The 140,022-nt window shown below is 45.6% G+C and overlaps 7 protein-coding genes and 1 pseudogene across 9 annotated transcripts; 2 read left to right on the forward strand and 6 right to left on the reverse strand.

The window, feature by feature from the left end:
- The first annotated feature begins 12,971 nt into the window (after positions 1-12,971).
- Positions 12,972-22,685, forward strand: LOC126022543 (keratin, type II cuticular Hb5-like). The gene is made up of 7 exons (XM_049783496.1): positions 12,972-13,394; positions 15,952-16,160; positions 17,439-17,499; positions 18,847-18,942; positions 19,884-20,048; positions 20,304-20,429; positions 22,461-22,685. The coding sequence occupies exons 1-7, from the start codon at positions 12,972-12,974 to the stop codon at positions 22,683-22,685; spliced, it is 1,305 nt and encodes a 434-aa protein (XP_049639453.1).
- An 11,495-nt stretch (positions 22,686-34,180) lies between these two features.
- LOC126022528 (keratin, type II cuticular Hb5) lies at positions 34,181-41,136 on the reverse strand. 2 transcript variants are annotated; one of them, XM_049783476.1, is made up of 9 exons: positions 40,717-41,136; positions 38,712-38,920; positions 38,149-38,209; positions 37,441-37,536; positions 36,793-36,957; positions 36,458-36,583; positions 35,860-36,080; positions 34,735-34,766; positions 34,181-34,374 (listed from the first exon to the last, which is right to left on the reverse strand). In XM_049783476.1, exons 1-9 carry the CDS (start codon positions 41,134-41,136, stop codon positions 34,181-34,183), a joined length of 1,524 nt encoding a protein of 507 aa, XP_049639433.1. The 2 variants fall into 2 exon arrangements, with proteins under 2 accessions (XP_049639433.1, XP_049639434.1); XM_049783477.1 differs by having other exon boundaries at positions 34,181-34,367; positions 34,731-34,766.
- Positions 41,137-55,165: 14,029 nt separating this feature from the next.
- Positions 55,166-62,421, reverse strand: KRT84 (keratin 84). Its single transcript, XM_049783409.1, has 9 exons — positions 61,870-62,421; positions 60,371-60,579; positions 59,616-59,676; positions 59,070-59,165; positions 57,885-58,049; positions 57,632-57,757; positions 56,987-57,207; positions 56,584-56,615; positions 55,166-55,455 (listed from the first exon to the last, which is right to left on the reverse strand). The coding sequence occupies exons 1-9, from the start codon at positions 62,419-62,421 to the stop codon at positions 55,166-55,168; spliced, it is 1,752 nt and encodes a 583-aa protein (XP_049639366.1).
- A 9,259-nt stretch (positions 62,422-71,680) lies between these two features.
- On the reverse strand, positions 71,681-81,715 carry KRT82 (keratin 82). Its single transcript, XM_049783501.1, has 7 exons — positions 81,311-81,715; positions 78,567-78,775; positions 76,424-76,484; positions 75,797-75,892; positions 75,358-75,522; positions 72,448-72,573; positions 71,681-71,905 (listed from the first exon to the last, which is right to left on the reverse strand). The coding sequence occupies exons 1-7, from the start codon at positions 81,713-81,715 to the stop codon at positions 71,681-71,683; spliced, it is 1,287 nt and encodes a 428-aa protein (XP_049639458.1).
- A 2,894-nt stretch (positions 81,716-84,609) lies between these two features.
- On the reverse strand, positions 84,610-96,124 carry LOC126022523 (keratin, type II cytoskeletal 5-like). Its single transcript, XM_049783470.1, has 9 exons — positions 95,666-96,124; positions 93,960-94,168; positions 91,552-91,612; positions 90,808-90,903; positions 88,400-88,564; positions 87,463-87,588; positions 86,763-86,983; positions 85,769-85,803; positions 84,610-84,803 (listed from the first exon to the last, which is right to left on the reverse strand). Exons 1-9 carry the CDS (start codon positions 96,122-96,124, stop codon positions 84,610-84,612), a joined length of 1,566 nt encoding a protein of 521 aa, XP_049639427.1.
- Positions 96,125-98,996: 2,872 nt separating this feature from the next.
- LOC126022508 (keratin, type II cytoskeletal 75-like) lies at positions 98,997-109,069 on the reverse strand. Its single transcript, XM_049783427.1, has 9 exons — positions 108,587-109,069; positions 107,890-108,104; positions 106,955-107,015; positions 106,298-106,393; positions 105,287-105,451; positions 103,525-103,650; positions 103,178-103,398; positions 101,145-101,179; positions 98,997-99,241 (listed from the first exon to the last, which is right to left on the reverse strand). Exons 1-9 carry the CDS (start codon positions 109,067-109,069, stop codon positions 98,997-98,999), a joined length of 1,647 nt encoding a protein of 548 aa, XP_049639384.1.
- A 19,314-nt stretch (positions 109,070-128,383) lies between these two features.
- Positions 128,384-133,723, reverse strand: LOC126022504 (keratin, type II cytoskeletal 6A). Of its 2 annotated transcripts, none has more exons than XM_049783421.1 (9): positions 133,199-133,723; positions 131,566-131,780; positions 131,172-131,232; positions 130,918-131,013; positions 130,622-130,786; positions 130,107-130,232; positions 128,972-129,192; positions 128,721-128,755; positions 128,384-128,613 (listed from the first exon to the last, which is right to left on the reverse strand). In XM_049783421.1, the coding sequence occupies exons 1-9, from the start codon at positions 133,721-133,723 to the stop codon at positions 128,384-128,386; spliced, it is 1,674 nt and encodes a 557-aa protein (XP_049639378.1). The 2 variants fall into 2 exon arrangements, with proteins under 2 accessions (XP_049639378.1, XP_049639379.1); XM_049783422.1 differs by having other exon boundaries at positions 128,972-129,188; positions 130,103-130,232.
- A 5,959-nt stretch (positions 133,724-139,682) lies between these two features.
- LOC126023316 (uncharacterized) lies at positions 139,683-139,802 on the forward strand (annotated as a pseudogene).
- Positions 139,803-140,022: the final 220 nt, after the last annotated feature.

Genomic DNA, 140,022 nt, shown 5'->3' on the forward strand with positions numbered 1-140,022 from the left:
GTGGTGCTCCTGACTTACTGCTCTGTTCAGGGATAACTCCTGGTGAGGCTCAGGGAACTAAATGTGGTGTTGGGGGACAAGGACACTGTCTTAATCCTGGCAAAATTTCTTTCCTGTCCTCCAGTTTCTTTAAGGTCAAAACCTGGAGGAGGAATCCTGGGTCTCTGGCATTATCCTTCTTATCACCTGGCTGGTAGTGGCAGTGACGTTCTGTGTGGTAGTAGTAGTGGTGGGGGGTGGTGGTGATGGTGGGATTTCTGTGCAGATCCAGAGCATTTAGAAGCCTTTAGTTACCCTGAAGTGTGGGTGTCAGTTTCATTGCTGACTCTAACAGGGAGACCACAAGTTCAAGTCTGTGTACCCTATTGGCTCCTTTACTAAGAGGGTTGGAGGCCTGGACTTGTCTTATCTTTGTTCAGCCTAGATGTTTTTAGTCTTGCCTTCTGGCTTTGAACTCTAGCATACAGAGGCCTGTGCTGAAATGGACTTTTTCAGAATGGCCCCAGGGTTGAGGTGTAGGACAGGCATGGAAGGTGTGTGTGTGTGTGTGTGTGTGTGTGTGTGTGTGTGTGTGTGTGTGTGTGTGTGCAGGCTCAACAGGTCAGATCTTTGCGAAGGCAGCTCAGTCAGGGTTGATGGACCATTGTCTGGCCCTCATGGCATTTGGGGGAAGGAACCACAGTGAATGGAACCATCTGAGTGGCCAGTCTTAGCTTAGATGGTGGAATATGGGAGTTTGGGGAACTGTGGAAGGTGGAGCCCGTGCTAGTGTAAAATAGCAGGAGAGCTCCAAGTTCAGAAGGGTGAGCTGCCACCAGTGGGGCTGAGAATGGCAGGTCCGAAAGAACTTTGTTCTGGTAAAGACTATGAACAAGACAACTGTTACCCTGACTTCCTGTAGTAACAGTTGAGTAGAACAAACAACTGTGTAAGTCCTGGGAGAAGAGGGGCAACAACTATGGTTTTCAGGCAATGGAATCAAGTACACAGAAGATCAACAAAGTCGGCCATCAGTCCTGCAGTCATAGGACAAAGGAGTAGAGCTGACAGACAAGCCAACCCACAGTTAGAAACATATTTTTTTTTATCAGCAGTGACTAATTGGAAGAAAGCATAAAAAATAAGATACTGATTCTTTTTTTTTTTTTTTTTGTGGTTTTTGGGTCACACCCGGCAGTGCTCAGGGGTTATTCTGGCTCCAGGCTCAGAAATTGCTCTTGGCAGGAACAGGGGACCATATGGGGCACCGAGATTCGAACCGATGACCTCCTGCATGAAAGGCAAATGCCTTACCTCCATGCTATCTCTCCGGCCCCCAGATACTGATTCTTAAGAGATAGAAAAGCAACGAAGTCTTTGTATATAATGTAACCTAGTGCTCACAAGAAATAATAGAAGGTCCTAGAAGGCAAAAACATGTAAGTGTGATTAAGTGGAGTTACAGCCTATTTTGGAACAATTTGAAGTATCTGAGGATTAGAGAGTAAATCAGAGAAATAAAAAAGTGTAGTATTTATGCAGAACCATGTATATGAGCACTTGAACCAGAGCAGAGTTTCAAGCAGGCAGTTTACTTAGAATATTTGGTGTTTGAAGAGGCTGACTAGCAGCAAAAGACCATTGATTTGGCTGGCCAGATTAGTAAAAATGGACTCACACAGAAAGAAATATGTTGCTGAAGTACAGTTTGCTCTATAGACGATAAGTAAAATAAACCCTAAAGCAATCCAAATGTGGTAACAGGATATGTATGTCCTTGTCACTGTCTTTGTCACTGAAAGGTGGGGGTTAAAACTTAAGAATTTTGGCCTGGAGAGACTGGAATGAACTAGAGCACGTGTTTTGCATGCAGGAGGCCCTGGCACAACAAAGTCGCACAGCACCACCAGGTGTGACTGCTGAATCAAAAGTGGCCCCTCAGATCCAGTTGATGTGGCCCTCCCCCAAATCATAAATCTGATGCTCATGTGGAGATCCCCGGATGACTTATGTGAGGGAAAGGGTCGGATGATAGCTTCAAAAAGGAAATTTGTTGCTTTTTCTTTATCACATATGATATCCTAGGAAACTTCTGGGAAATCTCAGGACTGATGCAAATCCTCCGCAAGCCTTCTCTCTGCATAAAAGTCAGTCCTAGACTTTCCCCAGGTATCTCAGGTCTGCTATCTTTCCCTTACAGAAAGAGAAATTTTAGTAGGAGACAAGCAGTGAAGTAAAAATAGTGTTTATTTGAAAATTTTGAGGAAGGGGAGGGAGAGAGACATTAACACGCTCAAAGAAAACATGGGCTTCTCCAAAGGTGCAGAGCCCCCAGCACACACCCCAATGTTAGAATGGGAAAGCATGAAAGTTCATATCTCAAGAGGAGAGGTGCAGGGGACATGTGTTTGCCAGACTCGTGTACAAGGGAACCAGGGGCTGGAAATTCCTCTGTATGTTTGATTTATTTAAACTTTCTCCAAACTGCCCCCACATAGAGCTTTCCACCTAAGTTACTAGGGTGGTTGCCTGGTGGAGAGCTGGGAGCAGTTGATGGTCTTCTTAGATATTATTTTCCAAGTCAGTGTTTCTGCTGGAGCTTCTCTTGGAGGAGGGTCCAGATTTCTCTGAGTCCATTTTGGAGCCAGTTAAAGGTCTTATTAGGCCTTAGTTCCTATGTCCACAAAGTGTGTCCTGACAGTAATGCTATGAGTGGCGTAGGGCTAGTAACAGAGTAACTAACTGTTTGCTTATGTGCTTGCTTCGTATTCAAAACCCAAACCAAGCCATGCAAAAATCCTTAAAGATTTTAGCAAAACATGAAGGTCAAAATGACCATATGAAGAAATTGACTGTTGACATCAAAATGAAGAATTCCAATTCAATAGAAGACTACAGAGGAAGTTAAACAAGAGCTAATAGTCTGAGGCTGGAGAGAGAGAGAGTGCTGGATGGAGTGGTTGCCTGGTATGCACTTGACCAAGTGCTGAATGCCCAGCAACATACATGATATGAAAGCAACTGGGACTAATCCTTGAGCTCAAAGCCAGGATGGAGAGGGGGGCTTCACCCCCCATAAAAAAACAAGAAAAGAAAAGGAGTTGGCAGCCTAGGAAAGGTTTACTAAGTAAAAACCTTTCAGGATTTCATTGGCACAGCCAATGATGGGCAGGACACAGGGAAAAAGGCAGCTCTATCTATACTGAAGTACTCAGAAAACAGTGCTCCCAAGACAGAGTCTTGCTCAGATAGTGCTCCAAGGGGAAGAACTAGGGTTCCCTAGCATGTCCAGTAAGTCTCACTCACTCTTTGCCATCCTGATGACAGAGAAGTTGGATGCCACTCATGATGGGTTCAGGTTGGGAGCCTGTGTGCACTGGGTGGGGGCATGTGGGTACATTTGGCAGTGTACCAGGCAGTGGCCCTTAAAACCAGACAGCCAAGAGAAGCCCAGTTCTGTCTGGGAGTGTGTGACTTGGGGAGAGCCCAAATGGAGGGGGAGAAAATGAAGGGAACAGATCCCAGAGGGTGTCTGTGGCCTCAGAGGACTCTGTCAAAGACAGCAGATGAGAAGGATCACAGCCCATGAAGTCCAGAGTAGAAATGCCAAATAAAGTGGGAAGAAACCAGGAGAATAACAAGAGAGCTCTAATGGGGCCAGCCAATAACCTCAGACTGTGCTGTGGTTGTCTTTTGGTCTTTGCCTGGGAAAGTGTGTGCTAGAAACAGATTTAAAATAGAAAAATTAATTAAAGAACAAAGTTATGTCAATTTCCCTCACCAGGTTCTCCAAGTTTTCTCTCAGCTACCCCAGCCTACTGCCTTGAGTTTTTTATTTTTTTTATTTTTTTGCTTTTTTGAGCCACACCCTATGACATTCAGGGATTACTCTTGGCTATGAGCTCAGAAATTGCTTCTGGCTCGGGGGTGCCATATGGGATGCCAGGGATTGAACCAAGGTCTGTCCTGGATCAGCCATGTGCAAGACAAATGCCTACTGCTGTGCTATCGCTCCTGCCCCTGCCTTGACATTTTTGTAGTCTGGTTATTGTAGTTTGGATCTTATGTATTCAATGTTGTTCACTCTGTGGTTTGGTTTTAGAACTATACCACTGCCCCACATGACTGATGTCCCAAGGCCTTTAGCCCCTACTTTCCTTCCTCATCCCCTCCCCCAATTTTTTTCTTCTAAGTCTTTTTCCTCCCTATTGTCTGGGGTCAAGGCTATCGGACACTCCTTCTCTTACTACATTGCATTCTTAGTTATTCTATATGTCTTGACATCTTGTGTTACACTTTTTTCCTTCTGTGTTACTTAACCTGATACTGAAGCAGAGTTTTAAGGTGCTAAAACTGTTCAGATATAGGATGGAGCAGGGCAAGAAGCCTGTACACAGGGAGTTAAACTATGTGTATGGGGGGCAGTAGGGAGGGAGATGAGCACTTGCAGGGGAGTGACTAAGAGACTAAATAATCTAGTCAGGGAAGCTGACTGAGAGTTGATCTGAGAGTTGGTCAACCTCAGAAGGCTTCCAGGAGGACAAGGACTTCAGCCATGACTTTGGATGCCTTTGACAGCCAGGCTAGGGTGCCCTCTAGTGGGACCAGCGTAGCAGTACTGGTGGTCCCCTAGCAGCTTTTTTTTTTTTTTTTTTCTCTTTCAGGCACCTCTGAGAATGACTCAGCCAGCCTGAGGCTTCTCTGATGCACAGTGCAGGATCTGGGTTTGTGCAATGAGCTGCACGTCACAGGTTGTGATGTGCTAAAAGAGCTCCAGGAAGAGACAAGACAGGGGTAATTATTAGTGTTTCTGGGTTAAGTTTCTGTTTGCCTCCTTCGCTGGCAGCTCTTCTGAGCTGCTTCAGTTGGAGATTCTACAGGCCAGGGCATGGTGCCCCGCTGCACTCAGTTTGCTGCCTCCTGGTTTTCTGTGCTAGGTTAGCAGCCTGGTAGTTACCAGAGCTGAGTCCCCATCACTCAGCCCAGAGATTGACTTCCACCCCTTTGGTTACCCCAACCCCACAGCCTTACTCAGCATAGGTACCACTGCTTTATTCTCCCCTACTTTCCAGAAAGACCAGGGACTCACACTCACAGAATTCCTAGGGCTGGTGTTTAGGTTATGGTGCCCCAGACACACCCTTAGGAACATCTTTCTTTGGATAGTACCATTGAAATCTGTGAATTCCTCAGCCCTGGTAACTGCAGTGGACATCTTACCAGGCGGTGGAGTGGTGGTGGTGATTCCATTATGGCAGCCATGTTGAACTACGGGAATCATCTTGAACCAGAAGTGTAAGCAGCTGTTCACATTTATTTAGTATTTTCTGGTCCCTCTTTAGGTGCATATCTATTTAGGAGTGTGACTTCTTCCTGATCTACATGTCCCTTGAGAATTAAGAAATGACCTTCGCTGTTTCATAACATTTCCAGTCTGAAGTTGATGCCATCTTATACTAGTATGGCCACCCCAGCTTTTTTGAGGGGGTGGTTTGTTTGAAGAATTGTCTTCCAACATTTGTCTGTGTTTGTTATGACGATTCAAATGTGTTTGAATATGGATTCAATTTCCTAATCCACCCCACCATTCTGTGTCTTTTAATTGGTAAATTTAATTCATTGACGTTGAAAGAGAATATTGGCATAAAGTTTTGTGACATCTTTATGTAGAAATATGTTGTGTTCATAGGAGTTGTTTTGTTATTCTTTTTTTTTTACATTTCTTTTTATTGAGACCATTGTGAATTACAAGTCTTCCACAGTTGTGTTTCAGGCATTTAGTGACAGTGAATTAGAGTCATTCCTGCTACCAGTGTCGACCTCCCTTCACCGTAGTTCCCAGCATGCACCCCATATTTCCACCCATAGCCCCCCGGATTACTAATGTGACAGGTCCATTTTGTGTTTAGCTTGTTATAGTTTGGGTCTTTTCATTCTATTGTTGCTGACTTTGGCTTGGGTATTTAGATCTGATCTTTTTTTTTCCCACTCAATGCTCTTGCCCCTGGGCTCCATCACTTTTTTTATTTTGAGAAAATATATCACATAGTTGAAACAATTGATCATAATACATTTGTTTCAGGAAGAACAAGGCAAAGTTATTAAAAAATAGAAAAACTAATGAGATGGAAGAGAAACAAAAGGTTCAGTAGCAAGTATATTTTTGAAAATCATTGAATCACCAGTTAACTCATTAAAGACCTGGCAGAAGGTTTAATAAGCTTTTCTTCTCTCTCTCTCTCTTTTTAAGGATAAGACTTAAAGAAGTACAGTAAAAACAGTGTTAGAGTGGCAATTGTTGTTTGCATAGGCACAGCAAAATATGGGGGACATGGAAAGGAAAAGCCTTGGCCTAAATACAAGGAGACCTTACCCCTGAAGTTTTCTGGCATAAGACCAATTCTAGGTTCCAGGCATACTAGGTTGTCCAACCCAAGTCATTGCCTGTAGTGCCAATAAACACCCCTCCCCAACAATCATTGTTGTTGGTGTCAGTTTTCTATAGTTAAAGATCCTGGATTCTGTGTATATCCTACATCAAAATCAGGATGATGTGGAGCATCCTCTAGTTTCACTTCATAATTAGAGGGCAATTCGGAGAGCCCTGCCCTGAAAGCAGGTAGTTGTTGTTGTTGTTGTTGTTGTTGTTAAGTCTTCTGGGTGTTAAGGGAACTCTCTTTAGAGTAGGTCGATGCTGGGGCAGTAGTAGGGTCTTTCCTGGTAAAGGATTGCTCCCAGGTAATGTTATAGACAACTGTGGTTTTTCATAGATGGCATCCCTGGTTCAAACATGAATGGAAAATGCTCGTTCTTCTGAGGCCTGAGCCAGGTCATTATGACAGTGTTCAGGGTGTAAGGTCCCACTGCATTACAAGATTTGTGTGTTCCTATTTCTATTAGATAAGAACTTGTTTGTATGTATAGTAGTTCCCTATTTAATGTGCCTACACACAAAAAAAAAAAAAAAAAAAAACAATGCCTCATGGCGTTATTGGTACAAATGGGGACCACTGGAACAAGCTCAACAATCTTCCTAACTTGATTCTAACATAAGCTCTAAACCTAGGGACTCTTCTACCAGAATTCCCTGGCCTCCCAGCACCCCCCAAGCTAGGGAGAATGCCTTAGGCCTGGGGTCTCCCCACACCCCATGCCAGCGAAAGCTAGCTTCCAGAACAGAAAAGGATTCGGTAGAGAACTGGAAGCCAGAAATCCTCCCGCCTCCTCCCTAAACTCCTCCCCACTTGTGCTGGGTGGGGATGGGGTAGGCCTGGGTTCCCCTTTAGAGTCCTCCCTAGCATCCACCTCTTTGGCTGCCTGGGCCAGCACCCAGGCATGTCCCCAGAGTCTGGGAGGAAGAAGAGGGGAGATGGCTGGGAGCCTCCCTGGCCTCCCAGCACCCCCCAAGCTAAGGAGAAGGCCTTCGGCCTGGGGTCTCTCCACACCCCATGCCAGTGAAAGTCTTTTTTTTCTTTTCTCAATTTGTAGGAAGACATAGAAATATGAGGCAGAACAAAATGATTCAAGTTCTTAGATTCTATGAAAAGGCAGGAGCCCCTATCTAGAATATAAATAAAATTAAAAGAAGAAAAGAAAAAGAAGGGGGAGGCAGATGTGACAATTTTTTTATTTTGCATAGGCACAGCAAACATTGGGGGAAATTAGAAAGGAAATTCTACTGGCCTAAGAGATATAGGGTGTTTCCACCCATGAAGCATACTGTCAAAAGACTGACTACAGGTTCTGGGCATGTTGATTGTCCACCCCCAAGGTCTCTCTCTATGGTTCCAGGAAAAGTTCTGCTCAGTCATGGCTGTAGTCAGTCTTCTGTAATTAGAGATCTTAGTTCTTGGGGCCGGGCGGTGGCGCTGGAGGTAAGGTGCCTGCCTTGTCTGCGCTAGCCTAGGACGGACCGCGGTTCGATCCCCCGGTGTCCCATATGGTCCCCCAAGAAGCCAGGAGCAACTTCTGAGCGCATAGCCAGAAGTAACCCCTGAGCATCACAGGGTGTGGCCCAAAAACAAAAAACAAAACAAAAACAAAAAAAAACAAACAAAAAACAAACAAACAAACAAAAAAAAAGAGATCTTAGTTCTTGCATAGATTGTAGGTGTTTTGTCATTCTTTGTATATACTATCCCCTTGACTTAGAAAACAAGATAGGGCTCAGGGATAATTTCCTTTGAACAGAGAAAAGCATCTCAGCACATGTGAATGAAACTGTTCTAAAACTGACCAGACACTGCTGCAGATGTTTGATCTTACTTCATGGCCAACAGACAGTGGGTCACTTGAGTGCAGGAACTGGCTTTGGCATATCCCTGTGTCCCCAGCATCTAGAATTGTGCATGAGGTCACAAATCATGAAAAATTATGATGAAATATATAGATGAAAGGGTAAGACCAAAGCAAAGACTCATTTATATGACAGCAGAAGGGAATTTAGTGGTCATGATGGCACTGCTAAGTCACCTTATCAGTTTGTGTGATTAGATGTTTCAGCCAGAGTTAGATGTAAATAGCTTACTGCAATCATGAGATCCAGGCAGCCATACCCTCTGTTGACAAGTGCCTTCCTAGACTGACCCCAGTGCTTTGCCACTGAAAGAGCCTGTCCAGGAATGGGTGACTTTTCTTCAGGAGCTGAGTTCCATATGAGAGCCTCTCTTCTATTTTGTTTTCCTCTTGGACTTACTTATGATGGGGTGATGTCAGCAAGAAATCTAAATATCTTTGGTGCTGGAGCAGTGGCACAAGTGGTAAGGCATCTGCCTTATATGTGCTAGCCTAGTATGGACTGCAGTTTGATCCCCTAGCATTCCATATGGGCTCCCAAGCCAGGAGCAATTTCTGAGCACATGGCCAGGAGTAGCCCCTGAGTGTCACCGGGTGTGACCCAAAAACCAACCAAACAAACAAAAATCTAAATAAGGATTTAAATGCAGATCAAAGAGAAAGGCCATGTCATGTATCCCCTGCTCTCATAGGCCCTAGACGAGAAGGCCCCCATCTTTCTTCTGATGATTAACCCAGTAACTTCCCCTGGAGCTTGCTCCAGTTGTTCTGGGGAGGTGGGGGAACTGATTGGCACTGGGTCCCTGAATAATTACTAGTAGAGTCATCACATGGCCAGTACACAGCTTTCACCCTGGGTCAAGGAATAAACTTCCAAGGTTTGGCAATCACTCCATGGTGTGTGGGGTGGGGAGGGCTGCAGAGATACTATTACACCTGGGTGCAGGCCACAGAAGGGTTTTTTTTCTATGGGGAGTTTGGGTCACACCCGGTGGCGCACAGGGGTGACTCCTGGCTCTGCGCTCAGAAATCGCTCCTGGCAGCCACGGGGGACCATATAGGATGCCTGGATTCAAACCACAGTCAGTCCTGGATCGGCCACTTGCAAGGCAAATACCCTACTGCTGTGCTATTGCTTCAGACCCAGGAAGGGGCATTTTTGGGGGGGGGGGGGGAGTCACACCTGGCAGCGCTCAGGGGACCATATGGGATGCTGGGATTTGAACCACCGACATTCTGCATGAAAGGCAAACGCCTTACCTCTATGCTGTCTCTCCAGTCCCAGAAGGGGCATTTTTAAGGGCCATTTAGAAAGAGCTATGCATCTAACTAGAAATGCAGTGTGCTTTTACTACCAGGGAGCAGAGCAATGATAAAGAATGCCATAAAGAATGATAAAGAAGTAATAAATTACTTCTCCACTAGGAAGTTGACTCTGGTGGGACTGGTGCTAGAACATTATACGTCTAAAACTCAACTATCAGTATCTTTGCAAATCATGATTTTCTAAGAAAATAAAAATATTAGAGGACAGAGTGATAGCACTTGTGTGCCTTGCTCATGGTTGACCCAGGTTCAATCCCTGGCATTTCATATGGTCCTTTGAGCCTGCCAGGTGTGATTAAAATGTTAGAAGAAAATAGTGCATATCCCCTCTAAGCATCTATATTTCTATGTATCTATTTTTCTATCACCCACTCTCTCTCATCTATAGTTCTTGGCCCGGATCCAGCAGAAGGATGTCTCCAGAATTTCCAGCAAGAAAGAGAGGCTCCTTTTCCCTGAGCAATCTTAGAGGCCACTGCATGTCTTGTTTCAAATATGGGCTGTCTCTGGGGACAGGTGAGAAATAGCCCAGGCTTACTTCTCAGGCTTTTCAGCAGAGCCTGCACCAGTGACAGGACAGAGGTAAGTTTTGTTGGGATCTTGTGAGACATGCTTTGATTCCCTCACTCCACCACGCCAAATCAATCAGGGAAGAAATTTGGTTTCCACTCTTCCTTCAGACTTGGTTTCAAGCTGCCCATTCCTACACTCTTCAGTTCCTCCCTGGATCCAGCTCTACCTTCTCCCTGGGATCCTAGCAAGACCCCTTCACCTCCTTCCACCATTGTGTCCTCTATAGCTGCTTCCCTGAGTGGCTAGTGATCTTTTAGCACCTGAGCTTTGCATTGTCACTGCAGCAAATGCTCACTGATCTGGATGGGACAAAGCATCCTCCATGCAGAATGATCCCACCTGTCTCCCCCACCCCCCTGCATGGGAACTCTTGCCCTGCATTGCTAGCTAAAACCAGCCTCCTTGCTTCTGTGGGACACACAAGGTCTAACCCCGGATGGGACTTTGCACTACACTGTCCTTTACCTCCATGGCCAGTCCTCTGTACCTCATACTCCCTGAAAACCACAGTGCTAACTTCTCTACGTGACCTACTCTGCCAGTGTCCTCCAATCTGAGTCCTCAATCCCCTCAGCACTACCAATAGTCCTGTCAAAAATTGGGGCCGGAGCAGTGGGGCAAGTTTGCCTTGCACGCACTAACCTAGGACAAACCGTGGTTCAATCCCATGGCAGCCCATATGGTCCCCCAAACCAGAAGCGATTTCTGAGTGCTTAGCCAGGAGTAACCCCTGAGCATCACCGGGTGTGGCACAAAAACAAAAACAAAACAAAACAAAATTTGACAAAAGTTAAGGCACTGCTCACTAATTTAGTCTTCCCTATCATATCAGCAAAGCCCAGAAAAGCTTTTCTCCCAGTTCTGGTCATGGATTTATCCCAAATTCATGGGCAGGCTTAAATACTTGCTAATGAAAGACACATGGGGACCAGTCCAGGTGGCTCCAGAGCCTCATTCTGTCATTTGCAAGCATTTAAACCCCTCCCAGGAGTTTGGGGTGTATCAGTAACCAAAACCTAAAGCAACTGCTTAGCCCTGGTGATTTCTTCCTTTTCTTCAGGACTTCAGCCCAGGAGGGTGTTCTCACCCTAGGGCCCATCCAGGGTTCCTGTGTCTTGTAGGGAGGGTTGGGTAGATGGGCGCTTCTGTGGGCGGGAAAGGATGAGGTAGCAGCTCCAAGAACAAAGACTAGAGTCTACTGTCTCCACAGGAATTTATTCTGTGGTGTCTTCCATAATCTGGCTACTCTTAGGGCTCTGCCCCCTCCACCGAGATAGTAACAAACCCTCAGCTCAATTGTGCTGCAGGGCCTGGTGGGTCCATCTCTGCTTCCCCCATACTGAGGACTCTGTGTGTGTGTGTGTGTGTGTGTGTGTGTGTGTGTGTGTGTGTGTGTGTGAGAGAGAGAGAGAGAGAGAGAGAGAGAGAAAGAGAGAGAGGCAGACAGACACATACATAGACACACAGACAGACAGACACACAGAAGCAAAGAGAGGCAGAAAAGGAGAGAGAAAGGGAGGACAGCAGGGCAGAAAGGCCCATCCCTCATTCTGTTGCCTCTTTTCTCATATGCCTTCCTTGCTTACTTTCCTGAAAGAAGTTCTAGATCTAGAAGATGCCTGACTTCAGGCTCAGATTCATCACTGAGCTTTATGCAGACTGCATGAGCTGGGGGCTTAGGCATTAACACAGGAGGCTGCCCACTGTAAATGAGTACTTTCTCTGCAGCTAGGATCCACTTCTATTCTGTTCTTCTGGGATGTAACCCAGAAGTAGTGTGAAGAGGTGGAAACTCTGATCCTGGTTTGGTGAGGTTTCAGGGCTGGCTCTGCTGAACCATAACTGCTCTGGATCTGACCCTCCATCCTGTCTTCCTGTGCCTCTCCTGGCAAGGAGCCCACTTCTGTAAGTCCAGAGCCCTCCACCTTTGGAAATGGAGAGTTCTCTTCTGTTCTTGCCACCCACCTTATCTATCTGTCTGGTGTCCAGGCTCCGCCAGGGTAAGCTGTATCCTAATAACCTCTGTCCTCACACCCAGGCCAGCTTGTTCTAAGGCTCCTCCATTCCAGCATGCTTCCTGAGAATTTAACTTGTGCTCATAGCCATGGAGGATGGATCTTTTCTTATTCTTTCATATATATAGAACACCCCTCCTTCACCAGTGCAACAGTCCCACCACCAATGCACCCCATCTCCCTCCACTTACACCCTAATTCTTATTCTTTCTAATGTATCTCAGAAAGTTTCTGGGTCAAGGGGTTATGCCACTTCCAGTCACAGCCACAGAATGAGATGCACCTTGGAGTTGTGCGGGGGAAAGATTTGCAGGTCTGACTCATGTGCTCTGATAGAAGGATGAGCCAAGTATTCCAGAAGCCTCAGCAGCAGGAGGACATGCCATCTGTCTAGGGACGGGCTGTTAGGACCCTGGGAGTCTCAAGAAGGGCTTGGCTCAGCCCTCACTTGCCTTTGTGGGATACTGATTCTGGGTGCACTCACAGACTTCAGGAGAATTAGGGGCTATGCCCAGGCCTGTGGGTCCAAAAGACAGGGCTCCATTTATTGCAATGCGGGGTCTCCTTGATAAGCCTATTAAATGAGGCAAGTCTCAGCTCTCCTCTTACTCTGCCTAGCGGGAGATTCCCACGCTTATAAAAAGCAGTTAATAACTTTCTCCTAACTTTTATGTTGTTGGGAGACCTGTGCTGGCTCCATAAAAGGTGGGAGCACCAACAGGTCTCCAGATGGAGACCCAGTTTTTAGCATCTTCTTAGCTGGCGCTGCTGGCAGAGTAGGATATGGCGAATCGTCCTTATCGTATCAGTTCTGGTTATGGCTCCAAAAATTTCAGCTCCTGTTCTGCCGTGATGCCCAAGCCTGGAGCTCATAGCTGTGCCAGTGCCACGGTCTATCATGGGGGCAGTCCTGGGGGGCTGAGCTACCGGCGCCTTGGGGGCTTTGGCAGTCGAAGCCTGTGTACCTTGGGGTCCCCGAGGATCTCCGTGAGTGGTGAGCGGCCCCTTCGAAGTGGAGGCAGCTTTGGATACCGGGTAGGAGGTCTTTGTGGGCCTGGTTTCCCCTGCATCACCACTGTAACGGTCAATGAGAGCCTGCTGGCACCACTCAACCTGGAGATTGACCCCAAAGCACAGTGCGTGAAACAGGAGGAGAAAGAGCAGATCAAGAGCCTCAACAACAAGTTTGCTGCCTTCATCGACAAGGTGGGTGTGAGATGCAATTTCTGGGGTGGGGGCTTTGGTAGGACCACTTGGGGATGGGTCAGTCCTGCTAAGGATTAGCACATGGATTAGAGATTCATCTGGCCAACCAGGGTCTCAGCTTTCAAAATCTGCATAGGACTCAGCCACATTAGTGGATATGAAATTCACCACATGCTGTAGGAGTTGCCATGATTGCTCTGGGGACCTTATGCCAGGGACTACACCTGGGTCAGCTGTATGGGAAGTTTAGCGAACTTCAATATGCCTTGCTGATTCTGTGGTCTCTAGTTACCCACCCAATTCTGGCCTTTCAGAAGATCTGAAATCTGACTGCTCAAAGGAAGTAAGGCTCATTTTTCCTTTCATTCTTTTCTGGGGGAGGGAAGGGGTACACCTAACTGTGATCAGGGATTACTCCTGACTCTGTGCTCAGGGATAGCTTCTGGCAGTGATCCTGGGACCATCGGGGATATTGGAGATAGAACCCAGGTGGTCCACGTGCAAGATAAATGTTCTATTCTCAGCACTATTACTCCAGACCCAAAATAATGGCCCATTTTTCAGGGCTGTGCTAAATGTTGTGTTAAGTCCCCACCTGAGAAAGACTTCAGGAAGCTGGGGGAGAATGGGGAGGAGCTTTATTTTCAGACAAGTTTTGCCACCAGAAGTGGATGTATTTTCAGTGAAGAATTGATACTTACGTTCTTAGTACACAGTTGGCCATACAAACCACCAATTCTTCCCAGCAAAAAAGGAGTCTATAGTATTGGGCAGGCTATGTGGAGCAGTAAGGTATGTGTGTGTATGTATGTAAGTATGTGTGTTGGGAGGACTATGTGTTTGTATGGAGTGTGTTTGAAATCCAACACAGGCTCTGCTCCAACACTCGTGTTCTGCGGCAGAGAGTGACATCTGTCAGGAAGAGTTCTTTTCCTAATGACCGCAGAAGTCTGTGAGAATCCTGAGCATGCAGACTGCAAGGGAGTTTTGCATATGACCTTTTGGGATCCCCCAGGGACATTGCTCTGCCTTTTGTATTTGGTCAGTCCTGATTTAATGATGCTGGGCTCCAGCTTCTCAAGCTGTTTGCATGAGGTTCATGAGCCTGCAAAGTAGGAAAATCCCAGAACTGGCCCAGAGCTGAACTGTGGGAGGAAACTGAAGCAGGTACCCTTTGGATAATTAGGGTTTGAGTTCTATGTCTCACAAACACTGGTAAATTGAGAACTACTCTCTCTCAGACTTGTTTTCCTGGGAGTGGATCTCACTCTAGAGTGGGCTGGCAGGTCAGGTGGTCAGGCCAAGCAGAGGATCCTAAACAAGCAGGCCCAGATTTCTGAGCTTCTGGTTTGTCAGTGTCAGGGTAGTCTAGGATCTTTCATAAAATCATTTAATCATTACATGATAGCAGTGAATCAGAGGTTTATGATACAATGCTCAGGCAGAAGAGACATGCCTGAGGGTCAGCTAGAGCCTGAGATGCCAGTGGAAAATAACTAGTGTAATCGTATTGCCTCTGTTTACAGGAGGCTCAGAGAGAAGCAGTGTCAGCTTGGGGCAAAAGCAGTCATTGAGTTTTAACTGCAGGTCCAGGGGTTCTTTCCTGGCCTCCTGTACCCCAGCATTGGAGAAGAAGCTATTGTGGGTGTGTTTTTAAATTATTCATAGAAATACCCACAAACAAAGTAGCTTAAAACAACACACATCTGGGCTGGAGAGATGGTCAAGAGCTAGAACATCCTGGTGGCCTGGGTTTGATCTCTGTCCCCTGGTACTGCACGTTCCCATCAGTACTGCCAAGAGTGACCCTGGAGCAAGAACTGGGAATAGCCCCTGAGCACTTTGAGGTGTGATCAAAAAGCCCAAATCAAAGCAAGCAAATAAATAATAACACAAACACAGATTATTATCACATGAGGTTGAAACTATGGTGTCTGCAGGGCTATATTACTTTTGGGAGGTTCCAGAGAGACCTATTTCCTGGGATAAACTAAACCTGGGAAGAACTGAATTTCCCATGATTGCAGGGTCAGTCTGGCTAATGCTTGGAATTGGGCTTTCTGAGTTTCTGGAGGTTCTGGCATTCTTTGATTCTCCTTATAACCAGAATTCTCATTTTCAAAGCCTATGAGAGTGACAAAGTGGTTCCTGGGCTTCTGTTCCTCTTCTGAGTTTTTCTCTCACTCTTATGCCTTCTGCTTCTATTTAAAGTCCTACTTGAATACTAGGGCCTACCTAAATTATCAGTTTCCTGATTTTTAGGTCCCTAACACGATTCCATCTGCAAGGGCTCTTTCCCCATATTATGTAACAATCACAGTTTCCAGGAGTTAGTATGTGGATGTCTTTGAAGGGGTGTTTTTTGTTTTATGAAGATGGCCTGTTGGATCAGATGCTATTTGATTCAATGCAGAATGAAAAATTGTGTGTTCTTTCTGGGAAATGGGGCTGGATTGAGAGGTAAGTGCTCAGGGAACATTGTTAAGGATGAAGAGAGCTCTAGGGCCCATGCGCCTGAGAGCTCCCCCAAGTCTTTTTTCTCTCGCTCTGGGTTCAGGTGCGATTCCTGGAGCAGCAGAACAAGCTGCTGGAGACCAAGTGGCAGTTCTACCAGAACAAACGTTGCTGCGAGAGCAACCTGGAGCCCACGTTCACTGGCTACATTGAGGCCCTCAGGCGGGAAGCTGAATGCTTGGAGGCTGACAGTGGGAGGCTGGCCTCAGAGCTCAACCATGTTCAGGAGGTGCTGGAAGGCTACAAGAAGAGGTGAGCAGGACAGACTGGGGTGGTTATGGGAGTGGAATCCCAGGCTGGTGGGGTGCGTGCCACTCTCCTGGAGAGGTAGGCAGCTGAAGATGAGGGTATCTGAAGCCTCCCTGGATGGTTCTACTTTGCCTTCAGCTCCCAGTTTCCACTCCCAAATCTTGCAGTGTTGGTACTAGGGAAAGATCTGAAGAGAAGAGCGTCGAGTGTGCAGGAGAAGGGAGCCACATTTGGGACTTGGATGGACTCAGAGATAGAAAGAAAGAGATGACATGAGAGGCCAGAGATGAAGGCTGGAGAGGGGCACTTGGGAGCCCTCAGCAGTAGGATGGGGGCTAGTTATCTTTCTGATGATCTAGCTGATGCCATTCCAGAAATCTGATAAGCCCAGATAGTTTGGTGATAAAGTTGCAGAGAATTCCCCAGGTTCTTGTTCGACAGTTCAGGGACCCATGGAGACCTGTTGTTTTAGATGTGCTTGGTTTAGCCTTTGCCACGTTCACTCTTGGCAAAGTTGTTCAAGTTCACTCTTGCCAAGTTCACTATTACCATGCAGTTAAGACGAGGGGAAGGAAATTTTTGATGCCACTCTCCTCCTCAAGTCTGATTGGAAGACTTAGTTTTGAAATATTGGGTTGTTCAGGTGGCCCCAGTGATGGACTTTTCCCCTGTGGGGGACTTTCTCAGTGTGTTGTTGAGGTCTTGCCCCTGCTTTGGGAGTGGGAGGAAGTAATTAGAGTGCTGAGTTTATAGCAGTCTCATTACCCTCATTATGAAGTGTGAAAACCCTGAGAACTCTGGCTTCCTGGTTGGCTGGGCATGACTGCTCTAGGGACCAGACTCATGTAAAAGGCACCAGGCCAAGAGGAGGTGATAGAGGGCTCCCACCCATCACCATTTGGAGCTCAGAAGTCTGGACACTTAAGGGCTGTTTTCTGGAATTTATGCCCATGGATATTGGGGCATAAGTCAGAGTGCTGGAGGGAGGGTAGCCTCATGGAGCTTTAGGCTAAGGCAGTTTTAGGATCAAAATGCCACTGTCTTTCACTCTTTCACTCACCCCAGAAATATGTGCACAGTGCCTTGCAAAGAGCTAGGAAGGGACTGGCCTTCAGTGTAGACTGACTGCGGTCCATATGCAGATCCCAAAGCAGAGACTAAGTCTTGATGGTTTCTTTGTTGCTGCAAAATAGGGGAGTGGGAGAGCTGGGCTTCTGTGAAGGCCACACAATGCCCTTGTCCTGTCCATCCTGGCTGATTGCACTTTTATTCTTCCCTCAGGTATGAGGATGAGGTGGGCCTCAGAGCCACGGCTGAGAATGAGTTTGTAGTGCTAAAAAAGGTGAGTCTCCAACTCCTCCCCAATGGGGGCTGAAGGATGAGTATAGGATTAGGGCTTGAACCTGCACTTTGCATTTAGTTGAGTTTATGTGCAGCTGTTGCAATCAGGTGCTCTAGTCCCAGGCACTACAAGCTGGTGGGCCACCCTGAATTCCTGCAGGATCCCAAATGGTGAGACTGTGTTGTAGGAAGCCACATGGAAGAAATCTTCAGTATATAGTTGTTTGTCATTGGAAGCAACAGCAAAATTCTGAGAGTCACCACATTTTTGGTTTTTCCTTTGTTTTGGGGGCTATACTCAGTAGTCGTTAGAAGTCATTCATGGTTTTATGCTCAGGGATCCTCAGGCAGTGCTAGAGGGATTCCATGTGGTGCTGAGGATGGATGTCAGGTTTGGAAGCAGGGTTCCCCCTCAAAACCTGGGCTCTGACCCATGAAGAACCTCTTAAGCCCTGAAATGGTCACTTTTATGGGGTGGGGCATGCCAGGTGGTTATTAGAGCTTACTCTTGATTCTGTGCCCAGGGATCATTTTGGGAGGGCTCAGGAGATCAACTGGGGTACTGGGGATGTCACCTGGATTAGTTACCCTTTGTATGGTCTCATTGAATCCTGAAACAGTCACTTCTAAGTTTCCTTCACTCTTAGGCATCACTGCCTCTGCTTGCCATCCCAGGTTGGGGGTGCTCATGCTCAGCTTGCCAGAGATTCAGGGAGTTGTGCTTCTATTCAGCATAATGCCAAAAGTTGAAAAAAATATTCAGCACAATGCCAAAATGTGGAAAAAAAAAATGAGACACTCCTGCAAACTTTGATTTAGAATGGGTCATGGAGAGTGTCCAGATGCTCTTTTATTTGTTCTTTTTTATTTCACACATCAGGCGGTTCTTAGAGATTGCTTCTGGCTCTGTACATAGAAATTAATCCTGGAGGGCTCGGGTAACCATATGGGATTCAGGGATCAACTTCAGGTTGGCTGTGTGTAAGGCAAATGCCCTGCCTAACTGTACTATTGCTCTGGCCCTGTGTCCAAATGCTCTCAATCAAAAGTGAGTTGCCTGGCTGCCTGCTGTGAGTCACAAATGAAGGAGAAAGGCCATTGCACTTGGCCAGGGTCTCAGCCTGATCTTGGGTGCAGGGTGTTGCCTGACCTAGATACCAAGGATGATGTGAAGGGGATAAGGTCTCACATGGTTCCACCCCAAGGCAGGTTAGATTGATGGCACAGCTTGATGGGGAGACACAGACATACAGGAGATCAGGAGAGGTTTGGGTTCCTGGAGAATGTGGGAGTTGGTGGGAGACACTTAGGGCCCAGGTACCCCCATTGTCTCTGTCTGATTCTCCAGGACATAGACTGCGCCTACCTTCGTAAGGCTGACCTAGAGGCCAATGTGGAGGCCCTGAAGGAGGAGAAGGGCTTCCTGCAGTCCCTCTATGAGGAGGTGAGTCTTCACTCTCAGGTACAGGAGGGAGCAAGGCAGGGGCCTGTGGCTCATGGTCCTGCTTCTAGGATGGGTTGTTTTCTCCCCACTTCTTTGAGTTCCTGGACAGTCTTTTGTGGTTTATACTTTTTCCAAAGCAAGAGCTGGAGAACCCCTGCATTGAAAAATGCAGGCTCAGAGCCTCTCTCATGCACAACATATCCCGAACAGCTTGAGTACACTGGTACAGCTCTAGACAGAGAGACTCTGTCTCTGTTTAGCCTGTCATTCTGCAGGGTTGATCCCATGCAGAGTTTAAGTTCCAGGCCAAGGGAGTAGTTGCTGCCCATCAGATACTGTTGGTGAAGGCACAATGGATCCTTTTTTTTCTCCTGCTTTGTGCTCACATTCTAGTCTTTTTCTCTTAATAACTACACTTTATTTGGGGGGCCACACACAAAAAGTGCTCAGGGCTTACTCCTGGCTCTACACTTAGGGATTACTCCTGTGGGAATTGGGGGACCATATACAGTGCTGGGGATTGAACTCAGGTTGGTTGTACACAAGACAGACGTCCTGTCTGCTGTACCATCTCTCTGAATCATTTAAAAAATCTTCACTTTAAACATCTTCCTAATTTGTCAGTACTTTCTGATTTAGTTGCAAAAATTTTCAACTTTGGGGGCTGGAGCCATAGCAAAATACAGTGGATAGGATGTTTGACTCACACACAGACTGCCTGAGTTTGCTTCCTGGCATTCTGTATGGAACTCCTAGCCCACCAGCAGTAATCTCAAGTGCAGAAACAGGAGTCAGCCCCAAACACAATTGGTTATGTGCAAAACCAAATCAAAACAAAAATTTAGAGTTGGGCTTAAGTTGCTGGTAACCCTGTATAGATGGGAAGGGAGGAGATTTGGACCCAGGACACTACCACTGTTTTTTTCTTTTCTTTTTTCCAGGAAATCCAGCTCCTTCAGTCCCAGATCTCAGACACCTCAGTGGTGGTCAGAATGGACAACAGCCGGGACCTCAACATGGACTCCATTGTGGCTGAGATCAAGGCACAGTACGATGAAATCGCCAGTCGCAGCCGGGCTGAAGCTGAGTCCTGGTACCAAACCAAGGTGACTTGGGGGGCTGCCCTACTGGGCAAGGAGCATGGAAATGGGTGTGGTGCTTCCCTGGGAAACACACCCATACACTCAGGGGGACATCTGTGCACTTACTGAGATATTCAGGTACTCAGGGTGAGTGCCTAGGCAGGGCTAGAAGGAGGAAAGACTGCAGGGCAGAGGTCTGTGGACATGCAAAGCCACAGCACACATACCAGACACTTCTCACTAATGGGCATTTCCCCATGTCTATTGCTTACTCCACAGTGTGAGGAGATGAAGACCACCGTGACTCAGCAGGGCGAGAATCTCCGCAGGACAAAGGAGGATATCAACGAGCTGAACCGTTTGATCCAGAGGCTAACAGCCGAGGTGGAGAATGCCAAGCAGCAGGTTGGAAGTGAACCTTGAGACCCCATAGAAGCCTCTGCTTCTTCTGGTCCACTTTGCTTTCCCTCTACCTGGTGTGTGTGTGTGTGTGTGTGTGTGTGTGTGTGTGTGTGTGTGTGTGTGTGTTGTGACTATCTTTGGTTTCTATTTTCGCTGTCTGCATCTGAGGACTCAAAAGCCATGGGACACTAAAGCAGAGGACTCTGAGTTCTGCTCATTGCTCTCCATATTCCTTCAGCATCCATTCCAAGCACCCCTTATGCCTATCTGCTGTGTCGCAGACTTTGTTCCTACTCTCTCCCTCTCCCTGTACCTCTTGTGATGGTCTCCACACACCAGAACTGACTCCAAAGCACTCCATTTTAAGGACACTCTACCACAACCCCTGTCTATTCTAATTTACTACTTGTCACTCCTTTCTTCTTCATTTCACTTCTATACCCATGCTGAGCATACCTTCATAGGCAGCTCATTTATGTCTTTATGGCTCATCACTCACAATTATCATATTAAGTAAACTTTAAAGTATATACCTGAAAATATGTATTTGTTTGCTCTAAATTTATGCAAGGATGCCATTCTATTACCCTCCTTGTGATCTTTTCCATTACCATTGAAATTGTCTTTGAAAATCATGCATATTGCTATTTATTTCTTTTATTATTTCTGTGTATGAGTCCTATAATATTCCTGTCAGTTTTCTATTAACTCTCTTGCAGGTGAATGCTTAGTTTTTAAGTGTTTGCTATTACTACCAGTTGTATAATGAACATTTTCATACATTCTTGTATATCTCCATGTGGTCCTACATGCTATATTTTGGTATATTTTCCCTTCTTTTGTCAGGCACTTATTTTGGATAATTACCAAGAAGCAGAAGTGCTGGATTATATGGCAATAGTATTTTTGGGGGCCACACTTGGCCATTCTCAGGGCTTACTCTTGACTCTGAACTCAGGAATCACTCCTGGTGGTGCACAATGAACCATATAGGGTGCCTGGGATTGAACCTAGGTTGGCTATGAGCAAGGCAAATGCCCTACCCACTGTACTATAACTCTGGCCCCTGGTCATGATCTTTTTTAATATTTTGAGGATCTACTAGACTTCCCTGCTACTTTGTCAGATATTTGCATTTCTACCAGCAGTATTCAAGGGTTCCAGATCCTTCAGATCCTCATCACCATCATTTTTGTGTCTTTATTTTTGGATCACATCTGGTGGTGCTCAGGGATTTCTCCTACTTTGAGCTCAGGGATAACTCCAGGCAGTGATCTGGGGACCATATTTAGTGCTGAATTGAATTCAGGTTGGTTGCAAGTAAGGCAAGTGTCCTTCCTGCTGTATTATCTGTCCCCAGATTTGTGTTTCCTTGATGATTAGTGGTTCTGAGACTATTTTCTTAAACCTATTTATTTGTCTTTTTTGCAGAATGTGTATTCCAGTGTTAAAGTTGGGTTCTTAATATTGGTGCAGTTGAATTGTAGGAATTCCTTTTGCTTTCTTAGATGGGATTTAGGGAAGCGCTATAGTGAGTTGCCAGATGCTATAGGGCACTTCTAGCAATGTTCTGAACTCAATGTGCCAGAGAATGAGACCTTATACAATGACCCCCTGGAAATCTGTGCCATCACTCATTAAATGGGCAACTTTGAGCAAGTTACAGCTACACTGGCCTTCACTTTCTGAATCTGCATAGTGGACATAACCAAGCCTGCTCTGACCAGTCTAGAGTAATTCAACTATCAGTTAAAATAACATCTGTGCAAGTGTCTTGTCAATGGACAAGGATGTGTTTGTGTCAGGTAGTCCCATATATATCATCAGTTCTAGTCCATGACTAACTTGTCTTCTCTTTACTAGCTTGTCATAGACTTGAGTTTATCATTCTATATCAGGACACAGAAATGATGGAAGAAGTAAGGGAAAAAATTTCTCCTACAAAATTTCCAAGTTGACTGTTAAAGTCGGGGTGGAATACAAAAGTTTGCAGGATACCTCGCTAAAATGCCATCTTTGCTTTCCTTCCTACAGCGCCGCAAGCTTGAAGCAGCTGTGGCGGAGGCAGAGCAGCAGGGTGAATTGGCCCTCAGTGATGCCCGCTGCAAGCTGGCTGGCTTGGAGGAGGCTCTGCAGAAGGCCAAGCAGGACATGGCATGCCTGCTCAAGGAGTACCAGGAGGTGATGAACTCCAAACTGGGCCTGGACGTAGAAATTGCCACCTACCGCAAATTGCTGGAAGGCGAGGAGAGCCGGTGAGGACTTGGACAGGATCACAGCCTGACAAGTGGGAAGACTCTAGGGAGAGTGGGTCTAGCCTTCCCTCTATTTCTACATAGAAAACAGACCAGGTGCACAGCTAGTTGGCGACTCGGCTAAAGCAACAACAGTCTCTTGGCTAGCACTGCACTACTTAAAGACAAACCAACCTTTTGTTGTGGTAAGCAGGGATAACACACTCCATCATAGCCCTGTAGATACCAAATGACAAGTCAACTGGAATTATACTCAGTGCACCTAGATAGTGTCAGGGACTCAACTCACAGCCTTATGTTTGCAAGGCAGTTGCTCTACCACTGAGATATCTTTAGGGCCCCCCACTCATTTTTTTATTCACCCATACTGTCCCCTCTCCCCCCGAGCTGATCCTCTACCTCCTTCCATGGCACTCCTCTCCTCTGTTGGCTGCAAAGAGGTTTCTGTGGTTTCTGCTTTAGGGAGTCTAAAGCTGGGATCATTTAGGATATTTATTAAAGGCATAAAGTAGGAGGAACCCCGTCTCCCCAGGGAGTCTGCTTTCAGGATGGGAGAAGAGAAAGGAGTAGCCCAGCAGAACAGAACAGGGGAGGCAAAAGTCCATCCTCCAAGGGGACCAGTTTAGTGTCCCACTTGGAGGGCGTAAGGAGGTGCCTGTGGGAGGAGAAAGAAGAGCCGAGGAAGAGACAGGAGGCATCAGGTTGTGCTGACAATTTTTTAATTATTAATTTTTTTAAATGGAATCACCATGCTATACACTGTTACAAAGTTGCTCATTCAAGCAATGTTCCAACTTCATCAGTGCACATTTCCTGTCACCAATTTGCTAACAGTTTGAGCCCTCAAGAATCAGGACAGATGGTATCAGCACTGGAGGAGATAGTCACCTTGTTGTTACTTACCGACTGGGTTCTACTGGGGAAGCAGGCTACACTGGAGAGCCGATCATAGCTGTAAGCCAGATCATCTGGGTTCAAAAGCTCGCTTCACTTCACCCTATCTCGTGCCTCAGGGGCCCCGTTTATACACAGAGAAAATCAAACCCACCCTTGAAAGCTGTTTGCAAGGATGAAATGAGTTAGGGAAATCATGTGAACACCAAAGGAGCATGTTCTTACATGACAGAGATGAACACTTTGGGGGTGAGAAGATCCCTATAACTGGGGCAGCCTGGGAAATCTGACCAAGTAGCCGCACATAGGTGTCCTTATTGCTATATTTGCACTATACTTGACCATTTCTTTAGGTAGCAGACTCCTGACCTCCAGAGGCTCCTTTGGGCCATTAAGTCCCCAGCTCACTTGCCAGCATCAAAGAGGCACTAGGCTTTGGTCAAACTTAACCATCCATATGATAACAATCTTTGAGGCATTACCAGCAACAGTTCTGTCATGAATGAGACATGGGCCTAACATTTTTGCTTTGCAAAAGCAGTTTACAGTGTATTTTGCTATGCAATTTGTGACTGTTCACCTCTTATTGCCTTCTTGTCATTGAGCAAGTTTGGTTAGATTGCCCAAGAAATGACCATTTCAGAAAATAAGAAATCAAAGCAGCTCACCCTCCCATCTCTGTTGCTAGCATTTTGGCTGAGCTGGTGCTATGATGGGCACAGACAAAAATCTTCTAGGACACAGTTCCTAGGGCATGCCAGATTCACATAGCAGCACAGTGAGCCCCCTCTAAGGAAAAAGCAGTGGTGCTTATGAAAGGGACAAGAAGTTTTGCTTTTTATAGATGAATATAGTTTAAGTTTGAAGTTTCCCTAAGCTTACAAGGCGTCCTGTTTCATGACCTTCGGAGCCACAGGCTAGCATTGGCCGAAAGAGATAAGAATCTGGCTTTACTCAGTGTACGCCCAATTTGCTCCTGCTTTCTGTGATCTTTGCTTGCAAAACTTTTAGTAAGGTGGAGTAAGGCGACCACCCCCACCTCCAGCCTTTAAGGTAAAGAAATGTAACCTTAAGTTTAATATTTTTCTGTAGGATCAAAATGTAACTTTTAGTGGTGGTCTGTTAAGCTTTAGAAATTGTCTTCATGGGGCCGGCGAGGTGGCGCTAGAGGTAAGGTGTCTGCCTTGCAAGCACTAGCCAAGAAAGGACCGCGGTTCGATCCCCCTGCATCCCATATGATCCCCCCAAGCCAGGGACAATTTCTGAGCGCTTAGCCAGGAGTAACCCCTGAGCATCAAACGGGTGTGGCCGAAAAACCAAAAAAAAAGAAAGAAAGAAATTGTCTCTGTGTAATATGTAACACTGGTAGCGGTCTGCTAGGTTTTAATAATTGTTTGCTAAATATCTCTTTCTTCTAACTGAGTTATATTGTTTTCTTAGTAATAGGTAACACTGGTAGTGGTCTATTAAAATTTACTGATGTTTCTCTGGTTACTGAATATCTCTAAAAATTGATGATGACGCTGTTTCTTTGAAAAACACTCTATAAAAACTATGCTTAAGTAATGGGTCGGGGTCACTGCTTAGGCTCTGACCCTGATGCGCCAGAAAATAAACCATGGCTCCTCACCCCTCCTTGAAACGCTCAAGGTGCCGCTCGGGAGAAGGGGGACTGATCCCCGACCCCAACACTTAGGGGCTGAGGCAGGGTGCTCAGGAAGGCAGGTTGTTTGAGAGAGCTTTCCTAGCCAGTGGTCGGCAACCGTTTTTTAAGTGAGCCAAATCTCGCCAAAACCACGATTGAAATTTACTTTGAGAGCCACACAGGGCGCGCACTGACAGAGGCTAGGAGCAGAGTCCTGACTCCTGGAGCGGCCTCCCCGCCCGGCACACAGAAGAGCCAAATTAAAAATGGAAAGAGCCACATGTGGCTCGCAACCCGCAGGTTGCCGACCACTGTCCTAGACCAAAAAGGTTGAAGCTCTTCACCCCACAGGGAAGATGCAGAAAGGCAAGTGGAGGTAGGCGTGAGCATTCTGGGAGAGTTCAGCGTAGCACTGCGAATGTTTCCTCAAGCACTTCTGTTAACCTTTCTACATGCAGGCTCTATTTTAGGGGCTCCATGTGTGGCTCTCTATTAACCTGTCATGACCATCCTGGGAGGCAGGTATTCTCATTCCACTTTCTGACTAGGACACAAGTTAGGTGACTGACCCATGATTACCCAGCCAGTGAGCAGCACAGGTAGCTTCACAAGTTGAACTGTCACAGCCTTCAGCCACCTTCTGGTTTTATATGGCTTTAAGGGGCAATGCTGAGAGAGAGAGAGAGAGAGAGAGAGAGAGAGAGAGAGAGAGAGAGAGAGAGAGAGAGAGAGAGAGAGAGAGAGAGAGAGAGAGAGAGAGAGAGAGAATATGGCTCAGTTAGGCCTAATAGCTCAGGGAAGAGCATATATTTCACTTGTGTGCACTTGAATCCCATCCATACCTTCTCCCCCAAGAAAAAAGGTCTACTAGGGTAGTAAACAAACTTTTTCCCTCTCAGAAAGTATTCATGTAGACTGCAGCTAAAAAACAAATATATAGAGTAGCCTTTAGGATGCTGCTATTGGGTTTCTCCTTGTCCTTTTGGGGTCCGTGGGGGCCTATAATGCTGTGGGTAGTGGTGACAGCATAGTCTCCCAGTCCCTCATCTCTCCCCTGGCTCTAGCTGGGAGAATTGACTTGAAATATGAACAGAGAATCTTGGTTTTTTATGCTTTTCCTTTTCTCTTTGCAGGTTGTGTGAAGGTGTGGGCTCAGTCAACATCTGTAAGTTATATGTATGTGTGTGTTGGGGGTGGGTGAGTGTGATTCCCTGACTTGAATCACCCAGGGGGCACTGAGTTTTGTCGATAGAAGTAGAGGTGTCTGGCATGGACATATGGCTGTCCCTGAATGAAACCATCTGGAACATACATAAAGTCTCAACTAGTAGATGTAGATATTCCAATTCCTTTAGTTATACAAAAAGAGCTTAAGAATTTTGTTTACATAGAGAATAGTCCTCCAGTCACAAAACACTTTATCATTACTCTATCGATACTAGAGGAAAAGTCTCTTGTGGTCACCAGAGTGATAGCACAGTAGTAAGGCTTTTGCTTTGCATGTGGCTGACCTAGGTTCAATTCTTGGCATCTCATATGGTCCCTCTCACCAGTCCCACCAGGGACTACTTCCTGAATGCAGAGCCAGGAGTAGCATCAGCATTGTTGAGTATGGCCCAAAACCGGAAGGAAGGAAGGAAGGAAGGAAGGAAGGAAGGAAGGAAGGAAGGAAGGAAGGAAGGAAGGAAGGAAGGAAGGAAGGAAGGAAGGAAGGAAAGGAGGAAGACAGACAAAGAAAGAAAGAAAGAAGAGAAAGAAGAAGAAGAAAGGAAGGAAGAAGGAAGGAAGGAAGGAAGGAAGGAAAGGAGGAAGGAGGAAGAAGGAAGGAAAGGAGAAGAAAGAAAGAAAGAAAGATGGAAGGAAGAAAGAGAAGGAAGAGAAGGAAGAGGAGAAAGAAAGAAAGAAAGGAAGAAAGAAAGAAGAAGAAAGAAGAAGAAAGGAAAGGAAAAAAAAAAGAAAGAAAGAAGAAAAAAAAAAAAAGAAAAAAAAAAAAAAAAAAAGAAAGAAAGAAAAGAAAAGAAAGAAAGATGGAAGGAAGACAGAGAGAGAAAGAAAGAAAGAAAGAAAGAAGAGAGAGAAGAAAGGAAGGAAGGAAGGAAGGGAAGGAAGGAAAGGAGGAAAGAAAGAAAGAAGAAAAGAAAGATGAAAGGAAGACAGAGAAAGAAAGAAAGAAAGAAAGAAGAAAAGAAAGAAAGATGGAAGGAAGACAGAGAAAGAGAAAGAAAGAAAGAATGAAAGAAAGAAAGAAAGAAAGAAAAGAAAGAAAGATGGAAGGAAGACAAAGAAAGAAAGAAAGAAAAGAAAAAGAAAGAAAGAAAGAAGAAAGAAAGAAGAAAGAAAGAAGAAAGAAAGAAAAAGAAAGAAAGAAAGGAAAGAAAGAAGAAAGAAGGAAGGAAGGAAGGAAGGAAGGAAGGAAAGAAGGAAGGAAGGAAGGAAGGAAGGTAGGGAGGGATGGAAGGAAGGAAGGAAGGAAGGAAGGAAGGAAGGAAGGAAGGAAGGAAGGAAGGAAGGAAGAAAAGCCTCTAGATGCATATTTTTGTACGGACCTGCAGACAATTCTAATAATCCAGTGTGTGCACAGCCCTGAGACGTCTCTGGTTCCCCTTCCCTTTTTGGAAATCACATTTCTGGAAGATTCCTCCTCTGAGAGCTGAGACTATAGAAACACTGCTCATTGTTAGTCTAGTTCAGGTTGAGTTAGGCGTCCACTTTGCTAACCATATTATTTCAAGAAAAAAATGGCAGTGGGTTTAGGTTTGCCTGAGGTTTCAAAAGATCCACATTTTTAAGAGTTAGAGTAGAATTAATCATTCAAAAGAAAACTCTGGGCTTTGCCTTGTCTGGGATGAAAGAATTTTGATGCAGTGTCTCCTGTCTCCTTATAGGTGTGAGCCATTCCCAGGGAGGAATGGTCTGTGGAGATCTTAGTCCCAATATCCATCATGGCCTGGGGAGCATCAATACCTTCTGTCCCTCCTCTGTAGGACTCGGCTCCAGTGCCAGATCTGTACGGTTTGCATAGAGGGGGAGGAGGGATGACACTAAATTGATGGCAGAGGAGGGGGACATATTTCAGCTCAAATGTCAGCTTGGCGCTTACCTCTACCATGGAATTGCTTCTTTTCATGGGAGTTATGTTCACTCTCAGAATTTTGGGTTTGGCATTATTGTTCCCTCCACGAATGTTCCTGGCTGATAATGGAAAGGAACCAAAAAAAATTTTTTTGAATATAAACTCCTCCACTGTAATTTTCTCCCCCAATTAGCTTCTGGCTAGCAGAATCAGCTTCTATGCATATTTGTAAGGATGGCTGTGTGCAAGGACTTTGTAGCTGTGTGTGCTCTTCACCATGGAGAGGCCTCTGCTGGGTTGTGTGCTCCCAAACTCCTCCACCGCTTTTCAGATTCATCAGGGGTCTCAAACTCAATTTACCTGGGGGCCGCAGGAGGCAAAGTCGGGGTGATCCTTGAGTGCAAAGTCAGTAGTAAGCCTTGAACATTGGGGGGTGTGACCCAAACAACTAAAACAAAACAAAACAGAACAAAACAAAAAAAGATTCCCCTAGGGCAGGGCCACAAAATGTTGTACAGAGGGCCTTTTGCGGCCCGAAGGCCATGAGTTTGAGATGCCTGGTTTAGATAGAAAGACCAAGGCTAACTGGCTGGGGTTCTTAGTGGAGGTGGTTTGGGATGAAACCCAAATTGCTGTGTTTGTTAAATGTCAATGGTAAAAGATTATCCATATCCTACATAAATGCTTGTCTCTTTAGCTATTTCTGCAGCTTACTCCAAGACCCAGTTATTTCAATTCTTCTCCAAGAGGGTTATGTACTCCTGCCACCCCCCTACAAAGAATTTCCGGGCACAGTTGTTAAATATGTTGATCCTGGGATCTGTACAAATTGATTAATGGAAAGATCAGGGATAAGCCTGGGAAGCTAAATTTAAACAAACTTCTCTAAGAACTAGTTTGAGAACTGTTGTTTTCCAGGAAAAGGAGGGTCATGTAACCCTGAGTGCAGATGTGACTTTCCTTTTGATTTTCATAGGACCAGCTAAATCTCTTTGAGTTTCTCTATTAACTTTGCTGAGAGGTGATATTTAGTCTGGAGCACATACACAGAGTGGGGAGGAAACAGAGGTAAGAAAGGAAGGAAGAGGAGGAGTAGGGAGCCTTTATGCATAGTTCATTATTCACTGCTCCCAGCAATAGTATTATTAACCTCCCTTTACAGATAAGAAAACCAGAACTCAGAGCAGTTATATAATAAGTTCTCCAAGGTCACACAGCTGGTCTGGAATCCAGTTAGGTTCACATTCATCTCCTTCCTCTGCCTGGTTCCCATTGTTCTTTAGATAGAATCTGCATGTGGTTTCTCTCTGACCTCCCTGACTAGCTGGTGCTTCAGAGATAAGAGATGGAAGATGATGTACAAGAGCCTTCTAGAATTTCACTTCTTAAACTGAGGACCACCTGAGAAGAGAAAAGGAGGTCACATAATCCTGAATGCAGATATGATTTTCCTTCTCATTTTCACAGGAGATAAATCCTCCCACACTTTGGACAGGTCTTACCAGGATCAGTTAACCTGGGCCTTTATGTGAGACTCCAAATTAATACTCAGGCTTCTGACTGGAAAGAAATTCTCCCCATTGGCTTGATCTGGGCAACTGGCTAGGCCCAGCTTCTGGTTTATTCCTGAATGGACAGATCCCCCAACAAGTCCTACCCAGGAAAGCTTCATCAGTGCCCCTTGGATGTAAAGACTGGGAGGGAGGGACCCTGGAGAAAGAGGAAGCTTTCCTGATTTTTGTTAAGAAGAATCTATTTCTCCAATCTTATTTTATTTAGGATTTAAAAAAATTTTTTAAAAAAGGTATTTTGTCATTTTCCTTCCAAGACATCAATATCAGAGCTGCTCTCCCTGGCAATGCAGCTCATGATCCCTTCAGGAAGTGTACTCAGAGCCACAATTCCCCAGGTCCCAAGAGAGCTGAGGCAGTTGTGAAGCTTCTCTAGTGTCTAGTCCAGACTGAATGGTTCCTGGGAGACAAAGACATTGGTGGAGCCCATTTATGTGTGTGTGTGTGTGTGTGTGTGTGTGTGTGTGTGTGTGTGTGTGTGTGTGTGTGTGTGTGTGTGTGTATGATGCTGGGAACAGAAAACAGGGTCACTAACATAGTTATATGCTCCAACACTGAATCTTTATTCTCCACCTTCCATCTCCAAAGTGAAAATGAGTAGGAACATTGGGCACATAAATGTCTGTGAGGGTCAGGGCAGGATTATGTAGGAGACTTTTGTGAATTCATGTCCCCGCCATCCCTTCCCAGGCTTGCACGCCAGGCAGAGGGAGAGTTAGGGCAGGCAGCTCATCACTCTCATTTTCTTTTTCTTTTGGACAGTATTCAGTGAATTAAACAGTGAAAAACAAAGCTGACTGCCTTTTTCTCCCCTTTGCCCCACTTTCTTTTTTGCTGAGATAATTGGCTTCATGGCTAATGTTCATTACTTCTGTTTTATTTTTGTTTGTCCTGAAAACTCAGAGGTGTAGGGGCCGGGCGGTGGCGCTAAAGGTAAGGTGCGCCTGCCTTGCCTGCGGTAGCCTTGGACGGACCGCGGTTCGATCCCCCGGTGTCCCATATGGTCCCCCAAGCCAGGAGCAACTTCTGAGCGCATAGCCAGGAGTAACCCCTGAGCGTTACCGGGTGTGGCCCAAAAACCAAAAAAAAAAAAAAAAAAAAAAAGAAAACTCAGAGGTGTCAAGCTAGATGCTGGTTTGACATCCTATCCTTGTTTACCTGGGTAGGTCATCCAGCACTTATCTTTTTCCTTCTGATTTATTTGGCTTAGTACAATCCACTCTTGCATTTCTTCCACTTTGCTACAGATAATCAACATTTTATCTTTTCTATTATAGTTGAGCAAGCAGCATTCTTTGGTTTTACATGGTCACCTCTTATTAGCTATGATCCCACAGGGTGGTGTTGTTCTGGGATTGTCCCCACCTCAGTTCTGGCCTATTTCAAGGATGGCAGTCTGGGGTTTCCATGACAGGGTGATTCATTTCTTTTTCTCCCTGAACTTAGCTGAAGGTAGATTTTTTTTGACTACATGGGAGTTGGAATCCAGGGTCTCACACAGGCATGGCAATTACACTGTCTCTGTCTCTGGGTTGTTCTCTGGATGAACCTCTACATTCTGAAGTCCCAAAGAGGTCAGCAGGTATTTGTGAAACTGGTCCAACACAGAGGGGGCTAAAAGTTTAACAGAGATGGGATTGTGAACCCTGTAAAGAAGGAAGAAAACCATCAAGCCCACATGCACACGGGGTTCAATAGGACTGTTCTTTTGTCCTAACCCTTGGGCAATCTTGTGAATGGTGCTGGGGAGTAGTGAAGACTGAGGTAAGAGTAAAATATGGGCTGAAGCCTGATTTTCTTTAGGAAGGTCTGAGTTTGATTTGTGACATTTCAAATAATAGAAAACCCAAGAAATTTCTGGAAGGGGCCTTTTGCTTTGGCCCTTTACTCTCCTGACTTTCTCCATGATCTCATGACATCTCCTTAAAAACTTTTTTTTTAAATACAATATAACCCTTCTTTACCTAAGAAACATTCTCTCTGTTGGGCTGGAGAAATAAAACTGTAGGTAGGGCTCTTGCCTTGCATAAATCCAACCTGGATTTGATACCTGACACCATATATGGTTTCTCAAGTCCTGTCAGAAGTGATTCCTGAGTGCGGAGCCAGGAGCAAGCTCTGAGCACCGCTGAGTGTGACCTCCAAACAAAGCAACAAACAAACAATTATACCCTTTCCTTTCTGCAAGGGAATAGCTCTTTTAGGGAAAGACTGGAGGAGTTCAGAGCTCCTAGGAGATACTCCCTGTCCTCAAGGGACTTTCGTCGAGATCCAGGTGCCCAACATGCACTAGTCACCAAGAACAGTGGTTCACTGTGTCCATTTAAGGCATAGGGTGCAGTGAATGGTGTGTGCTTGGGGGAAGGAAGTGAGGTGGGTAAATCAGAGAAGAGCACTGAACTGGCTTTTGGGGGCACAGGTAAGGGACAGTCTGTGTGTCCCTCTGGGATGGTTTTGGTGCATCTGTGCAGAGGGTGAGCTTATTCTAGTGGTTTTGGGACTCTTATGCTGAGTGTAGAATGGGAGAGGGCTGAAAAACAGGTGGGGCAGAAGAGCTCCTGGGATCTGTCTTGACTAAAGTCTGCTGAGAAGGGTTAGAACCAGGTGAGAGTGCTGAAAGCAGAGAGTTTGGGGCTCTAGCTGTTGGGACATAGAGATGGACCAGGGAAAAGATCATGATAGAACTTAGGCTTGTGGCTCAGGTTTGGGACTATGGTGGGGGGTTGACAAGGGGACCTGACAATGAAACTGGAGGAAGAATTGATGAGAATTCAATTTCATATTTCAACTCATATTTCAAACCAGCTTACACCAGGGGCATCTGAGCCTGGGCAAGAGGACATAACCGTGGAGTGTATTGGGGATGCCCTTGAGATGGTCCTAGACTCACTCTGTAACTATGGGAATTTGGGAATGTATTCCAAATGAGCTCCTGTCCCTGAGATGGTCTCGCCCTTGCCTTGTAGATAATATGATTGAAAACTTTTTGTTTCTGTACTCTCTTGCCAGCTACCTGAAAATGCCTGCACCCCCCAATAATCTAAAATGAAGCTCTTGCCTTTGTTGGGGGTCCAGTCATTGGGACATGAGCTCATGTGTGTCTGACAGCATAATAAAATCGAATTCTATCACTTTTCTTTTCTTTTTTTGTTTGTTGTTTGTTTTTTGGGCCACACTCGGTGACGTTCAGGGTTTACTCCTGGCTATGTGCTCAGAAGTCGCTCCTGGCTTGGGGGACCATATAGGGACGCCAGGGGATCAAACAGCGGTCTGTCCTAGGTTAGCGTGTACAAGGCAAACACCCTACCACTTGTGCCAACACTCTGCCCCCTGAATTCTATCATTTTCACTTGGCTTTTTCACCTTCAGTGACAATCTCCTCAACAGGATTATGGAGAATTGTTGGAAGAACAAGAAAGATGGGGCTGGAGCAGGAGGGAACCGAGCGCTGGGCATGTCACTCACAGCAGCAGAGTTTTGCATTGCAGCAGCATTTATTGAAACTCAGATTGAGACAGCCCAGAAGGCAAGGCAGCCACAGACAGCCAAGATGAGGCTGGGGGGTGGTGTACAGGAAGTGGTGTGTGTGTGTGTGTGTGTGTGTGTGTGTGTGTGTGTGTGTGTGTGTGTGTGCAGTGGCTGATCCTTCTCCATCCCATCAGCTCTGAGTCCCCAGACCCTCTCACACCAGCAAAGGGAGATGAAGAGCCACCTGGGAGTTTATTTTTGAAATGTATAAAGGTGCATTGAATAGCAAGACCTGTCCCAGATCAAAGGAATACAATTTCCTACCTCCCATCCCCACATAAATCATGGGCCTCTCAACTGAAAAGTCCCTAGAGGAGTTTGGTTGGAACAAGTTAACCATAGAAAGGAAGTCAGTCAGAGAGACAAGCAAAAAAAAAAAAAAATCACACAAGAGCACCTCCATTAGTGTTTTCTACAGGAACCTTCAGAGCCAGGAGTGAGGAGTTGGGGATAAAGAGGGGCAGGTGGGGGGAGTTCTTTGATTCTTGGAAATGAGAGAAAGGTTGAATGGCCCCAGAGGAAGGCCAGGCTTCCTGCCTCTTCCGTCACCCAGAAAATGTGGGTGTACAACACCAATTGGTGATCGGTTGGTGTTTTGGAATCAAATTGGAGTTAAGTGAAGGACTGGGAATAATGTGCTAACTCAAGGCCTGAGAAGAATGAGGAAACAGCTCCCTGAAACAAACCCTAGAAGGTGGCAGAGAGTGGCCTAAGGGTCTTTCCCCAGTAGAAACACGTGGAAGATTCTGGCAACAAGCACAGTTTTCCATTCACACAACTACCTATTTCTATGCGAAGCGTACAGACCGACTACTCCCGCAGCTGAAGCTGGAGCAGCGGGGCTGACAGGGGTTACAGGAGTCGGGGGCCATGACCGTGATGCTGCCCCCTGTGGCCATAGGACCAGAGGTGATCTGGCGTCCAGGGGTGCTGCTGCAAGTGAGGCCCCCACAGGAGACTCCACCACGGGAGCTGCTGACACCTGTGGAAGAGAGGGGACACAAGGGATGAGTGCATGACACGTCTTCAGGGCAGAGTATTCTCCTACAGGGGTAGGGGTGAAGGGCTCATAACTAATGACTCAGATTCCCCCCCCCTCCCCTGTGTATCTCCCCTGTGGATCTTCCAGCACCTGGGTGAGGAGAAAGTTGATGGGGGGGCTATGTCCCTGTCAGCAGGGCTGCTGTGAGGGGAGCTCAACCCCCCTTTTGCTAACTCCTATAATTCTTCTCAGCAAGAACCCAGAGGATGGAACCAGTAGGGAACATTTGCAGTTCAATTAATTAAGATGTCAGGTTCAGCCTGTCCCATCAACTGGAGGGGTGTCCAAGCAGATACTTACAGACATTCACTGAGCCCACACCTTCGCATAGCCTGTGGGGGGAAGAACACTCATTACTTCACTCGTAGTTGGATTCTTTTTCTTTTTTAAAAAAAGAAATTTTGTTGTATTTTATTATATTTAAAAGTTTTCTTTTCTTTTCTTTTCTTTTTTTGGGGGGGGGTCACACCTGACCATGCTCAGGGGTTACTCCTGGCTCTGTACTCAGAAATCGCTCCTGGCAGTCACAGGGGACCATATGGGATGCCGGGATTCCAACCACAGTTCTTTCTGGGTTGGCTGCATGCAAGGCAAACACCTGACCCCTGTGCTATCTCTCTGGCCCCAAGTTTTCTTTTCTTTTCTTTCCTTCCTTCTTTCTTTCCTTCCTTCCTTCTTTCTTTCCTTCCTTCCTTCCTCCTTCCTTCCTTCCTTCATCTTCCTTCCTTCCTTCCTTCCCTTCCTTCCTTCCTTCCTTCCTTCCTTCCTTCCTTCCTTCCTTCCTTCTTTCTTTCTTTCTTTCTTTCTTTCTTTCTTTCTTTCTTTCTTTCTTTCTTTCTTTCTTTCTTTCTTTCTTTCTTTCTTTCTTTCTTTCTTTCTTTTTTAATTTTGTTTTGCAGGTCTGTTGATGTATTTAAGGGAATTAGTACCTTTAAGACTGATGACCTCCTCAATGTCAGTTGGATTGGTACATGACCCCTGTAACTGAGAACTACCTCCACAATATAAAAAGAAGAGTCTGGCAGTTATTGGGGGATGGAGTAAAAAGTCTGGAGTGGAGCCTGTTTACTGAGGGGGGCTGGAGATAAAGCATCTGCAAGATGCTGCCTGCTTTGCTTCTCTCTCTCTCTCTCTCTCTCTCTCTCTCTCTCTCTCTCTCTCTCTCTCACCTGGACCTACAAGCCCTCCCCCAGTAAATTACCTATCTCTCTTTGAGTCCTCCCCCCCCACCCAGTTTTTGAGCTTCAATAGAGAAGAGAAGGCCGTGATGAGTTCAGTGCTGACCCCAGAAGCATATGTCAAGTGTTAAGTGCATGATGCTTATTTTTAGAGCTTTATATGTCCTAGCTGTCACACTCAGATCTGTGGCCTCAGAGCCACAGACAGACAGGGAAAGACAGGACCTTGGTCTATCCTTAGCCTCACCTGTGCTCTTCTCCCTCCAGCAGACGTCGGTAGGTCGCGATCTCGATGTCCAGGCCCAGCTTGGAGTTCATCACCTCCTGGTACTCCTTGAGCAGGCACGCCATGTCCTGCTTGGCCTTCTGCAGGGCCTCCTCCAGGCCGGCCAGCTTGCAGCGGGCATCTGTGAGGGCTGCCTCACCTTGCTGTTCTGCCTCAGCCACAGCGGCCTCTAGCTTGCTCCGCTAGGGGGAAGGGGATATGAGGACAGTGTGAGTGTGAGAAGCAGTGGTTCTGTTTGCCCAAGCTGACAGAGCAGAAGCACAAAGGGGTCCTGGAGGCAGGATGTTAGCTCTCTCCACCTGGGACCCTGAAGCAGAGGGAGATGGCTGACTTTTCACCAGCTCTCCTGGTGGAGACTCAGGGTAGCCAAGGAGGGGGACCAGTCATGTGACTCAGTTCACAGCACCCCTTTATATGATGGGTAGGATTGTACCACCCCTTAGGCCCTCGTTTCCTCATGGGTACACAAGGACAGATGGGGCACAGTTTACCCACTGGGTCAGGGGGAACAGTGCTGCTGTCTGCCTGCACTGGTGTAACTGAATCATCTGTGCCCTACCTGGCACTTGGCATTCTCAATCTCAGCCGTGAGCCTCTGGATCATGCGATTCAGCTCATTGATCTCCTCCTTGGTGCGGCGCAGGGTTTCCCCATGTCTGATGACCGTGGCCTTCATCTCTTCACACTAGGGCAGAGAGGACAGAGAGGCCTGTGAGACCCAGGAGGGAAGTACTGCCTATCAGGACTCAGGTGAGAGTGCAGTGCCTGGCCTGAGAGTGGCCTGTCATTCTTTTGCATGCCAGGGGTCAGCTTTGTCACCAAGAGAAGTCTTTTCTAATATGTTCTTCATTTCTCTTGCCCTGACCCATGTGGGAGCAGGGCCTGTGCCCTCACCTTGGTGCGGTACCAGCTCTCGGCCTCAGCCCTGCTGCGGCTGGCAACGTCATCGTACTGAGCCTTAATCTCAGCCACAACACAGTCCATGTTGAGGTCCCGGCTGTTGTCCATCTTGACAATGACTGAGGTGTCTGAGATGTGGGCGTGGAGCACTCGGATCTCCTGTGGGAATCAGTACATAGTGCTGTGGCTGTTTCTGCTGTACCTGAGCCCTGTCTGCCCACTCAGCCCCACCTCACACAGAGGCGCATCTCAGGGCAGCACAGCCAGAAGAGACTGAGAGGACCCTGGAGAAAACAGGCCCAGAGTGTGGAGAGGCTCCTCACAGCCACCTGCCAGATGTGGAGGTCAAAGGCAGGGCAGTACCTTGGGAGTGAATTTTTACTCTTCTCTAGCTGGGGCCCACTGCGTGCCACCTGCTTATGCCCTATGCAGACCGGCACAATGGAAGGCCAGCATAGCACAGGGCCCTGTCTGCACACATGTGTCGGTCTCTCTCAGGCTCAGTCATATGTCCCACACATACAACCACTCTCGTCACACCCCATTTTTCTAGGGGCAAATATCTGCATTCAAGCCTTCTCTTCTTTCCCCCAGCTCTCCCTGGTCTCCAGTACCCCAACCTCAGTGGACTGCTCCCCTTACCTCATCATAGAGGCGCTTGAGGAAGCTTGACTCCTCCACCAGCGCTTCCACATTAGCTTCTAGGTCAGATTTCCGCAAGTAGGCACAGTCCACGTCCTGGTGATGGAGGGAATGGATGATGAAAATGTGCTGTGTTTGTGGGATTGTGGAGTTTGTGCTGTGTGTTATATTGTGTTGTATTTGTGGGTGATATGCGTGTTTTATGTTCTATATGTTGTATGCTATGTTATGTTATGTAGTAAACATATTGTGTGTACTATGTTTTGTGTGTTGTGTGTCATGTGCTATCTGTGATGGGTGCTGTGTATATTTTGTTTGTAAATGTTACACAGGGTGTATGATGTGTTTGCATGTGGTATGTTTTCATATGTATTTTATGTTGCATATTTTATGCTATACTTGTGTTCTGTAGAGTTGAATCATGTTACATGTGTTGCATGTTATTATGTATGTTATTGTGTTAGATTGTGAGTGTAGGTTCATTGCATTGTGTGTATATTATATGTAATGTGCTGCAATATTTTGTTGCATATGTGTGGCTGTGACATTGTATGTTGCTTTCTGTCATATGTGTTGCATATTATGTCACATGTGTTGTATATGCAGGCACTGTATTGTGAATTGCATGTGGCTATGTGTGGGAGCAGCCATGTGCTAGCATATCCCACAAGAAAAGCCTCCCTTCCTTCCTCCCTCCCTGCTGCTCACCTTCTTTAGAACCACAAACTCATTCTCTGCTGTGGCCCTCAGAGCCACCTCCTCTTCATACCTGTGGGAAGAGGAGCCATGATTGAGGAGTGCCCCAGCTCCTGGGTAAAGTCTTCTGGGGATCAAAGGTGATCTTGGCCTCCTCCCAAGATCTGTTCTGTCACTATTCCTAATAAGCCTGCACACTCCCACCCAGTTATCCTGCTTGTGGGATGAGATCAGGGAGCCACCCCCAGTCTAAAGCTTCAGTGCACCCTCATTCTAAAGAGAATCTGGTCTGAGGTACAGAGCCACACAGCTTGGGAGAGCAGTGGGGCAGTCTGGATAGCCACAGGACTCTAGTCTTTAGTCTCCTCCACTCAACTCTAAGACTCAGCTGGATCCCAGAAATGGGCAGAGCCATGGTTCTGAAAAAAAAAAAAAAAAAAAAAAGCCAGTCCCCTTGCAGAGATTGGTCCCCAGTATCCTGGGACACCCACAGCATATGGGAATCTCAAGGAAGCTGCTTTATGATGCCTATGGAGGAGCCTTCCCTGTTTTGTGAGTCTCTGTCCCACACTCACTTCTTCTTGTAGCCCTCCAGCACCTCCTGAACATGGTTGAGTTCTGCGGCCAGCCTCCCACTGTCAGCCTCCACACACTCGGCCTCCCGCCTGAGGGCCTCAATGTAGCCAGTGAACGTGGGCTCCAGGTTGCTCTCGCAGCAGCGCTGGTTCTGGTAGAACTGCCACTTGGTCTCCAGCAGCTTGTTCTGCTGCTCCAGGAAGCGCACCTGGGCATAGAGTGGGGAAAGAAACTTAGGGGGAGCCCTCGGGTGCCATCCCCCGAGCTCTCTGCCCCAAGATGCAGAAAGCAGCGGGGAACAGTCAAGTGGTGGGCTATGGGGTGACTGCCTGGGATCTGGGTGCTTTTCTCCCAGGCCCCTGGGGAGAAAGTTGTGGGCATGTGTGGGTTGCCTCTGATTTGAAGTCAAAGGGTCTGTCCAGTTGAAGTGCCAGTTCTGGCCTTCACATGGGCAGGCAATAGCCTCAGGCCTGTCTTTCTCATTTTTACATGGGAGATAATAGTGCCTGCCTTAGGGATATGAAGATAGAACAAGTCAACACAAGGAAAGGCTTAGAGTACTCTGATATTTTTCTAGTAAGAGCTCAACTTCACAAGGATGCTAATGACCTGTTGTTGTTCATTTATTCACTTATGCAACACATGAAACATTTACTGTGGTGTTGCCTGGAGTGTGAGAAGTCAAAAGCTGAGTGCATGTTCAAAGACACATGCATATACACACACTAACACACATACAATGTGTCACTTTATTTTTTTTTTTTATTTTTTTTTTGTGGTTTTTGGGTCACACCCGGCAGCGCTCAGGGGCCATTTCTGGCTCCAGGCTCAGAAATTGCTCCTGGCAGGCACAGGGGACCATATGGGGTGCCGGGATTTGAACCGATGACCTCCTGCATGAAAGGCAAACGCCTTACCTCCATGCTATCTCTCCGGCCCCACAATGTGTCACTTTAATTCAATCATCACTACTCTTAGGGGAGGTAGATTTCACTCCAGTACAGTAGGGAAAACAGGCCTCAAGATGTGAAATAACTAGCTCGTCTCAGTGAGAAATGGGGTGAGGGCCCTCACTCTCCTGACTCCCCTTCAGCAGCTCACAGACCCTCTCAGCTTCAATCTCAGCTTTGATCTATTTCTTCAGAACATAGAGAAAAGAATTCTTGCCTTAGCAGGACATTTTGAGAATTAATGGAGAGAGAGAGAGTCAGAGAGAGACAGAGAGAGTCAGAGAGAGAGAGAGAGAGAGAGAGAGAGAGAGAGAGAGAGAGAGAGAGAGAGAGAGAGAGAGAGAGAGAGAAACAGACAGACTAAGCCTAGCCCTAAGTCCCCTGTGTCTGGACTCCAGATCCCAGGTCTGTGGGTTGTATGGACTGAGGTGGCCAGGCCAGCAGGGCACCACACTGCCTGCCTCCCTGTCTTTTTTCCAGCTGCCAAGCCAGGACTGTGAGCTGCCAAAGTCCCTCATGTACCAGGGCTATAAAAATTTTAAAAACTGATATCTAAAGAGGAGTTACCATGCGCCACACTGGCTATGCCTGAACCCATTCACCCTGACAAGCCCTGGAGGCAAGTTCTGTTACCCAGATAATAACACACCTAGCGCCTTGTGCTTGCTGAGCAACAGAGCAAAGAACAGGGCTGGAGGGCGCCAGGTTATGCCCCAGCCTCTTCCTGAGCCACCTGGAACCATAAGCAGATGCTACCTCGTTCCCTTCCCACTATCTCACTCTTCCAACACCCAGGGGCAGTCCAGTTTTTTTCTAGGGCCTGCTCTGACATCCCTGTGCCATTTTGTGTCCAGAATTGCACAGGCTTCAGTTCTGGACCACATTGAATACTTTATACTCTTGGCTGAATTTACAGATGAACACAAAATTTTCTACCTGGAACAGTTCTTGGATGTCTCTCCCTCTTCTATCTTAAACCTGACTGCCGTTTTGACTTCCCTCCAGCCTGAGTCCTGAGCATATCTGGGGATCAGGCGGATTTGAGGTCACTCACCTTGTCAATGAAAGCAGCAAACTTGCTATTGAGACACTTGATCTGCTCCTTCTCCTCATGCTTCACGCACTGGGCATTGGGGTCGATCTCCAGGTTGAGGGGCGTCAGGAGGCTCTCATTGACAGATACGGTGGTGATGCAAGGGGGGCTGGGTCCGCACACCCCCCCGGAGCGGTATCCAAAGCTACGGCCGCAGGAGCCTGCTCGGAAGCCCCCCATAGCCATGCGGGGCCCACAGGAGCCCAGGTTGGAAAGGCTGCGGCTGCCAAAGCCAGTGATTCCTCGGTAGCAGGACACCCCTCGGTAGGGGGCTGTAGTGATGCAGCAGCGGTTGCCAGTTTTGGGGGCCACCGCTGAGCAGGAGCTGAAGGTCCTGGTCACCCCACATCCTGGACTGATTCTGTAAGAGCGGCACGACATGGTCTGAGCAGAGGCTGAGGACACGGAATTTGCAGGACTGTCGGGCGCGCTGTTAAGAGTATCTGGTCTCTCTGATCTCCCTGATCCTTTTATTCATGGGGTTGGCTGCATAAAAGAAGTGAAAAGCCATTTTATGTTGTTTATTGGCTTGGGGAATTTGCCAGCAACACCCCAAGGACTCGTCTTAAAGGTGAGCTCAGCGGCGACTCTAGGCCTTCGTAAAAGTATTGAAGATGTTATTAAGGACACTGTGCGTTTGCACTTTTCATCTTCAAAGCTTGTTTACATACATTAAGCAATTAATTTTCTTGCAGTCTCGCTGTGAAAAGGCCTCAACCCACACCTAGAGACGGATCTGAACCCCACAACAGTCTGGGTGGCTGGTTTTGGACTTGAGACTGGACCCACCATTTTCAGGGAGCAGAGCGAGGGTTCTGGGAGGGGTGTCCAGAAGGGTGTTGCTCAAACCCTGCTTTCTCTGCTTTTCCTGAGCTGAAGCAGTCTCAGGTCTCATCCCACACAGCAGCGGTGCCTGAAGAGAGCTCGGTCTCTATGGCCACAGTGACCAGGACCTGGATTTCAGCCCGGAAGGCTCTGGTCCAGCCTTCATTTCTCCTCAGCGAAACTGCAAACTGCCTGACTCCCTGTGGTCACAATAATGGGCATTTGTGGGTAATGGGAAACTTGCCTTTAGCCACTTTCCCTGTTTGGCACAGAAGCAGGAGGGCAACTGGGCTGGCATGTGACTGGAATATGCTGCTGGACTATGGAGTTCAGAAAACCCTTGGGGACCCTCAACTCCTACCCTGCATAGGGAAGCCCTGACTTTCCTGTCAGAGAGACCTGGGACCCTGAACTCTTAAGCATCCTGGTCTGCTGTTAGGGTAACAACAGATTATTTCTAGTCTATTGAGTCCAGCCGGGAGGGGGGTTGTCTTCCCCCCAGAAGTGAGCCATAACCCTGAGTGTTAGGGGCAGGACAGACTACTTTGAGGGTTTTCCGTCTCTGGGAGTATCCAGGGGCCTCCCTGTGCCATGTCCTGGTTCTGCCTTAGATCCCCTTTCAGACAGGCCCATACAGGGGGGGTCCTGGGGCCAGGCTTATGTGAGTCTACCTGGCCCCCACCCCTTCTCGATGTCTGATCTTCACGACAGAGCAGAGACTCTGAGCACTGCATGAGAAACAGGCAGCCTCTTTCCCAGAGACCCATGGCTCATGCCCACAGTGATGAAACCTCTGTGTAGAGCCATTTGGACTCTCTGCTCTGTGACCCCAGGAAGTTCTGAGCAGTCCCCGAGCTTCTGCTTCCAGAGCTGTTGGAGGGGGACACCTGTGGAGGTGGGAACTCAGATCCCAGCATCGCCTGGCTCTTCTCCCTGCGGAAGTGAGCTGCCCTCCCGCCCACGGTGCCTCCTCACACATTTATGGCCAGTACATCCTTTCAAGGTGCTTTTAATGTTTTCTCTAACCTGATTTCACTAGGATAAACATTTGGGGTGGAGTCTGGGGGCGGAGTGAGGAGACATAGGGAAGCACCTAGGCACATTTCCCTGGCCTGGATCTGAGGCCGTGGACAGTGAGCTCACTGATGAGTGTGCCCAGATCTGGCAGGGTGTGGGCTGGGCCTGTGCCAAGAAGGTTTGGCTCTTTGAAACTGGGGAGGTGGGTTGGGGGCGGGAAGGTGGGCCTCTGCTCAGCCAGCCTCAGAGCCCATAAAACCTCACTCCCTTCTTAACAGCTCTGCCATCTTCTGGGAGATGACTGGGCAGAACATTCGCATGTTTCCAAGCCAGGGCAGGGAGTTGTCCCTGGTTTCCCTGATAAACATGCATACACACAAATATGACCATACACATATCCCACACATGTCTACACATATACATATGCCTACACATCTGTCCATACATATAACTACACACTTGCTTACATACATGTGTGGCTACTTGTTCACAACAGCACACACATGTCCACAAACATTCACACATATACATGCTTATAAGATGACACCCAGCTATCAACTTCAAACAAAGGTGTTTCCATCTTTCTCTTTACCGTAAATCTCTCTTTTGGTCTGTAGAAGCCCACCTGAATTACTTGACCTTCCCCCTCCTGGTATTGGGAATTGATTTTAATAGAGAAGGAGGAGTTCTGGCTTGTTGGCTGAGACAGAGAGCACTAGGCAAAAGGCCATGGGTACCATGATCATTCTTTCCTGGCTATCATGGTTGATTATTTCTTTATTGCTACCCTGCTTCTTCAGAACTAGCTGCGTGGGGTTTAGAAATACAGTGCCTGGGGTGATCTCACAACTTGTGTATTTTTATTTGACACATGCTTTTCCCTGGATTGACCCTCCTCTGGACCTGAGTATGGAGTCTGGGGTAGCAGGCAGTCCCAGGAGTCTCAGGAGTCCCTGGGAGAAGTCCTGCTATTTTCAGAAAAAAAAAATGCTCCCCCAGGATAATCTCCCTGGTGAGGGGAGCCTTGGCTGGATGAACCCAGTTCTTCACAGAGATTATACATGGACACTGGGGAAATCTGTGTTGCTACAGAGGCTTCTCAGGAGCATGGGAAGGCTGGAACTGTGGATCTGAGGAACTGGGCAGCACAGAGGGTGCATCTTCATGGGCAGAACCCCCTTCAGGATTGGTGCATGTGAGTTTGAGTGAGGGGCAATCAGACATCCTGTGTCTCCAGAGCACATGCAGGTCAGGGGATCGCAGATCCTAGTGGGTGAGCTGGGCTGCCATCACTGTTCTTATTGCTCCACACCTGTGTTCTATGGGTTCCCCATACTCTGTCCTGCTACCAGGCCTTCTCCCCAGTCACACCTCTGTCTGGAATGTTCCAGAATATTTGCTGCCTCTTCCAGGAAGTCTTTGTGCCCTGATTTGCCTGCTCTGTCTCAGCAGGAAGCTCATAAAGTGCTTTTTAGGGGCTCTTCAGGGAACTTCAATTATCTCCTTTCACATCCACTTGTTCTGGGCACTGCTATGCATCACTCCCTTTGGTCCTGTCCTCCCCTGGCCCCTATCTTTAGAAGACCACACCCAATATTACGAATGTGCTCTCAAAACCAGTGCTCCTCCCATCATTAAAAAAAACTCTCAGGTAGCTGCTTCTTATTGGAAACTTTCTAGAGATACCTGAGTGGGAAAGGTTCTTTGCCCCACTTTAGAGCCCCAGGGAGTCTCCCCAGGGAATGTCCAGCACCCTCTGGCTCTGTTCCTGGAGGCCCTATCACTCACCTGTACACTCACCCATGGATGGTTCATTCTTCTCAGGAGCTACCAAGCTACAATGGTTCCTGGGGACCCATTTTGCTCTTATCCAAACCAGGCTCCGACATGTTCCACCTTTGCTCTTTCTTTTGTACTTAAAACATCTGAGCAGCCTCTGACCTGGAGCTGACTCACTCTCTTTCTTTCTTTCTTTCGTTCTTTCTTTCTTTCTTTCTTTCTTTCTTTCTTTCTTTCTTTCTTTCTTTCTTTCTTTCTTTCTTTCTTTCTTTCTTTCTTTCTTTCTTTCTTTCTTTCTTTCTTTCTTCCTTCCTTCCTTCCTTCCTTCCTTCCTTCCTTCCTTCCTTCCTTCCTTCCTTCCTTCCTTTCTTTCTTTCTTTCTTTCTTTGTCTCTTTCTTTCTTTCTTTCTTTCTTTCTTTCTTTCTTTCTTTCTTTCTTTCTTTCTTTCTTTCTTTCTTTCTTTCTTTCTTTCTCTCTTTCTTTCTTTCTTTCTCTTTCTTTCTTTCTTTTCTTTCTTTCTTTCTTTCTCTCTTTCTTTCTCTCTTTCTTTCTCTCTTTCTTTTCTTTCTTTTTTCTTTCTTTTTTCTTTCTTTTTTCTTTCTTTCTTTCTTTCTTTCTTTCTTTCTTTCTTTCTTTCTTTCTTTCTTTCTTTCTTTCTTTCTTTCTTTCTCTCTCTCTCTTTCTCTCTCTCTCTTTCTTTCTTTCTTTCTTTCTTTCTTTCTTTCTTTCTTTCTTTCTTTCTTTCTTTTTTTTCTTTTTCTCTCTCTCTCTTTTGTTTTTTGGTCACACTCGGCAGCACTCAGAGGTTACTTCTGGTTCTGTGCTCAAAAATCGCTCCTGGCAGGCTCAGGGAATCATATGAGATGCTGGAATTCGAACCACCATCCTTCTGCATGCAAGGCAAATGCCCAACCTCCATGCTATCTCTCCGGCCCCCAATTATTTATGGATCTTTCAAGGTGGACACTTCTCATTAACACTCTTGACCTCTCCATATCACCTTCTAGGGCTGGTTCAAGGTCAGTAAGGACCTTTTCTTGGGTCTTCATAAACATCAGCTCAGACAAAGGAAAGGAATGTGTGAAAGAAATGAGGCTGGGGTCTCTGGACTCTCCCAGACCCCCTCAACCAAGCCACTTCCTGGAAAAGAGCCTCAGTTTTGTTCCTATAGTCTTACCCCTATGAACTCCTACATGTCATCTTCTCTGTTTGTCTTCTAAAGACATATCTCCTACTGCTGGCTGATTCCCGAGGTCACTGTGAGCTAGCAGAAAGTACATAGTCTCTGTACACTATATAGAGTTGGTCCATAGAGAGTCTCTGCACACCTTATATAGAGTCTCTGTTCACTATATATGCTCAGTTACATAGAGACTCCATTATACACCTGATATATTTTCAGTACTTAGAGATTTCTCATTAGAAGATGAACTGTGTTCAGGGTCATGAACATTTTCATGTTTTCTGTTTACTTCTAGAATCATTTCCCTAGATTTTTAGGGAAAAAAAAAGGCTAGACAAAGGAAGTACTCTTTCCCCCTGTCACTATCTCCCTCACACACATAGACATGCACACACACATGTGTATCCCTTCTCCACTATGTTCTCAGTTCAGTAGTGGTCTCTTTAAACCATGAAGTAAGCCGAGGTCAGGCTCCCTTAGTTAACACCTTTTTCAAGTGTAAGCTCGAGTTTAGTTCTGACACTGCCCATACTTTCTCTGTGATCTCTAGCACCCCGAGTATGTGATCAAGTCCTAGTGCAGCACAACCAAGTATGTGTGAGACTGCAATCAACTGTGTGACTCTAGGATATTATAATACCAATAAAGAAGGGAAAACCAATCTTAAAAAAATGCTCCTTTGCTCAAATGCTTCATGGTTCTCCCTGTCACCTAGCAGTAGAATATAAGTCCCAAGGGTACTTCCCTACCATGACCTCTGTCCTCCACTCCTTCCCTGGTTGCCCCTCCATGCAGACATGTGTGGAAAATCTTGTCCTTTCACTGACCATTCATGCTGCCAGAATACTTGTTCCTCAGCCACATAACTTGCCCTGTTACCACCTAAGACTTCATTATCTAAGAGCTTCCCTCCCCCTTCTATTTATTTTTTCCTTTATTTATTTATTTATTTATTTATTTATTTATTTATTTATTTATTTATTTATTTATTTTTGTCCTTTTGGCTGCACTTAGCAGTGCTCAGGGGTTACTCCTGGCAATGCTTGAAGATTGTCAAGGTGCTAGGGATGGAGCCCAGGAAAAGACTATCATATAGCTTGATGAAGATCTCAGGTCTTATTTTATTTTATTGTTATCTTTTTGTTTTGTTTTGGGGTCACACCCGGTGATGCTCAGCGGTTACTCCTGGCTATGTACTCAGAAATTGCTCCTGGCTTGGGAACCATATGGGATGCCAGGGGATTGAGCTGTAGTCTGTCCTGGGTCAACCACATGCGAGGCAAATGCCCTACCGCTGCACCATCACTTTGCCCCCTTTATTATTATTTTATAATTATATATTAATTTTTTATTTCTGGACCACATATAATGGTACTTTGGCCTTACTCCTGCCTCTGTTTTCAGGGATCATACCTGGCAGGGTTCAGGAGATCATATATAATGCTGGAATCAAACTGGGGTTGGCTGCATACAAGACAAGTACCCTGCCTGCTGTACCATAGTTCTGACCCTAGCACCTTCTTTTTAAACTTATGGTACAGGGTATTCACTGACTTTTCTGAGTCCCAACAATTTATTTTTTTCTATAAAACATGACCCTTACGGATACACTTTATAATTGATGTACTTTATAATCTAGTGTACTCTGTTCTTCCTCTCTTACCACCACCCCCCCAGTCAACTTAGTGGGAGCTCTAGTTTTGTTCCTTTGGTTTAGTCATGGGATTCTCCCTTGTGGAGTGGTGCTGAGAACATAGAAAGTGTGAATGAATATTTGCTGAGCATGGGTGCCTTGGATACTTTCAATATTTAATGTTAGGAAAATAAGGTCACTTTCTGACCCCAAGGAGCACTCCCAGACTGGAGACATGGGGCTTAAAGTCCCCATGGCTTCCTTCTGCTTTGTGACTGTGGCTGCCTGAGCATCCAGGGGAGCAAAGAGAAACAGAAACACTAACTGGGGGAGAAGGTGCTGAATTGGGCTAGTGAGAAGGGGTGGGTTTTTTTTTGAAAGTGCATTTCAATGATAGTAGTTTGTGCCTCAAGTAAAACTTTGAAGGAAAAGACTATATGGCTCTTCCAGTCCACTGTGTCACACCTCTGAAGACCTGCAGCAAGGTTACTTTGAAATGCTCCTAGACAATGTGTCTGTAGGTGCTGGTGGCCAGCAGAGGGCAGCAGATCCTCACAGCTGACCCCACAGAGCCACTCTTGGTTTGTATCTGGGAAGCACCTAGAGCTCAGGGCTTCAGACACCCAGCAGGGGCTGGTGTGTGGAGGGTTCTGTGAAAGGCAGGATAGGAGAATGCTCTTGGGATTGGGGGACAGAGCAGAAACTAAGGTAGGTAAAGGAGCAGTGAAGAGAAGTGTCTGTGTCAATGGCATCTCGAATGCTGTTTGCTGACACAGTAGCTGAAGTGTCTACCACAGCGGGTTCCTGGTAAGCAGTTTGGCCAATGTGTCAGCAAACACAGTTGAGATTTCAGAGCTCCTCACAGATGTACTTCTCACTGCTCTTACCTTCTTGGTCTTTGCCTGTCCCTCAGTCTTAACACATGTTCTCATGCTCCAGGATTTGATATATAATCAAGTCCAGTTATGGACTGGTGGGTGGGGAGAGGAAATGATAAGTCCACTTGGGAACCACCCAGCTTTGAGTGGGTATCATGCCCATGCACCCCTCTGGTCCTTGGTGATGAGTCAACATAGGATCCCTGGAGGGATGCCTCAGAGTTATTAGAAGAAGGAGAAGTAGGGAACAGACCCTCAACCTCCAGGGATCCATTAACTATTGATGCCTACTTCTTGCTCCACCCTTAACTTCAAGCTTACTTTCCCAACCAGCCTTATAGAAACGCTTGCCTCTCCTACTTGGAAGATGATGGGCTTCTTTTTTGTTTGTTTTTGGGCCATACCTGACTGTGCTCAGGGATCACTCTTGGCAGGGCTTAGGGGACTATGACATGCCATGATCAGATGCATGCAAGGCAATCACCTTACCTGCTGTACTATCTCTTCACCCCCAAGTAGTATTTATTTTTTGAGACATGAGAACACCATCTTCTCAGGTAGCTAGTATTTGAATGAACTCTCACAGGTTATCTGATTACAAAATAATTCAGTCTCTTAAATATAGCCTTACACCAGAAAATTCCTGACTTTGAACTCAGAAACAATGATCTATCTCTACAACTTTCTAAAAGTATGAAATATTTTTCTATCTCATTATTTTTTATGTTGTGTGTGTGTGTGTGTGTGTGTGTGTGTGTGTGTGTGTGTGTGTGTGTGTGGTTAGAGTTCAAACTCAAGGCCTCACTTAAGTAAAGCAAGTGGTTGACCTTGATCCGATTTTTTTCATTTTTCAGATGTGGATTATTGAGATAAAATGACAGACGGGGCCAGCGCGGTGGCGCTAGAGGTAAGGTGCCTGCCTTGCCTGCGCTAGCCTAGGACGGACCGAGGTTCGATCCCCCGGCGTCCCATATGGTCCCCCAAGCCAGGAGCGACTTCTGAGTGCATAGCCAGGAGTAACCCATGAGTGTCACCAGGTGTGGCCCAAAAACCAAAAAAAAAAAAAAAAAAAAAAAGACAGACAGAATACGGTAGTGGAAAAGTGGAAACATTAATATTTTCATTTTAATTTAGCATAAATGTTTTATAATTTAACCTCAGGGCTATGAGGTTGATCTGTTTGTTTGTTATAAGTGTGTTGCTTGGTTTCCAAGATTTTGGAAGGTGAAAGGATTTTCCAGTTATCCTTCTGATACTGGTTTATGATCCAATTTTATGTGATCAGATAATATTCCTTATGAGGGTGTTTAGTTTTTTTCCCCCACACCTCATGGTGCTTAGAGCATACTCTTGGGTCTGCACGTAGTGATCACTCTTGGCAGCTCAGGGGATCATATGGGGCTACAGGGGGGTCAAACACAGTTGGCTGTGTGCAGGCAATCACATTACCCACTGTAATATTGCTCTAGGCCCCCAAGCTTTTTTCAAACCTTGTTAATATTTGTTTAAGATCCAGAAATGGTCTGTGCTAGTAAATTATCTGTTATCACACAAGAAGAAAGCTGTCTTTCTGCTTTTGTGTAGAGTGTTCTATAAGTCTATGAAGTCATGTTAATTGTGTTGTTTTGGGTTTTGATATACTGACTTATTCCATTATTAGAAAAAGTATTTGAATTTTCAAGTGTAGTTGTGGATGTACCTATTTTTATTTCCTTTTCATGATCAGTCCTATAATTTTGATTACCTATATGTCTATTGTTAGATGCATACATATTTTGAAATTGTCTTTTTGGTAAATTGACTCTTTTAACAATGTAGTGGAAGCCTCATGACCCAAACCCAGGGGACTGGGGAGACGTGGGTTTGGAAACAAATGCCAACACAGGAAATTATCCACACACAGGTAAGGAGATAAAACAGGTTCAGGAACTTCCACTGTAAGCTTTCTGTTCCTAGTACTAAGACCAGCAAGCAGAAAGTCAAATTATGGAAAACTGAAACCACAAGCAGTTTTTATTGGGAACTCAAAGACCACACCCAGGGGAAGAGATCAGGTAGGCTAAGGGGCCAATCCAAAAGGCACTTCAATCAAAATGTGCTTCCAACCAATGAGTGACAAGCTTATTCTGAAGAAGATGGAGACCAACATCTCTTTTAAACTTTATAGAAAAATGTATAAATATGAGGTAAAACAAAGCAATTTGTGTCCCACAGTTCTAAGAAAAAGGCAGATGCCTCTACTAAAAGATAAAAGAGGTGACAGATGTTTTTTGCATCTATGGAGAATAGTGTCAAAATATATATTGGTGCCTATGGGCAAAATAATATCAAATCAAACAATCCCTATAATTTAGTTCTTTCCCCCCCCTCCCCCAGTTTTTGGGCTGTACTCTGCAGCTCTCAGGGATTACTCTGGCTCTGTGCTCAGAAATTGCTCCTGGCAGGCTCAGGGGACCATATGGGATGCTGGGGATCTAACCCATGCATGTCCTGGGTTGATTGTGTTCTAGGCAAATGCCCTACCACTGTGCTAACTCTCCACCTGCCTTAAATCTAGTTCTATCAAAAACAAAACTCAAAGGATACTATTTACTATAAATTTTTACTAAAAAAATCCAAAGAGGAGGGGGAAACTACATCTACATAATGAAATATATGATAAAGAATTATACATATTGAGGACATATACATATTGAGGACAAAGGAGTTATACACATCCCCTTTAGTCTTCTGAAATAGTCTGAAGGGGATCACAGCTTCAGCTAGCAACGTGATATCAAAGGCCAGTCTTTTGGAATGGCTACTGGTGAAGGTAAGCTGTTTTGTAATGTCCTTATTGACAGCTCTTAAATCAGATAAAAACTCCAGCTACAAGATCTTTTTGCATAACAAAGACTCAGAAAAGAAGGTTTTAATGTGTCCCAGTCTTAGCTGCTCCTTTCTCAGTATGTCTAGTTTTATGCTGTTAATGGTCACTGGGAAATCTAGGTTGGAATTTCGATTTCCATTATTTGGGATGAGTTCTGGGTGCTTTAACCCAGTGGCCCCAATTAAAAAGGAGAAACTCTGAGCTGACAGGCCTGAAGGGGGATGGGCGGTAGATAAGGCATCTTATCTATAGGCACAAATACAAGAACTATTATTTTCCCCAATGTGGTGGTTAGAAACTATAATTCCCAGATAAATAAAAATACCTTTAAGAGTCAGACTGCTCCTTCCCATAATTCTATAGTTCCTGAAGGAATTTGCCCTTTTATGCCAGATCTTGTAAGGGCACTGAGCTGGTATTATGGTTAATTCTTCAGGGCAGGGTATTCCAAGAGCACAGCTTCCTGAAGTGGCAGATTTTAATGAACTTATGCTGTGGAGTTCTCTTAGGCTGGGCTGGGCAGCTGAATTATTGACAAAAAAAAAAGTTCCCTGCTTTTGTGGGGCCTGGAACTGGCCCTTGGTCCAGTTTCCCAAGACAGGATGATTAAGTCTTGGCTTTGAGGGGGCAGATATACAAACCAGAGCAGAAAAGGATTGCATCCTGCAGTCTCTAAGTAAATGTCTCATTTTGCCACAATTAAAGCATCTGACCTGAACTTGCAGAGCTAGTATTGGACCCCTTCCCTGGTTGCTGGAGATACGTTGAGAAGATGAAAAACAATTATCTATCCCAATGCAATTCTTTACCATACCTCGGGCAAAGTCCAGGTGGTCTCCTTGGGCAGAGGCCACTGTGTCAATTAACTGGACAATCATACCCATTCTGATTTCCCAGAGTTTGTATCTAAATAGCATAGTTTGATAAAGGGGGGCAAGATGGCAAAGGGCAAGTGGGGAAACTATAAGTTCCAACATTTCTACAAGCATGTAGAAATGCCATGACATTTTCTCTCTCCCTAATGGGACATAATATAGCCTGGTAATTTTCATTGGCATTGTCAAAGGCTAATGTTTTTATCATGTCCTATTGTGCTACCATGTATTTAATATGGCTCTGTCAGTTTTCCCAGAAATTCTGCATATGGCTAAGAAACTCTCTGAAAAAATTTTGTATACCTTTAAATTCTGTATCAGAATCAACTTTTTCCCAAGCCTTTAATGAGATCTCTCTGATGAGTCACAAAACAGCACAGGGTAATTTTGCCTGCTTATTTACTTCTGAGAACTCCCCTTCTCACATCAGCAGCTCATAAGACAACAGGACTCCTGCAGCCATCCTTCCAGAGTGATATAAGCTATTAATCTTATTCTTAGCTCCTTCAGAAAAATCACATTTTTCCATTGTAAAAGTTGGGAAGCATGCAGACAGGTATTAACTGCAGTATTAAAGGCCCAATGGGTTAAAAACCCATGGTCACTCCAGTACCAAAGAATTCAATACAAAATGGAGAGTGAACCATATTCCTAGCATGCTTATTTAAGCCCACATGGACTGAAATTGGTTTTCCTGATAGGAAGGAGTTGCTTCTGATTCTGTCTTCATGCCAATTTTTCCAAGCATTAACAGCTATAGTGCGGGTGGGGCAGGATCCATTACACACTCTCCAGAGTGCTCTCTCTCTCTTCTCTCTCTCTCTCTCCTCTCTCTCTCCTCTCTCTCTCCTCTCTCTTTCTCTCTCTCTCCTCTCTCTTTCTCTCTCTCTCTCTCAGCTGTGAGTGGTACTCTTACAGATCTGCTTTTTGATTCAGCATCTGATTGAGCTCTCACTATCTCATTTTCAGCATTTATTTTATTTAATAAATAAATATCAGCTGGTGAAGCAGCTGGCATCTCCTCTGACTTAGCACCAATTGGCAATGGAGAATGACCAGCCATGGGGCTTTTGACTAGACCACGTGTAATGGAAATGCTCATTTGTTTTTCAATATTAAAGGCTTTTTAGAAACTGTAGGGACTGCTTCAGAAACAGTTGAAAGTGATTTAGAAATTTTGGCTCTTTTTTTTTTTTTTTTTTTTTTTTTTGCAGTTCACAATACATATAAACTATAATAACAAGGAGAAACACTACCAGAATTACCAATGTATAAAATGCTTCATCAATATGTTTTATCTTGACTGTTGGAATAAAAGAAGGTAGCAATATACATGAGGAGAGGCCAGGGTTCCTCAACTCAAAACCAAGCTATTGTCATAACTTTGAACCTGCTCACACCTGCTAGGCAGGTGCTCTGAACTTGAATCATGCTCCAGCCGCTAATGCTGGAGTAGTAGACAAGATTTGCTAAAGAATGAAATATAGGCATGTGGGAAAAAAGTAGGTGGTAAAGATGACTGGCATGCAGGGGAGGGAGAGTCCTGGCAGTGCAGTGGATGAGGCAGAATGTCATATGTGCCATCTGGCAAAAGTAAGTGCCGGCAGAGAAGGCATTAGGGGGGTCCAGAGTTCAGGCTACAAAGTGCTACCAGAATAGGAAAGATGCAGGCCTGGTTGCAGAGGGATACCAGGATCACATGAGGGAAATTTGGTATTGCTCCTGGTGACATGTGGCTTTGCACAGAGCGAGTAGGTGAGCAGGGGAATCAGCAGTCCTGTTGATGAGGAGGTTTTATGTGTGTGTGTGTGTGTGTGTGTGTGTGTGTGTGTGTGTGTGTGTGTGTGTGTGTGTGTCTGTCTGTGTGTGTGTGTGTGCGTGTACATGGGAGTCTAGGTGGAATAGGCCTTAGGCTTGAAGTTTATTAACCTCTTTGTTCCTGATCCAGGTTGTGTTCTGGGCAAGGCAGCAGCAGAAGACGAAAGATGAAAGACGCTAGCTCTCGGAAGGAGGATACTGAGGTACCATAAGGTCACATGGCCCCTGAGGTGACCAGAGATCACTGGAGTGACCAAAGGTTCTGCTCACACTGTATCCCCACACTATTCCCTGTATTCTGTCCCCAGATTGAGACCTTCTCGGTTGGTACACACTGCCTGGGACTCTGCCTCCTTCTTTGTATGGTTCTTCTGTGTGTCTGCTGGGCCCTCATGTTCTCTAGCAGGCTGTTTATGAGGCTGTGAGTCTGAAGTGTACCTTTCCTTGGTCCCAGAGCACTAAGCATAGGACTTGGAGCTGCTTTTGAGCAGCTCTGCTGTGGGATGCTCCAGAGGCCACATTTGCTCATGCCTGTTTCCCTGCATTGCACTGGACAGAGCAAGGACTCAGTGTTTGTAGATGGGTTGGAGTACACAAAGAAATGGCAAAAGCAGAAAGTGCAGGGGCACAGTGCCCAGGACTTATAGACCATCCTAAGACATTGGGGGTCTTTCTGTAAGGTCATGGGATTTTCTGAGACAGTAAGACCAGTTTTGTAGGTGAGAAAGACTTCTAACAGCATTGTTGAATGTAGTGGAGCTGATTGGCAAGAGGAGGGCTCCTATGGGCACAGATATATTTTTGGAACCTCTGCCTGACTGAACTATGCAGCCTGCAGGGAAAGGCCAGAAAACCAGCTCCTGGAGTCTGCCCTATGCTCTGGATATCAGTTTCTGGGCTAGGCTGCAGTGTTTATGGGTTTGAGGAAGTGCTAAGCTCTGGCCCTATGGTTTGGAAGAAGCAAGTCCCAGGTGCTGTGAATTTACACGTTTATTGACAAGCAGAAGGACACAGAGTGTATAAACCCACACCCACCCCACCCCAGGCCTTCTGGAACTTTCAGACATAAGCCCTCTCATGAGTCTGGGGAGTCTCATTGATGCCCCTTCAGTGGGTTGTGAAGTAGACCAGACCCCACCTCATGACCTGTATGTAACCCACCCACCAGACCACCAGGAAGAGAAGTAGCCTCGTGAAGGGATTTCGGGACTAGAGGTCCTTGTGGGTTGGGGGAAAGGAGGGAAGAAGCAGTGTGGGGGGCAAGGAGCCGACAGTGGGGACCATAAACTTTCCTCCCTCTGAAGGTGGCCTGGCACATAGCATTTTCTTCCTGCCTATGTGTGGTTCCTTTAATCTCAAACCTAGTAGTCAGGCTTGAAAGTTGCCCCCATAAGGACAGGTGCAACGAAGCAGCCATTGGAGAGAGCAGATTGGGGGGCTTCCTGGTTGCAGGGAGTAGCTAGAGCCCCCTCAGACCTGAGTCCCTGTGCCTGTGGATGCAGCAGGAGACTGGGAGGGGGCTGGTGGCCGACTCAATACTTGGTCTTGCGGGACGTGGTGGTGGAGGCAAAGCGCACAACGGAGTTGCGGCTGGTTTGGCCTCCGCTGCAGCTGCTGAAGCCTCCCTCGGTGGGCAGTGGGCAGGGAAGGCTGGGGGTGCAGGCTCCCACGTTGGAGCCATAGGCTCTGGAGCTGCCAAAGCGGATACTGCTGCTACTGCTGCTGCTGCTGCAAGGGAAGGTGACGCCACCACGGGAGAGGCTGGGGCCGCAGAGCAGCGATTCAGGCCCACACACCAGGCCGCCTCGGGAGCTGCTCACAGCTGTAGGGGAAGAATCAGTTTAAGTTGCCAGTTTGAGGGGTTGGGGTGGGACGGGATTGGCAACGTTAGGGGAAGTGGCCCCATAAAAATGGGTCCTAGGTCCACACTGCCTGTGGCCACTTTTCCTTCTCTTGCCTTTGAGATTCAAAAGCAGAACCCCACTAAGTCAAATATTCAGGTAAAACAGAATTCTGCCGCCCCCAGATGTCTACACTGAGATATGGGCAGCACAGGTGGAAGGTCAGTCTGTGAGAGGAAGGGAGCTGGACTAGGCCTATTTCTCTGCCTCTGCTATGCGGATCTCTGCTCACCCTGTGCATCCCTTTACCCCCACTGCTCCATCCCACTAAATCTTGCTGAGAGTCTTATCACCCTGTTCTTCAGAAACTCTCCTACCACCTGGGGCTCCCCTACAAGATTCTGTTCCTGTAGATGGTGTTTCTAGCCGCCTGCTTTCTGTTGGCACTGTGACTTGGCTCATGGGGCTGCACTTCCTGGTGCCAGGCTGACATCAGAGCCATCACATAGATGCGTGTCTGTGCTTCGGAAGTCAGAAATCTGAGGTTGAATTTTGGCTGTGACTTCCAACAGAGCATGTGTGTTCTCTGAGTGAGCAAAAGGAGCATGCCAAGGCCTATTATGTTACCTCATTTGTGGAGATTTGGAGTGAAATGCTTTGGGATCTCCTTCTCAGGAAGATGAAATTTCCTAAAAAAAGGGGGCTTATGCCCTGCCCAGTGGCATGCGTACATGGACACGGCCAATAGGGCAGCAGACGGGGGTTCTTCAGCCTTGTCTTGCAACACCCTGCGATATGGGGAATGAAACACCTACCCCAGACCTTTCTAGTCATTGCCTGGTTTGGAACCTCAAAGGGCAAGGCCATGCTAAACAAAAAGGTTATTCTTGTTCCCAGAAGTTATGCTTTTACTCAGCACTTTGTGCTATGTGATTACTTTGCTCTGTGAAGAAAGTTTCTGGGGAATATCTCAGATCTCAGCTCTGGAGCCCTGACTCTCTGATTGATTTTGCTGAGTCTGCCCTGACTCCACTGAGAACTTCAGTTGAAGGAAGAAGGAAGGGCCCCAGGAGAGACTTATGTGAAGAGGAAAAGAGGAAGTTCCTTACATATGTTCACTGGTCCAACGCCTTCGCAGATTCTGGTGGAAGAGAGAAAGGGGGAAAGAGAAAAGTTGCAGTCATGGTATCCCTGGCCATGGGCTTGATATTACAAGGGCTTCTTGGAGAGGGGATGGTGGCTCTTCCCCCCGGCTTAGATTGCATGGTAAGGGTGTACTTTCAAAAGTTAGTGTTCATAGACCATAACCTAAAATTATTTAATCAAAAGAGTTGAGGCTCTGTCTCCTTCCCTTACAAGAATGAACCCATCTAGCAGAGCTGCCTATGATCCTGGTGCCTTCTGCTTACAAACTTGCATTTAGGTGGCACAAAACCTCAGGGCTGAAGTCCTTCATCCAGTCCCTCCCCGGGAGTCAGATTTCTCTCTCCAACCTCACAGTGTAGAGCTTACCGAATTTCCTCGCCCTCCAGCAGGCGTCGGTAGGTGGCGATCTCTATGTCCAGGGCCAGTTTCACGTTCATCAGCTCCTGGTACTCACGCAGCTGCCGCGCCATGTCCTGCTTGGCCTGCTGCAGGGCGCCCTCCAGGTCGGCCAGCTTGCACTTGGCATCCTTGAGGGCTGCCTCTCCCTGCTGCTCTGCCTCCACCACGGCAGCTTCCAGCTTGGCTCTCTGCAGGGAGAGAGGTTTGTGGTGAACTTTGGCAGGGCTAGGCATCCCCAGGACACTGCTGAACCAGGGATGGAACTTAGGGGGTTGCTTTTTTTTAAGGACTATGATGGTTGGATGTAACTGGAGAGCGAGAGATGGGAGACCCTTGCTTTTCTTTAGTTTCCACCTCCAGTTTCGAATCCCCATAGTTTTATTCTTCCTGATTTTTGCTGCTTTGAGATTTATGAGGTCCAAAGAGCAGACCAGTTTTTATTTTTCTGTCATACCTGCCTCTCTAAGCCAACCCTGGGTATGCCTTCTAACTGGGAGACTTCTTTCTGTCCACACTTTCCTTCTCCAGACTAGGGGTTTCCCAAAGCCCGGGAGGGGGGTGTCCCTGCATCTTCTTTCTCTGGATTTTCTTTAACTCCTTCCCTTTGCTCACCTGTGCCTTGGCATGCTCGATCTCTGCCTTTAGCCTCTGGATCAGGCGGGTCAACTCGTTGATCTCATCTCTAGTATTGCGCAGATTGTCACAGTGTTGGCCAGCTGTCACCCGCATCTCCTCATACTGGGGGTGAGGAGAGAAGTGAGTTTCAAGGTTTCAGAAATCAGGCCAACTTTACCATTTGAAATTGGGGGTTTTAGCTCTTGCTGAGTCTATCCCTTGGACTCCTGTCCCTGTTTCTCCTACTCACCTTGGTCTGGTACCAGGCCTCTGCATCCGCCCGGCTGCGCCTGGCAATCTCTTCATACTGGCACTTAATGTCAGCAATGATGCCATCAAGGTTCAGGTCCCGGCTGTTATCCATCTTCACAATGACTGATGTCTCTGAGATATGTGACTGCAGCAGTTGGATCTCCTGAGTGAGTGAGTGAGTGAGTGAGATGTGGCTCAGCTGCTGTGGAGCCAGGGCAGCCATGGCCCTCAGACAATGTCAGGAATTGGGGATCAATATACTTGCTTCAGAGCATGGCCATGGAGAAGGCCAGCCCCATGATGGTGAAGGAAAAGAAGTAAATGCCAGGAATGTTTTCATTTGGCTCCTTATCTCCAGAGGCATCCTGCATCTAGACTTAGATGCACTCTTGGGGGCCTTAGAGACTGGTGGGGGATTTGAGCATGATTGGATTTAAGCTTTACTTTTGTTTTTCACAAAGTTCCAGTTTTTGCTCACAGACTATCCAGAAATTATAATTTCTGTCCCAGGAGCTGGAGAGATAGTAAGACGTTTGCCTTGCAAGCAGCTGATCCAAGACAGACAATGGTTTGAATTCTGGCATCTCACATGGTTCCCTGTGCCTGCCAGGAGCGATTTCTTAGCGTAGAGCCATGAGTAACCCCTGAGCGCTGCCGGGTGTGATTGAAAAACCAAACCAAAACCAAAACAAAACAAAACCCAGAATTTCTTTGTTCCTAGAATTCTGCTAGGGAAATGTCTGGAAATGACTGCCAGGGGAAGAGGGTCCCATGCGTTGCTGCCTCACTTTCCCACTCAGTGCCCTGCATTCAGCATAGCTGGTGGCATCATTTATGAAACAAAAGAGTGAGTTTGGCTCACTAGACCAAACAATTCTTTTTACATCTGGCAACTTGGTTGTCCAGAGTCCCCTATCAGCAGCTAGGGAGTAACATTCTTAGAACCCTGTCTTTGGATTGGCTCACATGAGGTGGATTATAGATAAATGGGGTATGCTCAGCCTGAATCAGATTTCCAAGGTTACTTACCTGACCTCTGCTTGAGATCCAGTGATGTAGCAAGAACATACATGTTTCATGGTAGTGGTGTGAGTGTGTGTGTTGAAACCAAATGTCACAAGCATGCCTGTCTGTGTAAAACTACCAGTCACCCAGGCTGAGTATAGAAGTCACAAGTGCTCACCTCCATGTATAAGGCTTTCAGAAAGTCGATATCTTGGGTTAAGGAGTCTGCGTTGGCCTCCAAGTCAGACTTGTTTAAGAAGGCTGCATCCACATCCTATATAAGAGAAAAGAATGGATGCTGATGCACTGCTATCCCCTACTCCCATATTCTGTGGAGATAGGACTGTCCTGGTGGGGCTGAGGCCATGAGCTGGGGCATTATCAAGGGTGGAACTGCTCTTGAGTGAGGTTTTTTTCCCCCACAGCACATGATTTTGCCAAGGGCACTATTTGATCTTATTTAGAGGGAAGACCAGTTCAGATAATCCAAGACTTTCTAGGGACCAACTTTTCAGCACTCAGCTCTCATGGAGCCCAAACAATTGGGACCTGTTCACATGTCTAAGGAAGCCTGCTGTGACATTGTGGTGGAATGATGAGGGGTTGGGGAAATCAGCTTTTGAGTAACCCAAGGGACAGAAGGGACACAGGGAAGTTTTCTAGTTCCTGGTAGGTCTTGACATCTCTTTCTGGAGGAAGAGTCAGCCTGGCTTTGTTCCTTTACCTTCTTCAGAGTCACAAACTCGTTCTCAGCATTGGCCCGGAACACCACCTCCTCTTCATACCTGGGTGGATGGAGTGGGAGAGTGAGTTCTTCCAGATGGAAAGCCCATACTCCACATCCAGGGAATGTATGAGCTCTGGGGTTCTGCCAGAGCACGGGTCCCTGTGGCTCCCACATATGATCAGCTCTATCACCTCTTCAAGACCTTCAATGAATCAATGAATGTGAATCTTCAAGATCCCTTTTACTTTCTGAAATTGGGAATAGGGCCTGGAAATCCACACATTCTATGCTGCTCTGCTGGGAAAAGGACTTGAGTCACTACATGGACCCATAAGAACAAGTAGGAAGCTAGAGATTGCCCCTCACCAACCCAAGCTTGGGGACAGACCATGCCCCATTCCAACTCTTTCTTTCCCTTGAAACCCATGCAGAATCCTTCCCTTTCCTTCCCTTTCTCTCCATTCCCTTCTCTTTATGTTCCTTATGTTCCTCTAACTTCCCCTACCTCCCCTCCTTTTTTCTTTCTCTCTCCCTCTCCCTTCCCTTTTCCTCCCTTTTTTCTCCTCCCTTCCCCTTCTTTCCTTCTCTTCCTTTTTCCTTCCCAATCATCACATTCTCCTCAGTCTCCAGGGTGGGTATGACAAACAATACATTTAACTCTCATCCATTTAGCTATATTCATGTCAGCTAGGCTGCTGAATGGGGGACCAGCCAAGCCTGCCCTTGGTTTGTGCAGCCTACAGGCCACTAACTTCTTTTTGAAACCCTCCAGGACATCCTGTAGATGGTTCCTCTCAGCTTCAAGCCGGGCCCGGTCATTGGTCACAACGTCCAGCTGCCTCCGCAGATTACTGATGTAGTTGGCAAAGAGGGGCTCCATATTGCTCCTGGAACATTTCTGCTCTTGGAGGAAGTTCCATTTTGTCTCAAGGAGTTTGTTCTGCTGTTCTAGGAACCGAACCTAAACAAAGAGATGCAATGAAAACTGAAATATTAAATAGTTACCTCCACATGGATCAGCTATCTCTTGAGGACTCATTGAGAGGATTCTCACCTAGGTTGGTTTTTGCTCTTCTCTAACTCAGTATAATTACAAGATCAGGCTTAGCTCTAAATTTCCTCCTACTCAGCTAGCTTAGCTCCAAGTAGGCATTTGAAGCTAAAGGTTATCCACACTATTTCCTCTTCCACCTGCTCATGGTGGGCAGCTCTCCTGGCAGTTTGAAAAACTGAATCCACCTGAGCTTAAAATGGATTCAAGTCATCTATACCATAGACCTAGGAGCCAAGCAAAGTGTAGATGGGTGGGATTGGACAACAGGAGATGGGAATTCTATGGTTTCAATTTATTCCTACTGCTCCAGATGTTTTTTTCTGCGAAGATATGTAGAGCCAGAGACCTTGATCATGGACTCTCACTTCTGAAGTTCAGAGATATTGAGACCAAAGCATGAGGTATTAAGTGTCCCTCCCTCCCACACCTGAGCATTCCTGCTTTCTGGAGTGGGGGATATGGGCTATGAGATAGCTGCCCCTCATGCCCATCCTCTCTTCAGCCTGAAGAGCTCTGTGTAGTTCACTGTCTCCCTGAACCTAGACAATTTGACTAAACCTGAGCCTTCCACTTTCAGGTTTGAGATTTTTGTGCTTTGTATAAAAATTGGTCTATTCCCCTAGTCTTCACTTTTCTAAGCCTAAACAGAGGGGCCTAGCCAGATTCAGAAGAGAAGAAAATTAAAAAAGAGCAAAGGATTCTAATGCCATCACCTGTGCAAATTTTATTCTAGTACCAGGCTGGGCTGTTCAGAAATTATTTTGGGGAGGGCATTCCAAGTGATGCTCAGGGCTTACTCCTGGCTCTGTATTCAGAAACTACATCTGATAGGGCTCTGGGGACCATATAATGCTGGGGATCAAACCTGGATTGGCTTCTTGCAAAGCAAGCGCCTTCTCTGCTGTTCTATTGTTCTAGACTCCTCAAAAGCTTTTTTAAGTGACCAGACAGCAGAGTTCAGTTTGCCTGAGTAGTTGGATGCACTTCTTACTTTGAGAAGAAACAGCCTGTGTCTGTCCTGCCATGCAGCCTTTCCTCAGATATGTCCTTGCTATGCAGCAGAGCTACCATTATACCAAGTTCTAATGCCTCAGGTTGACACCAAGGTCACTTTGCTACGCCCACATCCATTCCTCTTAACAAAAATGATGACCAAATGCCTAATCAGCTTAACCCCAGTTCAGTAGTCATAGGTACCTTATCAATGAAGGAGGCAAATTTGTTGTTAAGGGTCTTGATTTGCTCCTTTTCATCCTTCTTCACTCTCTGTGCATTGGGGTCGATCTCCAGGTTGAGGGGGGTGAGCAGACTCTGGTTAACAGTCACTGCTGTGATAGATGGAGCAGCTGGCATACAACCACCACCAATCCGATAGCCAAAGCCAGGGCCGCCCAAGCCACAGTTAAAACCACTGCCAGTTCCAAACCCCAGACCAACACCATTGCTGACTCCAAACCCTAGGCCAGTACAACTCCCGTCACCAAAGCCATAGGCCATCCCACTGCCAGCACCAAAGCCAACTCCACAGCGGATGGGACGAGGAGCCCCGGTGGCCATTCGGGGTGAACAGGACCCAAAAGAAATGACGCTCCGGCTCCCCAAACCACCATGGCTCCGGAAACTGGGCCCACTCCGGCAGGAGACAGAGCTGGCCCGAGAGCGGTTCAGGTACTGAGGTGTCACTGCAGAGCAAGAGCTAAAGTTGCCCATCCGGTGGCCAGAGCTGATTCGGTAGGAGCTACAAGACATGATGGCTTCTGGAGGAGCAAAACAACGATCACAGAGCTGGGGTGACAGGAGCTGAGAGTCCTATGAGGCTAGTGGATTGCTCTCAACCCTTTTATGTATGTGTGGTTGTGAGGATTGGCCCCATAAAAATGAAAAAGCCATTTGATGGCATTTATGAGCTTGGGTAGTTAGCAGAAACTCTTCATGCCTTTAACCTCTTTAACAATGAGCTAATCTCAGACACACCTACTATCTTTAGGATCAGTACTGTAACATAGAACCTATAAACATTAAAAACACATAAACACATAAATATTATGGTCCTATTTTTTCCCACAAGTGTACCACAATTGTTGTTATGGGAACATTAATTTGCTTTGTTCATAAAATAAATCCAATAGACCTTTCACTGCAAGCGTGGCTAACCTCTAGAAAGTTAGGATGATAACAGGGCCAGAAGGAGACCCACTAAGGGATGATCTGATAGAGACATCTAGATAGATGTGTGCACATGTGTATGCACACATGTGCAGGAGAGAGAGCAGGCCTACAGTTTTGAGTAACAAATGATTCTGAGGCTGGGGAATATACTTTAGGACATCTTTACAAATGCATTGCAAAACCATTTGCAGTGTTTTACATATCAACCAGAATCTACTTGTATTAGAGTTACATTTTCAGTGAAGTTCATTTGGCTTAGTGTAGACCTATGCCTTACTTAAAACACTGAAAGGAAGCTCTTTTACTTATTCAACAATTATCAACAACTCTGTCCCAAACTCTAGTTTTTGATATTGTCATGTTGGAGTTCAACATGACAAAGAAAGTCCCTATCCTGTGGTGGAGAGGTAAGATATATCTTAAGACCTTATACCAACCAACATTTTTGTGATAAAATTTGAATCTAAAGTGTACTCAGAATTTGACCATTAACTATAGAAAGTTAGCCAACAAATTTTGAGACCCCCTAAAATGTATTAGGGTTGGTTTATAGTCCCTTGTGCAGTCTTCTTGACTAACAAATGTTTGGTTAGGATAGCAATAAGGATCTGCATAGAAAGCAGATATTACATCAATTTTCTATCTGGGTAGAAAATAAAACTTCTTAGCTACTATTTATTGTTATATTTTTTATTAATAATGTAGGAATTTCACGACCCAGAGACAGGCTGGCATTCATAATTTTAACTCTAATATGTAACATGGTTCATTTTCCGTGTCCTGTGCCTGATGATACTACATTTAGTTGGATATAGGGGATTCTCTGGAACTCTTTGATATTTACTTGGAAGGGAATGTGAGTTTATAACTAGAGCTATTCAGCTTAAGTCTTTACTATTTTTCTTCTTCTTTATATATATATTTATTTATTTCCTTTTCTTGTCTTATTGCATTAGCTAGATCTTCCAATATGATGTTTCAAAATCACTAATCAGAAGGAACATTCTTGCCTATTCCTAATTATAGTGGGAATACTCCAAATTTCTCACCATTTAGTTTACTGTTTTCTGTGTGTGTGATAAATGTTCTTTATTAAGTTGAGGAAGTGTCGTTTCCTAGCTTTTCATAGATGTAGCTGGATGTCTAAGGGAGAAGAAGCAGAAAGTAGCCTTATGAAGTTCACAGAGGCCTCTCTTCTTGCTAAATCTCTGTTGTGTTCTCACTACCCCTTCTACCATCTGCTCAGCGAGCCTAGTGCTTCAGTGAGGTTTGTCCGAGCATCTTCCTAGCAACCTGCTCCTCCTTTAAACCCTCAGTCTCTTATTAATATGATAGAGAAAACCTCGGAAATCTTGTCTTCAGACTAGATTCTTTCCAAGCTCAAGATCTTCTGAGGATTCTCAATCTCATGACAAGTTGATGCTACCTAGAGCATTCTACCAACTGCCCTGTTTTCCCAGTTTTCCTCTATTTGCGCTTGTCTGTCAATGTGCTTGTCTGTCATCCAGCTTTGTTGTCTAACCCAGGAGTCTTGGAACAAAGATCCTAGGGTCCATCTCCATCGCCTCTACATCCCCATGTGGAGGTGCATGCTAAGCCATAATCTATGATGACTGGTTGAATACATTCCCAAGACTAATGGCAGGAGGGAAAGGAGTTAAAAGAACAATGAGGGAAATGAAGAGAAATTCATGTTTGGATTTTGCAGGTATTTCAAATTGAGGAGATTCCAGGCTCCCAATTAGACAGGAAAGGCTCAGAGATGGTGATGGTGCAGACATTCATTCTAGAGCTGGCATGGGAATCATCCAGGTTGTCTTGTAGCTTCACCCTTTTAGGCTGACTGTTTTAAAAAAAGCATATCATGTTCTCAGAGACCAGGTCAGGGCATCTAGGAGATGGAAGAGGCCAGTGAACCCTTGTGAGGGGACCAGAGGAGAGAGCAAAAGGTACAGCATAGTGGGCTTGTTAGGCAGAGGATGGAGGCTGATTGGCCCCTGGGAAGAACTAAGGTTCAGTTCCTGCTTTGCTGTAGCAGCAAGTGGGCAGGAATGGGGATGCACAGAGGCAGAAAGTGGAGGTCTGACTCAGGTGCAGGCAATAGGAGCTTATCAACAGAGAACTGAGTAACACCATCAGCTTTCTATTCTCACCATGTCAAGAAAGCAGGTCAGTGGTCTGTGGAGCTTGTTTAACATCTCTAAGTCTTAGTTTCCTCATCTGTAAATGGACTTATAGCTATTCTGTGTAAGTTTAATTTCAAAGTGAAAATGTGGGAGCAGGCCATGTGGGGAGCCTGGTACCACCCATCTTGCACTCTCCCTCTGTTTCTCTCTGTCCTTTCTCCTGTCTTTGGCACCCCCCTCACTTTCAAACCAAGACACCTTTGTTACTTCCAGCACCCCACCTCCTTCCTGTTCCAGTGGTTATACCTTTATGTTCCCCTCAGCCCTTTGCTTCCTGTCCCAAACCACAGTTTCCTTCTCTAAGAAGGAGGGCAGGATTGGGGGAGTGGGGAGCAGTCAAACTTAACCCCTGCTCTGGGCTGATCTGCCCCATCACCAGTATTGACTAGAGGCATTATTTTGCCTGATGATGTATCATGCCAACCTCAGCCATTTTCGGGGATGTCAGGCTGAGAGAGGGGAGGTGCTGCCTGGAAACTCTGGGCTGAGGTTTGGCTGTGGTGTCAATTTCTTCTTCCTGGTGTCTGTCTGCCAGCCTGGGTGTCATCCTCAGGTTTGCACAGTCATAGTGCCTCACTATGCAACTAAGTGTTAGCTCGCTGGCTCATCACAATGCTATCTGTTGGTTGGGGTGGCAAAAAGTGCTGACTGGAGACAGAGGGATGTGAGCACTGCTGGTTGGCTGAGTGTGATGGTGATGGTGTGTGTGCACTGTGTGTAAATTGTGAGAGTGTATATGAATATGTGTGTGAATGTGTGTAAGTGTGTGTGAATGTGTGTTCCTGACATTATGGGAAGCAGGGAATGTGGGAGGAAAATCCCCAGGCTGGGAACACTTTGCTCAAAGCCTCCTCCTGAGGGTTTCAATTTTGCCTGGGGACAAGTGTGTGCAGGAGACTGGGGCTTGACTCAAGCCATCCAGCTGAAACAAGCCTGCTGGGACAGGCATCCTAAGAGTTGCAGGCAAAGGAAGGGGGCAGGTGGGCAAAAGCTGGGTCCACCCTGGGCTAGGCCTCCCAGAAGAATGACACTTTGGTGGCATCTACATTTCACTCCCAGGAGAGGGAACCACTGTGTCTTTTGGGGTTCATACTCCCTTTCCAGGCAAAATGTCTTTTCCAGTTTTGATGGTACCCTGACATGTTGCCCATTCAGTTGCTACCTGTACTGTATATAAAATATAAATATAAAATATACAGTGTGAAAATATACATACTGGTAGTTTGCATCTACAAGCCTTTCTTAGGAGCTGAAGTATGTTCAGACTGCATGTTGGTGCTGGCAGGGCAGTGACTCAGTCTCCTTTCCAACTCCTTGACCCCCACTCCTCTGCCCACACTGCTGCTTTGTCCCTCCAGCTCAGGATAGATAGGGCAGCCAAGATACCCCTGGGCCTGCTCTTGGGAAGAGAAAGGGACTCAGCTGTGACAAGGGCCTTGGGGCAGAGGTGGTGATAGGTCAAGGAAATGTAAGACCTTCTGGGTAGACAGATAGACACAACGAAAGCAAGTTTGCTTCTTTCTAGCTCTGCCTTTTCTGGGCCTCTTGGAGCAGTTCCCTATATATCCTCAGAGGGGCGCTCCGAAGCAATTTGGATTTTCAAGTGACTCCAGCTTTCTGCAGAGCCTCGCTCCTTCTAGTTGTCAATGACTGTGAACCAAATCTTCTTTTCCTAGCACCTGGCAGGGGGCCCTACGTGGGAAGCTTAGGTCGTGTTCACCAAGTGAACGGAATGTGAACCTCTGGTAACCTCCAAGAGGCATGTGTGTTCCACTTGCCCAGAGCCATTTTCTGTTTGGGGAGGCAGGGGGAATGGACACTTGGAGACACAGCATGGAAGTGTTCTCAGCAAGGAAGTGGCCTTCTTAAGCCTCTGAACTGTAGCACCTCTACTCCTGAGAGATCTGGTACCTAATGGATGTTTCTAGATGGTCTCTCCCCAGTGAATACTTGTCAGGGATCTGGGATTGCTGTGCAAATGGAGAAGGTCCCTCTTTACTCTGCTGTTTTGAGAGTGTGACCAGCCTTTAGGAGGCTGCCTGCTGGGTTCAGAGTGAGCAATGACAGTAATCTCTGTTTTTGCTGACTTCGGGCCCAGCCACCCACCATCTTCCAGAGCTTTTAGTTGTTTTTCAGCCAAGAGCTTAGCTAGCTTTGGGATTGGGAGCTGAGTGACAGGGCTTACCTGGGAACAAGCTTTGAGGCACGCCATTTCTTCCCTCCTTTCCCATGTGGAAAGTGTGTTCCTGGCACCCCAGTCAGCATTGTGTCCTCCTGTCCTCAAACTTAACTTCTTGTCCCTTGTGAGAGCTTGACTGCAGATTGGGAGTGGGGTGTGTGTGTGGGAGTCTCACTTGTGTCCCTTCCACAATCATCTAATTTTTTTTTCTAGTTTGGCTATACATAAGCCCCTAGAGGTCCTGGGCCTTTTTTTTTTAAAATAAATTGCTTATTTATATATAGTTCACAAATTGCTCATTTCACTCACTTAATATGTGTTATTCAGGGACCATGTGGATAGTTGAAGGGGTGCATAACTACTGGATTGGTTCTGGTGAGCACTGACCCATCAGGTCCAACCAACAAGGCTTCCAGCACTATTGGGAGAGCTATTCTCCCTCCCAAGTAGAATTAAATAGTTTTAATATTGTCATAGATACATACAATCACATCAAAATCAATATATTTTAGAACATTTTCATGAAAATGTTCTTGGGAGATCATATCAGGGATCAAACCTGGATTGGCTGTGTATAAGACAAGAACCGTACTCTTTGTACGTTCTCTCTGGCCCCTAGATGTCTCTTTCTCTTTGTTTGGCAGGTGTGTGTGTGTGTGTGTGTGTGTGTGTGTGTGTGTGTGTGTGTGTGTGTGTACTAATATCTCTTCCATCTCTGTAGAATTCCCTAGAATTTTCACAGAAAGAGATGCAACTTTTACTTGTCTTAGCACTTTCATATTACACCATGAACTGGGGTAATTTCTTGCCAGGAAGAATGTCCAATATACTGAGACATCACACATGGGTTTATACATGTGTTCATATATAGACTCTGGGTTTTTTGACCTTTGGACCAATGTGAACAGTGCATTACACACAAGTTTTTGTGAGGAAAAGTGCTCATTTCCTCCAGGTTTGTACCTGGAAGTGGATTTGGCCAAGATTGAATAATTTGCGGAGCTGCCAGATGGTGCTAGGTAACATCTCCACCTGTGGGCACTATGTCTGTTATGTGTCCTGGGTCAGGCTCCCTGCCTAAGCTGCCTTCTGAGCCATAGTGCTATGGCTGGGAATTCCTGTTGCACAAGCAAACATGGAGTCTAAGGAAAAGGTAATGATGGTTCTGAGGAGATGGCTTTGTGTCAGGACTTGCTGTGTTCTGTTCAAATGCTGTTCTTTTGCTGTTCTTAAGAGCCCCTCTCTGCTTGCCTTTCCAGGAGTAATCCTCTCCTGCTTTTCCTGATCTCCATGATTAATGACTACAAGTGAGTCCAAGTAGGTTCAGAGGTGTGTTAGTCACTTCTGTATCACCAGTTTGCAGTGCAGGGCTTGGCTCCCCTAGGGGCCTTGCGGGAAGGGGAGCACCCTAGTACTTAGGAGCAGGGAACCACTAGGGGGAGTTTGTGTGTCAGAATGTTCCAAGAAATTAGTGAGAAAACAGGGTGTGTGGGGCTGGGAGATGGCTCAACAGTAGATCACTTATTTGCCTTGCAATGATGAGGCCCTGGGTCCCCACCCTGACCTGCAAAAAGGACCCCTAACCACAAAAACACTAAGCCAGGGAGGATGAGGCCATCACAGAAGGTGACCTGCATCTCCCCAGTCTCAACTATAATTATAGTCTTCTTAGAGGGAGAGGAGACATAAGGGTACTCCCAAAGGACTGACTGCCACCATCTTCACCTTTGCTCATGGAGACCTTTAAGGTTTGTGGTGTTTTGGTGGTGAGCCCTGGCTTGGAGGGTGCTAAGTATAGACATGTTAGGGGGTCTATGACTCACTCACGTGGTAAGGAGACTGTGTAATAGATCCTGTTGTTATTTTTGGAAAGAGCCACACTTGGCAGTGCTCAGGACTTACTTCTGGTTCTGTGCTCAGGAAACACTCCTGTTGGAGTTTGGGGACCATATCTAGTATCAGGGATCAAATTCAGGTCAGCATCATGATAAGTAAATTCCTACTCACTGTACTATCTTTCTGGCACAGAACCTGATTTTGGTATATTGGTTTATTTGCTAATTTTTGGAATTCAGTAATTAGTCCTGATGGGACTTGGGGACTATATAGGATGCCAGGGATTGAACCCAGATTAGTTGCATGTATGGCAAACACCTTACTCGCTGTACTATCTTCCAACCTTCAGACCTTGGTTTTTAATGTGGAAAGTAACTTGCAAACTGTGGAGGTGGTGTTGTGTAGGTTTTAAGTGGAATTTGTCTGGATCAACATTAATTTGAAGGGTAATTTTTCCTTTCTATTCTCATGGGAGACTCTCATGGGTCCTCCCTCAGCCATGTCACACCACACAGAGCTGATGAATAATCCTGTGAACAATTAGTTTATTGAAAACAGATATACCCAAGGGATCAGTGAGTGGACGTGAGTTTTGCCGGACAGCATCAGGGGTGGGCCTTGAGATAGGCAGAACCATCTCGGCCAGGAAAGTCAAACTTCCCTTGAAGTTAGTTGGGCAACCCCACCACATCACTGTTAGGACCCTATTCCTATAAGACCCAAAGCAAGAGGAACTAAAGGGAGTGTGAGCAGGAAAGAAAGTTATATACAGAATGTGGGATAGATAGGGCTTGAGTCCATGGAGCAAATAAAGTTGATTTTTGGCTGTCCTTCTGTCCAGTAAACAATCCATTATTTCTGGCCATCTCTTCATAGTCAGCTGCCTTTATAAGCTCAGGAAAATCTGTATTTGCATAATGTGAATTCAAACCACATAGGCAGGAGAATTAACTAACCAAAAAGCACTTCTGAATTCTGTGGGTTGACCAGGTCAGGGACAGAACCAGGTAGGTCATCCAGAGACTCTGGCATTTGGTTCTAGATTAAGAAGGGAATTTTTGCATGTCTTCTATGGACATTTGTAAGCATGCATGTGGATGTGAAAAGAAGTCCATTTCCTTAGGTGCCTGAAAGCCACAGGTAAGAGCAGAGACTCCTATGGGACCATCCAACCCAAACCATGAGGTACTCACTTGGCTTCTCTCCTGGAGAAATACTTAAGGGCTGCTTCCATTCTCCTGGGGGCCTGAATGTGCAAATCCAGGGGATATATACTTTCTCTGTACTGCCCCTGCCCCTTTGCCTAAGCACTTAGCTTGGGCTCTGCATACGGCTCAAAGAAAGGTGACACCTGAAGGAAGGGTGGGCAGTGAAATAGCTTCCAGTGTAAACCCAAAGGAAACTGCAGTTCATGCAGAAGGGGCTTTGGAATGCCCAGTCTTCAACTCTTGTGGGGGTGCAATCTTCAATGTGGTGGTTGGTGCCCTGGCCCTTCTTGGGCTTCCAGCCACTGGGGTTGGGCTACCACTTGGGTTTTTTGTTTTTTTGTTTTGGTTTTTTCTTTGGTGGGGGAGCACACCAGGTGATACTCAGGAGTTACTCCTAACTCTGCATTCAGGAATCACTTTTGGTGTTCCTCAGGGGACCATATGGGATGCCGGGGAATGAAATCTGAGATGACCACATGCGAGGCAAGCGCCCTACCTGCTGTGCTATTGCTCTGGCCTGGCTAACACTTGTGGCAGGAGGAATTGCCCCCCGCACTCAGCTTCATGCTGGAGCTCCGTCCACTCCCACAGCTCACGAGCCCCTGAGGCTCCCAGGGAATGTAGAGCTCGCCCGTGCCCACCACGCTGCAGCCTCCGCTGCTCTTGAGGATGTTGCTGCTTCCAGAACAGTACTCGGTTCTCACTACAGGTGTGTTGACCATGCATGGCTCATACAGGACAGCACCTTTGGAGCTGCTTACAGCTGTAGAGACAGGGAGGAATACTCAGGGTCTGTCACTCATCTCTAAGGATAACCATTCTAGCTGTCCCCCGTGTCCTCCATATAAACACGTGCAGTGCTCAGGTATCTCCACCCTGCCCCCACATCTCCCACCTTTTTCACAGCCTTGACAAGGCAGCCCTAGCATCTGCTGTCCCCTTTCTCAGTCTCTGTGGACCTTGTACCCATTCCAAATTCTTTTCTTCAAGGAGTGTGCCAAGACCAAGCTGCCAGGTTATTCCTTATCTGTCTCCCCCAAACTAGAAAAGGCCCCGGTGGAGAGCCTCAGCCTTGATAGGACTACTCTCTGGGCTGGGGGGAGGCATATAAGGGTGGGGAATATATGCTGGTGAGATCTATCCTCATGGGGGTGCTGCTCCCCCAAACCCAGACCCCACAGGAAATACTCATTACTCACAGATATTCACAGGTCCAATGCCTTCGCACAGCCTGGGGGCCAGAGAGAAAAGGAAAATAGGTCACTGTACCGCTGGCTAATGATACCTGTCTCTGCCTGCTGGTGTGCCTGTCCCTGGTTGCAGTTGTGCTTGGATCTGGGCTGGAAGTCCACTGCATAGTGAGCAATAGAGGCAGTGGCACACAGAGGGCAGGAGAGTTCATAGTCCAGCCCCATACTTGCCTCACCCGCTCACCTGTGCTCCTCGCCCTCCAGCAGGCGCCTGTAGGTGGCGATCTCAATGTCCAGGCCCAACTTGGAGTTCATCACTTCCTGGTACTCCTTGAGCAGGCATGCCATGTCCTGCTTGGCCTTCTGCAAGGCCTCCTCCAGGCCAGCCAGCTTGCACTTGGCGTCACTGAGGGCTGCCTCACCCTGCTGCTCCGCTTCAGTCACTGCAGCTTCCAGCTTGCATCGCTGGGCAAGGGCACAAAAAGGCATTACGGGGGCCTCTGGGGACCTGGGCCAACCCAACAGTGCAGAGAGCATGAAGCCCTTGCGAGATAAGAACAGGAAGTGTTTAGCATCTCTGTTCCTCTCCCTGAGCTCCATCAGACCTTTCCCGTGCCATAAACACTTTGCTTCATTTGCTCTTTGATCCCATCTCTAAACAAAGGGATGCTTGCCATTTTCTAAGGATAGAATGGCCTTTGTTCCACTTCTGTGAACATTGTGAGAAGCCCACCATTCAGTCTCCAGGCTGGAAATAGACTGGTTGTGCTTAGTTGAGGAAGGCTCCATAGAAATTGCCAAAGTGGAGACTGGAGAATAGCTCTGAGAGGTAACATATATCCTTTGTGTGAAGAGGCACTGAGACCACACAGTCCTCCAAGCACAGCAAACCCACGTCTCTGCCCCAGCACCATGTTGGGCGTAGCTTTTGGGTACCATCTGGTGCACAGCCTCTGCCACAGCCCAGCTACATGCCTGGTTCATAGGTCAACATTGGGTGGTCTCACCTGGCCTTTGACATTTTCAATCTCTTGCTGCAGTCGCTGAATCAGCTTGTTCATCTCCAAGATCTCATTCTTGCGATTGCGGAGGTTGTCACAGTGGTTTCCGGCCGTCATCCTCAGCTCTTCGTACTGTCAAGATAGAGAGATCAGGACACCAGGTGCCCACATGGATCACTGCTTGGCATCTTTGCCTAGCCCATCTGCCTTCCTCCCTCATGTGTGAAATATAAATCCTGGCTCAGGTGCTCTCTGAATTCATACCCACTCTCTGCTCCCAGACCTTCTATCTAGTGGACCATTCTTATTCTTGCTTGACCTCCTGCCTTGAGTCTTTTGGCTATTAAAATTTTCAAGCTTCTAAGCTCCCCTTTATTTATTTGGTTTTTGTTAATGTAGGGAGAAAAGGGTAGTGCAGAGCACCCTTCCTTTAGTACCATCATTTCTCCAGATGCTAGAAGGGACTTTTGAGCTGGAATGGGACCATCTAAGAGATCAAGGACTCATGAATGACCAGGTCTTGCCACTAGGGTGAAGAAGTTTGTGTAGTACTTCCAAATATTCGCATGAAAAAAGTAAAGTTCTCTTGCCTTAACTTAAGGAATAACACCAATAACTTTGCAATGCTGCATCTAATCACTCACTTTGTTATAGATCACATGCGCAGATGAAATGTAATTAGTCAACTTTAGATTTCCTTTAGATTAAACTTTAGATTTCAGGCAGCAGATGGGAGTATTTTACACAGTAAATGCAAGACAAGCAAGAAGCACTTTAGCTTGATTATTTAGTTGTTATTATGGGGAAAAAAAAACCCTACTGTTGCCAAATCAATGTTTTCATTCCCCTTCTTCAAACAAATTCTGCTTTTGCCTGGAGTGGCAGTGAGCCCAGATAAGATAAGTCTTCTTAATGAGATCTATGGGCATTGCCTGGGAAGGTTCCCAGGAAAGCTCTTTAAGGTGGGGTCTGTTTATTTTACTCAGTGGGCATGTTTATTTTAACTGCTTTCATCCCCCCCCCCCATACAAGGAGGCAAGTAAGATGGCTGGCAATGTGGCAGCCACCTTGGAACATAGGCAGCCGCTGGATTAAAGTTGTGTGTTTTAGGGTAGTTGAACAGAGGCTAGAAGGAGCCTGTGTTCCTGATACAGGAACCCTCTTTCCTACCATGCCTCGGCAGTCTGTCCTGTGCCTCGAGTTATTGGAGTGAAAAGTAAAGACTGAAGTTAGAGAAAGGGGAGAAGACTCAGAATGATCTCCCTCATGTGTGGGATATAAAGAAACTTCCCAGGGAAATACCAAATTCCCAAAGGCAATAGAAATGGAGGGTAGGAGAACTAGTAGAAAGTCTGCCACTGGGGTTAAGGCAGGGGTGGGGTAAGTTAGGGAAGGGAGCACTAGGACAACTGCCAAGGGAAATGTGCTTGCCACAGAGGCAGATGGTGGGCAGGAGGGAAATGGGGGACATTGGGGAGTGGACACTGGTGAAGGGATTAGTGTTGTAATTTTGTATGTCATAATTCAATACAAATAAATTAAAAAAACACTAACTTTGTTTTTGCCACATGTCTCTCTCTCTCTCTCTCTCTCTCTCTCTCTCTCTCTCTCTCTCTCTCTCTCTCTCTCTATCAGCCTTACAGCTGAATGCATAATAGCATGATAGGGTTTTCTTTTATTTTCGATGGGGATGTTCTTTCTCCAGGGACTTCCTGACTGATGAGAGTGTCAGCTGGGGAAGCTGATCATGAGTGTGTCACTGGTATCTGAACTGGTGTCACTAAACATCACCAGAAAATGAGTGAAACCTTGTTGGGATAGAGGGGCATCCTGGACAATGGTGTCAATTGGCTCAGAAACAAATGCCAAGTGCCCAACACAGCTCTGTGGTCCTAGCCCCTTTTCTAGATATTCTCCTGTGGGGAGGGGTGTCCTCATATCAGAAGACTTCCTTCTGTGTCCTGCCTCCTGTTGTCCTTTAGCTGGTATAACTTGGCTCTGCTGGTCACACTTCAAGGTTCATAGCCAAAGTCTGGCCTGCCTTTCCCTCCCGCTGCTCCCTGAGCCTGCTGCTCTGCTCAGCTTCCACTTCTTCCATCCTTGGGTTGCTGGTGTCAGTCGCATGTTTCTGTCTCCTGAACTGTAATCTGGAGGACACGGATAGCCTGACTCTAGGCTCCTGAAAGGGCATTATTTCCAGGCCAGTTGATTTAGATCTCTACCCCTGACATTCATTTCAATTTATTTTCTCCACAGCAAGGTTGCATGTAATCTGCACCCACGGTTTTGCACATTGCCAAGTCCCTCCCCTGCACCTGCCTCTAGCAGGAAATCCCATGAAGGCAGGGATTGCTGTTTCTTCTGCTCCCCACTCATCTCCAGCACCCGCAACTGTGCCTGACACTTGGCTGATGCTAGTATAGAGATTCTGAATGAATGAGAGAGCGAATGAAAGACTAGTGCCCATCACAGATGAGATGATATTATTTGTCCATCAAGTTGTCCTTACTGGCACCAACTACCCTTTTAGTAAGCCCTTAATTACCATAGTCTGGGCCACCTTAATCACTGTTTTTGCTCCACCATTAGGACCCACTCGGTGACATTTTCCTCCCACGCCCAGAGCCTTTTCTGCCATCATTGACAATTAGAATTCCTTGAATGCTGCTGAGTTAAGCACTTTCTGTGAGTCTCTGGGTAAATAAAGCTGGGGCACCTGTACACTGATGATAACTTGGTTTGTCTGTTGCCTCCCCTCCCATATGCTCTGCAGAAACACGGAGGAAACAACAGGATGAGGGGGAGGGAGGAAATATGAGTTTCCCTTCCTCAGTCTATAGCATGGCCCTCATTATGTCCTCAGCCACTTCCTGGGGGAGAGAGGGCCTGGGGTTTCCCTACCCTCCTGCTCCTCACCCGACACTGGTACCAGGCTTCTGCTTCTGCTTTGCTGCGACTGGCAATTTCATCATACTGGGCCTTGATCTCTGCTATGATGCCATCCACGTCCAGCTCCCTGCTGTTGTCCATCTTGACAATCACTGAGGTCTCTGAGATCTGAGACTGGAGCAGGCAGATTTCCTGGGGAGAGATTGTGGGAGCTGGTGAGCTCTTCAAGGTGGTTTGAAGAGGGCTATGTTGGCAGGACCTCACCACCGCCATCCCAGGTCATCAATCTTCACCCTTTATCCACCATGGCCATGGAGAGACTGACTAACTTCTGGGAATGTGACTCCTGACTTCTAGATGTGCATGCCCCAAGCTGTGCCCACTGCACCATAGGGACCTCCTGTGCCATGGGTCCCATAGAATAGGCCCCTGGAGGACTGCTAAGTGGGCAGTGTGGCCCCAGTACCTCTTCATACAGGCCCTTCAGGAAGTCAATCTCCTGGACCAGAGCCTCCACGTTAGTCTCCAGGTCAGCCTTCATCAGGAAGGCAGTATCCACATCCTGTACAGAGCAGTGAGAGAGTGTAACCTGGGCTGGGAGTGGAAAGAGGCAAAGAGGGGACAGGGGGAGGGTCTGTCTTTTTTTTTTTTTTTTTACTTAGGTCCATGCTGATAAAGCCAAGGAGGAAAGTGGAGGGACCTCAAGTCCAGGCCTGGCACCTATATGTTGAGGATCTGAGGGAGTGGATTGAGGGGAGGAACTGGGACACAGCCCCCAGAGTTTATTCTGTGCTGTTCAGGCAAAAACACTCGCCATCTCTCTGAGCCACCACTGTGACTGTTTCCATGGCTGAGGCTTAAACCATTTTTGATTTTGAGTTGGTGTTAGTCACCTTTCCAAACTCTTGTGCTGGTGTAGACACACCATGAAGGAACAGGGGCCAGATCAATAGATCAGAAGTTATCCTTGTTCCTGGGGCCTATAGAGAGACTAGGGCTGAGACTTCTCTATGGGGTGGGCAGACAACAGGCACATTTGGATACTGTTCAGGGGCTGAGAGTTCCAGGTCCCCTCGCAGCCATACTCCCTCACCTTCTTTAGAGCTACAAACTCATTCTCAGCAGAAGGCCGCAAGGAAAGCTCCTCTTCATACCTGGTGGGGTGGTAAGGAAAAATCGTTGTGTTAGGCCTGTGGGACCCAGAAGAGGCTTTGGTGTCAGGTCTGTGGCAAAGGGGTCTCCACCGGGCTAACATCTTAGAGTCACAAGATTAGCTTACCCCTGGATCTTCCATCTCCTGCCATTCAGCACAGAAAAGACTAGGGTGTCCCATAAGCCACATTGCCCCTATTTCCCCACACCACTCTCCTGTGAGGGATCCTCTTCCAAGGAGTCCATCTGAAACTACTGCCAGGAAATCCACTTCTAATATTCTCCCCCCCCCCCCCCCAAAGAGGAAGGAGCGTTGGATGCCTGTTGCTTGCATTATTGTCCTTTGGAGCTGTTCTGAGTTGGTTATACCAGGGTCACCCCATCTGTCTTAAGCATTCCCACACCAAGTGCTCTGTGCCTGGCTCTTCCTGGCTTAGTGCAGAAGTAGCAATTACCACTCTATCAGCCCACTATTTCCTTGAGTCTAGGTTCAGGAATTCCTCGCCCACTCGCCGCTTCTCAAGGCAGCTGAATGGGGGTATAGGGCTTGAGTCTGTTAAGAATGACTCAGCTTGGTGAACAGCGTGGAGTCATTAGAAGGTTGCTGAGCTTCCCCAAGCTAAGTCTTCCTCCTTGTAGAGGAAGGCACTGGGCACTGGAGCCTGGGTTTTGGTCTTGGCTCTGTCACGGGTTAAATATGTAGCTTAGCTTCTCAGCCTCAACTTCACCATCTGTTAAATGAGAAAAGTTGGTCTTGCTATCCAGGGCAATTGTGAATTAACATGGCATGCAGGTTACTATCTCAAAGCATAGGTTGGTGCCTTGCATTGGGGTGCATCTCTGCAAGCATCTGCTCATGGTTCAGCACCGCTCAATCTCACTATCCTCCTATTATCTCTCTTTCAAAATCCAGATCATCATCAAGTCAAAGCATATCTTTTGCTCATTTTCTATTCCAGGCTCATGAATGACATTGCTCCTACTTTGAAGGCCATCTTTCACCTGCCACAGTCTCTGTGGTTCCTTCTACTTGTTTCCTCTTACTGACTCTTTTTTTGTCATCTGTTCTTGTTCTGTCCCCTTATCCAGTGAGAAGTAACTGCCAGGTCCTGAGAAAAAAATCCTCTCTTTTAAGAAGGCCTCCTAGGTTCCTTCTGTTCTCTCATCTTTCTTCCCTGTGGCACACTGTTTTAATGGACTGGGTGCATTTGGGCAAAAGGAACGAACCTTCTCCATCTCTTTGTAATGACCACACTGACCAGAATAGTGTCTGGCCTGTGGTTGATCCCATAACATGGATGCCCCCCAACACACACATACACACACACACACACACACACACACACACACACACACACACACACACACACACACCCCTCCTCAGCCTCTATTTATTCATCCATTCTCTCTGGTCCTCTTGCTATCAGTATACCGACATTGCTTTTGTCCATCAAAATAAGTCTAAAACTCCCTCAGCTTGTGCTCTCTTGGGTCACTGAGCCCAGACAGACAGATTAGGACTCCTTGAGATCTGGCCTCCTGCAAGCACAGGACCCTCTAGTCTCCAGACCCTCATTAATGTGCTCATCACCTCTCCTCCTCCTGTGACTCAGGTACAGGATGCCACAGGTCAGGCTGGATACAGAGCCCTGGACACGAAGAACTGGGATTGGGACAAAGGTGATAGGGAGAGAGGGAACAGAAACTTCAGCTGGAGTCAAAATCAAGGTTTGGAAAAGAAGAGGGCTCAGTTAGTAGGGGACAAAGATGCTGAGATGGCTTATAGTCAGAAGTAGCAGCGGGAGCAAAGGCTCAGAGGGAGACAGTCTGGGGACTAAAAGCAACTCAGACACAGGACAAGAATGGATGAAAGAAGGAGAAGGATGAGAATCTGGAGCTGAGCTCTGGAGCCCTGGAATCCAGACGATAGGTGGAACAGAGGGAGTGAGCAGACATTGTGGCCCATGGGAAATGGAGAACAACACACATGTCAGAGCTTTCCCAGGGCTGACTCCACTTTGCTCCACTCTCCTGCCTAATTGACCTGCTGCCTGATGAGCTAATTTGAGGTTCCTTGGACTCACTTCTTCTTGTAGCCTTCCAGTGCATTCTGCAGGTTACTGAGCTCAGATTCCAGCTTGGTGCGATCTCCTGCCACACAGTCGAGCTGCCGGCGCAGTGCACAGATGTATGTCTCGAAGATGGGCTCCATGTTGCTCTGACAGCATCTCTGTTGCTGCATAAAGTTCCACTTGGTTTCCAGTAGCTTGTTCTTCTGTTCCAGAAACCGAACCTGCAGTTGAAAATAGGGTTCAGGGACTTTAGGGAACGTGACTTAGAAAGACTCAGTGGTTTCGGGGAAGCAGATAGGATGTTCTCTCTCAATCTTTGCTGCCAATGTGATAAACATCGCAAAGATTAGGGATCTGTGTAGCCTCGCATCTGGGAATATGTATCTCTGTATCTCCCCTGCCTGTGGCCCCACCTTTCACTCAGTGTTTGCTAGTTATAGTGAGAAGCATTGCTCAAGAAGCCTGAGGCAAGGCCACCTTCCAGATGGCCTGCTTGTGCCTCAGTTGTCTTTAACTTGACAAAATTGACCAAGCCACTTCATCCATCAGGGTGCCCTGGGATACCTAAAGCTTCTTCTTGAGCTAGTGCCTCAGAAGCACTTTGGAAACCCCCAGACTATTGTAAGCCCTTGTGATCTGACTTCAGCTTTCTTCACTGACAATTCAGAGAGAAGGTCAGCGGAAGGATGTATCTGAGCACACAGAGCTCTTTTATTTTGGACCACACATGGTGGTGCTCAGAAATTACTTCTGGCCCTGCACTCAGTTATCACTTCTGGTGGATTTGGGGACTACATGAGATGCTGGAGATTGAACCTGGGTCAGCATTGTGCAAGGCAAGCTCCCTACCCACTGTATTATAGCTCAGACCCAACATATGGAACAATTTCTACATGCTCATCTACATACTGAATGGCTATATTTAGGGAAAGTACCTGTCACCAATGTAGAAGCAGCTCAGCCACCTTTATCTTTGAGGTTTATTTTGAGACCAAGTGTAGGAGAAATTTAGCAAGATGGTTGCAGTCACCCAGTTTGTTGTGTGGGCTGAGGGAGCTGTCTGGGGCTTGTATATTTTCCCCTTCTCTCAAGAGAGGTGAGGAAGTAATGTTGTCCCACTTATGGGCTCCCTGACTTATGATCTGGATGGAAATGGGCAGACAATCATAATTGAATGTGTAAAAACTGAGCATAAGTCCCCCATACACACACTGTGTTCATTGCAGCACTATTCACAATAGCCCAAATCTGGAAATAGCCCATATCCAAGAACAGATGATCTGGGCACGTACATGATGGTAGACTACTCAGCTTTAAGAAAAGATGGAATCATGCAATTTGTAGGTACTTGCATGGATTTGGAACACAATAGGCTGAGTGAAGTTAGCCAGAAGGAGAGGGACAGATACTAAGTTTCTTTCCCATGTGTGGGGATATAAAGAAACACAGTAAATGAATAACAAATGCACAAAGGAAAGGGAAACTGAGAAATGGTTTTTTTGTAGGAAATTTAACATAGGGGAAAATGGGAAAGGGGACAGTAGGGGGATACTGGTGATTATAGTGGAGGGTTTGTGATGGAATTTAAAATAAAATGATTTTATTTTATTTTGGTCAAACCTAGTGGTGTTAAGAGTTTACTCCTCACTACTCTGCATCCAGAGATCATTCCTAATGGGTTAGGGGGACCATATGAAATGCTAGGAATCAGACCCAGGTCGGCTGAGTAAAAGGTAAGTGCCCTACCTAGTATACTATCTTTTATAGTCCCAGGGCTAGAATTTTTATGCATGAAACTATGCTAATCACAGTTTTGTAAACCACAGTGATTAAAATAAAATGTAAAAAGAATTTTATTTTTAAGTTTACTAGATGATTAACTAGGTAAAGAAAAATGAGACAGCAAGGGCATCTTGAAGAAGCACCTTCTGGATTCCTTGAGCATACAGTGCATTACTGCTTTAACTCTCAGGCAGCACCCACTTCCGTCCCTTCTGAGCAGTGGGCTCTCTGAGCAGCCCTTCACTGCTGTGTGGCAGTAAAGATGAGGAGAGCCAGCACCAGGCCCAGAAGCTCCTGACTTCTGGCCATGACTCTGCCCTCAACCTTGAAGCTCCAGTCCTGACCCTTCTAAGAGCTTCTCAGGGTATAGGGACAGACTAGATCCCATCTGCTGAAGGGGATGGGGTAGTTACCTGTTTCTAAGCACAGTGACCTCCTGCAGCCTTTTAGAGCAGTGGATCTGGTATAGAATGCTTTGGCCATGCCACCGTGCCTGTATCTCTAACTATGACTGCTCCACAGAGTCCTAGCTGACAGCAAATTCCAGGTCTTGGCCCTTCCCCACCTCTAGACCTGAGTCTCATTCAGGCCAAAGGAGGTAGCTCTGCAGATAAATCCAGATCACAAAGGGCAGTGCTCTGTGAATCTGGTTGATCCTTTCAGGATCTATCACTGTTTTGGTAGTTCCTCTTAGAGTCTAAGAGGAGTCTTAGAGTCTTCGTAGTCACTTTAATGAGACTATCTCCAGAGGGAGGTAATAGTTCTGAAAAGGACCAGCCAAAAGAAATGTTGACCTGATCCGGTACTGTGGTGGTAGTGATGGAGGCGATGGGTGTGTGTGTGTGTGTGTGTGTGTGTGTGTGTGTGTGTGTGTGTGTGTGTGTCTATGGGGACAACTCAGCTTCTTCATGACTTGCCCTTTCCTGCCCCTTCAGACTAGCCCCAAGCCTCCTGGCCCCTGTCCTCCATCTTACCTTGTTGATGAAAGACACAAAACGGTTGTTGAGACACTTGATCTGCTCCTTTTCGTCCCTCTTCACCCTCTGCACTGTTGGGTCAATTTCCAGATCGAGGGGCACCAGCAGGCTCTCATTGATGGTGACGGGGGTGATGCAGTTGGAAGGCCCACAGGCTGCCCCCACCCGGTACCCGAAACCAGGTAGGCCACATCTGGAGGCCACCCGAGGCCGCCCATAGCCCACATTACACAGGCTCCGGGAACCCAGGCAGCCCAGGGCACGGAGACCTCCGCCACCACTGGACCGGCAGGGCCCCCTGCTCATGGAGGAGTAGGTGACTGTCCGGGGGAGCACGGCTGAGCATGAGCTGAAGCTCCGACCACCACATCTGGGGCCCTGCTGGAATGAATGGCTCGACATAGCAGAGAGGGAGACAGCGGAATGGGATCTTGGCCTGGAGGAGAACAGGCTGGGAGTCACCCGCCAGCTTGGCCTCCACCCTTTTATCTGCTAGGGGGATGGAGGGCTGAGCTGGGTCAAACCCCAAATCAACATTAAATCAGTTTTATGAGCTTGGGATATTGGCAACTGCTAAGTCCCCAAGCAGATAATTAGGGTAGCAAAGAGTGAAGAGAAGGAGCCAATGGTCAGTGCAGGCAGATCTGTAAAAATCTCATTTGTCCTCCTTCTGTGTTTATGGGGCAGATGAGAGGAGCCGAGAAGACGCTCCTCTGGGTGCACTGGGTGATGTAGCCTCAGGAAAGGGAGAGTTGGGCCTCTGAGAGTTCCAGCAAGGGGGGCTGATTGTGGAAATTGCTGTCAGGGCTGGATCAGTGTGAGGGGCTTCTATTGCCCCACGTTTTTCTGCAGAGGCTCCAGAACCAAGTGCCCTTGGAAGGCTCAGGCAATGTTCAGGAAGGAGGGTTTTAGGGGTCCAGGCCATCCCCAGGCAGGCAGGGACCTGATCAGCTGTGCCCTGTTCTCTAAAGCTCCAAACTTATTTCTGGGGCCTGTTTGGTGCATAGTGGCTGCAGGAGTTGCTTTGTTTTTCAGAAGGGGATATAATAGGAGACTCCCTGAAAATCTTTGGACCTCTGACCTGTAGATTGGTGTGTGTATTTGTGTGACTGTTCCTTTCCCTATCTCCCTGCCCTGAGCTTGTTCTGGTCTGAGAACATCTAAGAGGCACTTGTTCTTGAGAATTGTTCAATACATGCTGGAATTAGTTTCTTCCTGATTTCAGGTTGCTTACCCCCAAGTTCTCCTTTTCCTTCATAATAACACAGAGTGAAGCCTATATGTGATTCTGGGGGTACAACCATTCTGTTTCTGAGGCTTATACTCAAGCCCATAATAATGGCAGTGGAGGAATTTCTGGTCTGTCAACTCTTGACCTGGGTAGTCATTCTAATTTTAATGATAGAGGTATTCTTCATATGTGATAGGAAAGATAAGTGAGGAACCATGAAGGACCTCCAGAATCAGGAGCTACAATGCCTGTCTGTGGCAGGTGGCATTCATTGGGTAATGTCCCAATGTACCTGAGGCCTTCTCTGCTCCTCCACCTTCCCCTGGACAGGAGACCAATACCTTTATTTATTGTATTTGGAAGTTCTCAGTCTAGTGGGGACATGTCCCACTTTTCTTATCTCTTGTTCTTGGGATCTTGGAATTCTGGGGAGGGAAGGAAGGGATTTGTGAACTAAGAATCCGGGTTATATTTGGAGGCAAAGGTGGGATAGGGTCCTGTTTTGGATTTCAGGAGAATTGTCATTCTGCCATCAGTTGGGGCCCAAGGGCTGTGTTGGGAGAAACTAAAACTGAGAAACCAGAGCAGATCTGGCCAGGGGGACAAGCTGCAGGTAAACTGAGGACCACATGAACACAGGAGGGCACTTCCGTGACATCTGTGCCAGATAATTATGTCAGAGACCCTCCTGGGCTTTTTGGAATGGAAACCATCCAGCACCAGTGCTGGGAGAGGGGTTTCTTAGATTTATCTTTCTTCTGGGGAACACCAGCTTCTCAATTGTGAGACAGGACACAGTAGCATTTGGTGACATTTTATTGAAGCTGTTTGAGGATCAGGCTGCTGGGAGTGAGCCACAAAGGTGGGCATGACAGCACTAGCTCTGCTCTATCCCCTTAGCTCTCTCAGGTTTGCTTGGGGTAGGGAAGTGGTTCATTGTCTTGGGGTCCACTTGGATGGGGAACAGGCAAATCCAGGCCTTATAGACAAGGGAGAGAGAAAAGGAAATGTCAGATGATAGTGTGGAATATAAGCTGCTGAATAGAATGAATTGGGGTGAGTGGGAAAGACTAGGAAAAAGGGGCAGGCCTGGGGAACAGGAGAAGAGATATGGGGGGTTGGTGGGGAGGAGTTAGTGAAGAAGGTGGGAAGGGAAAGGGAAGATGTTTCCAGAAGTTTCCTGCAACCAGGGGAAAGAGATATTCTAGATCCTGACTTCTTGGAGTGTGTGTGTCTCTCTCCCTCTCTTTCTCTCCCCCCTCTCTCTTTCTCTCTTTCTCTCTCTCCCAGTGGCCTGTGGCCCAAGCATGACCTAATCATTCTCTATATCTTTCTGTCAGGTTCAGCCATTCTTGTCTTGATTTAATGCAGCAGCGTTGCAAGATGGACTCTGAAGTAGCATTTTATCTGTCCCCAGGACATGAAGAACTTTGGAATTTATGGTTAAAATAATCATTCCAGAATGACTCAACCAAGATCTGGTTGGCTGTTTTCAAGAAGATGAATTTCTCATTCATTCTATTGAAGAGCATGTGCAGGAGGGTGAGAGGAATTGGGCAGAAACAAGAGCAAGGAAGTAAGGAGGTGATGTAGTGGCGAGGCTGGCTACCTCTCCTAGTGCACGGGGGCCTGTATGGGGTCTTCAGTATGGGACAAAAAGGACAGCCCTGACACCTCTGGCTGCCCTGCACTCAGCCTCCCAGAAGCATTGTGCTTTTTAGTCTAAACCCTCATGAAGGACTGGAGTCACTGCAGATCTGGGTTGAAAGGAGGCAGAAGCCTACAACACACTCAGCTCTGCTAGAGGGCCGAGAGAGGGTCAAGAGAGCACAGCTAGGTCAGTGTCAGCAGACAGGGTTGTCTGTGGACCCTGGTGGGGGCTTTGGGATTCCAAGTGAGTGGGTGACTTGTGGGGACCTGTCTGCAGACAGACCTTCCCCGGGGGCCTTCTGATGTGGGATTCATGCATGCAGGTGTGGTTAAGCTAAGCAGCGAGTTGGAGGAACTGGGATCCTGGGAGTGGGCGGGGATCAGCCAAAGGGCCGGGTGCGAATCTGGGTATTCTTTAACTTCTGTAACTTTTCTTGGTGGATGAGGTCTTGGTCACAACGCGCACACTGGAGCTGCTCCCCATGTTGCGGCCACTGCTGGCGCTGAAGCCACTGCTGTAGCCCCCTCCAAAACCGCTGGTGCTTGCACAGAGGCCGAGGCCACCACCAGCGCTGTACCCGCCACTGCCACAGGAGGAGGAGACCACAGCTGTGGATTGAAACACAGAACAGAGTCAGGAAAAGCCAGGTGGTGCCCCAGAGTCCTTCTCCCCTTGCTACTTGGGGACAGAAGTCTCCCCAGTGAGTGAGGGAGTAGGCCCGACTTCCTCAGTCTCCACCAGTAGGCCAGAACATCACCTAGACATCCCAGCAAGACTTCAGGGGGCCTGAGGAACTTATACCACCTCCCCTGCATTCCAGAGGAAACAATGGAGGCACAACTTGGCACTCCAGGTCACACCTGCCAGAAGCAGGGCCCCCAGCCATATGCCTTCCTTTATTCCCCGACTCCAGAAGGTTCAGAGATCCCAGAAGGGGGGACTGAGCATTTAGAGAACTTACAGGGTTAGGGCTGCTCAGATTCTTTCAGAGCTTGTGCACTAAGGCCTCTGTCCACCCCTCAGTCTCTTTTCCCAGAGGAAGCTGCTATAGCTGTAGGTGAGTTTCAGGCTCCTGTTTTCTAGCCTCTCTCACCTTCCTCTCTGCCTTCAAAGGTCCCAGGAACTCTCCTCTCACTGCCCACGTGGGGCTCAAGACTCCTGGGTGCCATACAATCCCCCAGTTTTTGAGACCCCCCCACTTCAGCCCTGCTGGTTCCTCCCACCACGGATCCCTGGGAGCTGAGACCCTGCCCGCCTGCCCTGTCAGTACAAGTCCAGCCTAAAGGCGCCTCTTCAATCTGGGGTCCCACCAGAGTAGGCAAGCAGTTAAGGGTGCAGACGACAGACACCTACTCCTCTAGGATTCCCTTGCCAGTTCTGTTGCTCTGAGGGTGGGAATCCCTACAGTCTCTCTGGTCAGAAAGAGACTTGGAGGAAGGGGCCTTTGTAGGACCCGTCAAAGAATTTCAGTGATATCCTGGCACCAGTAAGTTTGTTTTAGCCTTCACATGCTTGTCTGATAAGCCATTAGCTTTGTGTACCACTTTTTCATCACCCCAAGACATTTACTCACAGATGTTCACAGGCCCGACTCCTTCTCCAGTGAGTCTGTGATGGATGGGGAGAGAGAGAGACATTTAGTTTGCTGAAGACTTAAATGTCCTAGGGCTTTCTATTTAGCCACCAACACATTTACAGGGGCTCCCAGAAGCTTTGTTCTCATCTCATTTGAATTTGGGGACAATGTCAGGTGGTGTGGAGATGGCTGGAAAGAGGCAAGTCAAAATGGACACAAATGGGGGGCAAGGGGAGAAGGGGACAAATCCAGCTAGGTAGGGATGGACAGTCAGGTTGCAGAACCCCTGAGGCTTGTGCTGAGGGTTTTCTCCCTTGTCACAGTGTCTGCAGTGATCTTCCAGAGAAACTTGGTTCATTCACCTTTCCTGACACCTTTCACCTAGGCCCCCTACCTTACACCCAATAGGAACCATGTGAGTAACTAATCATGTATGTCCAAGAGAGCAACTATAATATTTTTTTATTTTGGTTTTGGGGCCACACCCAGTGACACTCGGGTATTACTTCTGGCTCTGCATTCTGAGATCACTACTGGTGGTGCTCAAGAATTGAACTTCTGAGACATATATGATATGTCGGGGATTGAAGGTAGGTAGGTCTCATGCAATGCAAGGCCTATCTGCTATACTGTCTCTCTGGCTCCTATCTTTTAACCCAGTTTCTGCCCTAAAATTTGGGGAGTGAGGTTCTCAAGAGGTGCTCAGTGAGGCTGGGGGCCACCTAGCAATATTCAGTCACATGTAAGGGGTTCAGTGAGCTATTGCTCAGGCCCTGTGGTTTCAGAAACCAGCAGGGGTTGAGAGTGTGTGTGTGGGTTCAGTACTGCTTCTAATAATTCACAGGGTGCTGTGTGGTGCTGGGTGAGGCATGTACTATCTCCTGGCTGCCTGCCCTCGAAATTCTTATCTGGGCTCAGCATTGTGGGGCTCCTCCTAATCTCTGTGGCTCTGCTGGCATCCATTGAGCTGTGATGGGAGAAGGTAGCTCACCTGCATTCCTCGCCCTCCAGCAGCTTGCGGTAAGTGGCAATTTCCATGTCCAGGGCCAGCTTCACATTCATTAGCTCCTGGTACTCCCGCAGCTGCCGTGCCATCTCCTGCTTGGCCTTCTGCAGGGCATCCTCCAGTTCGGCCAGCTTGTTCCTGGCATCTTTGAGTGCCAGTTCCCCACGCTGCTCAGCGTCAGCAATGGCAGCCTGGAGACTGGCGCACTGCAAAGGGATATGGGAATTTATGACATTATCCACAGAGAATTCAGTAAGATGTAGGCTTTAGGTCAGAACTATAAAAACTTTTCCTGAAATGGATTCCATGTAAAGGAGGTTGGAGCTTTGGCAGGATTAACAATTGAATGACTCTTTCCTTTGGATACTTTGAGACTTATTCAGGTTGAAGAAAACAATTTGTGGGTGCAGGGAGACGGGGCTGTTAATGTTGAAATTTTCTGACTAGGAGATGAGCAAAGCAAAACAAGCTTCTGCTACCTTTGCCTTCAAAGTACAGAACTCTTCTGGAGGAATTGAGATTGGGCAGAACTCAGAAGGTCCTCCCCTTGGGGCAGGAGCCTGGACCCTGCACATTTATATTCCTGGGCATTCCCTCTTCTAGAGAAGCTGATCTTGCACTAATCAGGGGTAGCCCCAAGCCTGCTCAGAAGCATAATGGGAGGATCCCTGGGAGCTTGTCTTACCTGCTTCTTGAGGTTGTCGATCTCAGAGCGCAGCCTTTGCATCATTCGATTCAGCTCTGAGATCTCCATCTTAGTGGTCCGAAGGTCATCCCCATGCTGGCCAGCAGACCGCTGCAGCTCCTCATACTGGGTAAAGGAGAAGCAGGAGGCAGGTACAGAGCAGTGCAGAGAAGAGAAGACATTGAGTTTTCTGGGCCTGATAAGCTCTGAGGTGTTGCATGGAGTCTCCTCCCTTGGTTCCCACTCTTCTCTCCCCCCAAATCCAGCCACATCATCTCTTGGCACAGTCCAGAAGTCTTAAGTCCACAATGACCCGCTTCTTCTTGAATCTAGGATTTCTTCTCTCTTCTTCCATCCCCAAGACTAGTCCAAACTCACATCCTCACCCTCATAAACTCAGCATCTGCTGGCACATCTGACATTCTAATTTTTAAGCTCCTTAGAATTTTTATTTTTGGCTTCACACCCCATATTCATAATAGTTCCTTAGCTTAGTGTTTGTTCCAACATGGACAATCTTATTCTTTGATCCATGTCCAGCTCTTGCTTTCTATCCTCCCTAGCCCTCCAGTTTCTCAGTCATAGTCAATTCTACCTAATTTGTCTGGATCCAGGAGGCTAAACCTGTCTTGGGCCCACCCTTCCTTCCTGCTAGTCCTAGTGGCCAGTTTTGTACAGTGGTCTCTGCCTCTATGCTCCAGGCCACTAGAGGAATATCTATCTTCATCCTGACAGAAGGTTTGACTCTCCCCTGCCCTGTCACAACCTCTGATTCTCTTGGTGCGCTCTGTGATTACTCAGGTTGGAGGATCAATCCCAGACTGTACTCAGATCTTTTTGAGCCCATTTCTGGTCTGTCCCCAGTCAGAAATTTCAAGGATTTACCTTGAAATTCCAGCTTGTTCAGACAGTTTATGGATTGAGCCTGGGCTCTTACCTTGGTCTGATACCAGGACTCAGCCTCAGCTCGACTGCGGTTGGCAATGTCCTCATATTGGGCCTTGACCTCAGAGATGATGCTGTCTAGGTCCAGCTTGCGGTTGTTGTCCATGGACAGGACTACGGAGGTTTCTGAAATCTGGGCCTGCAGCTGAGCCAGCTCCTGTGATGAGTGCACAAGTTAGCTCTAGCAGTGTGTGTGTTTACAAACACACACACACATACACACACGACTAGAGGGACTCTGAGTTGACACCCATCCTTTTTCATGCACTCTATCTGCAGGAAGAGAACAGCCATAAAAAGTTATGCCAGGGTCTGCAGAAGGCAAACCTGCTGTTGAGGCAGCCATTTGTCTTGCTGTGACCTGTCCCAAGTTCTGAAAAAAAAAAGTAGTATTTAACACTAAATAAAGTGGGAACGAAAACTAAAGCATAGAGAGCATGTTATACTGTGTCTTGTGGTGGTCTCACCCTGCTCCTTGGTACAGGGTAGATACACCAGACTGCTTCTGGAATCTGATAGAAGGTTAGAGCATCTCTTGACATGGCTATACTAGTACCGCCTCTGCAGAATCAATGCTCACATGTCCACAAGCTTAGATGTGTTTGTAAGCTCAAAATTTAAGTGTTAGTTATCACTCTTATGACTCTCCTAAAAATCTATCTTCTTATATTGTGGGTCAGAGCCCACTATGGAATCTGAATAGCTAAGGGAAGATCGTGAACAAGTTGGCAACAGTGAAATGTTTCTGATAGCATAATGACCAAAAATCAGACATAAGATTAATGTTAAATCAATGCCATAGTGAACTTGCTAGATAGTGCTCCATCCTGTGGTGTTTCTTAGGCAAAGGGGTCATGAATGGGAAAAGGTTAAGTAACTCTAGTCTAAAGTTCATGTTCTCAAAATGTGACTAAGTCCAGCAGCATTGGCAGGATGGAAATTCAACATTTGGGATGTCACCTTAAGCATCAAAATTATATATTCTGGTATTGTGTATCACAATTGACTTCTAGAAGATTCTGAGGGGCTGTAAAATTCAAGAGTTACTGACCCAAAGCAAAGTCTAAGTAAAAACACCACTTTCTTGTCTTTATGAACCATTTTTACCCATTTTAAAGACAAGAGACTATTATTTTGCAGTTGTGCTACTGCAATAGTTTTCCTCAGTAGCTAACCTTGCAGAAAGGTCTCTGCCATGGGACCTGCTGGGCTGCAAGCTAGTTAAGAATTAGAAGCCATCACTACAGTGAATGTTGGTCTTGAAGAGGATAAGTAGACAAAAATGGGACCTTTCCTAACCAGAGAGATAGCACAACAGAAAGGGCACTTGACTTACATGTAGCTGACCAGGATTTGATCCTTAGAACCTCATATGGTTCTAGCCATATGAAGTGATCCCTGAGCACTGCCCAGTATGGACTCAAAACAAAAGAAGAAAATGGGGACTCTGCCCCATGTGGTGTTGGGATAGTAACACAACACATCTGAAACCCATCTAAGCTCCTGCTCATGGAACTTGACTAAATGTCATCAGGTACAAATAAATCCTATAAGATGATCATCTTTCTGATCTACCTAGCACAACAGTCATGCCAGGCCATGTGGATTACCTTACCACAGTTTTCCTTTCTCCACTTGACCATAACTCCAGGCTCTTCTTTGGGCCTAAACCCTTAACTCTCCTCTCCTTAAGGAATTTCTATTTCCCAGTCAGGCTGTCTGGAATCTCTCTGTTCCTCTTGCTCTTGGCTCATGTCCTCAATCTTTCCAGAGTCTCTTCAAGGATTCCCTGCTTCTTGCCTCCAGAGGTTGTGAGCCTCCATTTTTCTACATCACCCCTAGGGTCATCATCCCTAAATGGTCTTTGACTCATTTGGTGCTCTTGTCTCTCCCACTATTAGAAAATCCTGAAACTTAGAGGTGGGATTGTGTCCCATCCTCTTTACTACAGCTCAGAGCAAGAATAACAATGGAGCTGACAAGATATGTCTGCAGGAGAGATGGGCAATCATGCCCTGTGCATCTCAAGGCACCTTAAGATTCACTAATATTACTCCAACTGTCCCATCCTGCAACCACTCCCAAGCTGGACTGGGAGCATTCCCCTCTGCTCAGATATGTCTGTAAAAGCCCCACATAATTTAGTGACAAGCAGTTCTTTTGTCTCTTTAACACAACCTACCAGGTCAGTGTTCAAGGCTGACTTTCATATGACTTTGATCTACTAGCTGCCCTTGGCAATCCCATTTTCTCCCTTGGCTGGAGCAGTAACATCTGCTCCACGAAGTCCAACCAAATATGGGGTGGTCAACAAAGAGGATTAAGGGAGGACAAATCTCTGTATGCATCCCCAAACTCCCCAGCTCCAGTTCTTCAGCAGAGGTCTTTTGCATCACTTACTGCCTCGAAGAAAGCCCTCAGAAAGTTGATCTCATCCATGAGGGCATCCACCTTGGCCTCCAACTCCACCTTATTCATATAGGCAGTATCCACATCCTGAACAGAGAACATGTGGTTTTGTTAATGCCATCCTGCTTGAGCCCCCAGCCTATCTGTCTGAGTTTATGAGGAGAACTTCAGCTCCCAAAATGAGTGTAGGTACTGACTATGGAGCAGAATTCACAGGGGGTCACAATGGGTGAGGACTCAGCTCTTAGGTAATACCCCAGGATCATCAGCTGGTACCTACTAATCATATCCAAAGCAAGGACAATCCCACCCTGGGCACTTGAGTTCCTGCTCCTCCCTGACAGATGCCTTCATAGCTCTATGCAGCTTCTCTGATCTCTGCCCCTGCTCAGCAGGAAGATCCATGATTTGGGGTGCTGACTTCCATCTTGTGCCAACTGCCAGTGCCTAACTCCCTGTCCTGAAGACTCATCACCTCTCCTTGAACCTGTCTCCATGAGGAAGGGGTGTGTAGAGGTTTCCACATGGTCTCTTGAGGTTTGGACCCCCTGAAGATCTGGGTAACTGGATCTCCATGAGCCCAAGTTTTTATACTTCTATGATGAAACTGTTTTCAGATTGGCCGCCCAGTTTAGATTAAGCCTTGAATGTAGGGTCCCAGGCTTAAGTGGCAGTTGGCATGCCCAAAGGGGCTGTTTAGGTCTGGGGTAAGGAGGGAACACCCTGTCACCTCACCTTCTTGAGCATCACAAATTCATTCTCTGCTGCTGTGCGCCTGTTGATTTCCTCTTCATATCTGTAGGAAACATCAAGAGTGATGAGTGTAGGGGAGTTGGGGCAGAATGAAGGTCCACAGCTGGCAGACCAAGTGTGTCTCAGAACTGACTTAGAAAGCTGTTGAAATATCATTATTCTCTGCGTTATTGCAAGTTAGTCTTCCAATCACTTCTGTGTCATAAAACCCAATCCTGAACCCCAAATGTGCAAAGTATCTAGCATTCCTTCTAAGGTGGTGTTTTGGCACTATGGCTTAGAGGGGTACTTTGGTTCCAATGAGAGACAGTTATGTCTTTTTTATTGTTATTGGTCCACACCCAACAGTGCTTAGGGGTTACTCTGGCTCTGGATTTAGGGATCACTCTTGGTGGGTTTGGGGGACCATATAAAGTGCTAAAAATTGAACCTGGTCAGCAGTGTACAAGGCAAGGAACTCTACTGTTGCTTAGCCCTCAGGGAAGTTTTTAGGTGATCTATTTCTCATCTAATTCCCTCTCCCTCAAGGCTTGCTTTAAAAAAAATACAAAGTATGGTATTATAGAGTGTGTGAAGCCAGGATGAAGCCCCTCTCCCTTTTCTTTTGCTATTATGATTGCCCCCACCAATCATATGTATTGCATATCAGGGCATATCAGGGCAATCAGGGCTATTCCTGGTGGAATTCAAGGGCCCACCCATAGTCTGGGGAGGCTGATAATGGAGTACCAGGAACTGACTTTAGTGTCTTACATCGGCAAGAAATTAACTCTGCCCCATCCTACCCCAAACTCCTGCTTGCCTGGCCCTCTGCTATCAGTGAAACATGCACCAAGCTTAGCACTCCTCAGTGCTGTGTCTCAAGTTCTCTCCTGCTTCCTCATGCTGTCCTTTTTCTTCCTCTAGAGCCAGGCTACCCACCACTCTTCTGTGTACTATCTCAGTCTCCCTGACAGAGAGCATTCCCTGACCCCAGATAGGCCTTCTGTCTGCAATAGGAATGGCACAATGACTAAGCAGAATCCATGCCAGTAGAACCCAAATCCTTTTTATGGGTTTCTTTCCTTTGCAACATGAAGCATTAGATTACTCTTCCAGGAGGCTCTTTTAGATAGGAACACTGTTATCCTATTGCATACATATCATAAATGATCAATTTGCACTTGCTTCTCTTGTCTGTATCTACATCAGTACACAAATATACAAATTACCAATACTGTGCTATGTGGCAGGCATTGGATATCCTACCAAGTTATTTTGTGTACAAGGGTTGTCTTTATCATTTTCAACCCTGACCCCTGTGAGGTACTGCTATTAAAATTAATATTTTTGGTAACAGGGAAAGGGACTGGAAGTCAGAAAGGTTTGTTCTCTTGAGATCACTTAGTTTAGGTGGATAAACATTCTGATTCCACTGACTCTAGGTTTTCTAATTCCTTCATGAGGCTTTTTGTGCTAATGAAAAAGCTCAATATCTGTGCTCATTAGTCATGTGTGGCTGTTGAGTACTTGAAATGGATTCAATGTGGCTAAACAGAAATAGAATCTTACATTTTATTTTATTTTATTTTAATTAACTTAAATGCGATGATCTAAAAAGATGGCTAGTAGTTCAAATAAGGACAAACAGAATCTAAACCTTCAAGTCACATAATAACTTGGTCTGGATCAAGATGATTAGAACAATGAAGTAAAAAATGATACATGTTGGGGCCAGAGAGGTAGCATTAGAGGTAAGGCGTCTGCCTTGCAAGCGTTAGCCTAGGATGGACCGTGGTTTGATCCCTCAGCATCCCTTAATGTCCCCCCAAACCAGGGCTGATTTCTGTGTGCATAGCCAGGAGTAATCTCTGAGTGTCAAACGGGTGTGGCCCCCCCCCAAAATTATACATGTCAAGAGGTTCAAGGGCACCATATGTTTAAGTGGCGTGCGTGCGTGTGTGTGTGTGTGTGTGTGTGTGTGTGTGTGTGTGTGTGTGTGTGTGTGTGTGAAGCTGCAGTCAATATATCTCTATTATTGACTTTCTGCCCCAACTTTTGGCCAAAGTTATGTGACAGCTTGAGCATCAGGTAAATCAGCAGTGGGACTGGTTGAACAAATGTGAGTGAGGGAACTGTAGGTTTCTTGCTTCTTTCATGAGCTCTGCCTTGCATGACCTGCCTGGGCCAGCTGTGTCCATGTGGAGCTTGCTGTGGGCATCCTTCTCTCTCACACATGTTTGTAATCCTTGTTTGTCTCAGTGCCTGTCCAGAGCTTCAACCTCTGCATTGCTGAGACCTTGCCTCCTTTCACTTTTACATCTAATTCACATCCTACCTTAGTGTGTGTTCTGTCCCCAGAGGACTAGACACTGTAGGGAAACCCTAATGGGGGATTGGTGTCTACTCACTTGTTCTTGAAGTCCTCTACCACGTCCTGCATGTTCTTCAGCTCTGTCTCCAGCCTGGAGCGCTCTCCACCCAGGCAGTCCAGCTGCCGCCTAAGGTTGCTGATATAGGTTTCAAACATGGGCTCTAAGTTGGCCCTGGTTGTTTTGTGCTCCTGCAGTAGGCTCCATTTCGTCTCTAGGACCTTGTTCTGCTGCTCCAAGAAGCGCACCTGCCCCAATAAAAGAGGAGAGGCTGTGGGGATTGCAAGTCCTATGGTGGTGGGTATCAGAACTTGGAAGGAGACAGCGCCCTTCCCACAGGCCCAGTTGTATCACAGGCTCCCCTTTTTTCATCAGAAGAGTCCAGAACATAGGGAGGTATGTATGCTGGTCTCAGAGTGCCTGGGAAGAGGAAAAGCAAGGAGGGCAAGAGGGGCCTGAAGCAGGGAAGGAAAGAGTATCTCAGGTCATGAAAGCGTAGGCATGCACTCTAAGAAGGGATAGGAGGGAGATATTTTAATCTATCCACTTTCTCCCCAGATGTAATTTCTCTTCAAATTGGGACCCAGTAGCCTATCTTCTAGGGCTGCCAGAATGGGCCACTGTGTAGTCACAAGAAAGCTGCTAGTGCCTGATTCCACCATAGCCCCCCACCAGCTGTGTGATTATATACACACACCCTGATCCTGTTGCTTTCTTGAGCTATTTATTTGACTTTCTCTCATTATGCTCATTTGCTCCTGTCCAGGCAACTTTGGGGTATGCAAAATCTCTCTTTGCCCCAGGCCCTCCACTAGGGAATTTCTGGAGTGACACCTGGTCTCTGAGAATGATGGAGCTAGAAGTAACTGCATGTTCACAGGGTCTGTGATCTCCCAACCCCAACTCGCTCTCTATCATCAAAGAGAGGCCAGTAGTCCTGGTGCTAAATCTCTTTTGCTCCCAGCCCTCATGTCTCAAGATGAGCCCAGATAAAGACTCTGGAGTCAGGGTCCTGGAAATTTCACAGCCCAGACCAAATGTGATGAAATGGGGTGATGATAGGGAAGAACCACTGCTTCTGTGGCCCCTGTAGTTAAGTTTGCATTGTCTGAGTTCTGGGCCTTAGGAGGGGCTTCCAGGGCATGCCTGATCTGCATCAGAGCCTTCTTGGATGATCACTTCATTGAGCTCCAGTCTGAAAGTCCAGACCCTTGGACAGACTCTTTCCAGGAAAAGGCGTCAGTTCACTAGAAGTCTTTCCCTCCACTTAGCAAGTCCTCATACACTGCAGGTTACTTGCAAAGGAAACTGAGCTGAAACTACTTCAGTTTTCTTCTCATCCAAAGAAAAGTGTAGGCCACCAGGCAGCCCCTGGCCAGCCACACTGTTTTCTACATAGACAAATCACCAAGGAGGCTAGCACAGAAGACCTGTCCCTATGACAAGACAGGAGAAAGTGACCCAACCCACTCCTGGGAGCTGATCCAATCCTTTTATTTCTCCCCACCTTTCCCTCACCTGCCCTTGCCCTACTGTTCAACTTTGTATCAAGCACCTCCATCTGTGAGATAAGGCCATGTTCCTGCAGAGGGCCAGAAAGAACTAAGTCTGGAGATGGACCTTATTCTGGTCCATCTTGACCTTGACAAGATGGGAATGACCCATTGAGGCCTGGACTCAGCAAAGCACAGAAGATCTTGATCTACCCCAAGGCTCAGCTGCTTGGCTGGAGGGACCCCACTTACCTTGTCAATGAAGGAGGCGAATTTGTTGTTGAGAGTCTTGATCTGCTCTTTCTCCTCCTTCCTCACCCGCTGGAGCGAGGGATCGATCTCCAGGTGGAGGGGTGTCAGGAGGCTCTGGTTGACAGTCACCTCCTGGATGCCCCCAGGTCCACACACCATCCCACCTCCCATGCCATAGCTACTGCTGACACCTCCTACTCTGCCCCCGAAACCCAGCCCATAGCCAGCACCCCCCAAGCTGGCCCGGCTGGAGCGATATCCCCCGCTGACAGAGATTCTTTTGCTGCCAGCCAGGTTGTGGAGGCTCCGGGTGCCAAAGCCACCCCCGAAGCTCTTCCCGGTCTGGCACACGGAGGTGGAGGTGAAGCTGGGCCGGCAGCCAGGCATGAGGCTAGCTGAGGATGTGCTGAAGTTCCGGGTGCCCCCTGACTTGATGGTGACTGTTGATCGCTGGCTCATGGTGGAAAGTGCTGCCCAAGGGTCAGAGAAGAGAGGAGATGGGTAGGGGTTAGCCGTTGTCAAAGCCTAGATTTCCCCATTCTCCTGGACTTTTATCCTATACAAGAACTGGGCTCGGCCAAAGAAGATCAAAGACCACTGTTCTGAGTTCACCTCAATGGCATGTCTGGCCACAGCCCGTCTCCCTGCCCTGCTAATCATCCCGTGGAACACCCTCGCCAGGGCAGGACCGGACCTGGGATTTGGGCCTGGGGCAGGTCTGAGTTCAGGGCCCCCCACCCACCTGCTTCTCAGCCTTTGTTGACACCCCCATCTCTTTTGGGTATTCTGGTCTGTCCCCATGGCCTTGATCTGAGCCTCAGTTACTTGATGATGCTCTTCCCTTTACTTGGGAAGAAAAGATCCCCTGCGAACTGGTTTACATGCCACCTAGGAGGCTGTGAGTTGTGTGCACCATGTTCTTTGATTCTCAGGATCAAGGTTGATATTACCAGGGAAGACGAGAGTGCTCCCATTGTCATCAACCATAACTCAGCAGCCACCCTGGATAGTGGCTTTACACCTGAAGTCTAGAGGGTCATTATTCCTATTCTCATTTTTTTTCCCACAGGGAGCAGCCCTGTACCTAACGGGGGTGTGAGTTGGTGCTGGTGCCGGGGAGCAGGTTACCTGCCCCTGATCACAAGAGCCTCACCACAGAGGAAAGCAGCTTGTCAGAGAGAAGAAGCCACTTTGGACTTCCATGCCCTGTTTCTGGCTGCTCTCCTCTATTTCAGGGTCTTAACTTCTGCTCCTAGGGTCTTAACTTACTTATCCCTTCCCATTGTCATCTGTGTTTTTTCCTCTTTTTTCCTTTCTTCCTTCCTTCCATCCTTCCTTCCTTTTTCCTTTCTTCCCTTTCCTTCCTTCCTCCTTCCCTTCCTTCCTTTTCTTTCCTTCCTCCCTCCTTCCCCCCACCCTTCCTTCCTTCCTTTCTTTCTTTTTCTTCCTTCCTTCTTCCCTCCCTCCCTCCCTTCATTTCTTCCTTCCCTCTCTCCCCTCCCTCTCTCTTTCCTTTTATCCTTCCTTCCTTTTTGTTCCTTTCCACCCTCCCTCCTTCCTTTCGTTTCCTTCCCTCCCACCGTCCCCCATCCTTCCCTCCCTCCCTTCCCTCCCTCTCTCCCTTCTCCCTTCCCTTTCTCCGTCCCTCCCTCCTTCCTTCTTTTCTTTCTCCCTGCCCTCCCTTCCTTCCTTTCTGCCTTCCTTCCCTCCCTCTTTCCTTCCTTCCCTCCCTCTTTCCCTCCTTCCCTCCCTCCCTCCCTCTCTCCTTCCCTCCCTTCTTTCCTTCCTGTTCTCCTTCCCTCCCTCTTACCTTCTTTCCTCCCTCCCTCCCTCCCTCCCTCCCTCCCTCCCTTCCTTCCTTCCTTCCTTCCTTCCTTCCTTCCTTCCTTCCTTCCTTCTTTCCTTCCTTCCTTCCTTCCTTCCTTCCTTCCTTCCTTCCTTCCTTCCTTCCTTCCTTCCTTCCTTCCTTCCTTCCTTCCTTCCTTCCTTCCTTCCTCTCATTGGATAGTACTAGGGGCTACTTCTAGTTGGGTGACTAGTGAACAATATTAAACTCCAGTATACAAAATATGCACTCTGACTTGTGGAACCATCTCCCTGGCCCAAATGAATTTCTTCTTTGTTTATTGTATGTATTTTTGTGGTTCTAGAGATCGAACCCAGAACTTCATAGAACCTAGGGCTCACACAAGCAAGGCAAGTGCTTAACCACGGAATCATACCCCAGGCCTCTTTAGTGTCTTTTCTCTTTTTTCTAATGTTTTTATATTCCCCCTCCCTCCAATCTCCTCACTTGACACTCCTAAAACTTCCCTCATCTTCTTGCCTTGGTCCATGACCTCTCCTGGCTCCTTTCCTCTGCTGATATGGGGTGTGGGTGGGTGGGGGAGTGTGTTAAGACCTGGTTCTCACTCTCAACAGTGCCACCACAGATTTTAGCTTGATCCTGGGCATTAGGCCCTGTCCTCCAAGCTCATGCGATTCTCCATACTAGACAACACCCTATGGGAGGGAACCATAGACCTTGTAAACCAGAAATGTGGGAGCTTCCAGGATGTCTCACTGTGGCCTGGCCTGCAATTACGTTAACATGCTCCCTGGTTGGGGAAAGGCTGCCCTCCGGGCTGACTTTTAACTCCTTGCCTGGCCTGTCATTTCTTCTTTCAGCTTGCAAGTCTGAAGCTGTCGGGAACACTCAGTCCTTGGACTGGTGGGGCTGGGCCTCCCACCCCACTCAGCCTCCCAGATTTCCAGTCTGCTTTGGGGTAGGGACAGCTGGGGCCGGAGGGGCTGGACGATGAAGCGGGAGGCAGGGCAGGGCATAGCCTCTGCCCAGGGGCTGTAGCTTCTCAGAAGAAGCATCCCTAGGAGAGGAAGGAGGAAGTGGGCAAAGCAAAGGGAATCTTCAGTGGGCAGGGTCCTTGTGTGCTGGGTGGGAAGGAAGGATACAGTGTTTGCTATTCTGTGCCTTTCTGTTATGGGCTACTGTGCTGGAGATACCTGCAAAAAAAGGAGGTTTGCCCCCCCCCATGCCAAATAAAGGACTACACCAAGCACATTCATCTACATTTAATATACACACAGGGGGTGGGGAAGGCTGGGGAGACTCCTCCCAAGTGAGAGTGGGACAGTGTTGGATGAAAGCTCCTAAGAGGGTCCAGGAGGGTAATTCAGAAGAACATAGGCATTGCATGGAGAAGGAACCTAAAGAAGTTTGGCTTGGGCTGGGGATTGGGATTTGCCAGCATCCCCTTATATATCCAGGCAGGTCACGAATTGGGGGGGGGGGCAGCTGGCTTCAAGCAGGGTGGTCAAGAAAAGTGGCTGCATCTTAGTGCTTGTAGCTCTTCTGGCTGGAGGACGTGGTAGAGACAAACTTGAGGCTGGAGCCATTGTTCCCCAGGCTGCGGCAGCTATTGGTGCTAAAGCCAGAACCCACCAGGCTCCCACCCAGGTTGTGGCTGCTGTGCTTGCTGGGCATGAAGGAGTAGCCGCTACCTCCATTGAGACCCAAGCCTGGCCCTCCCATATTGCTGCCACCGCTGTAGCCACTGGACATGGTAGAGGTGACAACGGCTGTCAAAGGAGAGAAAACAGGGTCATAGACAAGAGTCAGAGAGAAGGCAGTCTGGGAGGCATGCCTCCTCCCAGGCCCAAGGTCAGCCTTGTGAGTCTTTGATTTGTGCCTCAGGTGGGTTTTCCTGAGCTGGATTTCCAGAGGAGGCAGCATCCTGGTTTTCTTCCACAAATGTTACTCGGTACCTCTCTTCTGCTTTCAGAAATCACAGAGAATTCTCACACACCTCTAGGGAGCTATTTTGGTAACCTTCTCCTGGGATTCCATTGCTCTAGGCCCTGCTAGTCTAGGCCACCATCTTCCCAGGCCTCTGCTGGAGTATCCCTTCCTTCTTAAAACTTCTATCATGCTTCTACATCTCTCCTGATAGCCCCAAAACCCCAAATCAGAGCACCAGAGGGCCTGGAATATTTCTGATTGGACAAGAGACCAATGAGCCAATGGTCAGCCAACTCTGCTCCCTCAACATAACTTTGAAAATCATCATCTCCTCAGCTAAGTCATTTCCTTTGGGTTCTTCAGGGGACACATTGACATTAGAAAATAGATTCTGTTTCAGATGAAATGTCTCCTACACAATGCATGACAAGTCCGACTGACACACTTCCTTTCATCTGTAATATGACTGAGTCTCTAGTTGAAATCAGACCCTTGCAGATGACCAAGCTGAGATTAGCATCAGGGAGACCCTAATCCAATACAGCTAGTGTTCCTCTAAGGGGAAGGAGTTATCTATGTTATGTGGTAATAGATAGACAAGGACAAGGTTACATCAGTAGGGACAGAAAGGGGGTGAGTCTTCCACAGGGGGATCCCTGAACCCTGAGGTGGCTGAGGGAGGTAAGGAAGAAATTCTACAAGAGACACCTCACTTTTGGCTTTCTAGCTTCAACAACTGTGAAGCAATATATCTACATTGTTTGAAGCCACCCTGCTTGTGGGACTTTGGTGGTGGGGGTGGTAGTGATGGTGGTCTGGAGAACAGAGTTCAGATGTTTATGTGTTTTCTAGGGATAGTGATAGGGGACGTTTTACCTATTTGGTGTTGACCCCCAAAATGATCTTTGAGCCAAGGCCAGTAAAGGAGGACATGGGGGTAGGAGCAGGTGGGAAAATGGGGACAGGGGGTTTCCGAGGACCTCATAGATTACTGGAATGAATTGTTTCATGCACCTTGTATCAAGAAAGTCACTTCTCTCACCTCCAGAGGCCAGTGCTGAGCTTTGAAAGCAAAACTCTGTTTCCAGCTGTCAGCACAGAACCAGAACAAGGCTAGCTGGCTAATGCTATTTCTGAGTGGCTGCATCCAACTGCTTTCCTTATCTCAGCAGCCTGAGATCACCTTCTGAAAAAGTACTTGGCAGGGTCTGCCCACTTGTTCAAGGAAGGACTACCTTGATGACTGTGTCTAAAGACACAGTCTTCTTGATTCTAAAACTGAAGGCAGACCATGTGTTTCCAAAAATCCTGTCTGTAGCAAATGCTTCGAACTAGTCCTGAGCCTTAGAAAGACAAATATGAAATCTTGGACTATGGGAGGTTAGCTCATAGACTTTCTAGACCAGTGGTTTTCAACCATCATGCATAGGCCAGTGTTGGTTTTATAGGCATCAGAGAATTGAGACCACTACTCTATACCTAGGCAGGAGGGTTACAGCAAGCCTTTCCTCGCCCCTCAATGGTGCTCTATCACTTTCAAAGAATGAATCCTACCATGACTGACAGCCTCCCTAATAGAACTCTCTCCTTCTGTGAATTCAGGCCTCAGAGTGAACCTGGCAGGTAGGATCCCTTCTACCTGCCCACCATGCTCTCTAATCTCCAGCACACCCACCACCTCCCTACCTGCCCTTGTCCCTCTTACCCATGCAGCAAAAACCATGAGAAGAGGGTCATACTCACAGATATTAACTGGAGAAACGCCTTCTCCGCTAAGCCTACATGGAAGGATGGGGAGAAAGAAGGTTACCACTGTGTCCAGCAGTGGGGAAGTAGACTGAAAAATGTGCAGTTGTTGTTCTAAGTGCATTTAAAAGCCCTTGATTATTTTATTATGGAAGTAATGGAAGCTGAATTTGTTTAAATATTAGCATTAAACACAATCTGGAGTTAGAGAGATAGTACAGGGTTTAAGGTACATGCTTTGCATATGAATAACCCTGGTTCCATCCTAGGGACCTATGGTACCTCACCAGATATAGCCCTGAATTCTCAGGAGTACTACCAGAATTACCCAGGTAATTTCAACCACTGCAGAATCAGAGCAGTATCACATCCTTAGGTCTTCATATTGAACTGCCTGCATGGGTCTAAGGATTGCTGAAAAGTGCTCTAGGACCTCCTGAGTACCTCTTGGGAGACATTTATCTACTTTCCCCCCCCCCAAAAAAAACCCTAAAATATAATGAATGGTATAAAGTAAAGGTTGAATTTCAGAGAAGTAAAACCAGTCATTTTAGAATTAGATTTAAACCAGGAAGATTTAAGCTTCTGGAAAGAAAGGGAAGCTAATCACAGACTGAGGTGAACTGGAAAGGCAGGACTGGGAACAAAAAACTTGTAGCCCACAATGGATTGCTGTACATCAGACAGTGATTGGTAGTTGCTATGGTGAGATCTGAATCATACCCACAGGAACAGTGAGAATCTGTCTGTTACTGTTGTAGCAACAAGAGTCCTCTTATTAGCATTTTGAGGTAGAGAGACATTCCTTTCTGTACACGCACATAGGTGACTGAGAAAACTCACATTCACCAGGGTACCTGATATCTACCTGAGCTATTTAGGCTTCTCTACAACCCCAGTGAGTCAAGTATTAGGCAGTCACCATGACAAACAGAAATCATCATGCAGAAAGGTTATTTTGCTTATGCCCACAAAACTGAATTTAAAGTCAGATTCTTTAGATTCCCAAACCCATATATGTCTTTGGCCACCAAGCTGATTGACTGCTAACATTGATGGAACACATGCATGTCTGCATTGTTCTAAGAGCTTCATGTGTACTCTTCTAACTAACTATTTTTAGTCCTGGTATACAGATGAGAATCCCCAGGAAGAGAAGAGACTCAGGCTTTGCTCTGAATCACAAAGCCAATCATTCCAGAAAACAAAATTCCCACTGAGACCCAGGACCAAGGGACATGGTCTCTATTATATCACTGAAGAAATTGAGGGCTAAAGAGAAGAGACAGCTTGTCCTTAAGGTTACTTGGCTAGTTCATGATAGACCAGAGACAGAGGCCACCACTGCCAGAGGCCAAGCAGGCAGGACTTTGACAAGAAAGGATTTTTCTGGAGACCAGGTTTAATGGGGGAGAACAAACAGGATAGGGAGGTTAGGGGCCTTGTAGCCAACCCGTAGGCCTGGGGGGCAGGGTGTTAGGACCAAGGTGAGTATTCAATAAGAGAGAATGGACTAGATAGGAGGTAAATACAGAAGCTAGAAGGTAGCAGAAATAGCCAACAGTTTTTCCAGCAAAACCATCCAGGAAATGCAGCCAGTGTTTGAGAGAAACCTCCAAGAAAAACCACAAGCCAGGCAGCAGCAGCAACAGCAGCAGCAGTCCCCCACCCTCTCCAGCTTGGGGTTTATATACCCTGGGGTAACTGCCTTTAAATGACAGTTACCAGGGGGCCATTTTATAGGTATAGATCCCTTTTTATAGCAATTATGGCAGTGTAACCCAAGAGACCTGTAAGTTGAAATCCTTGGGCAATTTATTCCTAGTCCAAAGCCATTCATATCGCTTGTTCAGACCTGCATTCTTTAGGTAGAATTTGCTTTGAGGGAAGTCCTCCTAAAGTTTTACAGCTCAAAGTACTTGTGTCTCAGATATGAGCCTCTGTCAATGACTAGAGAAAAAGCACAGACCATTCGCCATAGCCCAAATCGCCACTTGAGTTTCCAGGAATGCCCTGGCTTCTGCCCTCACCTGCACTCCTCGCCCTCCAGCAACGTCCTGTAGGTGGCGATCTCCACATCCAGGGCCAGCTTCACATTCATCAGCTCCTGGTACTCACGCAGCAGCCGGGCCATGTCTTGCTTGGCCTTCTGCAGGGCCTCCTCCAGCTCTACCAGCTTAGCCCTTGCATCCTTGAGGGCCAGCTCCCCGTGCTGCTCTGCATTGGCGATAGCTGTCTGCAGACTAGAGCACTGGAAGGCAGGGAAGATGTTGTGACTTTTACTCTTCAAGTTGTGCAGCTTTGTGGGAGCCATCACTCAAGCCAGGCTGAATCACCTGTAAGCAGTGTGTGTGTCATCATACTACTCAAACATTACCTGCTTCTTGATACCATCAATCTCAGCTCTCAGCCGCTGGATCATCCGGTTCATCTCAGAGATCTCTTGCTTGGTGTTGCGGAGGTCATCACCGTGCTGGCCCGCAGAGACTTGCAGTTCCTCATACTGAAAGGTGCAGAGCAGAGTCAGTGGGATCTCTAAGCATCTGATCTGAGCACTTCAAGTGTGGAGTTGAGCTTGTTTTTTGATGTCTTAGCAGTCCTATTTGTGTGCTGATCATTTCACATCCCCTTGCCTGTTCATTCACTAAACTTTCTCGAACACATCTACTCCCAGACATAGATTCAGCCCTGCAACTATCACAGAGAAAACACTCCCCTACTAACTCTTGTCTGAGGTAGCTGTGAACTCAATCATGAAGTGATGAAGTTTAGGGTTCCTAATGCAGTGAGTGCCTCTTCAAGAGTTATCTGGGCCTTATCTACATTTAACAAAGGACCTTACTAGTAAGATGAGAATGGAGGGGGCAGTGGTGATCAGTAAGGTGTTTCCAGAAATGGGGGTTTTCACACTGTGCTCTGGGCATGAGAAGGAATGTTCTAAGTGACTGTCTTGGAAGTAGGGGCATTTAGCACTTTCTAGATAGGTAAAACAGCTCCTGTGAAGTAGCACAAAGGAATATGGTAATTGCTAAAAGCAAGTAGTGAGCCAGACACCATCTTTGGAGAGTTCCTGGTCATGAGTTGAATATCTAACCCCCTTGGAATCAGGCATTTCAACAGCCTTCAGAGTCCCAGAGCTGGAGAAGGGGGAGAAGGCACCAAGAGTGGACAGGGATGGGATGAGCTGGAGAGGCCTTCTAAACTGGAAGGTTTTCTCAAAGGCCCCACCTCTCAGGCAGCTCTCATATAAAGGTGTGAATCTTTGCAGGTGGGTCATCTCTTGGGTAGTGGTCCCCAGTCACCAACAATCCTCCAAAGACTACTACACTTCTGGTCTCCCATCACCTCAGTCTCTATTTCCTCATATGAGACTTGATTCAACCAGTATTCATTCTACTTTTCACTCTCGGACAGTGTTCCCTTCCCCCACACCCTCTTGGGACCCACCTGTATGGCCCCCATGAGCTGAAGTGGAGAAGCTGCCCCATGGCTCCATTGAAGGCCTTCAGTCTAGGGCCTGTTTGCCCACTCCTGCCCCGGAAGAAGGCTTCCCTGTTCCCAGGTAAAAAAAGTTTCTCTACTGGTCTCTGCTTTTCACTCTCACAGGCTCTTCTTGAACACCTTCTCCTCTCTCTGGCCATCTTTTGTTCTCTTGATTCTCAAAGTGAACTGAAATTCTACCTCTTCTTAGAAGCATATTATTGTGTTGCCTCTTCCCTTCCTATTCTCTTGTCCAGTCCCTTCGTGGCCTCCCAAGTATGGAGTTCTACTGGTATTTTGTTCATTTCCAACCATAATAGGATAGAGTGGAAGCCAGGTTGTCTTCAATAAATAACTCTTCAAGTAAAAGTTTTTATGACTTTCAATGGGCTGTTAAAGGTCCCATCCAACACCCAAGTGGACTTTAACTGATGTGGATATTGAGCATTCTACATGCCTAGCCACACACTAATACGGCTAGATAGGTTTCAGAATAATTTTCAAGCTAAGTTTTTATGATCTCGAAGATACTCCTGCCAAATGGAAGAAAATTAAAAAATGTGTGAATCCTCTGATGCCTGTATCTGCTTGCTAAAGAATAGGTTGGGATTTCAGTGAGTACTAGCTCTAGAGAAGATCATGGAAGTGCTCATACACACCTTAGACTGGTACCAGGACTCGGCTTCAGCCCTGCTGCGGTTGGCAATGTCCTCATACTGGGCCTTGACCTCAGTGATGATACTATTCAGGTCCAGGGATCGGTTGTTGTCCATGGACAGGACCACGGATGTATCACTGACCTGGTTCTGCATTTGGGCCAGCTCCTGCAGAGAGAGCAAATAGGGTAACCATGGCAGAAAAGAAGCCATTCAGAAGTTATGGGGTGAACCACCCATTTAGGGCAGGAAACCCCTCTGTGGCATCTTCCCCGAATATACTTGGTCATAGAGGGGTCTCCTGGAAAACTCTAAGGGCAGTGGAAGCATTGATCCCCAGAAAAATGTCTTCAGATATCTTCCTAAGTACAAAGCAGAGGATCTTAAACCTAGTTGGCCTTTCGCTTTTAGAAAGAAAAATCACTCAGCATATCCCTATAGATTTAAACAAATTAAAAAAAAACACCTCTAATTGCATCCTTGGCCATTACTTTCTTCACCTGGGTAGGTGGGTCAGTATCTATCACTTTGGGAAATACTGGGGTGAAGTGTGGATTTTCTCTAAATCTAAACTACTGGGAGTAGGATGCATGTTGGTTTATATGCCAGCATATAAGTATTCTTCAGGATCAGTGGTTTCAGGGTACTGCTGTCCTTGCAACATGACTTCATCCTCCTTCTTTCCTTTTCACAGATCCAAGTGTCAGTGTCCAGAATAAGGCATCTTAGATAACAAGAAGTGCCCTGACCAGGGGGCTAAGTTTGCACTTCTGAGTTATTCTGGGTAGGGGGAGAGTAGGTGAGTCTGGATCCTTTGGGGGTGTTACCCAGTGACCTAGAACTAGGGATCATTTCCAAATGGTTTCAGGGCAAATATGTAAGCTCAGAACAGCATTCTAACTGGAGAATATAGGGCACATGACTGGGCAGGGGAACTACATATGTCAGTACCTGCAGCATACTATCCTTCCACCTTCAGACCTAGGAAGAACAAAAACACCCGTAGGCTCCTACCGCTTCAAAGAACATCTGGAAGAAGTTGGATTCATCAGTCAGAGAGTTGACCTTGGCTTCCAACTCTATCTTGTTCATGTAGGCAGTGTCCACATCCTGGAATAATAGTACAGGAAGGGATTTTTGAGACCCTGGACCCAATCACCAATCCAAAAAGAACTAGACATACAGATTAACCTGCCTCTCAGCATCCCCACCTCCTCCCCAGGCTGGATTTCAGGAAACTCTGTGTCTGGGCTTGGAATGGGTGATTGATGAGAACTGGGGGCTCAAGTTCCTCAGTGAACAGATATCCAGAGTTTTTGAGAACAAAATTCCCCAGGGCACCTTGACAGGTTTGTGTGTAGTTACCATCCTAAGGCTGAGAGCATATTTCTGGAGAGAAATTTATGTCAGGTCACCCTCCACTCCAAGGCTTAGTTTTGAGTCTTTTCTGTCTCTGTCTCTTTCCCCCACCCCTGCTCTTGTTAGTTTGTTTGTTTGTTTGGGGCCACACCAAGAAGTGCTCAGAGTTACTCCTGGCCCTGCAATCACTCCTAGAAGGTTTAAAGGACTGTGCTGGGAATGGAAGCCCGGTCAGCTGCATGAAAGTTAAGCACTCTATTGTACTATCACTGGGGCCTCGAGTCTTCTCTTTGGAGAGAGATTTCCACCTACCTTCTTCAGGGCCACAAACTCATTCTCCGCTGCAGTGCGCTTATTAATTTCATCCTCGTACCTGTGAGTGGAGGGGAGAGGGGTGAATATTGGGCAAGTTTTCCCATGGGGAGGGCTGAATTGCAGGAGCAAGAGTTCAAACACCTCGAGTCAGCTCTAGCTCTTCCGATGACCTGTCTGTGACTCTTTTTCCTCCTCTATAAAAAGGGATTATTTTTTTCTGCTTGGTTTCTGTGAGACTAGATGGTAGGCACAGAACTTAGAAGAGAAAGGTGTGCAGATGTAATTCCACCTTTTTAGAGTTTCCTAATGCCAATCTTGAAAGAATTTTGCTGCTTTAAGTGCCTGCTAGAACAGGCAGAACAGGTGGGACAGAATAGGGGAACTTTACCAAATAGAGATAGCCCTCAAGAAATTTTTCAGGGTTGCCCACCCCCCCACCTCCGCCCCCAGAGTAGCTTCTGAGCAGTGTGCTTTATGAAACTAGGTATAGTATAAATCCAGTTACAAGGTTGGCTTAGCTCTCTTTTTCATGTCATGCCTCATTTATTGCCCTGGGAATAGTGGCCTTTTCAAATTTCCCCCCGGGAGACTCTGACTGTTTTGCTGATATAATCTGTATGCTGAAAATGCAAGTCCCCTTAGTAATAATAGAGCCTTGTCCAGCCGTGTCCATATTAAGTGACATACTGGCTGTGAAATATTTCATTTTTCAGAGCAGCAACACTTGATGAGAGGCTATAGACATCTCTCACAGGCAGGTAGGCAGAGAACAATTATAGCCAGAGCTGAGTGTCCCTTTGTTACCCACACTAAAGTATCTTCCTCTCTTAAAACTGTGCTTGCATGCGCCCAGTGCTCCATTTGACACGGCTATGTGCTTCTTTGAGCCTTCTTGGAAGACCACCTGGGCCTACAGTCTATCTCCCTCTTACCTGACTTTGAAATCTTCGACAACATTCTGCATTTTCCTTAACTCAGCATCCAGCTGGCTCCTCTCACTGATGACGTTGTCCAGCCGCCGCTGGAGGCCATTAATGTAGGCCTCAAAGAGGGGCTCCAGGCTTTGTCTCCCGGTCTTGGTGCCCTGCTCCTGCAGGAGGCTCCACTTGGTCTCCAAGACCTTGTTCTGCTGCTCCAGGAAACGCACCTGGTTGAGGAAGGTAAAGAGGGTAAAATATGGACAGCTGGGGAGTAAGGGGCAGCCCAACACTCCAGTGAATATAAGAAAAAAAGGAGAAACATATGTTCAACTTGACTGCCCTCTGCTAGCCACAAACAGCTCCAGCTCCAAATAAGAAATTTGAACACTGCCCTATAGTCTGGGTCAGGTTTCATTCTTATTGCAGGGCATCAGTAATGCCTCCTCTGGGTTTGCTCAGGGGAAATCGCCCCTGTAGAGAATAACTCAACTCTTCTCTGAATGCTTGCTGGACCTGTCCATGTAGCTCCTCAGGAAAACATGGAGAAATTTCCAGAAGATTCTGTGGAGCACGCTGGCATCACCAGGAGATGCCTCATTGGAGGTACTTGTGGAGCAACGGACCCCAGGAGGCCACCCCACCATTGCTCCTGCTGGGGGCCAGGGTCCCACCCAGAGTTTAGGCCACCATCCCAACGACTTCTGCTAACCTTGTCGATGAAGGAGGCGAACTTGTTGTTGAGAGTTTTGATTTGCTCCTTCTCCTCCTTCCGCACTCGCTGGATGGCGGGGTCGATTTGCAGGTTCAGGGGAGTCAGGAGGCTCTGGTTGACAGTGACCTCTTGGATACCCCCAGAGGGGCAGGTAGGAAAGCCCCCTCCCAGCCCTCCTCCATACCCAAACCCACTGCTGACTCCAAATCCATTGCTTGCCTTGCCCCCAAAGCCACTCCTGAAGTTGCTGCCACAACCTCCCACAGAGACCCGCTTGGAGCCACCCAGGTTGTAGAGGCTGCGGCTTCCAAAGGCAGCCCCTTGTCCGCTGACCCTCCCCAGTCCTCCTCTGGCCCCAGTGGGCCGGACTGTGGAGATGGAACTGAAGCGAGAGCGACCGTGTGCTGGTGTGATGGCTGAAGCTGTGCCGAAGCCCCGACGGCTGCCAGTCTGGAAAGTGATGGTTGACTGCCTGGACATGGTAATGAAGAAAGGCAGCCAAGAGGTGCTCCTCTTGTCAAGGGTTAATGAAGGGGGATGGAGGAAATGGGCATGTGGAAAGTCCCAGGCCCCCTAAGCTTTTATGGGCCCCTCAGAGGGGTGGAGTTGGCGGTTGGCTGCCTCTGATGGCATTCCCCAGGCATTTGCCAGCTCTGAGCTCACATCAGCCCCCCACTAGAAATGATGGTGAAAAAAAAGCTATGGGTTGGTTCCTGGGCATCCCTTCCTCCCCCACATGGAAACTCCTTTCCAGTTGCAACTTGATCAGCAGACAAATGAGAAGCACCTTAATTGCTTTTAGTCATGTCCTAATCACACATCTTTTCATAGACACAAAAACACTGCCTCATCTCCAAACCGCTTCTGTGGGCCTGGGACCGACTCCCTCCTGTGCAAACATTTTGTGTCAATGTGAGGGCTGAAGATTCACTATTTCCTGTTCTTTCCTGATGCTTCAACTGTGCTTCTTAATACCGAGTATTTTCTTAGCAATTATTTCCCAGAATCCATCTACCCCCCCCCCCCAAACTGTTCTTCCAGATCTTGAAAATCCTGCTCTATCTGCCTCTTCCATAGAAATCTACCTGGTTTTTATTGCCCCTTCATTTTACTTGTGAGCTTCCAACTCCTTTGTGCACAATTTTCTGCAATGTGAGTGCCTGTGCATGTAAACACGGATGCTTGGTGGAGAGAAGCTGTAAATGCTGCAAGATTAGGTGAGACTGTGGCTGAGTCATGCAACTTGCTTGAGAGTCTGGAGAATGGGTTTGTACTGAGCAAATTTTAGGCCTGTGCACACTAAGATCAATGGGTGCTGAATGGCTGTTTGTTTAGTCTACTTCACATAGTTGAGCGATGGTCCAGGATGGGCATGCGGCAGTCCTGCTGGCCAAGTTCTGTGGGCTTGGAGAGGAGCTCTGCTCATGTTCTTTCTCTTCAACAACAGGGAGAACTAGATGGGAGCCCTGACATGCATGTTGTAGAAGGGCATGAGAAGGTTGAGTTGCTAGCAGCTTTCAGCTCTGTTTGGGGATATCATATCATACGAATCTCCCTTCTCTACTGAGGCTAGAGTTCTTAGCTTTGAATTTTTCTCAGAGCTCTTGACTTGTGCTTTGACCTGTGACCCATGTGCTTCTCCTCTACCAACAAATATATGAGGAGCCTCAAGGCTTCTCATGTCCCCTTTTCTGCATCTCTGTCTACTTCTGTCTATATGATGGGGGTATCAACTATGCGAGGTCCTATTAGCTTGCTGGCTTCTAGCTTCCCTATTTTTTGAGGGAATGAGAATACCCAGTGCTGATGGCTACTCCCAGAGCAGTGCATACGGATCATACAGAGATTGTTGTGTGGCATTGGGGACAGAATTCAGGGCTCCTGGATCCCAAGCCTGCACTCAGCTCTTTGAGCCTTCTCCCCATCCCCTGACTTTTAGGAAAAGAGATTGAAGCAGAGGGATATGTGCAGTGTGTCTATGCAGTAGAGAAGGGCTCAGCACTGCCTGGATGTGGGGAACACAACCAAAGTCCAGGATCTGTACCTGCAAGTGCCCCTCCTGAGGGCTATGGTCACTTCACCTGCTGCCAGGAGCTGGGCTTCTTTGTTCTCAGAGTTATTTCCTCTATAGTGCTGCGTCTGGAGGCAGGACCTTTCCTCCGGGGAGAAGCTGTTAGAGTCTCAGTTTGTCCTGGAACCTGTGAGTCATGAGCTTTGTTGACCCAGTGGCACTTAAGAATTCTCTCACCAGCTGCCAGCACACCTAGGTCCTAGCAGGGCGGTGCGGGCGTCGGTGGAAGGAATCACTGCCTTTGTCGTCTGTTCTTCTGGCATGATCATCTTCTTCCAGAAGAAGGGACACTTGTTTTCTGAGCTGGGCTGACCTTTCTATAGGACAAAGATGGGTGGAGGGTCCAGGGTGGGGAATCTGAGCCAGATGTCCCTGGGAATGTCTCCCTGAACCCTGAAGCTTTTTCTCATGCAGATGACCATAATTTGCTGAACTTGCCTTTTCTCAGGGTCAGAAACCAAGGGAAGGATTCTGTTTTGGGTTTTAGATACTTTTTCAATTCTGCCTGAACCTTACTCTAAGAAACCTGAATAAATAAACAGTACCCAGGTACTAATCCCTTGGCATCTAACCTCAGAGAGCACACTTATGTCACTCCCAGGTCAGTGTATTGCTTTGGTTTGGGGTGGCCCGATTTAATGTACCTTGAGGGTCAAGAATAGCTCCCTCCCCCACTTGGAATTATGTGAGATTTCCTCTTGACGTGGGTTGTGACATGAAAAGTGATATTTGAAACTTTTCTAGTCTTCTAGTGTCTCTATCTCATGATGATTTTCTTGAGGCTTGAGGGTATGGTAGAATTAAGAATTAAGGCCTGTGCATTGATTTCCAAGGCAGAAAGGGGAGTATTTATGTCTCAGTTTTCCTGCTTAGAGAGGGCCATCTCATCCTCAGAAGAATAGAGAGGCTCTCAAAAATTCCTAGGAGATATCAGGGCAGCAGGCAGGGCAGTGAGAAGGCCAGGATGAATGAGATGAGGAGGGAAAAGATGAGGAGTAAACTTCTTGCTTCCTTACAGGAGCCAACAGATTAGATGCAGTGGATCTCTAGCTTCCAACCTGGGCAGGCCAGAGAGAAGCAGGCTATAGAGTAGGGGAGTCATGGATCCTCTAGAACAGGCTGACTAAGAACCTAGAATAGGATTCCTGGGCACATCGGAGTGCCCAAGCAATACTTCCCATCCCCTATTCCCTAATGGTGGCTTCACACAGAGACCCTTTTGCTGTACTTCTCTTCCTGTCTGGGGGAATCCTATCTTTAATTTATCAGCTGGCTATTAGCTGTCTGGACAGGTTATTCATAGTTCTAGGGATAGGATAAAAACAGTGAAATAATGTTGCCTCACCTCTTCTGGCACATTCACTAAAAGGGAGAAGGAAGTTTTCAGTCCTTCCTGGGGACCAGGCACAAGTGCAGGGTGCAGGCTAGATATCAGATATTTGTGTTGTTTCTCAGTTTCAGCTTTCCATGCTAAAGACAGCAAGGTTCACCATGAATGGGACCTTTAACAGGGATCCAGATCTCCTCATCATGTCCCCTTTGCTCTTACTTTGGTGGCCATGATTGTGCTTGGAGGCACTCTTGTGTCAGAGGGTCTCCAGAATCCACATGATTCAGAACTTGGATGACTCTAAGTGTCTAAGTGGGACACACTTCTCTCCTCTGCTTCTTTCTCTTGTCAACAGAATTGTGCATTGCTCTCAGCCCCAGGACAAGTAGGAAGGACATAACCTTGTGCAGGTGGCAGCCACCTTCACCTCCTTGGCAGTCCTTCTTTGATGCAAAAGATTTTTGTATCTTTTGATTTAAACTTGTACTTAAGAGAAGTACAAGTGAGTTGTCCCTTCCCTCCAAGACCAAGCAAGCTCTTTCGATGTACATTTATTTGCAAAGCTTAGATATATGGCTATACATTGTCTCAATTGCCTAAGCACCATCCCTAGTGCTGGCCACCACTGGGGAGAAAGGTGACAAGCAGGAGTTCAGCATCCAGAGCTGAAGGACTCATAACAAGGAGGAAACCAGGACATGATCTATGGCAAAGCAGAACCAGGCTCCTGACTGCTTGTGGTGTCCACCTCTGCTCCAAGCTTTTCACACCCAGTAGCCCAGTCTTGGAGAAAAGCCTCAAGTCCCAGGGTCCCCACAGTGCATCACAGAAAGTGTAGAGGTGTCCTGACCATTCACCTTTGGTGCTTTTTTTTGTTTTGTTTTGTTTTGTTTGGGCCACACCCATTTGATGCTTAGGAGTTACTCCTGGCTAAGCACTCAGAAATTGCCCCTGGCTTGGGGGGACCATATGGGATGCCAGGGGATTGAGACGTGGTGGAGATCTTTCCTTGGCTAGCACTTGCAAGGCAGACACCTTACCTCTAGTGCTACCTCGCTGGCCCCACCTTTGGTGCTTTAATACCTTTCTGGTTCCAGCAAGTTCACCAAATTTCTTCTGGGTCCTGCTGAGAAGGAGCTGCCAGGCTGGGTTCCTGTGATCAAGATATGTGGGGAGACTGTGAGATGCACCTGTGTTATTTCCTTGGTGGCAAGACCTCAGAGGCCTCGTGGGAACAGAGGCACATACCCTGAGGCCCCCAACAGGTGGGTATGGCATGAGATCACTACCTTTGGGCACAGTCTGGGTGGGCTGAGAGAGGGGGCATACATTAGGAGACTGTTTACATCAGCTCACAGGCTAGTTTTGGGGTTGCTCTCAAGAGTAGGGAAGGAGGTGTTTACCACTGAGAGTCACAGGCAGAAGCAATGCCTCACCCTGTGCTGCTCTCGGCACTGCCTCACTTGCTCACGAACTGGGATACCACACAAACTCTGCCTCCTCCTTCTTGCTTTCTAGTGTTATCTCTTACCAGCACTGTTGTCAGCAATTCATGTCTCACTTCAGCCTTCCAACAAGAGGCATTTGTTTGTTATTCATTTATTTCTTCTATAAATACTGGTTGGGATCTAGGAGATGGTAGGCAGCAAAGGAGGGCAGGTCAATATCTGCATCAAGGAAACAGGCCATTGCAATAGGCTGTCATGTCATGGAAAGGAGCTGGCATAGGAGGTGCAAGGTAGTTCAGAGTTGGGGACATTAAGGTCTGGGGAATCCGGGGAGTGAGCTGAGACACCTGGCAAATATTCTTTCTTCTTGGAGGCCTGGCTATAATGCTGTGGTCTAAGGCCCTAGGCTCTGGTTGTCCCAGAGAAGTTGATGAAGAGTTTATATCCTTTGTCAAGCTCTTTGTTTGGGACTTGTTTTGGTGAGTGAGGCCCAGAGTTCCAGGAGTAAGTATGAGAACTAGGATGCTTATCTCCTGCATGTTTCATGGATCCCCCCCTGTACTAGAAAGAAAGTGATTATTCTGTGTGCTTCCCTGGTCCCCTTTACCCCAGGACCTGTGGGAATGTAGAGCAGGTGGAATAGGTATATCAGAAAGTATTGAAGCTGAAACTCAAGGTCTAAGATAGAGTTGTAGGCAGAAAATTTGGGTAGTGAGTGGCAGATCCCAGAAGTGCCAAGGGTAAACCCTGTCTCCCAGTCACAGCCCATGTCTGGAGTGCACATGAGGACACAGTCTCTGAAGCATGGTGGGAGGTGGGGCAATTGCATGGTTTAACATATTACAGGGGTAAATCACCTTGTGCAGACACTTTATATGGGATCTTGCTGTCTGCTAAACATGCTACTGAGCCTGTGTGCTACTGACGCACACTCCCCTGGAGTCTCTGGATGTGGGCTGTGTTTTACACACACCCTCAGAATCCAGTCCTCACTCTGAGCTGCCTGAAACGAAGCAGTGACACTGATGATGCCAAAGGTGACACTTCTAGATGTTGGGGAACTGGGAATGATTCATCTTTGAGAGAGTGACTCCAAGTACTTGGAGAATAGGAAACTCTCATGCTTTGATCTCAGAAGGATGAAAATAAGGGGTGTCTATGGTTAGTGCAGAAGAATTCTCTCTGAAGGACCAGCAGAAGACTGGTATGAACAGAACATAGTGCAGAAATGGTGGACAGCTCTGCAGACTGCATCCTAGGCAGGGTCACTCAACCTCTTGACTTTTCTTTCCTTGGCAGCTTCTCTGTTTTTTGTTTGTTTGTTTGTTTTGTTTTATTTTTTAACTTCTCACTTCCTTCTAGGGTTCCCTATGCTCCTGCTGTACTTATGGCTCTACCTTATTTGATTTTCATCTATGCCCCCCTTGGAATATCCTGGGGTGTACAAGAGGCCCTATGCAGACACAGCTCTGGAATCTGATGAGATAAAGGAGCGACCCCTGGGCAGACCAATGTCAATGTCTGTAGTGTACACAGGTTATGTCTTGCGGCCCCCCCAGGGACCTCAATCCCGACCCGCGGGAGAGGCTGGAGACCACAACAGTTATTCCCGAGTCATGAAGAGGATTCCAGCCTGAAAGAAAAGAGGGATTGGGAAGACAAGGAGACTCAAGGCGAAAAGTTCCGATCAAGAGTCCGTTTATTCTGGGAGGGGGCTAGCCTTTTATAGTCAGGCCAAACAAAGAGAAAGGGGCAAGGCATTCTTGGAATAATTGTAACTTTCCACAGGCACATCTTGTTTTTTCAAAATTAACAAGGCTGTACATCACGAAGCTGGCATTCATCAATCATGAGGCCCATACCGTCTTAGAGCAACAAAGTATAAGATCCAATCTCTGCCCAGGCCCACCAGCCTCTATCTTTATGGGAATATCTTGGTGCCTGTGGTTGACTCCCCTAGCTCTGAGGTATGCAGTAACCCCCCCTTTTCTTTAGGTCCAAGGGCAAAGACCACATTTGCTAGCTGCTCAGGCTGGCAGCTCCTACTAATTGTCACGTAGGCACTTTTGCTCAGACTTTCAGAGACTCCATTTTGATTTTAGTAAAAAGGGCTTTTAGTTATGCCAAACAGTCTCCAACAATGTCTGAGCAGTCAAGTCTGCTCCCTTTCTGGAAAAGTGTGCATGTAGAAGACTCACAGGTGTCTCCACACTCTATGCAGGGGTCCTTCCAGGCTTCCTCTGAATTCCCATCTGACCATGCTCCCATCAGGCCATGGAAAGCCAAAGAGAGTTACTCGTTCCTTTCAAAGTTCCTTTCAATACTTCAAAGGGCTTTACATTGGCCCCAAGCACTGCCTCATGAAGTAAGAGCCCAGCCTGGAGTGAGCCCAGAGCCTAATGATGGCGCTGAACAAGTTGGGAATGAGGAGGTGTGAGGAAAGTTGCACATCACCAGGAGCCAGGCAGCTTTCCAAAGTCATAACCCTGTGGAAGTTAAAGGAACTGCAGCAAGGGCACTCAGTTCTAATAAAGGGCTTCTCCACCCCCAAGAGAGCCTATCTACAGAGGAGTTGTGAGATACCTGTAGATTCTTTCTGTAATTATTTAGAATGTATAATTCTGTAATTAATAGCATTTAGCTTTCTTTTCTATTTAATGACTGTGAGAAAGTGCCTATACTTTTTAAATGTATACAGTTGTTTAGATAGCATGATATTCTATGGGTTTAGTGCTAAAAATTATTTCCTTACATCTTTTACATTTCCCCTTAAATGTAATGACACTTAAAATCTAGAGTAATAGTAGAGAGGGTAGAGCCCTTACATTTATTAGCAGCTGACCCAAATTCTATCCCCAGTATCACCAGGAGGGATCTTTAGCATAGAATCCGGAGTAAGCCCTGAGCACCTCTGGGTATTCAGAAAAACAAACAAGAAATGATGTCTGCTTATTTCTTAAGAAGATATAACATGTCATGGTTCATAGACCTTCATGCTGAATATGATATACCTGTATCTGTGTATTTATGCTTTAGCCTGCATGTGCATTGACATGCACATGTGCATGAATACACTCATGTATAAGTAGTATGTATCTTGTAGCCACAGGGCTATTTTCAAGAAAGTACATCATTAGGTAGAATTAAGCATGCATTGCATTATAGTATCTCATATCATCTGCTATGTCCAGACCCTATTGTGCCAGAGTGCACCCTATACTGCCTTGCTGAGTGGCTCTGTAGGTTAAAAGTTATAGAGAACGTAGATAAGCAAATAATTAGACAGTCTCATTCCATGTATCACTTCATTACCCGGCATGAGAAAAGAGAAATCCAACTGAGGGAACTTGGCTTCAGAGACTTGTCAGAATACTCAAGAAGAGGAAAGAAGAGAATGCATGGATAGGGCCCAGAGTTGGGGGAGAAAGCAGAGGTACTCTCTGCCAGCTCAGGCAAAGCTCTCCCTCCTGTTCCTTCTATGTGGTTCTCAAGCCAAAGGACAGCCCTGCTGGGAGTTTACTTTTGGAGCAAGTGTGTTACCAACTGATGTCATCATCCAAAGATGCTCCACTTAGGTGAGGAGCCCATCCTGGGAAGTAGCATCTCCAGCAGAGGGCAAGCAAAGCTAGGGTGGATTGTGATGGTGGGAAGGCTAGATAATCCCTCTTCACTCAGCACTTGCACTTTGTCCCAAGGCCAGAGGAAAGATTACAGTCAGAGTCAGTAGGGTGGGACCATTGTCCCCAGATGGGCAAGAGCCCAGATTCTGCAAGGAGGTAGATTCTCCTCTGTTTCACCTTGGGTCATTTGGCTGCATCATTATAAATGAGCTTAAATTTGGCAAAGTAGTTGGAAACAAACTACTAACTGTCCTGCACTTACTTTAAGTAATTATAAAATAGGACAGAAAAGTTTTCTAATTCACAACTCAGATTCTTTAGAGAATGAAACCAAATTGCAACAATAACACCTAACCGAGAGTGCTTAAGCAAATAATATTGACAATGTACACATAAATGCTGAGTAGAAATTGCTGTGTCAGAAACCCATATGGATAAGAAAGTATAAGAATTGTGATGGCATGATGGCACAAAGAAATGATGAATAAAAGATGGATAAGTTAAGGTACAATACAAATATTATTCAGCATCATTCTTTCATATATTTGTATTAATACATTATATTAGTAGTGTTTTACACAATGCATTTTAAAAAATTATGGTTTAATTTTCAGTGACCATGGTACAATAGCTGGTATTGTTATCACTTTTTCCTATCTATTCACATGAGAAATGATAGAAATGAAATCAAGCCTTGGAACTAGGAGACACTAAGCACAGAAACTTCAGGAAATTTCCAGGAAGTTCAAGAGAAAAAAATGTGGGAAACCTCAAGTGAGCTCAATGTTATCAGAGCTGGTTTATGTGGGTCTGCCTGGGAGTTATATCATAAAACAGAGGCCCAATGATGTAGGAAGGTGAGGTTTGGAGGGAAAGGTCTTGCCTTTGGACTCAGTCTCTTGTCTGATCCTCTAAACAGAAGGCATGGGAGCATCCTGACCCTCAAAGCCTTTCTTTCTCTGTGGTTCAGTATGAGGACAAATATATTTCACAGGTAGAACTTCCTGGTTTAGAAAAGAAAAAGATAAGCTATGCTATTAAATTTAGGTCCTAGATAAATGCACACTATTTTTAGCATAAAGAATGTTTGAGACACAATAAAATATGTTTTTAGTTTATGGGACATGGAAATTGACCTCAATATCTTCAAATTTGTCCCCAGATTATATAAGAGAGGTAGAGTCTATTATGCCCCAATGGCCCCCAATCAAGGGCAATGAGAGATCTGGACACAACCTGTCTGCAAGAAATTTTTCACAAGGAGAAGGGCACCCATATGTGGCTAGCTCTTTGGGAAGTTCCTTTGTCAGCTCTTGGGACTTTGGAACATCTAAGCTGGTGTCCAACCTGACCTGGACCTTTCTAGATCTGCATTAGAAAGTAGAGGGGCACCTAATTCTCAGATATCTCCCAGTTCTGAGGCTTCTGCCAGGCACATAGTAAGAAAAAAACTGACCCTTAGTAACCCACAGATGGCTGTGGGGGAAAAGAGATTCCCCCCCCCCCCAAGTTCCCAGTCCCAGGGCAGAGGGTCTGCCCATCTGCAACAGATGTAATCTGTTGATAGATTTCAACAGAATCAATCACTGTTGTTCTTTTAGAAGTTTCCAGGTTCTTATTCTTTTGAATACAGATAGGAGCTGGTATGGAATGTTTTATTAGCTGTATTTGAGAATAATTTGTGTAGGCATGGAGTAAAAAGCCAACTCTATGTCTGTCTATAAGTCAAAACAATAACTGGACACTGACAACTGAGAATATTTGAATGAACCTGCAACATATAATTTTGCTTCTCAAGATTTTCATCTCAGTGCCACCTGAAATATTTTTGGGATATCTCATCACAAAAAGAAAAATGTTCCTTGCCAGAACCAGCTATGAGGACAATCGCTTCACAAGCTGTCCTCTGTGACCTGGACCACATTTCAATCTCACCTTTTGGACACCATCATTTAAAATAAATCTCTAGGCAAATTGGAGGTTTATTTATTAATCTTATTGATTTTTTATGAAAAATTAATTGCATTTCAAGGTTAAGGAGTTGTAGGTATGCGATTCTATAAACCATTGGTCCCTTTAGATCAGGAGAATTTCTTCACTGGAACCCAAGGATCTTTGGGTATGAAGGAAATCCATTCTAACTCAGTTAGGATTTTGTGGCTTTATTTTATGTATTTATTTTCATTTTTGGGCCACACCAGCAGAGCTCAGGGGTTACTCCTGGTTCCACACTCAGAAATCGCTCCTGGCAGGCTGGGGGACCATATGAGATGCCAGGATGCAAATTACCATCCATCCTGGATCAACTGCATGCAAGGCAAATGCCCTGCTGCTGTGCCACTGTGCTATCTCTTTGGCTCCTCATTTATTATTTTATATAAAATCTTTATTAAAGCACCGTGATTACAAGCATGATTGTAGTTGGGTTTCAGTCATAAACAAATTATCCCCCTTCACCAGTGCAACATTCCCATCACCAATGCCCCCCTCACTCCTTCCCTACCCCTGCCTGTATTCAAGACAGGCATTCTACTTCTCTCACTCATTAAGACTGTCATGATAGTTGTTAGTGTAGTTATTTCCCTAACTGCACTCACCACTCTTTGTGGTGAGCTTCACATCAAGAGCCAGTCGTTCCAGCCCTCATCTCTATAGTCTCTGGGCATTATTACAATAATGTCCTTTATTTTTCTTAAAACCCATAGATGAGTGAGACTATTCTGTGTCTTTCTCTCTCCCACTGACTTACTTTACTCAGCATAATAGATTCCATGTACATCCACGTATAGGAAAATTTCATGACTTTATCTCTCCTGATGGCTGCATAGTATATTCCATTGTGTATATGTACCACAGTTTCTTTAGCCATTCATCTGTTAAAGGGCATCTTGATTGTTTCCAGAGTCTGTCTGTTGTAAATGGTGCTGCAATGAATAAGGTGTGAGGGAGAGATTTTTGTATTGTGTTTTAGTATTCCTAGGGTATATCCCTAGGAGTGGTATAGCTGGATCATATGGGAGCTCAATTTCCAATTTTTTGAGGAATCTCCATATTGTTTCCCATAAAGGCTGGACTAGAAGGCATTTTCACCAGCAATGAATGAGAGTTCCTTTCTCTCCACATCCCTGCCAGCACTGATTTTTTTCTTGTTCTTTGTGATGTGTGCCAGTCTCTGGGCTTTGTGGCTTTAAATCCATCCATCAAGTTCTAATTTTAGTCTAATGCCATATCTCAGATATCAAATTAAAGCAAAAATCTGGTAAAAGAATATGAACTGTAGGTCTGGAGAAATAGTTCAGTGAGTTTTGCAGTTGCATTGATTCAATCTCCTGCACTACATATGGTCCCTGGATCCCAACAAAAGTTATCACTTGAGTGCAGGCCAGGAATAAGCTTTAAGAACTTCCAGGGGTAACCTTCCTAACAACAGTAAATATTTTGGAGCTGGGGAGTTAGTACAGTGGGTAGGCATTGTAGCTGACTGGGATTTGACTGGCACTCCAAAATGGCCTCCTGGTCTCTGCCAGGAGTTATCCATAAGTGTAGAAACAAGAATAAGCCTGGAACACTGCCCAATCTTGCTCAAAAACCAAACCAAAGTCTTAATTGTAATAAAAAGGAATCAAATGTTTTCCTTCCTGCAAATGGCCCTTAATTTAGCTGGATCAGTGCTAATGCAACCCTACTAGCAACTGGAGGCTGAGAACAAGATTTGTGAGGGAATCTCAGAGATCTTGGAAGTGGGGAGGTGGGAAGGCTGGAAGAATCAGAGCTCAATTTTAAGATTCTGCTCCAGTAGCTTCAAGGATTCCTGCTTTCGTTTTTATCCTGCTGCTTTGAAGAAGACTATGTTTTGAGAAAGAGCCTAGGGTTGAAGAGGGCTGAGTAGCTGTTGGTAGCCATCCATCCTCAGACAAACTAAGAATTACATAATGTTGATGGACATGGTTGGAAATGAAGCAGAGTAAGTCATCAGAGGTCTTGAGATGATTCTCCAAAGACAAAGAACAGTGTGTGGGATGAGACAGTTTTAAAACAAATAACAACAATTGACAATACTATTGAACAGAAAAACCTTTCTGTTCAAAATAGGCTTTAATCAGCTCAACAAAAGAAAACAAAAAAAGAAAGTAAAGCAGAGGAAATAATCAACAGATATAACTGTAGAGTAGATGATACCAAACACCATTCAGGTCTGCTGCATAGAAAGAGGGTGATTTATCTAACTATGAAGGAACTCTTGAGGGCCTCTCTAGTCAGCAGAGCGGATTCCCAATTTACAGCACGATCCAGACTGAGTTTCAGGTCTCCAACGAAAATAAGTCACTTTCTTCTCAGAATCATTTTCTTCCTAGGTGGTTATCAAAAAGATGTCTACATGTGTGTGGCTTGGCTAGCATCCTGATGAGGAGGCAAGGAAGCACAAGTTCAGTAGGTAGAGACAGAAAGAGAAACAAAAACGTACAAGTGATTCCAACTCTAATTCTGAGGTGAGGAGAATCAGGAGACAGGGATGGAGTATCCAGATGGTAATGCTGAGGAACAAAGGAGAAGGATTGAGCTGAGGGAGCCTTGAGGGTTGGGCTTTAAAAACAGTAAGCTCATGATACTAGAGATTTAGTCCAATAATACATGCCTTGTGTCCAGTTGACCCAGGTTCATTCCCAGCACCATATATTTCTCCCCAAGAATCACCTGGAGTGATCTCTGAGCACAGAACCAGAAGTGAGCACCAAGCACCATCAGATGTGGTCTCTAGATAATCAAATAAATAAAATTAAAAAACAATGAGATCATATCTAGATTACTATAAAAGAAATAAAATATGAATATTCCATTTTTGGCTTCTTTCAGGCAAAAAAAACTACCTTTGACATCTTTGATATTAGACTAATATTAATGAAATATTTTCTTATTAAAATTCTTGCAATTTAGGTAACATTTATGGTTTTGTTGCATAGTTACTGCACCTCATCACCATCCATGTGCCCTTTATAATAAGATTATTTTTATTCACTGAAGGAAGAAGCTAGTCACAATCTCAAACAGGCTTAATAGGTCTTGTTAATAAATCAGACTACTCTTCTTCACCCTGATCCTTTTACCAACCATGAATGGAGGTGGAAAAGCAGTCAATTGCATATATCATGATAGAAATATTGTCATCTTCCCAATCACTACATCTATGTTGTTCGTCTTACTTACCTTTTGTTTTTGTTTTTGGGTCACACCCGGCAGCACTCAGGGGTTACCCTGGCTCTTCGTTCAGAAATCGCTCCTGGCAGGCTCAGGGGACCATATGGAATGCCAGGATTTGAACCACTGTCCTTCTGCATGAAAGGCAAACACCCTACCTCCATGCTATCTCTCTGGCCCCTTACTTACCTTTTATGTTAAAGTTGGAGCTGATCAAAATACAAAAGTATCATAACACACTCTTCAATGGTTTTCACTCAGCTTTTGCAAGTATTATGTCAAGGCCAACCTTATTTTATCTACTTACTTGTTCAACTACACTAAGTTATTTGGAAGAAAATTCTAAAGAATCATAAAATTTCATTGGCAAATTATGTAATATTAATGTCAAAATGGTAGGCTCTTTAAAAAATACCAAATACTATTTTTGTGAATTAAAAACTTGATAGTAATTTCTTAACTTCATTCAGTGTCTAGTGAACATACAATTTACCCTATAATTTTTGTGGTAATTTGATCAAACTATGATTTTTCTTTAAATTATTTCCCCCATTACCTCTTTATCTCTCTTCCCTTGAAATTGATTTCTTAAATAAATTAAATTAATTGGTATATATAGCTTTCCCCATCATCCTTTCAAAGAACTTTGTCCATCATTATTTTATAGAGATTTGACTTATGTGATAGCATTTGCTATAATTTATATTTGTCTCCTTTTTAATTTTTTTTGCCTTTTAATTTTGGGGGCCACACCTGGTAATGCTTAGGGTAATACTCATGACTCTGGACTCAGGTATATTACTCTTGGCAATGCTTGAGGGGCTGACATTAGGAAGTGCTGAGAATTGAGTCTGGATTGGCTGAGTGCAAGGCAAGTGCCCCAGCTATTGCTCTGACCCTTACTCTCTCCTTTTTTATTCCTATAAACTGCTACTTAGACCTAAAAGTAATATAAATGTACTTTATGTATTTAAATTTTACCAGTAGTTGGAATTAAAAGTCTATATGATTAAATGTTGTCACTCAAATCATTTTTGTGCCTTCCCTCCCTTCCATCTTTATTTGATGAAGAAAATATAGTCATGCCCATATTTTAAATTGGCTCACACCAGAGAGCAGGAGCTGTCAAGAGGCAGCTGAATCTGGGTGACAGGACATAGCCATGGAGTGTATTTGGGATACCCTCAAGATGGCCCTAGTCTTGCTCTGTAACCTTGGTAACCTGGGAATATATTCCAAGTGTGCTCATGTACTTGAGGTGGTCCAGACCCTGCTTTGCAAAAATAGCATGCTTAGGAATTTCTGCTTCTGTGTTCTCCTGACAGCTGCCTACAAATGCTCCACTCTTTATCAGTTAAAGCTCTTGTCTTTGTTCAGGGCCCAGTTTTTGGAGCAGGAGTCCTGCTGGGTCTACCAGTTTCAACATAATTAAAACAGTTCTCCCACTTCTCAGAGAATGCCACTTGTTTTTTTCTCTGGTTCATAGTGAGAATTTCCTCAACCTATTGAGTATTATGGTATACAATACTATAATGATAGTTTGTTCCAACACTATGTCCACTCCAGAGTGCCCACTTCTCTCCACCAAAATCACAAATTCTTTTCACATTCAATTTCTACCACCTCTATGCTCATTTCTATAGACAGACTCTACAATTCTGTTCCCTTTACATATTTGCTCCCTAGAGTGTATCTTTATATTCTACATATGGAGAGATTATTCTGTATATATTCATTTCCTTCTGAGAAACTTTGCTCAGCATAATATTCCCCTAATTCCATCCATGTGGTGACAAATTGTATGATTGCATTTTTATAACTACATGATATTTAATTGTATGTGTATGTGTATATACCTCTTTTTGATCCATTCATATTTGGGTTGTTTCCATATCTTGGTCTGTAAGAAAAATAGATGTGTATGTATTCTTTCAAATGAAGCTTTTTGTGTTTTAGGGGCATATGGCAATAAATGATTTTCTTTGGATCATATGGGAGCTCTATTCTGATCTTTTGAGAAATTTCCATATTATTTTTTTATACAAACAACACTTCCACCAACAGTGAATGGATGTCCTTTTCTCACCACAATCACAATCACATCAAAACTGGATATTTCCAGACTTTATATATATATATATATATGCTGTTTTCACTGGTGTAATATGTTTGTTGTTGCAATAATATTTTCATACTTAAAAATTAATAAGTAGTACATGTTTGTTAAAATAAGTGCTTGATTTTAGAACTTAGTCAACTAACTGGAAATAGTTTCATAAGTTGTGAGGACTATTTGTGTACATAGATGTGGGAGGGATTGTCTGCACTCTTCTTTTAAGGATTCCAATTATACTTGTATTGGATCTTCTTTATATATCTTTTTGTCTTTACTTCAATGCTCTATGACTTCATGCTGCACTCTTTGCTGTGTCTCCTATCTTAATTGAACATTAAGCCTACTTATTATCCTTTGTATTGATATCAGTTGACTTTCATTTCCATGTTGGCTTTAATTTCTCTCTCTGCCACATGTCTAACTTCTGCCAAGAAAATGTCTCATTATGCTTTTCTCTAATTTTATAGGATATATTTTTATTAATTTCTTGGAAATATTTTATGATTACTATTCTGATATGTGATGATTATCTACCTTTTGTTTTTCCATTAATTTTATTTTTGAGTATTTATTACTTTTTATTGATTCTGGAGTGGTTCCTTTATGGCCTGTTCTCAATTTTGGTTGTGGTAATATCTTTTCCAATTTGGGCATACTTATATTTTTTATTATTATTTATTTTATTTTATTAAAACCATTGTGATTTACAACTTCCTCATTGTGAGTTTCATACATACAATGAATTAGGGCCAATTCCGCAACCAAAGTCATCTCTCTCCCCTATATTCCCAGGATATTCCAACCACTACCCTTTGCACCCCAGCCTGCCAGTATAACTGGTTCTTTTACAGTTTAGATTGTTAGAGTTTTGTTTTGTTTTGTTTTGTTTTTTACATTGTTGTAGACTTTGGCTTGGGTATTTAGTTCTGCACACAACCCTGTTTTCTCCACCAATGGACATGAAACCTTTCAGTGAATGTAGTAATTTTTTTTTAACTTGGCCATTTGCAGAAAGCATCCTCAGTAGTGATGGTGGTGGTGGTGGTGTGTATGTATTATAAATAGGCTAATAATTGAATAATTCTTTTGAATTCTGAAAATTTCCTCATACTTCCAGGTATGAGTATTATAAGCAAGGAATTATTGGATTCACAAGAACAACATGCCCTTTATACTGATTCTGTTGTGTTAGGTGTCAGTGGTGTTTAGCGTTCAGGGAAACCTTTATGTTAATTTGCTCCTTTACTTAGTATTTAGCAATTTTTAATAGAAAATTCTTATATGGCAAGAGATAAAATTACATCAACAAAATAGCAATACAAAAATTACCTCTCCCAGAGTATATATATTGCCTCTGTAATTCCCTTTCACTTACCAGGAGTTGCTCTAAATCTAGAGTTCATTCTGGGAGGAGAAATTAAGATCTTCAAGATTTTTATGAGTATGTCTTGTCTGGACATATACATGAGTTTCTAAATTCTTTTGGATGCACAGTTGTTTTTGGATGTCCTTAGTCTTAGTCTACTTAGCCTTTTTCTATGTTTCCTTGCCTCAGGCCTCTGTCTCTCTGTTTCTGTCTCTGTCTCTGTCTCTGTCTCTGTCTCTGTCTCTCTCTCTCTCTCTCTCTCTCTCTCTCTCTCTTTCTCTCTCTGTAGTTTTACTAGCTATGCCTCCTGATACTCTTGCCTTCATTTGCATTTATGCAAAACAAAGAGGAAAACTTTGCATAGCCTTGCTCGAAATTTCCCCAGACATTTTAGAAAAGACTTTCACAATAAGTCACAGAGGATCAGCAGCTGATGTCTTTAGTTCAAGGTTCATGTACTGGGGGAGAGGGTAGATTGAGAGATGAGTGTGTGCGATGATGTTGGGAAATAATAGTAGGAACAAGAACCGGATCACTGCTACACTGAATAGAGCATTTGCTAAAACAAGCATCACAAAGTTTATAATCGTAGAGATAATTCTTGGTTGGGTTATTGCTTGGTTGTTGTAAAATAAATGTTTGGCTGCTTTTCATGGCTCCTCCCAAAGTTTGGAGAGCTTCTGATATTTTTTCAATCATTTTATTGAAGGATAATTTGGAGATTTTTGTTCTTCCTTGTGATCTTCCCCAAAATATTTAGATTGAATCACATATACTATTTTGCACCTTGCCTTTTTATTTTTAGTTATAGCCCAAAACAATTTTTCTAATTAGTTGTTTTGGTCCATCATTTATTGGGTTTGTAATGAAGTGAATGGTCACTGAGTTCAGATTTGGGAGCTCGGTCATCACTTGTCTGTTGTGTGGAAGTCTGGGTCATGAGTGAGAAGTAGCCATGGGGGAGAGATCATCCAAACTGTGGAGAATTCTTCGAGGTGAATACAGTGATGAATGATACAATAGTATCAAATGATCAAATCAAAAGACAATTTCTCTTATGTAATATCCTGGACACTAGGACAATAATGAAGGAGGAAAGAAGGACTGATGTGGTCAAAGGACAAAACATGATAAATTAACATTATTGCACTAAGGCCTAAGCCTTCACTACCCATTCATGAAGGACAAGCAGAAACACACTAGAAATGATTCTTATGAGCACATTGGACCCTAGTGTGCTCATCCATGATGGTTTTCAGAAATTTTCATTTCTCTTTTGCCTTTACATTTTAAGAAATGAGTTCCTGAGTTTAGTATCAAGTTCTTGCATGCCTAATTGGAACCAGTGTTATTGTTTCTAGTGCTCACTGCCGTGATGGTGAGATTCACATACATCTAAGCACATCAGCATTACATTTTTGTCACTTCCTCAGGATATTTATCAAGGGCAGTGAGCTCCATATACCCCAAAACCATAATTCTTGCCTCTGGGAAACATCAGTGGGGAGGAGGTAACTGGAGGTGCTTTACATTTATTTATTTTTGGCTAAAAGAAGGTAGTTTTTAGGGAGGCTTTAGGTAAGATTTTTTTTTCTGAAGTGGGGCAGTAGGCCAGTAAATTTAGGAGTCTTTGAGTATAATTGTAATTTAGAAGATGTGTATTTTATTTTTTCTTGATACACAGGCAAGTCGATTGCTCCTAAAGTAAACTCCAATGAATATATATATATATATTATATGTGTGTGTGTATATAAAATATTCTTTAGCTCTGAATGGCTATAAATATGTTTCTCCAACTGTTACTTTAGAATAGACCATCAGCCAGATAGTAGAGTGGTCTTAAGAGATAGAAGGGAGGGCAACTAAAGCTGTTCTTTATGGGACATGCAGTAAAAAAAAGTGTACTCAAGAATGGTGGATAAGATTATGCTAACTAAGATTATTATTAACTAAATATTTATATAAAACTTATCTGGGGAGGAAAACTGGGTATCCAAACAAAACAATGTTCGTTGTGGTCCCTCTCTGATAGAAAGGTGGGGAGTAAAGAATGTAGGGATTGGAATATTTTTCATACATGTACAGACATATGTCTGCAAATGCTCAGGTATTTGGAAACAAAACAATACCAAACATGCATTCTAATTCAGATTTGCTTTATTTTGCAATTAGTAAAGAATAAAGAGCAAAGAACACAAAACAGATGTTGAGATGCTGTGCACATTTGTCACTTGAACTTTCAAGGCCAGTGTAAGGGAGATCTCAACATTGGTATGGGAAATATGAGAATGGTAACAAAAGGTGACTGGATTGTTACAAATTAGAAGCCTAAAAGAGTGTCTGTAATAAAAAACAATTGAATATAATTTTAGTCAAGTGTTCAGCCTCAAATACTAAGAGATGAAACAAGAAGACCTGGTGGTTGTGGTTATTTTATGATGTGAAAAAAGAGTCTGACATCTAACAGTAAGTGATAGACACTCAGCTGAAGCAGGAACAGAGAGATGAGAATTGCAGGCTCTCAACCACTTCAGTTCTCTCTCAGAGAGCAAGAGGCGTTGGAACCAGGAGAAGAGGAGCAGTCTGAGAACAATGGTGCACATTAGGGGAGCCAGACTTGGTGGGACCAAGAGTCCAGCGAGGATTTCAGTGCTTGTAGCTCTTCCTACTGGAGGATGAGGTAGTAGTGTACTTGATGCTGGAAGTGCTGCCTCCAGAGGAGCCAAAGCCACCACCGAGGCCTCTGCCGCTGTTGGAACTGAAGCCACCTCCAAGGCTGCTACCATAGGAGTAGCCACTGCCTCCTCCAAGGCTCAAGCCACCGCTGATGCCACTGCCACTGCCATAACCACCAGAGACGGTGGACTGCACCACGGCTGCAGAAGGGTGGGGACAAAGATATCAAACATGTAAACCCATTCTGCAGCCTGATTCAGTCCCAAGGGCTAAAGGGCAAGGAGGTAGAAACAGCAAAGGTACTTACAGATGTTGACTTGTCCAACGCCTTCTCCATTCAGCCTATGAGGGACGGGAACAGAAAGGTGAGACCTCATAAACTACCAGGGATCACATGGGAGGAAGCATGATTGTGAGAACACCCAGAAATATGTCTTTAAGGTGTTCCTAAGAGGAGCTATTATGGCCACGATAACAGGGCCTTCAACAGTGCTGCTCATGAGCTAGATCTCACAAAGCTGTCCCCAGAAAATTGGGGAGTTGGAGGAAAATACCCACCTGCACTCCTCGCCCTCCAGCAGCTTCCTGTAAGTGGCAATTTCCACATCCAGGGCCAGTTTGACATTCATCAGTTCCTGGTACTCCTTCAGCAGCCTGGCCATGTCCTGCTTGGCCTTCTGCAGGGCATCCTCCAGATCAGCTAACTTATTCTTGGCATCCTTGAGGGCCATCTCTCCACGCTGCTCTGCTTCAGCAATGGCAGACTGCAGATTGGCTACCTAGAGGAGAAGATGGGCAGGATGAACTTGCAATGTGGCTTTCAGGGGGCCCTGACTATGGGTTTCTTGCTGAGGGAAGGAGAAATCTAGAATTCATGAGTAGGATTTCTGATTCTTTCTTCACTCATGTCCTTTTTTCAATTTTCTCTTGTGGTGAGTGCGTAAGAGCAGTGCCTTTTGTAATCAAACACTCATGAACATGTGGATGAGGATTGATGGAAGATCTGACAAATTATATGAGTAGGGACAATGGCAGAAATGGATTGGACTTGTTATAAATATATACAATTTTTTATAATGTGATATAGATACCACAATAAAATTAATAGTTGAGTCAACTGCCTTGCCCACGCTAACCTAGGACGGACTGCGGTTCAATCCCCCTGTGTCCCATATGGTCCCCCAAGCCAGGAGTGATTTCTGAACTCGTAGCCAGGAGTAAACCGCTGAGCATCACCGTGGGTGGCCCAAAAATCAAGAATAAAATTAATAATTAAAAACATCATCTGAGAAGAGATTCACATTAAACCAATGAAATTTATCTACTTTCAAACTTATTTGTAGGTAAAATTGTCATCTTGTCTCTCTTCTAGACCCTTTCACTTTAAATAGTAAGAAATCTTCACTCAATTCATGCTTTCAAAGCTGTGCCTTTCTTTCCCAATATTTTGGTATTTACCATTCATTTTGCTGAATATATAATCTCATGTTCATGACTGTAGATGGTACTATTTAACTTTAACCATGGGATTGACCATCACTACTTTGTATGTTAAGTTTAAGATCATAGGTAAAAATCATTGCATGCTCTTCTTTCTAAAACTTCATAAGAACCCATAAATATTGGAAATGACAGAGTACAATCTGGAGTTCTAGCAATGAGACAACGTTTGTGTTCTCCATTGCCCACAAACCTGTTTCTTGACATGGTCGATCTCAGATCTGAGCCTCTGAATCATGCGGTTGATCTCAGCAATCTCCTGCTTGGTGTTGCGAAGGTCATCACCATGTCTGCCAGCTGACATCTGCAGCTCTTCATACTGTCAGACAGAGAGAAATAGAGAGAGAGAAGGGTATGCATGAGTGTTCAAAGCTAATGATGGTCCTCTTAAACATCAAACTAAGATTTTAATGTCATAGCCCTTCCTCTCTGGAGCCCAGAGACTGGCTTTGGGACTACAGTATTTTAGACTGAATCTGGGATCCAGCTCAGGGCATACAAAGGCAAAGATCAGTATTCATATTGTGTTAGTTTTTCTTCTGTTTGGGGGTGACAGAGTCTTGGGCACGTATTCTAGTAATGTGTGTTTCTCTAGAGTAGCAAATCTCATGAAAGGATTCTTGCTTTCTGGAAGTGGAGTTTACAAGTGAAAACTGTCACCTTGTTGGTCTCCAGAGATTCCTCAGCAACTTCCAGCTGCCCACTCACCTTAGTCTGGTACCAGGACTCAGCCTCAGCCCGGCTCCTCTGGGCAATTTCCTCATATTGAGCCTTGACCTCAGCAATGATGCTGTCCAGGTCCAGGCAGCGGTTGTTGTCCATGGACAGGACCACAGATGTATCTGAGATGTGAGTCTGCATCTGGGATAGCTCCTACAGAACAAAACAATTTTTGTTCTTTCACTTTTCTCAGACAGAACAGAGAGACCCAAAGGCCCAACCAAATTAATGTCTTCACCCTTTGAAACACCCACAGAAAAAACATTCAGCATAAGGACACTTACAGCCTCATAGAAGGCTCTGAGGAAGTTGATCTCATCAACGAGAGAGTCAGTCTTGGCTTGAAGCTCCACCTTGTTCATGTAGGCAGCATCCACATCCTGGGGAAGAAGCCAGAGACTTGAAGTCAGCTTGTAGTCCTTCTAGCCTACCCACTTGGGGTTCTCCCAATATATCCATTGAATTGTAGTCAGGGACCCTTATCCTTTTGGGCAAGGCAAACTAGACCCTTTAATTCTTATCATCTTGACAAGCTTACCTTCTTGAGGGTGACAAATTCATTCTCTGCTGTGGTGCGCTTGTTGATTTCATCCTCATACCTAGAATTGGAAAGAGATTAGCTTGTACATAGACAAGGGTGAGTACAGGAAAGGCAGCCGTCCAATGACCATCCACATATTGACCTCCCACTTTGAGCTTTTATGCCAATAAGCCTCAATCATGTCTTTGGTGACCTGAAATGATTTCTATTTTTATGCTTCCCACCTTCTTTTAGGTCCCCATTGTTCTTTATGTTGGTTAGGGGTTTGATTGTGCTTCTATTCCCATGCTCATATTTTTCTAGAGAATTGAAGTCACATCTCAACCTGGTTATCCCAATGCCTGGTTGTGTGAGCTGCTGGAAATGGAGCCCTTTCTCTCATTGAACTCACTTGTTCTTGAAGTCCTCCACCAGGTCCTGCATGCCCCTGAGCTCAGAGTCCAGGCGGCCTCTTTCCCCAAGAATGCTGTCCAGCTGTCTCCTGAGGTTGTTGATGTACTGCTCAAACATGGGCTCCAGGTTCTGCTTCACAGTCTTGGTGCCCTGCTCCTGGAGCAGAGCCCACTTGGTGTCCAGGACTTTGTTCTGCTGTTCTAGGAAGCGCACCTGTAAGAATCCAAGTGAGTTTTAGTCAGAGAAATTGAAAGAGTAACATGCTCCCTACTATAATAGTATCTTCTTTTCCCTTTTGCTGATATCTGCTTCCAGAAACTTTATCTTAATCAATTTGCCTCTTTTGTGAATCTCTCCTTTGTACCAATAAGTGTGCCACCCTAAATCATGGAGCCTATTAATTTTCAAGGCATTTTTCATCTTTTTGGTTTTTTTTTCCTTTATCAGATTGTATTAGAATATGAGTGGAGGGGCCAGAATGATAGCACAGCAGTAAGGTGTTTGTCTTGCATGAGGCCAACACATGACAGATCCTGGTTTGAATCCTGGAACCCCATATGGTCCCCTGAGCCTGCCAAGAGTGACTTCTGAGCACAGAGCCAGGAGTAAACCCTGAGTGCCGCTGGGTGTGACCCAAAAACAAAACAAAACAACAACAAAAGAAATATGTATGGGGACAGAGAGAGAAGAAATTTATGTTCAAATAAGAACAGGGACTTATTTAGAATGGAATATGCTGCAAGTCAAGAGGCACCGAGAAAAGCAAGAGAGATACATATTCAAGGGAAACATATTCTTGATGAGCAGGCCTTTTCTCCTCCTCTGACAAGCTCTACAAAGTACCAAATTAGATAGTTTTTTCTTAATGTATTACCTAATTCTATTTTGGCTCTATTTTTTTTTTTTTTGGTTTTTTGGGCCACACCCATTTGACGCTCAGGGGTTACTCCTGGCTATGCGCTCAGAAATCGCCCCTGGCTTGGGGGGACCATATGGGACGCCGGGGATCGAACCGTGGTCGCGATCTTCCCTTGGCTAGCGCTTGCAAGGCAGACACCTTACCTCTAGCGCCACCTTCCCGGCCCCTATTTTGGCTCTATTATAGTTAGATGATATGTGCATATATTTAGAACTTCAGGATTGAACTGCAGTAAACTGATTCTTCTTTGTTCCCTTTAGTGCCTGTTCTCTAAATGACACTCATTAAAAGACCATGCTCTATCAAACTCATGTCTGTTGTAGTATCAAGTTTCTAGTCCTATCAAAATAGCCTTTGCTTTTTTTCTTTATTCTTATCTCCAGAACCCATGACAGTTTTTTCTTGCATTTTCTTGTAATGCCCTGTCCTTTGTAAACCCACTCTGATGGGCTTATTTCCTTTTCCTTCTTAGGGCATTGAGAAGCTAAGCCTCTTCCCTGGCAGGAAGGGTGGAGCATGAGGTAACTGGGAAGCCTAGTGCCACACATCCCTTCTGCCAATGTGTCCTCATGGACTTCACTTCCCTAGTATAGTTGGATCCACCATACTGTCTGTCCTCTGAGAGTCTCTGGCAGGGTCCTGGCAGGGTCCTGGTGGTATGATGGTAGTTGGGCCCTAAAAGAGCCCCTGGAGTGCAGGTGCTGCCACTCACCTTGTCAATGAAGGAAGCAAACTTGTTGTTGAGGGTCTTGATCTGCTCGCGCTCCTCGGTGCGCACACGCTGGATGGTGGGGTCGATTTGCAGGTTCAGAGGGGTGAGCAGGTTCTGGTTGACGGTGACCTCTTGGATGCCTCCCGGGGGGCACACGGGGAAGGCAGAGCCCCCGAAGCCACCTCCGAAGCCAGCTCCACCACCGAGCCCATAGCCACTACCAGCTGCAACACTGTAACTGAGTCCACTCCCGATGCCCCCTCCGAAGCCTCCACATCTGCTGCCATATCCTCCACCGATGGCACAGCTGCCCCCTCCGATGGAAATCCTCTTGGAGCCCCCCAAGCTATAGAGGCTGCGGCTGCCAAAGCCAGCTCCTCCACATGCTCCAGAGAGCCCCCCACTGCCCCTGGAGCGGGACACAGACACGCTGCTGAAGCCTGAGCGGCTGCCCCCGGGCCCCCGGGCTGAGCTGGTGCTGAAGCCACGGTGGCTGCTGGTCTTGATGGTTGATCTGCTAGACATGCTGTCTGACGTGTGGAAGGCTGAAGAATCAAAAGAGGCTCAAGGGGAGTGAGAGGAGCAGATCGGTGAAGGGACTGTGGAGGGCACCTTATATAGGGAAAGCTGGGCTTGGCTAATATGGGAGGTGAGCTTACAGATTGGGAAGGGCCGGGCTTTCAAACAGTGAGATCACATCTGGATTAGTTGAAAGTTATGAAATCGGAATATTGCGTTTAGGTTGTCTTTAGTCAGGGAAAATTTCTCCTGCCTTCCAGCTCTGATTCGGTCTCAGCACAATAAGGCTATTCTCAATTCACTGAGCTTCAGGTTAGTCATTGTCTCTGACAAAGATCCTATGTTTTGCACCATCAGAAGCTATTAACTGCAGTTAGCACCCAAGATTCACCAGGTCGTGATATTGGACATCAAAGACAATGGTTAAATTGCTTTAAAGAAAGATTATCCTTTTTTTTCCAACGAGGAATATAATTGTTTCTTATTTTCCCTTTGATAAGTATACACTGCTAGAGAATCAAAATAATTTCAGGTTTATTTCCTATCTAGCTCCTGATTTTATAAAATATCATCTTATGATCAGCCTTTTTCTCTCATATTTCTAACTTATAACCTCCCAACCTGAAATTTTTTTGAAGAAAAAAATATATAAAAAAAGAAAGAAATTCTTTGAAGAACTATTCTGTAGATCCTGCAATTTCTTTTATATATGATTTATTCTCTATCTTAATGTAAGACATTTACAAATGTAATAAAATGATACTTCTATATCTTAGAATTGATATATATATACTTACATCCACAGTATTTAATATATCTTTAAATTGTCTTGTGTGTTTTACTTCTTATCTAATATTTTGGTTATCAAATAATGAGCCAAATAAGAATTATGCATATTATGTTGAAATGATCTTACAAGTGTTTGAATGATATATAAGACTTATATGTGTTAAATCTTTTATATCTTCAAATCACTTTACCTTGCAAATCTTTTTGTTAAAAACATTTATATTTGTGTTGATTCCACTTTGTTTCTCCTCTCTCTAATCTCTTGATAGTCTTAATGCTAAGGTGTTCCATAATTGCTCTTTCCTCATAGTCAACAGTTTGGGGGCTGTAAAGATAGTACAGTGAGCAAGATACCAGCCTTGCCTTGCAACTTTGTGGGTTTGATTTCTGACACCCACACTCCACTCAGTAGTGAACTCTGAGTACTGAGCCGGAGTAAGACCTGAACAACCTCTGGTATGGCCACCTAGGTACCCTTTCCCTCAAAAGAAACCACTTTATTTGTGTGTGAAGTTTATTTGCCACTGAATGGGCATGGTTCCCTTTTTATATCCTGTAAGGGGCTGTTAAAACAATAAGCTTAATGAAATATATCCCTCATTTAGATGTCATAGACTGTCTATGTAGTCTTTAAATATTGCAATTTGCATTTACAGATTTTAATTTTAAGTAAGTAATCCATTTTGAAGAAACAAAATACAAACACAAGTTTACTAACCAGACATCCAACTACTACATATGCGTTGTAAGAGTATGTTTATCCTTGTACATTCAACATTACACTTCAGAGCCAGAGCGATAGCACAGTAAGGTGTTTGCCTTGCATGTGACCAACACAGGATGAACCCTGGTTCAGGATGAACCATCCCATATGGTCCCCTGAGCCTGCCAGCAGCAACATCTGAACTCAGAGGCAGGAGCAACCCCTGAGTGTCTCTAGGTGTGATTCTCCCCCAAAAAAGAACGTTGCATTTCTTTACTTTTTATGAAGTATGCATGTGTGTGTATACACGTGTGTAAGGGGGAATGGAGAGAGAGATAATTAAAGGAGAATTAGAGTGAGTTAGAAGTGGGAGGTGCATATGTGAAGACAAGCATGTATTATTAAGAGCTCTCTGACATATAAATTGCAAATGTACAAGGCATGTCTTTGCATTTATCTTACATATAAAATCTATATACATAAATATGACATATTAGTTTACCTACCATGCTTGTATGTATAAACAAAGATTATTTATGTTTATGACAATAGATTTTCAAAAATATGCTTCTATGGATTCTACTTTGTCTCCCTTATTTTTTTCTTGATAGTTTTAATGTTTGTGTTAGGTGTTCCATAAACGTTTGCTTTCCCCATAATCACCTGTGTGTATTCATCAACATCTTTTCCTCTTTGTGTTGCTTTCAATTTATCCTTTATTTCAAATGGCTTTATTTTATCTCTTCTTTTCTAAACTCTCCAAGTCAATGTTTTATTGTTTCACTGTGTTGTCTTTTGCTCTTTTATTTTATTATGGTATTTATTTCATTGAAATTTGGGTACTACTTGATAGTGGCTTTTTAAAACAAAGATAGCTACAGAACAGCTCACAATTCAGTATCTCTGCTTTCTTTGTTCCAACAATAAAATGTTGCTATGGGCCTTTACTCTGACTCCTTATCAAATACTCCTTTACAGACTCTTGAAACTTCGTGACAGAAGAGGTTCTGCCTACAGCTTACACATCCAGTTCTGCTTGCTATAAGTAAGGGATTCTTCAATTTGCACCTGAGGAAGTTTCATTTACGTTGACTAGGTCTGAATTCCATGACTCAACAATGCCTGGCATGTACTAAAATGTCAGTGTTGGCTTTGTTTGGTGCTCTTGGTAGTTACTATGTTTGGCTCATGGGGTCATTTCTGAAATCTACAGTGTGGGTGTTTCTCTATTTTCTGTACTCTTCTCTTTGTAGCTCTCTGTGAAAATAGTTTTCTATTTTTTCTTCAATTTGGGGATTTTAAAAACTCTTCTCTTTCGGTAATTAAGGGTAGAGGTTAGCATGTGTTTTATTTTCTCCTTGTTGTCTTGGGAGAAATGCTTCATTTTCCTCCATAAGATTAAAATCAGAAGTCTACTGCTCATTTATGTTTATATTTAAAATCATATTACATTAACATTATTAAGCTTAAATATTTTTAAAAATGGGGCTTAAATTAGTACCATAAATTAGAATACTATTACATTAAAATTTTATTAAGTTAAAAGTATTAAAAGTATTTCTCTTATACTCTATAGAAACAATTGTATTGAGTGCTTGGTGGTTCTCAGGTCTCTCCCCTGGAGACAAATTATGAGTCCTCTGAATGTTTTTGGTGGGATGTGACATTTACATTACTAGAAATTTAATCTCCCAAATATATGTTTTGCTATACTTCTATGTTGGTTCTGTTTTATCGAAACCAAAGTTGTCTCTTAAAAAATTTCAAGCACTTAGTTTAAGAGAGTAGAATATAAGCCACTGGCTACAAAATACTTAGACTTAGCAATAATCAATTTCTCTTTAGTATATCATCTAATTCCTTTTTTTATATTTAAATCTTTGACTTCCTTTTAAATGGCTTAAGGAAATGCAGACATCTAGTGATTTCACTTGTAAGTATTTGCATGCATGTCTAGTAATGGATTTTAATCTCCTTGCACAACTGTATAATAGGTGTCATAATCAACACTCATTTCTTTTTTTTTTAATTTTGGGCCACACCCGGTGATGATCAGTACTTACTCCTGACTTTGTTCTAAGAAATCACTCATGGTAAGATCATTTGTGGTGCTGGGGATCAAATGTGGTGGGCTGTATTCAAAGCAATCACCTTACTTACTGTACTACCTTTTTGGCCCTTACTGGTCATTTATTTGAGGGGACACACCTAGCTGAGTTCAGGGCTTAATCCTGGCTTTGTGTTTAGTGCTATCACTCTGGCCTCTGAATGGTCATTTCTTTTTGGTGTTTGTTTTTTTGGGTCACACCCAGCAGCGCTCAGGGGTTACTCCTGGCTCTACGCTCAGAAATTGCTCCTAGCAGGCTCGGGGGACCATATGGGAGGGCGGGATTGGAACCACCGTCCTTCTGCATGAAAGGCAAATATGCATTATCTCCATGCTATCTCTCCGGCCTTGAATGGTCATTTCTTAATGAAATATAATACCTGCTGTGTATTTAAATTCCTTTAATAATTTCAAAGTAGTCTTCATGGCAAATTTTCTTGAGAACCATCTTCATTAGGTACAAATACCTTGTTTGATTGCTATGGCTTGTAAGGTTCTTTATTATGTAACAAACTTCTGTTTTAGTTCTTCTATGTTATTGTGCAGCTACTGTCCTTTGTCTATAGAGTGCCCATATTTTGGAGTTGGCTCCTTCTTTCTATTGGTGTCACATGTTTTTTATCCCTTGTTTTTCCAACTATCCTTTTATTCCTAGTTTTTCACAGATTATGTGTATATCATACATAAATTATTTAATTGTATCAGAGTTGACACAGTTCAGGCAAGAATATGTTCCAGCTGTTGCTAGTATTTAATTGTGCTTATTCAGAATACTATTATCCAATTTTAGTGATGTTTAAGTTTATTTGCAGATTCAGGTTGTTTTAACTTTATCTCTCCATTACAAATTACACAGTAATATTTCATCTAATATTTAATATTCATTGATAAATACCTAATTCCATTATTTTATGAGAGGAAAATGGCATCTTATTAATTCTTTCATCTTGCCTTCTGAATTTATTAGCTGGAGAATTATCTACAAAGTAGGACTTTTCATCACTTACTTTTTAGGTAACTTAAAACTTAATCCCTCAGGAAAATAGGAATATATGTTTAATTATTTTCTCTTTTCTTAACTAATATTTCAGTAATGGACAGGAATAATCACCAGATCTGAAGGTGAGCAATAGTTTGTGTTTGCTAGTTTATTTCAGTATAATTTTAATTTCACAGTTAAAAATATTTATGTGATATATTTCTATTCAGTGTAGGCATTGATGCTTTTGTTGCTTCATTTGTCCCATTTAGGCTAATGACTGCTCTTCAGATTTCCTTGAATGTCCTTTTGACAGGGCCTCATTTGACTTTGTAATATACTGGGTTTGTGGAATAAGATATCTCAGATTTACCTTGTACTTACAACAGACATGGAATCACCCCTTTTGCTAACTCATTCTGGTTCCCTTTCTTGATTCAATTGCATTCATAAATCAGAATGCTTTCCCTGCTTCCACTTTGCATGGTAGGATTGCTTGTTGTTAGTGAATTGCTTTTACTCCGAAATTTTATGAACAAAACTAGAAAAAATGCAAAACTGTGATTTATAAAATCAGAATGTTGGGACCAGGACATGGTTCAAAGGAAAAGAGCACACTTGTGGCATGTGCCAGGGTCTGAACTTCATCACCAGCACTACATGTCTGGTCCTCAGCAATGCAAGGTGTGGTCCTAATGAAAAAATAGAAATTGAGCTAAAACCATGCCTTGTAAATGCAGTCATCATGTCTGCATTTGGCCAGTTCTATATACGCACTATTTTCTAAAGAGGTATAAACCAAGCCATGAAATGTCATGGATACACTAGTCATATAGCTGAAAACAGCAATCTCAGGAGGAGATAGTGAAACAAGTTCTGTCCTGCTGAAACAATGCCAGCTGCACCCACAACCACTACTTCCACAATGGCCCAGCTTTACCACCCAGCCACGCAGCTCTGAAGAGATGCCAAACCAAACTAAAACTCCAGGTATGCCAGTATTTGGGCTGCCTTCTCCAGGACTTTTTTGGAGTGGGCGTGGGCACCCTCCCCATGCCTTCTCGTATTTCCAGAGATTCTGGCAGCCAAAACTACACACACACCCCAAAAAGAAGCAATTTTAGCCACAGAGCTTGGAATTTCTTATTTGTACAGGTTTTTAAAGTATTTATTATTTTTTGAAGTTAACATGTGCATAAAAGAAAATGGAAAATAACAAGAAGCAAGGAACATAGCTACAATTACAGTCACTTCTGATATGTCCTTCTAAGCCCTATCTACATTACTAAGCATTCATTGTGTTATTAAAATCATAGGTTATGTATCATGCTTCTTTATATACCATGAATATTTACCATTTCAAAGTCCCAAAGCCATATGAATATTTGGCTACAGCCAATACCACCCTAAACGCGCCCAATCTTGTCTGATCTAGGAAGCTAAGCAGGGTCGGGCCTGGTTAGTACCTGGATGGGAGACTGCCTGGGAATACCTGGTGCTGTAGGCTTAAAAAAAAAATACACACCGCTAACTCAGTCTGGAAGGAAAAATACAACCCAGCCTTTCTTGGCAACGAAAATTTCTTAAAAGACAAAAACAGTAACAAGGTCTCTAGATAAATATTGGCATAGTTACGTTAAAATACTGCCTTCCCTTAATGTTCAAGTAAAAACGAACAAAGCAACTGGGTAAAGTATAAGTGTCTAGAAGAATTCATTATCCAATCA

Source organism: Suncus etruscus, chromosome 11 (assembly GCF_024139225.1).
Source record: "Suncus etruscus isolate mSunEtr1 chromosome 11, mSunEtr1.pri.cur, whole genome shotgun sequence".
NCBI lineage: Eukaryota > Metazoa > Chordata > Mammalia > Eulipotyphla > Soricidae > Suncus > Suncus etruscus.

Bases quoted from the DNA above. Each gene is read 5' to 3' on its own strand.
- LOC126022543 (XM_049783496.1), top strand. From the start codon at position 12,972: ATGGCGAATCGTCCTTATCGTATCAGTTCTGGTTATGGCTCCAAAAAT. The intron at 13,395-15,951 runs GTGGGTGTGAGA...CTCTGGGTTCAG, and splicing joins TTGCTGCCTTCATCGACAAG to GTGCGATTCCTGGAGCAGCA. The intron at 20,430-22,460 runs GTTGGAAGTGAA...TCCTTCCTACAG, and splicing joins TGGAGAATGCCAAGCAGCAG to CGCCGCAAGCTTGAAGCAGC.
- LOC126022528 (XM_049783476.1), bottom strand. From the start codon at position 41,136: ATGTCGTGCCGCTCTTACAGAATCAGTCCAGGATGTGGGGTGACCAGG. The intron at 37,537-38,148 runs GTGAGCAGCAGG...CTCCATCACCAG, and splicing joins AGTTTGTGGTTCTAAAGAAG to GACGTGGACTGTGCCTACTT. The intron at 36,081-36,457 runs GTAGGGCACAGA...CCTTCCCCCTAG, and splicing joins TTGAGAATGCCAAGTGCCAG to CGGAGCAAGCTAGAGGCCGC.
- KRT84 (XM_049783409.1), bottom strand. From the start codon at position 62,421: ATGTCTTGTAGCTCCTACCGAATCAGCTCTGGCCACCGGATGGGCAAC. The intron at 60,580-61,869 runs GTACCTATGACT...CTCTTTGTTTAG, and splicing joins TTGCCTCCTTCATTGATAAG to GTTCGGTTCCTAGAACAGCA. The intron at 58,050-59,069 runs GTGAGCACTTGT...TCACTCACTCAG, and splicing joins TGAAAGCCTTATACATGGAG to GAGATCCAACTGCTGCAGTC.
- KRT82 (XM_049783501.1), bottom strand. From the start codon at position 81,715: ATGTCGAGCCATTCATTCCAGCAGGGCCCCAGATGTGGTGGTCGGAGC. The intron at 75,893-76,423 runs GTGAGGGAGTAT...TGCTCTGTACAG, and splicing joins AGTTTGTAGCTCTAAAGAAG to GATGTGGATACTGCCTTCCT. The intron at 71,906-72,447 runs GTGAGACCACCC...GCCCTTGCCCAG, and splicing joins TTGAAAATGTCAAAGGCCAG to CGATGCAAGCTGGAAGCTGC.
- LOC126022523 (XM_049783470.1), bottom strand. From the start codon at position 96,124: ATGAGCCAGCGATCAACAGTCACCATCAAGTCAGGGGGCACCCGGAAC. The intron at 90,904-91,551 runs GTGAGGTGACAG...TTCTCTGTTCAG, and splicing joins AATTTGTGATGCTCAAGAAG to GATGTGGATACTGCCTATAT. The intron at 88,565-90,807 runs GTAAGTGATGCA...CACTCATCACAG, and splicing joins TGAGGGCTTTCTTCGAGGCA to GAGCTGGCTCAGCTGCAGGC.
- LOC126022508 (XM_049783427.1), bottom strand. From the start codon at position 109,069: ATGTCCAGGCAGTCAACCATCACTTTCCAGACTGGCAGCCGTCGGGGC. The intron at 107,016-107,889 runs GTAAGAGGGAGA...CTCCACTCACAG, and splicing joins GTCGAAGATTTCAAAGTCAG to GTACGAGGATGAAATTAATA. The intron at 101,180-103,177 runs GTGAGGGCAGAA...CCTTCCATGTAG, and splicing joins CTGGAGGGCGAGGAGTGCAG to GCTTAGCGGAGAAGGCGTTT.
- LOC126022504 (XM_049783421.1), bottom strand. From the start codon at position 133,723: ATGTCTAGCAGATCAACCATCAAGACCAGCAGCCACCGTGGCTTCAGC. The intron at 128,756-128,971 runs GTGGGTATTTTC...CGTCCCTCATAG, and splicing joins CTGGAGGGCGAGGAGTGCAG to GCTGAATGGAGAAGGCGTTG. The intron at 128,614-128,720 runs GTAAGTACCTTT...ACCCTTCTGCAG, and splicing joins CGTTGGACAAGTCAACATCT to CCGTGGTGCAGTCCACCGTC.